This window comes from Neophocaena asiaeorientalis, unplaced genomic scaffold (assembly GCF_003031525.2).
Source record: "Neophocaena asiaeorientalis asiaeorientalis breed wild unplaced genomic scaffold, Neophocaena_asiaeorientalis_V1.1 scaffold39, whole genome shotgun sequence".
NCBI lineage: Eukaryota > Metazoa > Chordata > Mammalia > Artiodactyla > Phocoenidae > Neophocaena > Neophocaena asiaeorientalis.
Window position 1 is genome coordinate 7,053,222 of NW_020175670.1, and position 127,868 is coordinate 7,181,089.

General features: G+C 40.4%; 3 protein-coding genes across 9 annotated transcripts; 2 read left to right on the forward strand and 1 right to left on the reverse strand.

Moving 5' to 3' along the window:
* Window positions 1–8,935: 8,935 nt before the first annotated feature.
* On the reverse strand, window positions 8,936–73,887 carry FAM114A1 (family with sequence similarity 114 member A1). Of its 5 annotated transcripts, none has more exons than XM_024731646.1 (15): window positions 73,287–73,887; window positions 65,189–65,544; window positions 55,127–55,214; window positions 42,256–42,369; window positions 42,031–42,137; window positions 38,884–39,018; window positions 33,975–34,127; window positions 27,510–27,633; window positions 21,962–22,053; window positions 20,539–20,583; window positions 19,548–19,709; window positions 18,564–18,703; window positions 15,929–16,001; window positions 11,699–11,843; window positions 8,936–10,486 (listed from the first exon to the last, which is right to left on the reverse strand). In XM_024731646.1, exons 2-14 carry the CDS (start codon window positions 65,534–65,536, stop codon window positions 11,736–11,738), a joined length of 1,689 nt encoding a protein of 562 aa, XP_024587414.1. In that variant the 5' UTR covers window positions 65,537–65,544; window positions 73,287–73,887; the 3' UTR covers window positions 8,936–10,486; window positions 11,699–11,735. The 5 variants fall into 5 exon arrangements, with proteins under 5 accessions (XP_024587414.1, XP_024587412.1, XP_024587411.1 ...); XM_024731644.1 differs by having other exon boundaries at window positions 11,699–11,752; window positions 42,031–42,134; window positions 73,287–73,885; XM_024731643.1 differs by having other exon boundaries at window positions 11,699–11,752; window positions 73,287–73,885.
* A 98-nt stretch (window positions 73,888–73,985) lies between these two features.
* On the forward strand, window positions 73,986–117,434 carry TLR1 (toll like receptor 1). 3 transcript variants are annotated; one of them, XM_024731698.1, is made up of 2 exons: window positions 73,986–74,181; window positions 114,792–117,434. In XM_024731698.1, the coding sequence occupies exon 2, from the start codon at window positions 114,859–114,861 to the stop codon at window positions 117,247–117,249; it is 2,391 nt and encodes a 796-aa protein (XP_024587466.1). In that variant the 5' UTR covers window positions 73,986–74,181; window positions 114,792–114,858; the 3' UTR covers window positions 117,250–117,434. The 3 variants fall into 3 exon arrangements, with proteins under 3 accessions (XP_024587466.1, XP_024587464.1, XP_024587465.1); XM_024731696.1 differs by lacking the exon at window positions 73,986–74,181 and adding an exon at window positions 83,735–83,823; XM_024731697.1 differs by lacking the exon at window positions 73,986–74,181 and adding an exon at window positions 110,054–110,085.
* TLR6 (toll like receptor 6) lies at window positions 83,709–102,492 on the forward strand. Its single transcript, XM_024731695.1, has 2 exons — window positions 83,709–83,823; window positions 97,727–102,492. The coding sequence occupies exon 2, from the start codon at window positions 97,796–97,798 to the stop codon at window positions 100,187–100,189; it is 2,394 nt and encodes a 797-aa protein (XP_024587463.1). The 5' UTR covers window positions 83,709–83,823; window positions 97,727–97,795; the 3' UTR covers window positions 100,190–102,492.
* Window positions 117,435–127,868: the final 10,434 nt, after the last annotated feature.

Sequence of the window (127,868 nt, forward strand, 5' to 3'; positions counted from 1 at the left end):
GGAATGCCTATTTGCTGTTTTTCAAGTGCCTACAACTCAGAGCAATCAACATACCAAAGCAGCATATTTGGGGATGGCATGTCCTGAACTCCTACAGTTATATACTGCAGTGGCGTATGCTGCAACCCTTCAGTATCTATGACCCCAGTTCACAGGAATGATGAGAAGAAAGGGAAACGAGACTGAGGCAATGGGATTGAGGAAGATATACAAAGTAACTGATAGCATTTGGAAACTGATTGGGTGTTGAGGGTGTAGAAAAGCAAGAGCCTAGGGTGACAACTAGGTTTCTGGTAGAGGTAACCCTGTGCATCCAACTAAGATGGAGAATGTAGGAGGAGGGGGAAAGGTGATGAGTTCAATTCAGACATGTTCAGATTAAATTTACTAGGACACCCAAATATTGATGTACAGGTGTCTGGTAGGAAGCTGACTCTATGGCTAGAATCCAGGAATGACATCAGGGCTCCAGGTAGAAATTTGGGTGTCATTAACATATAGGTGGGTGGTTGTAGAAACCACGGATATACCTAGTGGATTTTTTTGCCCAAACAGATTTATATAATTTTGGGTAAAAGAACTGCAAAGTCAGTTTCAGTTTGAATTTCAAATTGAACCCTATTTTAATTACTAGAGGGTACAACAGTGGCAATAAATGTTATGTACTGACTGGATGAATATATGGATGAATGGATAATTGAATGAATGAAGGGTCGAGCTTCATGAAAATCAATAGATTTTTCCTCTTTTACTTTATCTCATGATTTGTTTCAGTTTTAGCTCTGGAAAGAAGAAAAATATGACTATCTCAAAGAAGCAAGAAGGCCACAATGGATGGGTTGTTTGGATGCAATACATGGAAGACTGCATTCCTGCTCTTAAAAGCCAATGAGCCTTTCATTTTTATGCCAACTCATTTCAGACCATTGATGTATATTATTCCCATTAGGTATTGATGCCCTAGCAGTGACTGATCGACTGCTGCCTTTGCAGCAAATCCAGATGGAGATGACCAGTCAAGTGACAGACTTGTTACTGTTCAGTAAGCAAACATGTTATTTTGCACATGACTTTCTTTGAGTAAATGTGAGTCTTCACTCTATATTCCTTGCCAGAGATCAACTGGCTTTAAAAGAAAGAGATGTGGGATACCAGGCATTGGATTGTGATACCCATATCTTATATAAATGGCCATACTATGGTCCCAGGGGGCTGAAGAATAGTCCAAGACTCCTTAATAATCAATCACACTGCCGTCAAGGCGATAGACAGGGCAGGTTGGAAACAAGTCTTCCATTACCACTGGTGGATGACTTTTACCTTTCCATGGAAAGGTAGTTCTGACTCTTCATGAATCATCGAGGAAATACTTAAAATGCATGGTCCTGGCTCCAAATGGTCAAAATGTTTTCACACCTCACTACAGGCACCAAATGGTTTGGGCAATGCCAAGAAAATCCATTTTATAGTTCAGGAAGGTCATTAGGACTCAAATTCATTATCTGCAAAGACTTTTCTTTGTTTCCCATTCATTACTGTCCTTTGAGTGAAATGGAGCTATAGGAACAGAGCACAGATCTCAGTTCACTCATCCCTGACACATTATTCATGTCTACAATTTCGCCATAAATTTGGAGAGGGAGAGACAGAAATTGCAAATGCAGGGATTTAAATCCCCTTGTGTTACATCTGTCAAGATGAGCAGATTGTAAACTGCCTCTTGCAAATATGATACGCATTTGGGCATCAAACTAATAATTGTGAACCACAGACTCATTCATTTGTGTGGTGTTTCCCTCCAGAAGTTTCTGAAATTGCTTTTGTAGTCATTACATAGACGTAGAATTGTTCAGGTTTAGTAGGAAGATTAGAGAGACTATCCAGCTAAAGAAGTTGGCCTTTTCCAATGAGGTAGAAATGACAAATTTTTCTGTTTACATCATCACAGTCTTTACAAACTATGCATTTGGAATACTTCGTTTTGGGCTTTTTTGAGGAAAGGAAGGAGAGATTTGTATAGTCCTCAAAATTGTCTTAGAACTTTATAGGAACATTGATGACAAAGAAATCCAAATCATTTAGATGCTCTCACTCACACTTCTGGCCCTTCTGTTGAAAAATAACCTGTGTATTTTACACTTTAAGGCTCTGGCAGGGCCCTGTCCTCTTGTCTCCCTCATCAGAAGCTATGTTCTTTTGCTTCTTGTTTTGATTTAAAATTTTTCATTATTTAAGTCATCCATTAATATATTTTCATTATAAAAATATTTAAATATTACGAACAACACTGGAGTTTCCTTTGATTACTATGTCAAATTCTGATGTTCTCCCCACCCTATTGCAACCTTTTCCACCCATGATCACAAGCATTGTTAACAGTTTTGTGTATATCTTTCCAGATTTTCTTCTAGGAATGTGTGCGTGCGTGTGTGTGTGTATGTGTGTGTGTGTAGTATATTTTTGTGCCTCTCCATGTTATTTGAGATAAAATATACTAGAAGTACCATACTGTAGCTTTCTTTTTTCACTCAGTGATACATTTTGGAGCTCCATTAGTACAGAGATCTCTTCCACCTTGCTATGGACTGAATGTCTGTATCCCCCCCAAATTCATGTGTTGAAGCCTAATCCCCAATGTGATGGTATTTGGAGGCAGGGCTTTGAGGAAGTAATTAGGTCATAAGTGTGGAGCCCTCATGAATGAGATTAGTGCACTTATAAGAAGAGACATAAGAGAGCTTGCTTCCTCTCTCTCTTCGCTCTCTGCTGTGTAAGAATGCAATGAGAAGACAGCCATCTGCAAACCAAGAAGTGGGCTCTTACCAGACACGGGATCTGCCAGCACCTAGATCTTAGACTTCCCAGCCTCCAGAACTGGAGAAATAAATGTTTATTGTTTAAGCCACCTAGTCTATGGTATATTTATTACAGCAGCTCAAACAGATCAGGACACATTCTTTCTATTCTTTTTAACTGTTGCATAATATTTCACAGTATTGGTATACCACAGTTACTTATTAAGGTGGTTCTAATTTCTCACTATAGTCTACCCTGGCCTGATGAAGAGTCTTGAAAAATCCCTTACAGAGTGAATTCTTCTAAGTAAAAAATGTAAATTCCATTCACTTTAATGGAAAAAATGTTTATGTACTTCTTTTTTTTTTTTTGCGGTACGCGGGCCTCTCACTGCTGTGGCCTCTTCCGCTGCAGAGCACAGGCTCCGGACGCCCAGGCCCAGCGGCCACGGCCCACGAGCCCAGCCGCTCCGTGGCACGCGGGATCCTCCTGGACCGGGGTGCGAACCCGTGGCCCCCGCATCCACAGGCGGACCCCCAACCACTGTGCCACCAGGGAAGCCCGTTTATGTACTTCTAAGCCCCCAAATCATGCCCATTTACGTTACAACACCAAATACCATTAAAATGGACACAAGGACTTCTATAGTTAACATTAACTCGATCAGATATTCTCCATCATTAATTACTCCATAATATGGCTGTTTCCATTCTCTTATTCAGTGTTTACAGATTGCACCCTTAAGACTTTGATGTATTTGTTCATTCAACAAATCATTACTGAGCCCCTACTATGAGCCAAACACTGGTATGCATGCAGGGAATATGTTAACAGACAAAAAAATCCGTCTTATGGAAATTACATCCCAGTGCAAGAGATAAATAACAGACAAATAAGATGTAAAGGATGGTAGATAGTGATATATCCTAAGGAGAAAAAAACAAAGCAGGGAAAGGGAATATTGGGAGGGTTGCAATTTGACCCGGAGGTACCTCACCAAGAAGGTGTGCTTTTGAATAAAGACCTAAAAGAAGTGAGGGAGGGATGTGTGAAGCTGTCTGGAAGAAAATTATCCTATGTATCCCTGACTAAGATGCCCTCTAGGACCAAATAATTCTTTCTGACAGAAATGACCAGTCTTTTTGCCCTGCAGTGCATCATTGGTTTCTCATCCTTTATCACATTTCCTAGCATTGGATTTTTTCCCAAAGATAGTAGACTAGAGCTTTCTTGCAGAAGCGTTAAGAGGCAATCACAGTTTTCAGTGAGAAATGGACCACTCAGCATGAGATTTATAACATGAGGGAGAATGGGACACACAGGCTACCGACTTTCTCTTGGGATCAGAGGCATAAGCAGGAGAAATGGGTTAGCCTTCTGACAGGGAGATTTGTGGAGCAATTTTTCTCTGCCTGAGGCCACAGGGTAGAGAGAGGAGAGCCCAGGTATTAGCTGGAAGAAAAGAACTCAACCTAAGGGAAAATGAGCAACTTTTCCTTTTTATGACCAGGTATCTGCTTGTCTGTGGGCTCTGACTAGCATTTTATACACTGCCTGGATATAAATCCTATCTCTTCCGAGTATCAGCTGGATAACCTCAGGCAGATTATTTAATCTCTCTGTGTTTCGCTTTTCATCTGTGAAATGAGTATGATAATGTTGCTATCTCATAAGGTTGACATTGGGAATTAAATTGAGATCATGGAGATAGTGTCTGGGACATAGTAAGTACTTAGTGAATAAGTTCATCATCGCAATCACCATCACCATCATCTCTATCACCACCACCACCATAATTTCTTGGGCTTAACAGGGAACAGCACCAAGTTCAGGGACAAGCAGGTATTACTGAGTACCTCCTTAAAACACTTATCTGTATCTCACAGCACCTGGTACTGAAGATTCAGCAGAGAAGCTGTCTAAAGTCAGTAATCTTCTAGGCAAGGGAAGCATAAAACAACCCCAAGCTTCAGGCAAATAGTAGAGGGTTAAGGATTTTCAGGAAGGGTGGTGATATGAAAATGGGCTTCCTTGGCACCAGTGAAGGGAGAAGGGGAGGGGGAAATGGAGCCATTTTAGGACAAAGGCACCTGTGAGACAGGCTGCTGTGCTGAAGTTGACCAGGGAGCTGCTTGATGTAAATGTCTGTGAAGCGGTGAAGAGGCCCGTGGTGAGAACCATCCAGGGGCTCCATAACCTCACATGGCTTCATTCTGTGTCTCTTTGGCCCCAGTGTGTCCTCAGTTGTGTGGAAACAACCAAAGCTGACGACCAAATCTTTCAGCTACAAATCCACCTCATGGCATAAAGAGAACTAAACACATAAGTGTTCAGATGTCTCTAAAATAACATGTTACTTTTCTCTTTTGTTGGGAAGTTCTACATAATAGTTTACAATGTTAGCTGGTCAGGACGAACTGACATGGATTTGAATCCTGGCTCTGTTTTACTAGTTGTGTAAGATTGGATGAGTTACATAATTCCTTGGGTCTAAATATTCTCATTTAGACAGTGGAAATTGTAATAATATCTACCCAATAGGGTACTTATGGAGATTAAATGGGATAATGCATATAAAACACTCAGCACAGTGCCCAGCAAACAGTAAATACATATGATGATCATTATAGAAATCTTTTGGCTGGATTGTTTTCTGGTGAGGTAAATGGGGAAAGGAGAGTATAAATGTAGAGAAAGAGAAAGGATAGAAGAGGAGACGTGAAAAAGAGAGGCAGGATGTGAAAAGCTGATCCTGGAAGAGAGGCACTTAATGACTGTCAAAAAAGTCCTGAGAGAGAAAAAGGATAAAGATGGCAGGGACTCGAGGCAGAGAATTAGCTTTGCTTTTTTTGCCAAGGTTTCATCCATCTGGTCTTGGCTTCTATGCTTGCTTTTTCCTCCAAATGCAGCTCTAGAAACCTAGTGGTGAAACCCAGGGCAAGGAGACAGACCATTTCTGAATTACCCTAAACTTCTGTTCTCAGGGAAGGCATATATGAAATGTACATATTAGTCTTTTGCAGTATGTAATTTCTTTGAGACTAATAGAAGAGACAGGCCTGTCAAGTGAGTCAGCAGTGACCAAAGGCAGACATAATCCTTTTGCTTTTTGGCTGACAGCTCATGCAGGGAAAAATATTCTCTGGTTCAGACAAAGGTAAATGTAGCTTCAATTCCAACACAAAATTCTTTTTTTTTTGCGGTACGCGGGCCTCTCACTGCCGTGGCCTCTCCTGTTGCGGAGCACAGGCTCCAGACGCGCAGGCTCAGCGGCCATGGCTCACAGGCCCAGCCGCTCCGCGGCATGTGGGATCTTCCCGGACCGGGGCATGAACCCGTGTCCCTTGCATCGGCAGGCGGACTCTCAACCACTGCGCCACCAGGGAAGCCCCCAACACAAAATTCTTACCCTCCATAATCAGCTTCTATTCCCAGTCTATGATGACAGGAGACACTAGAAATATCAGAAACACCACTGATTTCTTACGGTTGGGTTGTAATAAGTTAATCATTGCTAAAGGTAAAATGCCCAAACGATAGAATAACTCAGATTATTTTCAGGATCTAAGCATGCACACACACACACAAAGAATTTAGATTTGCTTAATAGCAGATATTGTAGTGGAGCATCTATTTATAGGTAAATATACAGAAAATGAACACAAACCTGAATAAGTTATGAGATACCTAGAAAAATACAACAAATCGTTAACCCCATGATTTTTTTCTTTAATGTGAAGAATGGCTGGTCTGAATCCACTCCTAGATTAGATTTTTGAATTCTCATCAACTACAAAATCAAGGCAGAATTGCAGTTCTGAACTGAATTTTCATTATGATCTCTTCTGATGTGCCTTTACAAACACAATAATTTAAGAAGCCAAGTTGAAGCCTGGATCTGAATATCAGAACGTAGGGCACGCTTAAGAGGAAGACCAAAGGGTAATTTTTACATTACAAAATTTACCTTGACCTTGAAGAATAACTGCTTTTATAAAATTAAATACAGATTGAAGTCATGTGTTATGATCCACCCCATCTGTTCAGCATACATACATTTTTTTTTTTTTAGGAAAAAAGAGAAATATGCTTATTTCACATTTTTGCTGAATTACTTCATAAGATGTTATATCCTGGACCTCTGAGATGGCTGTGACTGGAATCTGCCTGCTTTTGTTTCTAGCTTAAGTGCAGCCTGGCTGGCCTGTGCAGGAGGTAATTTCCCAGACACGCAAGCACCTCGGGGCAGCTGACTTCTACAAAGCACCGGAGACACTCTCATTTCTCGGTTGGGACTTCTACCATGTAATTCACACTTTCCTTTGCCTTCCCAAGGCTGGTGCTTCTTCGCCTTTGAGTTCTGCAGCTGAGGTCCGTGGTTCCTTTGTGGGTGCAGCTGAAGCAGCTCATTCCTGGCACTGCCCCAGTGAGCCCACACTGCTCATTTAACCATGGGCTTGATGTACAGCCCAGTGTGAGACCCAGAGGAAAGAGAGGCTTCTGTCCTCGGTGGGATAGAATATTTAAGCTTAGGCCTTTGCTTTAAGATTTGGGATTTTGCCCTTCAGAGCTGTATGTATCAATACCCCAAAGCAATTTTTCTTGGATGCATTTTGCTTTGAATTTGAAATATGCTTTTTATTTAATAAGGCACAGGCACAGGACTACATTCATTATTTAGACTAGAACATCTTTTGCACCTGATGTAAGGAAAAAAAAAAAAACTGGCATGCATGTTCAGGGTAATTGCATAGAGTGAAATGAACCCAATTTATGTAAAGGATTATTGAAGGAATACAAAATTTCCAAAGTAAGCCTGCTAAATCATTCATTCGGTAATGGATTGACATGTGCCCAGATCTGGATCCTGTGCTTTGCTAGCTTTTAAAGCAAAGCAAAGAAGCAGTTATTTAAAAGTGATGGTGGGGGCTTCCCTGGTGGCGCAGTGGTTAAGACTCCACCTGCCAATGCAGGGGACACGGGTTCGAGCCCTGGCCCGGGAGGATCCCACATGCCGTGGAGCCACTAAGCCCGTGCACCACAACTACTGAGCCTGTGCTCTAGAGCTCACGGGCCACAGCTGCTGAGCCAGTGTGCCACAACTACTGAAGCCCACACGCCTGGAGCCCGTGCTCCGCAGCAAAAGAGGTCGTTGCAATGAGAAGCCCACGCACCGCAATGAAGAGTGGCCCCCACTCACCGCAACCAGAGAAAGCCCACGCACAGCAACGAAGACCCAACGCAGCCAAAAATAAAAAAAAATAAAAATAAAAAAAATAAAAGTGATGGTGAAAAACAGTATTGAAAGAGAGCAATCCTGGAGAGTGGATACATTTTAAGTGCTGATTCTCTCTTAAATAATGTAATTCACAGACCATGGAGCTAGGCCCCAGGAATCATCTCTCGGCCTACGTTTCCATTTGGCAACCCTCGACATTCTATCATTAAAAGATATATAAATGCAATGTAAATAATATCAACCACTTTTAAATAAATAATTATCTCTCTTGTTCTTTTGCAGATTTCTATTTCATTTTATGATTAAAAATTTTGCTATGCACTAAATGGGTGCAGTTAGGCTTAAAGTCTAATTTTGGGAATCTAGTTCCTTTGAAACTATTGGTTTCTTTTACATTTCCAGTTAACGTCTATAAATCCATCTGATGCTAAAACATCTGATGGGAAGAAATTGTAAATCTAAACCCTTTCTTCTGCTCTATACACAAAAGGTCTAAAATTTATGATGAGGCAAATGGAACACTTTCACGAGTTAATTGTTCTCTAGACTGAATAGCAGAAACGTTTCAGGCAATCAAAAAGCAAGTAGGGGGACTTCCCTGGTGGCTCAGTGGTTAAGAATCCGCCTGCCAATGCAGGGGACACAGATTCGATCCCTGGTCTGGGAAGATCCCACATGCTGCAGAGCAACTAAGCCCGTGTGCCACAACTACTGAAGCCCGCATACTCTAGGGCCCGTGAGCCACAACTACCGAGCCCACGTGCCACAACTACTGAAACCTGCGTGCCTAGAGCCCATGCTCCACAACAAGAGAAGCCACTGCAATGAGAAGCCTGTGAACCACAATGAAGAGTAGCCCCCACTCGCCACAACTAGAGAAAGCCCACGCACAGCAACAAAGACAGGAAAACCCAGCTTTAATTGATTCCTCAGAGAATTTTTTTTCAAGATCATAAATTCTTATATTTTCCATTTCGTTGTTTCAGGAGATACACAAATGAAATGCAGGATATTGGAAAATAAAATGCTGAGAAGTAGGATGATATGAAAATATCCCTACTTTGCCTGTATGGAACTCTATCAGGGGAATAAGACCAGAAGTGAATGAGGGATTTTTTCACGCTGGCAAAAGTATAGGCTTCATTTGGCCTGGAGAGAGCCACTGTGCAAGACACCTCGTGACAGTACCTGGAGGGATGTCAGTGGGGCTCCCAGATAGGAACATTGTACAGACCCCTACCCAGAGTGACCATCTGGGGCTTGGGGGGAGAAATGCCCATTGACAAGGCCTCTCCTGGCCGCAGGGTCTTCTGTGCAGCCTCCTGGATTGTGACCATTTCGTCATCCACACATCAGCATTTTCTGTCTTTAGAAGCAATCATTACATTTGCCATTGGCGAGTGTGATCTGTGTATTCATGGAACAGCTTGACTCAACTGTAGTAGATTTTAAAATGCAGTCCTGGGGGTCTATTCTGTTGTAATTCCCTTAATTTTCTATCTGAATACTTACAAGCTTTATGATTGTGCTATTATGTACTTATGGTCATAAGAATTCAATTTTAAACAAAATATTCTTTAGTATCCCTTTTCATATGTATTTTCATCCCATATGTAAAGTTTGGGATAAAAAAGTACAACCAGTTGAAGGGTAGAACATTTAAAAAAACACTAATTTACCTTGTTCTTCAAATTTTTTAAGGTTTGGAAAAGTTATTAGTATTTTAAAGCATTTTAAGAATTATTATAAATCCTCTCTCAGAATATCTGTCTCTACTGGGGTGAGATCATGTTCCTCTATTGTGAGCACACAGTAGGAGCTCAATAAATGCTTGTTCTGAGAGTACATGACTATAAACAGATACTTACGTTCCTCTTTCACCATAATAGGTAATATCTATGAGTAGTGTTATCTCTGACAGTGGCATTAATATAACAAAACTAAGTTTAGGATAAGAATTGATTTTAAGTCATACTAGAAGAATGGGAAATTTAAAAGTGGAAATATAAAGTCTAGGGTCTGTCCATGAATTTCCAAATATAACATGCTTGACCAGGAAAATAGAAATGAATATTTTGAGTGAACTCCAGATAAAGGAAATTATCAATACAAAGCCATGTAAATTTAAATTAACATAAAGGAAACATAATTACTTGTAAAAACAACCGTATACATTAAGAGAAATGATACTGCCTTTGAACTTGCATTCTCAATCTGTCTGTGCAAAATTGCTTGTAGTGTCTCCAAACAGGCATCTGTGGTCAGATGCGTCGAAAACATTCCATGAAATGGTATATATCAGAGCAACAGGGCCTGCTGTTTCCTTTAACTAGATGGAGTCTGGCCAGGTCATGGCTGTGCTTTGGAACGACTGGTCTGGATGTGTGAAACCTGCAGGACAGGCAGCAGCAGCTGGAAGGCATCCTGTATGTATGTGGTGCTATTGCAGCCCTATGAAGGGAGAAAATTGTGGTTGGAGGGTTATTGTCAGAGTTCCAGCTTGACAATTCCTCCCATTTGATAATGTTCCTTCTCCTTATACCCCACACTATTTTAGAATATTTTTCTTTTAATGTTGGTGCTTAAAAAAGATGTAAACACATTTCTTTGGATGTTTCTATTCTGCCTCTGACTGCCTGGGTTTCCTCTTAGCTGTGTCCTCCAGAACCTGCCTCTATGGTTCCTTGTCTCTTCTTGTCAACTCCATCCCCCTCTGTGGCTTTGTCTTAAACAATAACGTTTGTTGTCACCACATTGTTATTCTTGTACCTTGGTAGTTTCCCTTAATGATAAGACCCAATTCCTAAACGCATTGCTATAAATACATAGGTAGCCCTCCCTGACTTTTGTAATTTCCAAATTTTGCATTTGACAGGTACTTCAGACAGCAAGAAACTACTGTATATGCATTGCCCATGTTCAAACTCAACTTGTCAACACCTTGTGGCTTCAGTGGGGTGCCCTGGGGCTACAGATGTGCCAGTTCCTTAGAGTTGGTCCCTAATAGAAGGTTTTCCCCACTAATCACAGGTGGAACACCGTGCCTCTAAGTCAAGAATGAGGCCTCCTGGGCTTCTTTTCTTCGATCTTACATCGTTACTTCTGGCAAAGCCACAGCTGTACGGGGCAGCTGCATGTCCATGTTACAATGTCCTGGTGGGTGGGCAGGCCACGGAGTGAGCGGTCACAGAGGATCTTGCCTCTGGTCACTGAACGGGTAGATGATAAACATTCTACTTGTCATTTTTGCCAGTCTGGAGCTTAGACCTAGCTAAACTCAAGGTTATGTAAATGGAGGGAAGTGCCCATTTTTATGAAAATCACCACTGAGCAAGAATCCCTCATTGCAGCCAGTTATCACAGTGTTAAATCTGGTGTCAAACTTGGCAGCAGAAATGTGCTTCTGTCGGGGGAAACAGCAACAGAAATAACATGCGAGCTTAGCGTTTCTCTTTATAATCAGAATTCTTGAAAATGAGGTATTGCTGCTTCACCCGAGGGTTTACAGCTGGTTTAACTACACAAATGTACTCAAAAAAGACTGTAGACGATAAAATTTAGAATTGCAATAACACTTGCTGCCTGGGAGAAATACACACAAAAAAATGTAGCTCTAACATTTGCTTTGATTCAGAAGCACTTTCTCTCCAGGAGGCCACTTACCTCTAACAATACACTATTGATCATGGGGTTAAGGACCTCAGCCTTCTTGTTGCTCTGTGGAATCAAAAGGATGAAATTGACAGATTAGGTGCTCATATTCCAAGGCTTGTCCCAGAAAATGCAGATGCTGGCTTTGTTGAGGAATCTCTTAGAGAAGAAGGGGAGAAGTGGAATGCTTACTACAGACAAGGCTTCATATTTGGTGCTTCCCCTACACGATCATTTAATTTAGACAGAAATCTTAGGAGGTAGGTAGGTACCATGATAACCCCGATTTAAAGATGAGAAAATAGGGGACGTCTCTGACGGTCCAGTGGTTAAGACTTCACCTGCCAGTGCAGGGGGTGTGTGTTCAATCCCTAGTTGGGGAGTTGGGGAGTTAAGATCCCACATGCCTTGCTGCCAAGGAACCAAAACATAAAACAGAAGCAATATTGTAACAAATTCAATAAAGACTTTAAAAATGGTCCACATCAAAAAAAAATCTTAATAAAAAAATAAAAAAAATAAGGATGAGAAAACAGGAATCAGGAAGGTTGAGTAACTTGCTTAAGGTCATGTAGCTAGAAATTTACACTCAGACCTTTTAAACTACTTAAAGCTCGTAGCAGGTCTGGGATTGGGGGTGGTGAGTGAGGCTGAGTTGTACAGGGTCGGATTCAGTCTTTATTTAAAATTTTGATATTTTGTTCATCATGATTTTTTGGTGTTAATTTTGATTTTTAAAATACTGCATTAAAATATTTATTTAGATGACTGAGGTTGTTTCTTTGTCTCTTTTTGTGGTGGGGGGAGTCCCCTTAAATTTGGTAGACATGTTATGTACTTTTACTTGCCTACCCTAGTTCCAGACCTGGTCTGTAGTCTTTTTTCTTTTAAATGCAAACACGGGTACTTGGTTATAGGGTGTGTCTTCAAGGTTGGCAGTAAAGTTAAAACACTCTTAAATATAACTTGCAAACAGGTCAGCATATCCCAGTTTGCAAAACATGGAAAACGCAGAATACAGAACCTGATATTAAGTAGGTGTTCAAAAAGTGGGAATCAGTGTTCATGTCGCCGTTATTATTATGTCCAGTCTTCTCTATCTAAAATGTTCAATCCACTCTTAGACAATAAATAATTACAGGGACTAGAAAGAAGAGGGCAGTCTTAATAGGCTGCTTTCCCTCACTGTACTTGAAAGACTTTATGACAAACAAAAGTATATAAATGAACTATTTCTTCCCAGAGCAGCTCACTTTCACTGACATTACTCTACTGAGGGCTAAGTAATGTCCTACTGGGGAAACCAGAATGGAGTCTTGGGAAAAACTCTTTAAAAACCCAGTCATTTTAGTAAGTAACCAGAAAATCCATTATGGTTTGCTTTCATGTTTATTTGATTATCAATAAACCTCTAAAATATAATCAAAATGAGGGCAATAAAATGGCATTGGTTTTCAGAATCAATGAGATGTGCAAGCAATTTAAATAGAGTCTGGAGAGCAATATATACTCATTAACTTCAAGTTATGAATAATGGCTCTTTTAGAGAATACAAACAATGACGATGTGAATGATTCATCACAGCACAAGATGAGAGGTACTGTTGTCATGAGATGGTATTTCAGTAAACTCCATTTAGATTTGGCTTTTTCTTTCTCCAAACGATAATCTGTGTGTTCCTGATTGCGTTCATACAAACATTTGGACACAAGTGTGTGTGTGTGTATTTTTTTCTTTTTTCTTTTTTTTGCGGTACGCGGGCCTCTCACTGCTGTGGCCTTTCCCGTTGCAGAGCACAAGTTCCGGACGTGAAGGCTCAGTGGCCATGGCTCATGGGCCCAGCTGCTCCGCGGCATGTGGGATCTTCCCGGACCGGAGCACGAACCCATGTCCCCTGCATCGGCAGGCGGACTCTTAACCACTGTGCCACCAGGAAAGCCCTGTGTGTGTGTATTTTATGTGTGTGTATTTATTCAAGTACACACTTATCTGCTAGAGCTTTGCTACTCAAAATGTAGGATATGAATTAGGAGCACTGTTACCACTTGGGAGTTTGTTAGAAATGCAGAATCTCAGTCCTCATCCTAGATCCACTGAATCAAAATCTGCATTTAATAAGCTCTCTAGTTTATTTGCTTGCACATTAAGGTTTGAGAAGCACTGTGCTGGAATACAATACATTAAAGGAAATAGAAAGCAATACCATGAATATCACCCACTAACATAAATTAATTAATGTTCAACATGAATCGTATAAAACATATAACACACATAGACACAGACATATACATCCTCAACACTAGGCAACCGCAGAGAACCAAACAGTTAGCTATCTGTCTGCTGTGTCTGATGGGCAGCCAACTGGGAGTTGAGTCAACTGGGTGAATCGTTCACCCTTCTGAGACTCAGTTTCTCAGGTAGTAAACTGGAAAGAGCGAGAAGAGGGTACAGTAGAGCCTTGGGAAGCTGAGTCGCCAAGGTCATTCCATCCTGATTAAGAGCTCACACCTCTCTGTAAATCTAGCAGTTACACCAAAGTCCATGGGCATCAGTTAACTTAGATGATGCCAATCACATAAGTGTATTTTATCAAGCCTATCCTATCAATGAGCTTCTACCCTTCCCCTTCACTCTGCCTGTTTACAGTGAAGCTCCATTGCTGAAGGCCTGAAATTAGACAAATATAAAAGCTGGTCTTTTACAAAATAGGAGAAGCAAACCATATTCTTTGATAGCAGAATGAATAGTTGGTATGTAACTCATCCTTTATCAACTAAGCCACTTACAGAAGTCTGAGAGGCACACAACTCGGACAGCCCAGTCCACAATCATTTTTGCTTTTTTTTGAGACCTGCTCTTTGCCTGGGGTGGGGGTGGGAAGAGGTGTACCCCAGCAGCAAAGTAGGTCTACGTGATACGACCCTGTCCTCATCACTACTGGAGACACCAAGATGCATATCTGAGCCTTTCAAACCTTCTCACCCAGGATCCTGGAATTTGAATGAAGAGAACCAGGAACTGCTGTAGTTGAGTCACATTAATAACAACACTTTAGAGAGAAGGTACATGAGCTCTGGTGATGGGTCCCCCACGACTGCTCATGTACCTCAACTACCTTTAATAAGCTCCTCTTTCTGTCTAAATTATTTAGTGCTTGTTTCTGTTACTTTGTGCTAGGAAGAGATATGTTGAAGTCCTAACCTCCAGTATATCAGACTGTGACCTTATTTGGAGATAGGGTGTTGCAGATTCAATTAGATAAGATGAGGTTTTACTGGTCATACCTTAATCCAATATGACCACTGTCCTTCTAAGAAGAGGGAAATGTGGGCACAGACACACACAGAGGGAGGATGATGTGAAGATAGAGAAAGAAATTGGGGTTACACTGCTGCAAGCTAAAGAATGCCTGGGAAGCTGGAAGAGGCAGAGAAGCGTCCTTCCCTAGTGGCTTCAGAAGAAGTATGGCCCTGCCAATACACTACTTTCAGACTTCTAGCCTCCAGAATGGTGAGACAATACATTTCTGTTGTTGAAGTCACCCAGTGTGCGGTACTTGTCAAGGCAGCCCTAGGAAACTAATACATTTGTAACCCAAACACCCTAGCTAAAACAGGAAGTGAAACTTGCTGTTTCTCTTGTAAAGAATCATCTGCCTTTGCATCCAGGGCCTTAAAGGGAAAAGTAGAAAGGTTGAAAAGGAAAAATTGCCACTGTCTTCTCCAATCCCATTAGGTTGAGTTACATAACATGACTGATTTCTAAAGAAAAGAACCAGAAGCCACAGCTCCAAATGAATGCCGAACCTTTCAAAATCGTTGCCTCGAGAACAGAAACACTTCTACATATTGGTAAAATTTTTTTCTTTTGGTCAAAGTTGAAGTGTAACAATAAAGCAGAATTATTTTACTAGAGATTGTGGAGTTATATATCACAGATGTTAAATAATAGAAGGAACCTTAGTGAACAAATAAAGGAAATGAGGCCCAGAGAGGTTTGAAAATCCACCCAATACCTTGTATGTCTGATATGGTCGCATCAGGGCTAGAACTCAGTCAGATGAGAGCCTTAAGCTGCCTATAGCTAGAGAAGATGCTCAGGCCTCATTTTAGCAAATGTCCTGGCAGAGCTTCTGCTTTGTGGAGCTATCAAAGAAGGTACTATGTCCTCCACTTCATATCACAGCCCCTTGTAGGCCTTCCCCTCAAAAAGGTGAAAAAAGAATCAGTATCATAATCTTACCCCAACAGTGGTTAAAGAATTTGTAAACTTCTCTGATAAGGAGGCCACTTCCTTGCACATTGCAGTAGTTAATCTGAAAGAAGAAAAAAAAGAGATTTGGGTATTTTTAATAAAGAAAAATAATTGTATTGTTAATACAATTATTGATATTAATACAGTATTCCCTTTAAAAGAAGAGCACTCAAGTTTGAAGATGCTCTGTAGAAATGTTTTCCTCAGTATTCTTCCATGATTCACAATCACAGTTTAATCTAATTCTCACCCTACCTCTTTTTCGAAGCAAAAGCATATGCAGGAAAATACCAGGCTTGAGCTCCACAAGGGGTATAAAACTCTTGCCAAGGGACTTTTCTCCAGCATTGTTCATTTGAAAATAATAATGAACATTCACTGAGATACTATGTTAAATACTTTTATATGCATAATCACATTTAAACTGCATAATGACCTTATTAGGGTCCATTATTATTCCCATTTTATAGATGAAGAAATTCAAACTCAGATGTCTCTTCATATCTTGATTATGGTTTTTTTTTTTTTTCGGTACAGGGACCTCTCACTGTTGTGGCCGCTCCCACTGCGGAGCACAGGCTCTGGATGCGCAGTTCCAGCGGCCATGGCTCACAGGCCCAGCCGCTCCGCGGCATGTGGGATCTTCCCGGACTGGGGCATGAACCCGTGTCCCCTGCATCGGCAGGCAGACTCTCAACCACTGCGCCACCAGGGAAGCCCTTGATTATGTTTTTATGAGATGCCTCAAAATAAAGATCCTGTAGAATATGTTTTTTAAGACTTACATCAAATACATCAAAACTTTACCCCAATGTTTATTCCAGCCATCACGGCTAGGACTTTACCCCAAGAAAATAATGCAAGACAGATACAAATATTTAACAAAGCAATGTTTGTCATAACATTATAGATGATGACAAAAGCTGAAAACAATCTACCTAACAATGGTGCATTTTGCCTGAGTTTTTTAAACAATAAGTATGTAAGACTTTTATGAAGTGATTAAAATGCTATTAGCAAAACAATAACTCCAAGTTAAGAATCTTACATGTTAAAAGATCTAGCGATGTCAGTAGAGGCAAGTTTCGTTCTGATAAATAGGGGTTCTGTCTAAGCTATGTATTCAGGTTTGTTGAGCTATATCCATCTATCCCTCCTTCCACTTATCTATCCATCCAACTACTCATCCATCCACCCAACCATCCAAAACTTATCTGCAGGAAGGGTCAGGAGTAAGGCCAAGAGATAGCAAAGAGCAGTTCTGCCTATGTTCTTGGGCAGGTGGGTGGAAAGGCACTTATTGTACAGACATATATGAGGCCTTATTACATTTTGCTTGGAGCAGCTTGGTAAGGTTGGGACAATCAGGGGCTGAGAATCAGACAGGAGCTAAGAGTAAGGTTCTGCTTTCCATACTCAGAAACTTCTGACTTCAGCCCTCCTCTTTCCAATCAGCATGCAAATATAAAACAGTACTCAGATGCTTTCCTCAATACTTGAAACTCCTATTTTGCCCTTTCCTCTTCCTTCTTTACATCGAGACAAGTACATATTCTTTGCAGGCATTTTAAGGGCAGGATTGTGCAGTGCTTATAATATCTTGGATTTTCACATGTTTAGATAGGAAAATCTACACTAGATCACAAATCTGTACAAGTGAGGAAAAATGCCATCAGAGACACTAATAATGACTTTTTGGAAGGTCCTTCCACCAAAACTTTGCTCCCCAACCTACAATGCCAAATGTAGTAATAAGTGAAGACTAGTTAGCTAGCAAGTGAGTGAATGTGTTGAGATGTGTGTGTGTGTGTGTGTGTGTGTGTGTGTGTGTGTGTGTGTCTGTGTGTGTGTACCCATATATTTTTAGGAGGCTCTTATTTGGGCTCCTGTGTCTATATAATAATGAGAGGGCGTTTGGGCCTGTGCTGATTTTCTATACCATAGCTTACAGTCATATGTGTAAAAGCTAATGGCTTATTCTTCAGCTCCATAATCAACTATTTTAATGAACGCTCCATACCAGCTATTTTCATGTGTATAACATTATATATATACACGTTTTTATTTCACTAAACTAATAATAGTAGCTTACTGAAGAATAAACATATGATAGCAAATATGCACGCAAAAGCAATCCACAGTGAACTGGCTTATGTTAGTGACCATCATTGCCAGAATTCAGAACATGCAGAGCTTGTGTAAGTCGCTCCGAACAGTGGGGGTGTGTTTGCATATTTCTGTGAAACTAGTTGAGAAGGTCCATTAAGGTGTCTTTTATCTGTGTGGCATGTTGAAAATGTAATTATATTCAAAGGTCTGTACTTTCAAGATTCTGATCTATTAAAAGAAACATTTAGCTCTGAATGATTTAGGGTGTCTTCCCTTAAATCTCTTCATAAATAATTCCTGGAATGTCTAGCTAATTATTACTGTTCTCGCTAACTTGGCTCATTTCTTAAGAGGGTCCTTAATTCTTAAGATGACCACAGAACAATGGAATTAGTTGACATGAAATCTGAATCTTTAGTAGCTGAGGGTGTATGCGTGTGTGTGCGTGTGTGTGTGCATTTGAATGGCACGTATACATAAAATTGGAAAAATAAGAATTAAAAGTAACATTTACTTTATCAGAACTTTTGCTTGGTCATGAGCTGGTTTTTCCTCTTCTTGTCCATGAAGAATTAATTCTGCTACTTTATGAAGCTGCTCAATACAGCGAGCTGTTACTTCTGCCAGGCTTTCGATGGACTGCATGTATGCTTCCTGAAAGCAAAAAGTACCAGTCAGAAAATTATTCATTGAGAAGATGCTTTCTAAAAAACTCCTGTGACATTAAAACAATTACATAATTCCTGGAAAAAATCCCCCAAAACAAATATGACCTGAAAAAATTTACCCAAAGATTAATGGGTGTACCTAAGACTTTTCTAAGTGGAAATACTACCATAAAACAGAAGTGTCACCAGGTCCCAGGGACATAACAAGCCTTCTTCACAGCTGGGTCCCCAGTTCTCAGAGCAGTGCTGGGCACACAACAGACATGAAAGCGTGTGGAAGGGTGGCTGAATTGAACAGACCTCAGTGGACATTTTTCTTTAGAGCGATCTAATTTGAAATTTTCTTTCTCTAAAATTAAAATTCAACGTAAAATGAAGTTATTACAAACTCATTTGTGAACATAGGCAGATTATAAATTATGCATATATAAATTTATTAAACTACAGAAAAAAAACTGTGGCAATGAAATTCTTTTTTGGAAAAAGCTTCAATTACCTCATTAGTTATGGGGCATAAGGACATGTTATGGTTACAAATTTGATATGATGGAATTTTACCCTAAAGATAAATCAACTATGTTCTTAAATATCTTTTTTCCTTTAAATTATAACTGTAACGCTATGGAGGAAAGCTACAATATCTATGCTAAATCATGAAATGTCCTGGTATAGAGAAATTTTAGTGTTTATTACATTAATACTCATATTTCTATAGTGTGGAATAGGGTATAAATGAAAATGAAATGGCTTTGCCTCACTTAAAATTAGGCTGCTAATAAAATGAACATAATATTACTGCTCTTTAGGCGGACGATCTGTAATGCGTTTACCTCGACTGTCTTAGTTTTCCTTTCTTCCTTCTTGTCTTCTTCGGGGTTTTCAGGTTTCTCTTCCTTTTCTTCCTTCTCTGTTTTGTCCTCTGACTCTTCGGCCACGTCTACTGGCACCACAGTTTGATCCTCTTCCACCCAGTCATGAGCTTTTTTCATGGCCTGCAAAGGCCCCCAACCAAAGCAATACGTTTATTGTACAAATATGGAGACACAAAAGCCAATCCCACGACTTGGATCAAACCCTAAACCGCCAAGGGTGGTTCTCTGTACGTTTAAAGAGTGATGGGGCAATTCCTCAACTTCCTTAAAAACACCTTGTTGTTGCTTTCTGGTAAAAAATACAGTAAGAAAAAGGGACAGAGTAGAAAGAATGTATGGAGAGAAAACTGCAGGGCCTGAGGAATTTTTGGAAAGCATTCTAAAATGATACTCAGGGCTTCCCTGGTGGCGCAGTGGTTAAGAATCCGCCTGCCAATGCAGGGAACATGGGTTCTAGCCCTGGTCCGGGAAGATCCCACATGCCGCAGAGCAACTAAGCCCGTGCGCCACAACTACTGAGCCTGCGCTCTAGAGCCCGTGAACCCCAACTACCGAGCCCGTATGCCACAACTACTGAAGCCTGTGTGCCTAGAGCCTGTGTTCTGCAACAAGAGAAGCCACCGCAATGAGAAGCCCTCGCACCGCAACAAAGAGTAGCCCCCGCTCACCGCAACTAGAGAAACCCTGTGCACAGCAACAGAAGACCCAATGTGGCCAAAAAATAAATAAATAAAATCTTAAAAAAAAAAATAAAATGATACTCAGATAGGAATAAAAATGACCGTCACTTTGGAAAAGCCATAGTATATTTTTCACTTTTTGTGACCAACTGTAAAATTTCATATATATATATATGAAATTTAGCCAGGGTCATTGCGAAAGCAAATTTCCTCATCTGCTATGTCTCAGGAAGCCCTTAATATTTCATGAACCTAATAATGTATCATACCAGAAGATGAAGGATGGCTCTGTTCCTCTCCAGCCATGCCAGAACCTCGCAGGGCGGAGTCAGGGGGTGGGAACAAGAGAAGAACTGTGATGAATTTCACTTCACATGAGTGCAGTTTGAGCAACTTGTGGCCTTAAAAGTTTTTGAACAAGCAGACACCACCTTCCCTATCTGTTACTCCCTGAATTTTGAAAGGGCAGACTTACCAGCTTTTATATTATAGTTTAAGCTGTTTGCTTAAGTTGCATCTGAGCTTATGCAAAACTTACTTCTCATTTGAAAGCTTGCATGTCAAAGTTTAATGTGTCATGGTGTTGATGGCAAGTTAATGGGGAGAAGATTAGGGGAGACAAAACCTAACAAACCATGCTTGGTGTGTCCTCTTTTAGGGACAAAGGTTTACCTATGTAAATAAGCCAGTGAGACCTCGGAGGCACCACACACACTCTCTGAGCTGCTGCAGGTGCTGTGTGGAGATGAGTGAGGCAATTTCCCTGCTGCGTTCAAGTCACTGACCTGCCAGAATCAGTGACCTCTATCAGAGATAAAGAAATTGCTCATCTCTCCACCTCACTGCCTCAGTCTGCCCTTTCCTCACCCACCTTGATGAGTGAGGACCTGTGTCAACCACCGATCGCTAAAGAGAAGAAAGAGAGCGGGTGGTGGTGGGATGAACTGGGAGACTGGGATTGACATGTATACACTGATGTGTATGAAATGGAGGACTAATAAGAACCTGCTGTATAAAAAAATAAATAAAATAAAATTCAAAAATTCAAAAAAAAAAGAGAAGAAAGAGAGAATGGGAAAAATGACAGTTTTAAGTAATTAATGATCAGTGACCTCATTAAGAAATGCCATCGCAAGACCTTGTAGGAACTTGCAAAACATCCAGTGTTACTCTCAGAGGAAGCCAGACAGTGAAAGCTCAGATGGTCTTAGACACGACGAAGCACCAGCTTTCCCGTGGGAGGGGTTGTGTGAGTGGCCTGGCTCTGGCAGATGTGCTTTCTCTGCCTAATGCTGGCATGTCACTTTCGAGGGGAGGGGAGATGGAATTTGAAAAAGCCCTTTGGTGATTCTGCACCTTCTTTCCTCCTCTAGGCTGAGGGTAACCACTGATCTGATCTAAGACCCTATTTTAAGGAGAAATGACTTGTTCAAGGTCACAAGGTAATTACCAGTGAAACTGCAACTAAAATGCAGGTCTTGTGACACAGCCTAGCAGGTTCTCTGCAGCCACATTTCATGATGTTGCCTCCTAGAATCTTAATTACTGACCCGGGACTCCCCTCCTGCTATGTGCCATTGGGACTTGGGGTTTTTCTGTTTCAGGTGGATTTCTGGATTTTACAACCGAGACCTTTAAAAAAAAAACAAAAAAAAACCAACAAGCAAAAACTGAGATCCATATGGTGCTGACCTTATTGAGTTTGTCAGGTGTGGCCGCAACATGCAATTCAAAGAGAAGCTCTGTAAGCATGCTAGCAAATTCTTCTCCCTTTTCTTCTATCCCTGGAAATAGAAAATGACAGAAGTAAGAAGCATGATTTATTTTTCATCCTTCAGAATGTGGCAGCTCCCACAACCTTACAGCCCGCAGTCAGAGTATAAGTGGGGGCAGCAACAGCCCGCCCTCCAGCCGCTGGGCAAAGACGAGCTGTGCCCGTGTATGAGCACAGAGGCGAGGCAGCAGGCTGCAGCTGGGCGAGGGGCTGGTGGAGCCTTGCTGCTCGCAGCTCTAGCTGGGGCACCCCTGGGCTGGCCCGAAGGGCACGTGAGGGCAGGGCAGGACCACTGGTCTTCTTCACAGCTATAGGTGGTCAGTAGCTGTTTGCTGAATGACTGAATGAACAAATGAACGACCCTTCTCAGGCTTGAAAGCCCTGGGACAACACTGTGTTTATGACTTACAGTACTGTTATGCTTAGCACTGCAACCCTTAATGATACTCAGGGTACTCTTTTAGGTACACAGAGCCACAGTACTGAGCAAGCAGAATTAGTCTCCATGGATCATCTACTTATATCTTAATACTTGTAACAACATTATATCTCTGGAGAAATTTCCCATGGTTTCCTAGGACACCTGCCTGGTCCTACAATATTATGTAATGATATGTCTTCCCTTCAGATTGGAAGCTACCTAAGGATACAGACAATATTTGTTTTGCTCATTCCTGAATCCAGAGCATCTAACACAGTGCCTGGAACATAACAGGTGCTAAAATGAATATTTATTGAATAAATAATTTACTAATATATTATACCATAGATACTAATATATTGATTATCTATAACATGTTATATATATATATCATGAAATAAAAATAACAATATTATTGGTGGGCAATAAAGAGGAGAGATCTTTAAAAGTTACAACCTTATATCTCTCATTTGTATCTACAAGTTGAGGCCATTTTCAAAGTTTCTTATAAGTGCTAAAGAATTGATATCACAATGGATTGTATCACCAGTTTGGGACGGTGGTGGAAGGATAAAAGCATCATTCATCTGGCCTTATTACATGATCTCAGAAACCCTCTGAGAAGAAAATACCATGGCCTATGTTAGTGGGTGAAGGCAGTAGCTTCAGAGAGGGCTAAGCTATGTGAGAAATACTGTATCTAACACTTGTCTGCTTGTGTATTTCTGTTTTAGAGACAAAATGGTTAATCAGCAGCTTGTGAAGATAGCCAGGATAACTTGTATGTCTTTTTTTTTTTTTTTTTTTTTTTTAACTGTTGTGGCCTCGCCCGCTGCGGAGCACAGGCTCCGGACGTGCAGGCTCAGCGGCCACGGCTCACGGGCCCAGCCGCTCCACGGCATGTGGGATCTTCCCGGACCGGGGCACGAACCCGTGTCCCCTGCACCGGCAGGCGGACTCCCAACCACTGTGCCACCAGGGAAGCCCACTTGTAGGTCTTTGTTCAAAGAATTTGGCCTAATCAGTTTATCATCACCTAGAATTTATATATTCTCATTGGGGAGCAGGTCAAACTAGAGAAGTAAAACATATATGTCAGGTGAGAAGTTTTATGGAGAAGTATACATCAAGGGAGAGGAATAGGGACAGCTGGGGGTTAGGAATTTCAAATGGAGAGGAGCTGAGAAAATGGCCTTTGAGTAATAACCCAGAGGAGGAGAGGGATGAGCCACACAGATCAGGGGAAGAGCCTTCCAGGCAGAGGCACCGCCAGGGTCAATTCCAGGAGGGAGTGTGCCTGGCTTGCTTGGGGACAGCAGGGAGGACAGGGTGACCGCCACAGGGAGAGGGAGGCATGTGCCTTGCGGTAGAGGGAGAGATGGCTGTCTTTGTTCACAGTGAAGCTGATACAAGCAAATCATAAAACCCATAAAGTAAGTGCTCAGACGGAGCAGTCTTCTGCAACACTTGATCCAATTCTCAGGGGTATTAAGAAACCTTTCTCGGGGAGGTGATGCCTGAACAGAGCCTTCAAAAATGAGAAGGCTTTAGTCACATGTACAAAGGGAGAGCTGGAGGGCTACCGAGTCAGAGAGAGAATGAGAGAGAGAGAGAGAGAGAGAGAGAGAGAGAGAGAGAGAGGCCATCAAAAGCTGAGATTCTGTCTCTGCTGGGCAGAGATCTTGGTCTCATCCTCTCTAGGTAGGCAAAGTAAGAGGGGCAACTCCCACGGGGTCTCATTTCCAAACTGCCTGGTCCTTCTCATCTCCGTGAGGCAGTGCTGCAGGGCAGAAAGAGCCCTGGCCTCAGGTTGAGGATGTGGAGATTCTTCCCCAGCTCCTGCACCTGTGGCTCTGTGACCTGGGGCCAGTCACAGGGCTTCTTAGCCTCCATTTCCTCCTCTGTAAATATAGGATAATAAAACCCAGCCATCTGCTCTTTAGTGTTATTGTAAGGAGCAAATAATACAACAAATGTGTAAGTATTTTGTAAACACTAGAGTTTTATATAAACTGTATTGTTAAGTGTTACAAAGATATAAACATAGGGAGATTAAAAATATTTGAGAGTAATCAACACTAAATCAGGATACACATACTCTCTGTAGCTCCAGCTTTTAAATGTGCATTCGTTCTATAGGACAGAGAAATACACCAATAACTTGTAGCAAATGTTTTAGGAAAATCATCACAGAGAAAAATGGATGTAAATAAAAAACAGATGTTAAAGAATGTTGCAACAAAGAATATCTATTACTACAATTCTTGGTCTGTATGTGTGGCCGAGAAGATCTTCACCAAGTCAATAAAAAGAGAAAATATCTTTTAAAAATCTTTTCACAACAGTGGTAAACCAAATTAGAGACCCACGGCGGTGTGATAAAATTACACTCTGCTGGTAGGACAAACATGCAAATCATTAGCTAATGTTATTAAATGCAGAGGAGCCCAATATTAAATTTATCTAAAAATGACAGTTCATTACATTTTCTAAGACTACCAAATAAATTATTTAGGTGTTAGGGGGCTTTTAGGAATGCAAGTGCTTACAAGAAAAAATATGATGAGAATGCTGTGGTTTCTCCCAGAATTTTGCTCCTGGATTGTCTGCTCTCCCTCACTAATGAGATTGCTCTCGACAGCTTTTAGTTAATCCCTCACCTTTCTGGAGTTGTAACACTCCATCATATTGGATTGATTTAATGACAACCCTGCTATTCTTCTCTCCCATTCTTCTTTAGGTGTCTAAATGACATTTATTTATTAAATTAAGTTAATTGAAAGTAATTGTGTTTTGATAATCTGGAGCTGCCCTTTAGGAAAATGGACATATTATGGGAGGTAACAGGGTTCCATCACTTAAAGAGAGATTAATCTACCATTTCTTTTCTTTTTTTTTTTTTTGTGGTACACGGGCCTCTCACTGTTGTGGCCTCTCCCGTTGCGGAGCACAGGCTCCGGACGTGCAGGCTCAGCAGCCATGGCCCACGGGCCCAGCCGCTCCGCGGCATGTGGGATCTTCCCGGACCGGGGCATGAACCCGGTGTGTGTCCCCCTGCATCGGCAGGCAGACTCTCAACCACTGTGCCACCAGGGAAGCCCTATCTACCATTTCTTAAGCATGCTGTTCAGGACTTCAATTTTTTTTTTTTTTTTGGTCATATTAAAAAATCTCCATTTACTGAAGCTCTATATTAACACTGGAGCATAACACATGTAGTAACATTTCCTATTTAACAGTATTGAATCAAGTTTTCTCTCCAAGGAATTGCACTAGTTGGGGATGCCATACTGCATTCACTTACACTGGAAACAATATTTCTTTGATGTTAGGGAGAATTTGGGATCCTGTTTTTATCCGTTCTGAATGACATACCCAGTAAGGCAAAGGTCTACCTCAGGCACCATAAACTGAAGAAAAATAGCCTGCATCTTTTTGGTGATTGTTACTCTGGAAAAGAGGCATCTACATTAGTTCATCTTGGGTTCAGAATACTAGCTGCATGACCTGTGACAGCTAGTATCTTAGTTTCTTCATTATTAAAGCAAAGACAAGATTGTCATCCTTTGTGACTTTGTAGAAACACACAAATGCTCAAAACCATTGTTCTCCAACTGTCTCTTTGATATTGACCTTTTCCTATGCTTCAGTATAATTGATTCTTCTATTTTGATGCAGTGAGCATATCTCATTAAACTGAAGGTACATGAGGTCAGCATGCGGGGCTAAAGCGGGAGATAGTATTTAAAAGACAGTTTGCAAATGCTTAGAATAATTTTGCCCCGAGCATCTAGGCTGAAGCATTTGAGCTCTTGTGTTTGAGTTTTGATTAAAGATACGTAACACGTCTGGGCACAAAATGCTTCCAGAGAGTGATGTACATGATATGCATGTACATTATCACAAGTACAATTGTAAATAAAAGTTGTAACTTGTTGCATCTTTACTATTCTCCTGGAATTGTGTTAGCACTTTTAATAATAATAACAGCTAACACTTCGAGCCGTTCTGTATGCCAGCCTCTGTAATATTTTTTTGCATATATTATCTAATTTGATCCTTACAATAGCCCTCAGGAATAGGTATCACTGTCTCCATTTTACAGGTAAGACACTGAATTTCAGAAAGGTTATATAACTTGTTCAAGGACAAATAGCAAGTAAGTAGTGAAAATGTTGCAAATAAGACCCTTCAGATGATCCCAGGAGAAGCCAGCCTTGTGTGTCCAAGGTTGCTTAAGTTTTCAGTGTAACCTACGTGAAACAACTGTCTAGTGCTTGGTGATGACATCAATCACTCTCCATGTACACAACAAATGCTTCACTATATTCTGTTCCCAAAGGGACAACTTAATCATTAAGCACGTCCAACTTTGGGAACCTCTTTTCCTCTCTCAAGGAAGCCTTGCTTCTCACAAAATAGGTTCTAGTCTCCTTGGGGTCATGTCATCGTCTGGCTGGAAGAGCGTGTACCTGGCTCACTTTAGTGATTGACTAACTCAATCAAACCTGACAAATCACGCCTTGATGCACCCTGTGCCTTTGTATTTTTTGGGTGACGTGTAGGCCACTTACAAATACACCCTAACTCCTACACACAGAAATTAAAAGGAAGAAGAAAAATATGAACAGAAATCCATTGAAAGACCTGCCCACCATCAAGATCAACCACATTCAACAACTTCCACGTGCAGGTAAAAAATCAGACACTGGAGCATAAACTCTAGTCATCAGGGCCCTGTTGAGTGCACTGTGCTCTTCGTTCACTTGACCAGATGCATTTGCTGTGTGCCTGTGACATGCCAGGGACACCAGAGAAATAAAGGTGCTTCACTCAGCAGTTCCCACCCAAAGGACAGGAGGACTATAGGTCAATGTGACCAGCTCCTGTAAAAAGACCAGATGCACAGAGAATTTGGAAGTGAGCAGGAGAAGCACCTGAATTAAGTAATTCTCTCCTGTTCAAAGGGCTATGCTTATTAACAGCAGTTTCTAAGGACGGCACCAATCGTTTGTCTTGCTATTTAACTGGTTACTTTCCTTTACCTTGCACTTCTTGATTCTCTTCATTCTCTAATTCTTTGGCTGCAAAGATGTCTTTAATGGAAATTAGGTCATTTTTTAAGACTTCCAGCTTCTCTCCATCAAGTGATGCTAAAAATGACTGAACCTGAAAAAAAGAAATAGGTCAGCATAACTGTCATCTTTTCTTCTCATTAATGATGTTTACGTATAGCTGTGCCCAGTTCCCCCAGGTGATTCATGGCGTGGGAGGTAACACTGGGTTGAATGTTGGATTTAACTGCCTAGTAACTGTGCAACTTTGGGTAAGTTACATAAGCTCCTTGGGCCTCAGTTTTCTCATGTTTTTAATTGAATATATTTGACAGATAACATTGTGTAAATTTAAGGTGTATAACATGTTAATTTGATACATGTGTATATTGTAATATGATTGCCACTGTAGCGATATTTAGCACCTCTATCACATTACATAATTATACTTTCTTTTTAGTGGTTGAGACAATTAAAATTGTAGTCTCTTAGCAAGTTTGATGATTATAGTACAATACTGTTGTCCGTATACCTCACACTACACATTAGATCTCTATGGCTTATTTACTACTTTTGCAAGTTTGTACCCCTAAGTAACATCTATCTTATCCTCCCCCCAATCCCCTGCTAACCACCATTTTACTGATTTTTATGAGTTTGACTGTTTTGAGATTCCACATAAAAGTGATATCATGCTTATCTCACTTAGCATAAGGTGCTCAAGGTCCAACCATGTTGTCGCAAATGGCAGGATGTCCTCCTTTCTCATGGCTGAATAATACTCTATTGTGTATATATCTCACACCTTTTTTAATCCATCCATCTGTTGATGGGCATTTAGGATGTTTCCATGTTTTGGCTATTGTGACTAACACAATAAACATGGGAGTGCATATATCTCTTCAAGATCCTGTTTTTGGCTTCCTCAAAAAATTAAAAATAGATCTACCATGTGATCCAGCAATTCCACTTCTGGGTATACACCCAAAGGAAATTTTATGTTTTAAATGGAGAGCCACACTTCATTGTGATCCTTTGTGGGATAAATGAAACAACGAATGTGAAAAACATTGCACAAGTGCAAACAGCAGATGCTAAGTAAATGTTGCTGGTAGCTCTTCTGTCATAGTGGTTGAAAACATACCCTGGTTTCAAATATCAGCTCTTCGCTTATTAATTATGTGACTTTGGGTAATTTACTTAACCTTTCTGTGACTCAGTTCTCTTATCTCTAAAATGAGAACTTATAGCAACTACCTTATAAGACTGTTTTGAAGGTTAAATGAAATGATGTACTCAGGAGTATTTATCGTGATGGTCAATAAATTATATATATAATGTAAACAAACATATATGTAAGACAGAAAACAAACTTATGGTTACCAAAGGGGAGAGGGAGAGAGGAGTATGGGATTAACGGATACAAACTACTACATATAAAATAGATGAGCAACAAAGATTTACTACACAGCACAGGGAATTATACTTACTATCTTATAATAACTTATAACGGAATATAATCTGAAAACAATAACTGAGTCACTTTGCTGTACACCTGAAACTACACGAACTAACAAACAAACTTTAACAATATTGTAAAGCAACCATACTTCAATAAAAAAGTATATGTAAACAAATATATAAATAAGTAGTTGTATGTATATTACAGACATACATACAAATACACTTGCTAGATGTTTTATTGTACTGGGGTTACAAAAGCGTACAAGATACATTTTTCTTCTCAGAGATCTTACAGTCTCAAGGAGGGAGGCCCATGTGAACAGATAACAGCCACACCAGGTGTGAGTGTAGTGACAGTAGGGGGTTCCCAGTAAGGGGGCTGCAAGGCTCCTTGGGGGATACAGCACAGAGGATGATGCGTAAACTGGTGTGCTCCCTGTTCACTGTCTTCAGAACCCCTCTTTTGAAACTGTCCTTCATAAGCACTTAAAAATTATTTGTACAGATGGTCAGTCAACCTCTGTGAACCTGAAGACCATTTGAATTTCCAAAATGGTCACAGTGCATGGAGAACCATATAAAAAGTGAAGTCTGACTATAAAGTAGTAAAGTTTTAAATTTTCATACTGCAGGTCAAACACTTGCTCTGGAGGGAGAGCCAGCAGAGAAGCTGCCATACTCTTTGGATTGTGTTTTCATATTGATTATGGCAGTAGACTTGCAGTCCAGACAAGTGAGAGAGTTAGAGGGCATCACCGAGGCCTGACACCATTTCCCTAAAAGTTGCCAATGCACATCATCAGGACGTAATGCAACTGACACCAAGGCTCTGAGAGGAAGTTCAGGGGGAAGTCTTCAACACAAAACCCATTAGGCGCCGAGTTCAGCAGGTGGAAGTAATGCTCCCTGCATGCTGGCCGCCCCTACTCCCTTCTGCCCTGACCTCTTCAGAGTCTTCATTTCAGTTCATACACTCATGTTTAGGGCTCACGGTCCTAGATACGCCCACATCATATCTTTATGCTTCAGATATATTTTCTAAACAGCACTTTTCTCAGAGTAAAGAAAAATGGGTAATTGAATAAATGTTAAAGTACAACGCTTAGTGAAAAAGTATACACACATGTGGGGCCTCTTGGTTTCTCTGTGTCTTCTGAGGGTAGCTATCCTCCAGGAGTGAATGCATTGGGGTTTTAAGATTTGGGCATCTCCCAGGAAGGGTTCTTTTTAGTGAAGTACTCTTTGGTCAGCATCTTTCTATTACAGCATCTCTTTTGCTTCCTCTAGTTCATTCCATTATGCTAGCACGATGTGCATTAAATCTTTACTTCAGTCCGATAATAAATAATAAATAATCATGCACTCCTCAATATTCATGGAATGCTGACTATATGCTTGGCACTGTGCTTAAGTGTTGTCAGGGACACAAGGGTAAACAGTCTGCCTTGTAAATCTTTTCCCTGAAAGGGGGTGTGGGGTGTCATTTTGAGGATTCTTGTTTACTGTTTTGGTTAAGTATTGAGTATAATGACAATAAAAATATCAGTTTTTCCTTAAGATTTATAGTACAGCACGTTGCCATGCCTGTTGACATCCTAGAATCAATCTAGTAGGTAGTAATGATTCCTTATAATTCTGTACACCCTGTCTAAGTTTCAGCCAATGGAATGTTAGCAGACGAGATGTGTACCATTTCTGGGTTAAAGTTTTTAACAAATGGGAACGTCCCCTCTATATTCTCTCTCCTTATGCTGGTGGGATGAAGAAGACAACAAGGCCCTAGAGGAGAGTGAAATCCAATACATTAGACTTGGTCGTAGGGGAGTCCACAGGGCCAAAGGGATGTGCCCACCAAGAACCCACACTCCCACTTCTCGATAACTCTCCAGGTGACTGATGTTTCCCCTTCATGATCTGTATGGACCTCTTCCCCAGGCTGTATTCCCTATGGCGGGACCATCCACTGGAGCGTGCACTCCTAGGCCCAAGGGATGGACAAAGGCGGCCGTTTGCAGGGGATGTGGATGGTGTTTGAACTGGGGCATCCTCACTCGTGCCAATGAGGGTCCTTGAAGCAACAGACAGCTGGAGATAAAGGGAAGAGAGCAGGCAGGAGGGTGATATGAAAATTTGAGGAGTCTGAGAATTCTAAATGGGAACCTGGCCTTCCAGGCCATTATGAAAGTACATTTGTCAAGGAAGGATGACAGAATATATTTTCTTTAACAGTTTGTTTCCAAAAGCTCTTTACCTTTTAAATATTTGGTATGTACAGTGTTGTCAGATAAAATATAGGATGTCTGACTGAATTTGAATTCCAGATAAACAATGAATGTTTTCTTGGTATAAGTGTGTATCTCAGATATTGCATAGGACATATTTATACTAAGAAAGTATTCATTGTTTATCTAAAGTTAAAATTTTATTAGTCATCCTGTATTTTTATTTGCTAAATCTGACAACCCCAGTAGGGTCTCCATTTGTATTCTTGCCAGGAGCCTGTGAATATTAGGATGGGACTAGTGGAGCCATAAGATGGACAGAGCCTGGCTTCTGGATCCCTAAATGCTGGAAAGCTGCCTGCTGACCAGACACTCATATCTTGGGCTGTCACAGGAGTGAGGAGAACTCTTACTGGTTTTGACCCATATATTTTTAGGACTATTTATTATAACACCCAGTAACTATTATTACTAAGCCAAGAAAAAGTTCTGCATTTCTCACTATGAAAACTACGAAAATCTCCAGGCTGGGGAAAGAAAGCAGAGCTTGTGGGAGCAGTATGCCAACAGAGGGAAATGCCCCCCTCCAGGGACCAAACTGCCTTCCTGGCAACATCAGTCCTTTGGGGCTCTTTTCTAGAGGCCTGGGGCTGTTTTACAGCTAGACCTGCATTGGAACCAGCCAGAGTGGAATGTCTCTCTACCACCGTGATAGATTCAAGGGGCCATGCTCCCCTGTAATGTTTTCAACAATAATAACATGTATATATAAGAATGCAGATAAAAATAAAATGTCATCAACATTATATATGTGTATACACGTGTATGTAAAAATGGCAGCTAACGTTTATTGACTACTTATTATGTATTAGGCATGCTGCAACTAGCTTCACATGGATTATCTCATTTAATTCTTTTAATAATTTTACGAAGTTGATTATCATTCCCATTTCATCGATAAGGAGATTGAGGTAAGACGGTTCCAAAACCATACAGCTACTGAGTGGCATTTGATCACATAATGTCTGACCCCAAACCCTGCTTTTGTAGGGAAAAGTTTGTTTTTTAGTGGAAAACTATATTTTTCCAGATCACACTTTACCAGATTATTGGATCCTGATTCCATGGGAGTAATTTTATAACTCCGTAAAATGTAGATAGCTGATAGCAGTGCAAACCAATAACGAATTTTGCCCAGTGGAAGGACAACCTCTCCTTCTATGGAAAAACCAGGTTTGTGTCCATTTGTACATTCATTTCAAAATTGCTTTATTTCATATGAATTTGTGCTTCTTTGGCTTTTCCTTCGAACCGGTTATAACATCGTCTGGTTCTTTCATTTAATTAATGAGGTAAGTAAATTCTTTGATTTGTGTTCACTTGGTATCTGCATGAGTCATGATTTTGCTTTAAAAAAATGATCTGTTAAAAGTTTAACCACAAGACTGTCAGTGATGGCTAATGGATAACGAAAAAGGAAATAAACACAGAGTAACTTGTATTATGTAATCTTATATGTGTGTGTGTGTGTGTGTCCATCCTGTTTGGTTCTTGGTTACCTGTTATATGGCTGAGGTCATCTTTCCCTGACTAGGTGGGCTTCAAGAATGTCTCAACCCCCCAAAGTCCAAATGTAAGAGGACAAGGCCAACAGAGAGTCAAAAATCACTGTTTGCTTCTAAGGCTTACTTTCAAGTTCAGCCTCCTGTCTGAGAACCTGCCTCTCCCCCAAGTAAATGTCACTGGGATGGCCCATGGCCCCTCCCAGGAAGTCCAGAGGGTACTGCCCTGTGGCCTTCACTGCAAAAACACCCCAGACTACAGTAAGTCTGACTCACAAAAAGAGCAGTATATACAATTAAATGAGTTAATAGTTTTAAAGTGCTTAGATTAGTGATTATATAAATGACATATAAGTGTTTGTTAAATAAAAACACACACATTTGGGGACGGACACACACACACACACACACACACACACACACACACACATCCTTTTAAAAAAAAAGAAATCACCAACAACCCTGCTGACTTCCACTATTCATGTTTGTTTTCTTGGGATCAGACAGAGTGAATGTGCAGGGCTGTTAGGTAATTTCCCAGAGCTCTGTTCAGGAGCACCACTAAATAGAGCTTTAACGCCCAGTAAGATAATCCTGTCCTTTGTGGCCCAGGCATTCTAACAAATGGGTGAATAAATAACTATATCACCCATGAAACTAAATATATTAGAACCCTGCAGTCTGGGAGAAATACCAGCTGCTTTGTCTCCACTGGGTAGGAATGAAGACATGGCCTGGCAGGGCACCTCTGATCTGGGTACTACATCATCAAATGGAGGCACAGGCCAGGTGCTGACAGCCAGGGTTTGCAAGGCCTTTTGGGCCGTGAGTTGGGGGTGGTGATGACTCCTATCATGCTGGCTCTCCTGGGGCTGGTGAGGGGGAACAGCTAGGCACAGGATAGAGAGAAAATAATATGGAGCCTGAGAGGGGTCATCAGGCTGGACAGTATCTGTGACCTCAGCACAGTAATGAGGCTCTAGAAAGGAGGCTTTCTTTCGTGTTTAAGAAGACGTATTCACTCCAGGTGCTTCTAATGTAGTAGACAGTCCTCAGACCCCAAATGTGGGAGATGAGTACAGGGACCCTGTTTGTGTGTGTGCGTGTATGTGTGTGTGTTTTTAATAATTTTTTTTTTAACATTTTAAAAAAAAAAGAAGAAGACGTATTCATGAGCGTGCTACTTTAAATGACCAGGACAGACATACCTTGCTTTCGCTTTCATTGGACAGAATTTCCAGGGCTTCCAGGTGTGACAAACCCTGATACTCATCAAACAGCATCCCGTAGTGTGCGGTCCTCTCGGCCGTGAGCTGCTGTGCCAGCCTCTGCTTCTCCTTCTCCTTGGCTTCCCGCAACATCTGCACAAATACACAGTGTTTGTACACTAAGTATACGCTTAAAAGCCACATTTCCTGCGGAAGATGTTGGGGGAGATGAGCACTGACTTGGTACTTGTGAAGAGTAGGTTTTAGTCACTGTGGAATTTCTAAAAAAATGACTTTTTGCATTGATCTTACTCACAAGTTTTTACATAATATTCCACTTTGAACTTTTCATGTTCATAGGTACACAGCAAAACAAAGCAAAAATTCTACACCCAGGAAGGGGATTGAAAAGAAGCAAAACAAAAGCTGAACAGTGGTTTCTACTGAAGTGTTTTCCGTGTGTGTGATTAATCTTATTTTTAAAATGTCCAGATTTTCTATAATGAGCAAATTTTATTTACACTGGGAAAGTTGAATCTATTGTGACAGGATTCATTGCAACTTGTGCCCCTAGGCAGACTTCAAAGCAAAAATAAGCTGCTCTGATTTTATTTGAGTTATTTAAAAATTTTGTGTGTGTGGTTATTAAACATCTTTGATGAAAATGATTAATAAAATATAAACTCATAGTGTATTCCTCACCAGATACTTAATATTAATATAAATAAGAATGTTAGCTTATCAGTTCTTTGATAAGATTGGTTTCTAGAAATACTGTGAACCGAGTTCCTCTCCAGGTTGATCATTTTTCTCCAGTTATTTTTCTGCTGATTAAATAATAAGACAGTAAAATAAACGCAAGTCCACCAGTTACTCTTAATTTCCTACCTTTGTTTTCTTCGATTCTAAGCATCTTCTATTTGATTCCTCATCAAGGTGACTGTGGCATTTAGTTTATAGGGTTCTTTAATATCTGTGAAGAGCACCATAAATGCACTGGCCACCACAAGGTCACAAGCGGAAGATCATGAAAGAATAGATTTTGGTTTTTATTATGTGTCAATAAACAATCAGCTTCATTCTCCTTTTTGGTTCTTGAGGTTGTTAACCCCAAACCCACCAGGCTGCAGACAGAATTCTCCCTCCTGCCTGTCTTTAAGACTAAATAAGTATAAGATCTGAAAGTTTTCAAAACAGCCCCATCAAATCATCCCTGGGAACTGTTAACATTTACAATAAAACCCAGCTACTCCCACAGATCTCACTGGCTTGGTGGTGGTGAAATAAAGTAACAAAGTGACACTGAAATTGCTTTCTTTCCTACACCAACTTCCATCTCTAAATTCTGATTCAGGTTAGAGGGAAAAAGGGATGCAATAAAAGGTAAAGGGAAATTGTCACTTTGGAATGATGTGGATTCACCCAAGAAATGGAGGGTGAAATTAAAGTGGCCTAAAGAAGAATTAACTGGCTTTCGGGGTGCTGCTGCTACATTCCCTCTGGAGAAGAAAAGGAGATTGGTTTAAATAGCAGTGAGTGATTCTGGCATGGAAGACTTTGGGACAGAAGGGCAGCTTTGGAAACTTATACCAGTGGGATCTGAGAATCACCCTGTCCCCACGTTATTCAAAGAGTAAGAAAGAATGCATGAGAAACTTAGGGAGGGCATGCATTAACATTTCTGATGTCTAGAGTTATTTAGTGTGGAATAGGAAAAACATAACAGATGTCCCTCTCTCAGTTGATGGCAGCTTCATCCTTGTAGCTGCTTAGGCAAAAACCCTGGAATCATCCGTGCCTCTTCCTTTTATGTCATACTCCATACTCAGTCCACCAGGAACTCTGGATCGACCTTCAAACTACACCCAGAACCAGCCTTCATCACCACCTTCATGGCTTCACACTGCTCTGAGCCACCATTATCCTTTGTTTAGATACCTGCAAACGCCTCCTGAGGAGGCTGTGAGAGGGGAGCATAAATGACCAAGAGCCCCGAGGGTGCGCTTTGAAACCCACTCTTCATTTTCACTGAGGTCATGCCTCTTACCACCTCCCCCTGCCAATCACTGGTGCAGCAGGGATGTTAGGGCAGACCTTCTCCTGAGAGACGGAAACTCCTCTGTCAGTGGACTTTGGCTGAAGGACTCTCCCATGGCTTTGCCAAACCTTCCTTAGACTGCACAGCAATCTAGGATGATTGCACCCAGTCTCCTTTCCTGTTCCCCTCCACTGGGATCAGACTTGCATTGTGGTCTTATGGCTCTCCCCCAACTCCCACAATTTTCTCTCACATTGTCATTTCTACTAATAAAATCCTTGCACGTTTAAACTTACCTTGGCATCTGCTTCTGGGAGGATGTAGGCTGATACACACTCTAACTGGTCTCCCTGCCCTTCACCCTCCCCGCAACCTAGTCTGTTTTCAACACCATAACTAGAGTGATACTTTTAAAATCAGATCTTGTCACTCCAAAACGTTGCAATGGTCTCCCCTTTTCACTAATAGTGAAGTCAAAGGTTCTTACAAACACCCTCCACAATCTTCCATCACCTGCTCCCCATGACCACACTGGCCTCATCTTCAGCAACTCTCATCCTGGCTCACTCCTCTCCCACCACACAGCATCCTTACTCTTCCTTGTTCATACCAGACACTCCTGCCTCAGGGCCTTTGCACAAGCTGCTCTTTCTGCTTGAAATGCGCCTCACCCAGATTCTGCAGTCAAGCCCTTCATCTCCTTCAAGTATTTGCTCAAACGTCATTCATCTATCTTCATGAAGTTCTCCCTCACAATCTGACTTAATACTTAACCTGCCCCTCACTCCCATATTTCTGATTACCCTCTTTCTGCTCTACTTTTTCTATTTTTTTGACAGCACTCATCATCTTCTAAAATATGAGATACTGGTTATTGTTTGTTTGTCCCTCCTCACTAGAACAGATCTCCATAATGCAGGGATATTTACTCATTTTGACCACTGATGTATCTCAAGTGCTTAGAACAGTGCCTAGCACATAGTGGACATTCAAAATGCATTGTGGAGTGAATGACCGAATGAAAAATTACTGCTCGGAAGGAAGCTGAAGTGGGTAATGGCCCCCCACATATTTTTCTCCCCTTTCTATGAGGCTGGAAGTAAAGGATTTTAAGATGGTAGAGCCACAAGACGTGGGCTGCCCGCGAACGCTAACACTATAGGAATGAAAGATAAAACTTCTTCATTTTAAGCCACATTGATACTTGGGTTATTATTTTTGGTTTGGTTTTGTATTTGTACAACATCTAGTGTTAATGTCCTGATTAATACAAAATCTATTTTCTTCTTTAAGGATCTGGAGGGTGATGGTCTAGCTGATCCTGCCAAGTCCCTACCTGGGCTGTAATATCACAGTGGTTATATGTGGGTTATTCTGGAAGAGCCAAGAAGAAATCACCTAAAAATCAAACTTTTCAGGAGCTGCCACTCACCTGTTGCCAGTGATAGCTCCTTCGTGGCTTCCCAGCACTGAGCCATGGGAAGATGTGTTTGTCCTGCCTGTGAAATTTGTAAGATCCTGCATCTGCTGCTCCTGATTTTGATAAGACATAGAGAGACCTGGTGTATCAGACTCTTAAGGGGGAAGGGGAAAAGGGGCATGATTGACACTATAGGGTCTGAGCTGGTCATGTGTCAACTGAAAGAGCAAGTTCTGTATTAGGGTTTTGTATTTGGAAAATAAGATAAACATTATTTTTAATTTTACTGACTACTGTAAGTAAGCAAAACATAGATTAAATTCTTCATACCATATTTCTCAAGGAGGAACACTTTAGAGCTGGAAGTATGAGAGGAGAAGTCTAACCTTGCACATAGTAAGAGAAATATAAATTAAAATTCCAATGAGATACCATTTCTACCTATCATCTTGATACATAAAAAAGACAATGACAACAACTAACATTCTTGGGTGCTAACTATGAGTCGGGTTCTATTCTAACTCATTTCATCCTCACAACAAAGCTATCCGTAGGTATTGATGTTCCCAGTGTACAGATGAGTAATCTGAGGCACAGAAGGGTTAAGTTGTCTGCTCAAGGTCATGTAGCTAGAACGCGGTAGAGCTGGAATATAATCGTAATATAGACTGAATGTTTGTGTTTCCCCAAAATTCTTATGTTGACACATAATCCCCAGTGTGATGATATTTAGAGGTGGGGTCTTTGGGAGGTGATTAGGTCATGAGGGTGGAACCCTTACGAACAGGATTCATGTCCCTATAAAAGAGACCCAGAGAGCTCCTTTGCCTTCTTCTACGATGCGAAGAAACTGTGTGAAAACGTCTGTCTATGAATCAGAAAGCAGGCCCTTACCAGACACTGAATCTGCTGCTATTCTGATCTTGAACTTCCCAGACTCCAGAACTTTGAGAAATAACTGTTTGTTGTTTATAAGCCCCCCAGTCTGCAGTATTCTGTTATAGCAGCCCGAATGGACTAAGACAAATGGCATCGATGGAATCATCCTCAAGAAATTATTAAGTATAATTTATACTTAATAAAGCAAGGTACAAAGGAGCATGGTTAGTATGCTAACATTTGGTTGAAAATGTTTGTATGTATATACGTGCACATGTATATATATGTATATGTTTAGCTACATCTATCTATATAGTCATATCTATATCCATATCTATATCTATATCTAAGTCTGTCTGTATAATGTCTCTGATAGAATCCGTAAGAAGTCGTTAACAATGGTTGTCTCCCATGATGTGTGGCTGGGGAAAGGGGTGTATTAGAAACTCAATTTTCACTCCCTGATATTTTGTGTCATTTGAATTTGACATGTGCTTTAAAACATTCATTAAAAAAGGTAAATAAAAATGTATTCACTTTATTGACCAAAAGAACAAATCACATAATCCCACCTGAGATAAGGAAACGGTTCTCTCCATGAGTGTCTTGGTCCGCTTAAAACCTGGGTCACTTTCTGCAAGGACATTCATAGTTTTCTTGCCAATGAATTCCAGAGCATCAAGACCACCTGTTAAGACGCTTTTACCCTGCCAATGAGATAATTGCACGAGATTAGGTTTTCATGTTTTGCTGTTCTGAGGCAGTCAGCACCTCCTAGACTGCACTATATTCAAATATGAAAAGCAATATAAAGTCACAGTTTTTTCTCATCAGGAGATTTATCATCCATTTAATCCTATTTTCTTTTCCGTGGAAGAGCATATGTCATATAACTTTGTAGGACATGCAGTGTTATTAAATAAGGATGCTTAAGAAAACCAAAGCACATTAGGGATTAATTTTATTGGCTGTGTGTATGAATAGATATGTTCCTAAGACAAAAAATTAATAGGTGACCCAATTGCTGTTTTTGTTTGAAAACATTTTAACCCAAGTAACAGAATCATTTGGAGCAGTCTATAAAAATGTCAAATACTCTTGCCAGTTTAGGGAATTCTTTAATATAGGGCCCTAGAGTGTAGGACCCTCAGGCTGTTTCAGTGGCTCGTGCATACTTTCAGAAAGTAGCAATAACCGCCTATAATTAGTATTTTCATGAAATAAGACAGGTTGATTCCATGTGTTTCTGGCTTTAGAAATTGTTCTATTATGTAGTTAACCACTGCAAATTCCTTTGCCAGTCACTGTTTCTCTTTCTAAAAAAAAGAGTAAAACAATCAAGATTTACTCATATAAACTGTACATACAAACAGAACTGCTTACATTTCTTTGCAACATCTTCTTTGCCTATACCCCAACTATACAACTACAATTACAATATGCATATATCTGTGTTTTTTCTCACCTTACATGAGTTTGCATAGGTTATATTTTATTATTACATTATTCTTTTTTTTTTTTTTTTTTTTTTTTTTTGCGGTACACGGGCCTCTCACTGTTGTGGCCTCTCCCGTTGCGGAGCACAGGCTCCGGACGCGCAGCCTCAGCGGCCATGGCTCACGGGCCCAGCCGCTCCGCGGCATGTGGGATCCTCCCGGACCGGGGCACGAACCCGTGTCCCCTGCATCAGCAGGCGGACTCTCAACCACTGCGCCACCAGGGAAGCCCTACATTATTCTTTATATGCATTATCCATTTTCATAATTATCATTTCAACAGCAATATTTGATTTCACTGATTAATACGCTTTATTAGTCATCACCATGTTGGACATTTAGACTGTTTTCCGATTTGGGAGCCAATCAATAATCACACTACAAAACAGATTTTATTTTTTTTTTGGCGGTACGTGGGCCTCTCACTGTTGTGGCCTCTCCCGTTGCGGAACACAAGCTCCGGACGCGCAGGCTCAGCGGCCATGGCTCACGGGCCCAGCCGCTCCGCAGCATGTGGGATCTTCCCGGACCGGGACACGAACCCGCGTCCCCCGCATCGGCAGGCGGACTCTCAACCACTGCGCCACCAGGGAAGCCCCAAAATAGATTTTTAAATGCACCTATTTTGGGAGGACTAGGGGATATCAGCAATTCACACTTTTGCATAATTTGATTTACTTTCTCCTAACATCCTGTGAGGGATTACTTCAGTAGAGAATAAGATGGGAGAAGGAAGGATGAAGGGACTTTGAGTAAGGGCAGACTTGGTGGGGGGGGGGGGGGTCTGGGGCTTGGGAAAAGGGAGAACCGGAAGGTTGGAGAGCACACAGAAAGGAATGTGAGGATGCTGAGAACAAACTCAGAGGGCCCTGCCTCGTAGCTCAGGGAGACCATGGATTTACTTCCTCTTTTTTTTTTTCTTTTCTTTTTCTTTTTTTTTTTTTGGCCGTGCCTTTGTAGCATGAGGCATGTGGGATCTTAGTTCCCTGACCAGGGATCAAACTCTCTTCCCTTGCGTTGGGAGCGTGCAGTCTTAGCCACTAGACCACCAGGGAAGTCCCCATGAATTCACTTCTTATGCCAGAGGTAATGAAAGTGCTCTGTCCCATCCCCAGCCCTACAACCCTCCCCGCACACCTGCCGTGGGCACACTGGACTTGTACTGCTATCCGACTCCTAAAACATACTTGCTGATCCCCCTTCTCCCTGCTTAGTCTAGAGGACCTCAAGTATCAAGGAAAGGAACAGTCATTTCCTATTTCTGGCATACCCTGACCTGAAGTCTGGCTAAGACACCCCCATATGTGTGTCCACAGCCCCCTCTTCTTCCCATACAGCATTGCATTTGACAACTGTTAAGTTGCCTCCACCTTCCAGGATGTTATGCCCTCTTTCAGCTTATGCCCAGCATCTAGCATAGCTCTTGGGATATAATGAAAGCTAATTACCTTTTTTTTAAAAAATGAATGAATGAATAAATTGGATGTGAGCCATATTTCTTAAAAAACTAGTTATTTGGTTTCACATAGCAGAAAGTAAACCTTTTCCTTCTGATCCTGAAGACCAGCTAACTGCCTTATCTCAGTTGGGGTGCATCCCCCTTTTTTCATTATTCATTAGTGTTTTGTTGTCAATAACAAGCTTCTTAAGCTTCTTTAAAAGGAAGGGGCCTGGGAAGGAGGGATGTGTATTAGGGCTATTCAAGGAAAGAGGAGAGTGAGAATTGGGAGGTAGGGATGGAGGAAGAATGTTGGTCTTAGTTATCTGGAAACACTTTAGTAACATGTTGGGGAATGTTCCTGATTCTTTACTGGTATATATATATATATATATATATATATACCTGAATCACTTTATAATTTTTCAAATTGAAGGTTAAGAAACAGAGCATCTCAGAAAAACAGCTCTAAGAAAGAGTCCTCTCTCACCGCAAGCAGAGGCTGTCCTTGCAGCCATTGGAAAGGACACTGTTATATCAGACTGAAAAATGTTCCTTCTAAGCAGCTCCCTTCTTTTAAACATAAAATATATTTCATTTTGTTCTTATCATTTTGGTTCCAAGGTCACGCCTACTCCGTGGGAGAAAGCATAACAAAATCATAATCCAAAGTTATGAGCAAGACCATCTTTTCTCTGATGTATCTAGGTCACTGGTAAATAGAAATATCAAAAAAAGGCACTGGCAGACCTCAGGGAAAACAGAGGAAGCAGCTAAGGACTCACTGTGTTCTGAACCGCATTGGTGATGGCTGACAGCATGCCCCGAGACCCCGATGAAGGAGAAGTGGGTGGGCTTTCTGCAGGCCTCTGATCTGCGGCTGCAACTGCTACTAAAGAGAAAAACACCCTTTCAGAGTTCGTTTTGCTGATATGAACTTGGAACTCTATTTGTGCACGTGGTGTAATCAACCCAAGTCCAAGAAATCCCCAAATAAATGCACCACTCACTTTGAGGGATTTCATTTGCAGTATCAGGTTGGGCCCCTTCGGAAGAGGCAGAATTCACACTATGAATCCGGAGGGTGGCCCCTGCTTTTTCCTTGACCGCTGTCAACCCATGACCTGTCAGGAAATAAAATATGGCTCATAGATACAATAGAAGCCCACGGTCTGCAGGTTCCATAGCTCATCTCCCAGAGCTCTTCTTGTAAGCTGTAGGTGTATATCCCGACTGTGAGAGAACGTGGTGATTAACAGCACAGACTTTGCAAGCTCTCAGATGTGGGTTCCAGTTCGAGCTCAGTTTCACCATCACCCAGATGGGTGACTTCTGAGAAGTTACCACCTCTCTGTGACTCAATTTCTCCACTGTGTTGTTGCGAGGAGCAAATAAGCATGTACAGGGCTCCCAGATGCTTTATTAGTCCCTCTTACTTCTCACACTATCTAACTAGCAACCTGGGGTTTCCAACCCAAGATATTATGTGAATGGTATCCCTGTCTTAACCTCTTTCCTCTTTTCTAAGCTTCTCAAGGCAGGTATGTGTCATTCATTTTTTGATTCCTTGTAGGCCTATCCTATTGTAGGTACTCAATTACTACTTGTTGAATAGAAATCAGCTGAGCCTTAACAAAGTGTCAGTCATTCCTTTAGTACGGTCTGTATGTGTGAGAGCAGGGTCTGGAGATGACATGTCAGGATCCAAAGGTAAGCCAGTGGGAAAACCAGAAAGGGCACTCAACAGCTCTGATAGTTATCTTAAGCAGTAACAGTCCAAACACAAGATGTAAGAATAGTCAGCCAGGATGAGGGGCACTGATTTTACTCTATCTGAGCCGGGACAATCCCTATAATTCCCTGGAGCCCAGCACAGTGTGCATTCAATATCAATAACTGTTTAGTGAATACAGAGCTGACCTTCTCATCCACTACCCCCGCCCCGCCACTGACACATACACACAAACAAACTTTAGCTTGACAGAGAAATAGCTTTGTCTACATTTTGGAGCCATTTTTTTCTCCTTAGAAAACTAATAGTCTAGTGATGTCTTAAGTGGCTGTTTGAATTCTTGGAGAAGCAGCCTGGGCTGCCATCTTCACAGCACTCCCCTCCCCCTTAGTGCTGGGGAGAAAAATGAAAGATTCCCTCAGGACCCTAGGCAACCTCAGGTTGTTAAAACCCAAGGCAGCAGCAATATTAATAGCTGGGGGCAAAAGGCCCAAGTCACAGCAGGATTTGAGAGCCAAAGAGAACCACCTAGTTGTAGAGGGCACCACTCAAATGGCTGACCGTCCATCTCCTGAATAAGAGAAAGACATGGATGAACCCCAAACCCAAAGAGTCATATTTCATCAATCGTAAGCTTGCTTATCAGAGGGGTCTTAACTTAATCACCGCACCGAAATTTGCCAAACTGATAGAGGACTAATTATATCCAGTGGAAATCACCTGTTATTATACACTATCTAGAAAACACTGAAACTTAGGAAACAATATTTACAATGTTTACAACATTAATTACATACAGAAACATATGACTATATTCATGTGTAGATCATTAGACACAGTCCAAATTCATTATTGAGTTACTTTTTGTTTGTTTGTTTTGTTTTGTTTTTTTGCGGTACGCGGGCCCCTCACTGTTGTGGCCTCTCCCGTTGCAGAGCACAGGCTCTGGATGCGCAGGCTCAGCAGCCATGGCTCACGGGCCTAGCCGCTCCATGGCACGTGGGATCTTCCTGGACTGGGGCACGAACCCGTGTCCCCTGCATCGGCAGGCAGACTCTCAACCACTGCACCACCAGGGAAGCCTTATTGAGTTACTTTTTAAAAAGATGCACTATAACTGCTAAAAGTAAGACTTGATTCTCTCTAGCTTCCAATTAATTCAAAGCGTTTCAATTGAAACTCACTGGAGTTTCAGTAACACATGTAAATTATGGGATATAATTATCTAACTTTATTATATACTGAGCTCATATTCCTCGACATCCTTTAAAAGCACAAATATTTTCAAAAAGAAAATAATGTACATCCAAATCTCCATCCATGATTCTCATTTAGATTTCTGAGAGCTAAAATCAAGGGATAAATGAGTTTCAGAAGGCTGGTAGGCATCTGCTATATCTTCTTTGTGTAAACTGTACAAGAGAGATGATTCCATATCCTTCCCTGAGACCGTTCAGGGTTTAATGAACTTCACTGTCATTACCTCCTCTTTCACCTTCTCCATCCCTTTGCAGGTTAGAGCCATGTCTGAATCTTTTCCCGGGGAAGAACAGCTTCTCACCATCTCAGCTTCTCACAAACGACTATGGATATGTATGCATTACCTGCCTCTAGAAAAATTGCTTTGTTTCTGGAAGGAAATACCATTTTATGTGTATAATAAGTAGAATGTGTCTTTTTAACAGACATGACAATAGGCTGCTACTCCACCTACACACACACACACACACACACACACACACACACACATACACACACATATACACACACACACACACTATTGAGGTATAATGGATGTACAAGGATTTGCACATATTTAAGATTCCTCCAATTATATTCTCTAATTAACAGTTCTTTTTTCTGAGTTCTTTTGTTAGTGAAAGTACATCTTTAACTACATTCTACTAGAAATATAAAGCTATGGTTTTTCATAGCTAAGGTTTAGACTCTATGCCACACCCTACTTTGAAGAATAACTTCTAAAATTTTACTTAGTGTGACATCTAGTGCCCAGACAAGGAAGTAATAATATGGAGCCACTGCTACCTTTTGACTGAGAGCGATTCATTCTCAGAGATACTGATTTTGTTCTACCAATAACAGAGAAAAACAACCAATATGAATAGTACTACAGGGTGTAGTTCATGGATTCATTTCTTCACATGTCATCATGAACCCTAAGTATCCCCAAGAAATGAACCCATCCAAATTCTATCGTTCTAAAGACGGAATATCCTCTACTCTTTGACTTACTGCAGTAAAAAGGTGAGTACTGCAAAGAAAGTAATACATGCCGTGATACTGTATCATTTAAAAACAAATGTTAAATGATTGGCTGGTGTTTAATTTATCATCCATACTCTAGTGGAAAATACCCTAAACTTAGGAGTCAGGAGTCTTGTGGAGGAATTTTGGTTCCATCAGTTATTAGCCATGTGGTCTTGGTGACCTTTCTGAGTCTCTGCTGCTGTGTCTTCTCTGAAAGGAGGTTTATAACATCTACCTCCCAGGGTTTTATAAGGTCACTGAGAAGAAATATGTGAAACCCTTGGTACTGGTCAACATTATTGAGCACTTACTATGTCCCAGGCACTGGACTAAATATTTTCAGTGTAGTAAATTATCTTATTTAATTTTTTCATTATGAAGTAAGAGATACTATTATGCCCATTTCACGATTGAGAAAACTGAGACCTGGTGATATGAAATTACTTGCTGAAGGTCCCCAAACCAATAAGTGGCAGAGGCAGGATTTGAACTCCGTATTTCTGACTCTAAAACTCACTTGCTCAATCACTATGTTATGTTAAGAAAGTCTTACATGCCGTTTGTAGTTGATTAAATGTCATTTTAGTCCCATTTCCTTAACTCCTTGGAGATCAGATACTTAATCAGGAGCTTCCTCATCTTTAAAATATTGGTTTATGTTAAAATTAGCTTGAGTTACCTTACCTTGACCAAACAGCCAGGTGAAGGTCACCCCTGCAGTGAAACCTTCCTCTAACCCTGGCCCTCCCAGCTGTGCCTTGGGTTGGTACAGCTTAATGTTTTTAGGATCATCCCTGTGCTGTGCAGGCATGGATCCCAAGACACTGTGTGGTGCTGTCTTCTACCTCCAGTTTAATTTTTTCTCAAAATTTTTTTGCCAACCTCGCTTCTTGTTGAGAAGAACAAAACCCCATTGGAGGGAGGTCTCCCCTCTCTCTGGAGGATGAAAATAATCTGTTGTTGGTGGGAGGGTCTCTCTGACCAAGTGGTAACTTAGGGGAGCAACAGTAGTTCTACACAGCACCCTGGATGACTGGGTAGCCTTATGGGTAATTTCTGCTGGTCCCTTATGATAAAGGACCCCCCAGGAGGGCAGCAGCTAACTTGTTCAGAGGGTTCTCCCCTTTTAGGTTGCTTTAATCTTTAATATAACATTTCCTTCTTTTTCATTTCATTTCTCTCTTTTTCTTTTTAAAAGGTGGATATAGAGAAAAGAAACTTAAAAAAAATCCCATAATCTCATTTCTCTGATATATCTGGTTGATTTCTAAAAATAAACATTTATTAGGTTAATCTATATCAAGGTACTGTGAGAGTTCATTATAACATTTCTTCTGTAAGTCTGAATATTTTTCAAAATAAAACTTTTAATTAAAGTGATAAAAATGTAAAATTAAATAAATAAGTAAAAATAAACATTTATAATATTAGCAAAATCAGAGTATAGGAACATAGACAACAGAAGGTGGGCCAGCCTCTTTCTCCCTAAACAGCACCTATTGACCTAACAGTCAATACAGTCTATGAGCTTACAGGGGCCTATGGAATGATTTAAGACCTGAAAAGAAGTATTGGTTCTAAAAGACAAAAAAAGAAAATTTGCAAATTAGAAATTAAATAATATTTACTTAAATGTATTCAAAAATGTAATACTTGGTCAACTATTGTTCAAGTAAATTCAACTCTTCCACAGTTATATATAAATTATATATTTAATGAGGGATGTGGGTGCATTTTATTATATTTGTTGTGATATGAGAGGGACTTCCAAAAGGAGGGGGCTCTTAAAAGACTTAAAGGGGCCCTGCCTTCCTTCCAACCCCACCCCCTACCCCCCATTTCCTTCTAAGGATAACAAGTCTGATTTGTTTCTTGTTGATTCCTTTCAGGGAAAAGTTCTGAAAAGCACATCCCTACATATAAGTGTCTTGGACCCGGCTTCACCATATACAGTGGAGGTCTCAGCATGTGTAGATGGTGGTGGAGGCTGTGTGTGCTACCTGGGATCCCAATGCTCCTTCACCCCTGCTGACGGCTAGCTCTAAGCTAAACGCCTCCCTTTGAAATGCCCTTCACCAAAGGGAATTGGCTCCTTCAAGACTGTACTGTAATGACTGGTCAGTGGGGAAGTTGGTGATACAAAAGCCTGGTCCTGTGCCTTATGCCCTGGGACAGCTCTGAAGGGTCATCCCAACCCCCAAGCTCCCTATGGGATGGGCTGTGGCCTCTGACGCAACTGCATTGCAGCCCAGTTCTTGCAAGGCTTGCTCCTGAGGGTCCTTCCTAATAAAACTCCAGGACACTCATACCTGCCTCAGTTTCTCCCCGGGCATCCGACCTAGGACACTGATCTACCTCATTCTTTTTAATGGTTGCATAGAATCAGAATTCCACTGAATGGCTCTGTCATGTTTAACATTCTCTGTGGATGGATACTTGGGTTGTTTCCAGTTTCTCATATATGCCTGGTGAACTCCCTCAGCTCTTTCAGGTCTCTGCTCAAATACCATTTCATTAAGATCTACCCCACACCACCCTTTTTAAAAGCTTAACCTGTACTCCTGACACTACCTTATATTTTTCATAGACTTAACACTTTATAACCCTCTCTATAATCTTCCTACTCATTATGTGTATTGTTTAATTTTTTAAAATTTTAATTTTTTTGGAGTATAGTTGATTTACAATGTTGTGTTAGTTTCAGGTGTACAGCAAAGTGATTCAGTTCTAAATATGCACATAATCATTCTTTTTTAGATTCTTTTCTCCTATAGGTTATCCCAGGACACTGAATAGAGTTCCCTGTGCTATACAGTAGGTCCTTGTTGGTTATCTATCTTATATATAGTAGCGTGTGTACGTTCATCCCAAGCTCCTGCTTTATCCCTCCCCGCAACATTTCCCCTTTGGTAACCATAAGTTGTTTTTGATATCTGTAAGTCTGTTTCTGTTTTGCAAACAAGTTCATTTGTTTCGGCCTTTTTAAAAATTAGATTCCACATATGAGTGCTATCATAAGATATTTGTCTTTGTCTGACTTACTTCACTTAGTATGATAATCTCTAGGTCCATCCATGTTGCTGCAAATGACATTATTCCATTCTCTTTCATGGCTGAGTAATATTCCATTATATAAATATATACCACATCTTCTTTATCCATTCCTCTGTCAATAGACATTTAGGTTCCTTCCATGTCTTGGCTATTGTAAATAGTGCTGCAATGAACACTGGGGTGCATGTATCCTTTCGAATTATGGTTTTTTTCTGGGTATATGCCCAGGAGTGGGATTGCTGGATGTGTATTGTTTATCGTCCGCATCCTTCCACGAGTCTGTAAACTCTACTACAAGGTCTTCATCTTGTTTACTCACTGCTTTACCTCAGATGCCTAGAATAGGGCCTGGTAAGATATGTATTTGCTGAGTGAATTCCATATCGAACATCTTTGGACATACACATTAATGAAATTTTGCAAAGAATCAACAGTGGAACTGCTAGACAGGGGACACATGCATTTAAAATTTTATAGATAGTGTTAATTGCTCTTCTGAAGGTTGTGCCAATTTCTACTCTTCTTTGGGTGAATTTTTGAGAAATAGAACAATTTAAAAATATTGGCTGTAAAACCGATAGCTAGTGGGAAGCAGCTGCATAGCACAGGGAGATCAGCTCCGTGCTTTGTGACCACCTAGGGGGGTGGGATAGGGAGGGTGGGAGGGAGGGAGACACAAGAAGGAGGAGATATGGGGATATATGTATATGTATAGCTGATTCACTTTGTTATACAGCAGAAACTAACACACCATTGTAAAGCAATTATACTCCAATAAAGAGGTTAAAATAAATAAATAAATAAAAATAAAAATATTGGCTGCATTTCAGACTCTACTATCAATGAATTCAAGATATTATAGTTGTGAGCAGTAGTTATCTAGAAAAACACATAGATGGTGTTGCTGTGCTCAACTAAAGCCAACTTCAGGGCAGCAGAACCTGCAGCCAATCAACCTTCCTTTTGGAAAAGTCTCCTCTCTCCGTAATGATGGTTGATGCCCACTCTGTAATCAGATACTCACTTCTCTTTAGGTTCAAAATTGACAAGAAGAGTTTCTGAACTCATAGTGTTTGCCTTGCCATCACATAGGAATTCATTAACTTATTCATAGATTGTAAAGGATTGTGAACAAACTCCAAGCATTAATCCTATTATCTTTTGTATCAATGATCCTTGAGAATTTTCACATCATCAGCAGTGCCACCTTCAAAAATAAACCCATGTGATATTGATACTGAAATACCTAGTTAAGAGTTCTTACTGTAGTATCATTCTGACAAGTTTGCCGTTCTCTGTGATAAAAAGACATTGTCATTATTTCTGACAGTGCTGGTAGAAGACTTTCATTAAAATGTGCTGAAGGAAAAAATTGTGTAACTCAGGAGAGAATGGGGAAGGAGAACAATGGTAACTCTGAAAAGGTAAATATGCAGATCAGATCTCCCTCCCCCTCCTCAGGTACTCTTATACAAGGTGTTGAGACTAGAATTTTAAATAAACTAGAATTTTAAATAAACATATAGGTCATTTGAAGTATCTGGAAATAAGTTGATCTATTCTACTATAGAATTTTTACCTTGGTATATTTGTATATATCTCAGCATTGTTGACTTTCATTTTGATTACTGGTCCATCACTTAACTTAGCAATATATTCTATGATTAAGTCAGGTCTCTAAGGTGCTTGTGGGAAATCACATCTGGTTCTCACAACAGTACTTTGAAATTATCATCAAAATTGCTTTTTCTTTTTTTTTACATTTTCCTTTCCCACTCAAGTTTCTTCCTGGATCTTAAATAACAACCGTTTTCATTGTATCTTATGAACTTGTCCAAAGGCATGAATGGCAGCTGATCACGTCTTCTTAGAATGTGATAATAGCATGGCTGTCAACGAAACTAATGCAGGAGATATGGCCTCTCCAAAAACAATTGTTGGCTGAGAAATGTTGGATTTTATATAAGCATTGGAAAGGTTGCTTTTTCTCATTTTCCCTTAACCTTGGGGCTCAAAGTAGTGAGGCAAAAGATAAAATATAAAAATACAGTGTAGCAAAAAGTCAATCAATTTTCTATATTTTTCTACTTAGCACAGTGGTTACAAACATCTTTCTCCTGCTATATACAGCCACAAACTATGGAATCATCATATTCTGGAAGTTGGAGGGAATCTTAGAATTTCTCAAGTTCTTCCACCCATACTCTCCCAAGTAAGGAGCTGAATCTGGAGAGGTTCAGTGCATAGTGTAGCTAGGTAGTGACAATTCTTTGTGATCACAAGCTAGTAGCAGTTGGGACCGGGTCTCAGGTCTTATGACTTCTGATACAGTGTTCTTTCCAGGACAGAATCATCTTCTAAATCTTTCCATTCTCCAGTTACTCTCCTGCCAACTCTAAACAGTTCTAATGATTGTGACTGCAGTTTTTTAACAACTGTAAGAAGTATTGGTTTCTGTTTCTAGTGCTCAGTTGACAGCTCTGAGTTTTGTTATAGATGCTGTCTTGCATAGAATTCCATCTGCAACTGGAATTACCCCGGGGGTAACATGAGGTTTCTGAGTAGGAATTAATTGCAATAGAATATATGGTTATTTTCTTTCTTTACTTTCCACAGGCAACTTATAAACCTTCAAGAGCTTGTCTGCTGCTGTGAGTGCTCTGTTTTCCAATAAGTTTTTTCACCCTGTGATAATAAACTGTTAATGCTGCAAAGCCCTGGATGGATATTATTTGCCTGTACATAATGGAAGGTCTGCCTTGCTTGCCTCTCTCAATCCAAAGATAGTAGCTCAAGATAGACCACAACCCAGGACGGTGCCCATAACTTTTTCAAGCTTCTGTAAACAGGTGGTTGAACCCTATTCTAACCGTCTATTTCAGGCTGTGAGCCTGGCTGTGACACTTCACCATTTGGGGGACACTTGTGATCCCTGTTATGTTTTGGGAGTCAAATTCCCAATCACCACCACTGCCTGTTTCCAGCCTTGGAACCTAAGCCTCCCCTTATGCTTCAAGTTTTAGTTCTCTATCAGGTCCACCAAAATACTTATCTCGTTTTCAAGTATATACTGCTATTAGTTTAGCTACTATTACTTTGTAAAGTTAAAGCCCATCCTGACCAAAAATCTCCAAAATGTACCTGGAGAACAACTTAGGGATGGCATTCAGCTATCTTGTTATTGCATTTATTGGGGTTGTGATGACCAGCGGTGATGAACATATTTAGTCTCTACATCTCTAAAGATAGCTCCAATTTTTCCAAAGGGATTCTTAGAATGAGTATCAATATTTCAAACTTTCTTTGCTCTCCCTCATGTGCCCTTTGGTCATTGTGGGTGCAAATAAGAGAAAAATGCCAAGATTAAAATGCTTTTCAAACTTCCAACATATATCAGGGAGATAGTGCTTTGGGAAGGATCCCTGGTGTTCTCCTTACTTACTGCAAGTAATAATAAATCCTTCCTTCTCCTGAAAAAAAAATTCCAACATGTAGCCAGAGCCCTTAAAAAATACTAAGTTTCTGGCATTGGTGGTATAACTGATGAGGTTTTCAAACGGAAAAGGGAGGTCTGTTAGGGAGAATTGAAAGATCACCCCAAGATTCTCAACCCTGGCATATATACAACATTTTTTTTTTTTGTGGTATGCGGGCCTCTCACTGTTGTGGCCTCTCCTGTTGCGGAGCACAGGCTCCAGACGCGCAGGCTCAGCGGCCATGGCTCACGAGCCCAGCCGCTCCGCGGCATATGGGATCCTCCCAGACCAGGGCACGAACCTGTGTCCCCTGCATCGGCAGGCGGACTCTCAACCACTGCGCCACCAGGGAAGCCCAATCCCCCCACTTTGAGTGTGGACAGGATTGTGAATATGATGGGATTCATTCCCATGATTAGGTTACATTATACAGTAAAGGTGAAGGGACTTTTCAGAAGTAATTAAGGTCATTAATCAGTTGAATTTGAGTTAATCAAAAGAGAGATCCTGGATGAGCCTGAACTAATCAGGTGGGCTTTAAAAGGGACTTGGGCCCTTCCTAAAGGGAGAGATTTGAAACATGGGAGAAATTATCCTGCTGGCTTTGAAAAAGGACCAGAGGGCAGCCTCTAGGAGTTGAGTGACCCTGGCCAATAACCAGCAAGAAAACAGGGGTGTCAGCCCTACAACCGCAAGGAACTAATTCTGCCAACAACTTGAATAACCTTGAAACTGACCCTGAATGTCAGATGACAATGCAGCTAGCTGACACCTTGATTTCAGCCTGGCAAGTCACTAAGCAGAGAACCCATGGCAGGTCCCAGCCCATACTGGTAGGCACTCATCTTTTAATTTGACCTCAAGTCAGTGTCTTAATCTTTAGCCTGTGCTTGGGTTTGGGGTTACTCTTGAGGTTTCCCTAAGGCACCTCGAATAAATGTTGTGTCTTGTTAATGTTGCAACCACTTAAAACTTGTGGTGCTTCTCACCTGGCTCTGTGCAGTAACTGATCCAGAAGAACCTGGGGAGATAACTGCCTGTGGACCAGCAGGATCATTGTGCCATCACTACTGCCATTTCCCTTTTATGGTTGGTGGAGACAGGGTTCCTCTGAGATGAGCTGACAGTCACACATTGCCCCATCAAATATCAGAATGAAGTTCAAGTAGACCCTCTTGTATTCACTTCTATTGCTGTGTAACAAATTACCACATATGTGGAGGCTTAAAACAACATACAGTGATTATCTCACAGTTTCTATGGATCAGGAATTCATGGAGTCACAGCCTGATTTTTAAGCAGTAAAGCCAGCATCATCTACTGGTTATACCTGAATCAGGTAACAAAACCTAGAGGTCTTGGAGCACAGTCCGCCGGATGAAGGCTGCACTAGGCTGTATATGTGCAAAGGTCAGATTACAACAGGACACTGAAAAAGATAATGGACAGTAAATTCAACAGGCAAGCCGCCAGTTGATGGATGGAAAACTTTATAAAGGTCCAGCAAAGCCCAAGGTCAAATGGTGAGGTGTAGTCGCTGACTGATAAGAAACAATAGCAAAGAGTCAGACCTACGAGGAGCAAAGCAGTCATAGGTGAGTGCACCTGTAAGTGTACCAAAAACACCTGCACATGACACCCACAGGGCAGCTGATAGCTGTCTTTACCGTGGAAGGAGCTTATATTTAAATTTTTAACGAGAAAGTAAATCCTTTGTCTATAATAGAACCTTCTGAAGCACCAAGTTCATTATAAGCCAGGGCAGTTCTGGACACCACTATAACTGGAAGCACCCAAAACACTGTACTGTGTTATGACATAAACCATGAGGAGAGCCGTATAATTTGGTGACCATATAATTTACTGTTCCATGACTTATCACAACGTCAAAAACTTTTAGACTGCACATTTTTAATTTTGGTTCAGAAAGCTGGCAATCCTGAGTGTTGCCAGTGGCAAGATCCATTTGAGAGCCACTAAAAGCTCAAACATTTTCCCTAGGAAGTAGGATGCCTTCAGGTTCCTGTCCTCACTCTTATGAAAAGACTCTGTCCTGTTCAAAAAACAAAACAGGCTCTTCTACTTTAATCTGATTAATTTTTCCATCTGCATGTGTAATATTCATGGCATACCTGGCCTTTCAATTAGCAATAGAAAAAAATTTGCTTTCCAGGCTCTCATGCAGAGGGCAACATTTACTTGACCACCATCTACTTCTTGCCAGAGCTCTCCTGATACTTGACAGACATGGAATTAGGAGAATGCAATCTGTCCATTCTTCCAGGGAGTCTAAGTTCTATCAGATTAGGTATCTGGCCCTTCAACTGTTTGGAACCATGGTCCATTAGAGTGGGGTCAAAGACCTCAGCCCTGCTGGTTTTAGGAGTAACAGTGAATTGGACCAATTCATGGCCCATCACAAGATCCTCATGCCACAGAGATACCTTGAGAACACCTGAGTTAGATGATCTGCAAGCTGTGTTACCTGTGACTTCCCCTGTCCTGCTCTTCACTCTCTACCCTCAAGATGAAATGCTACGGCTACATTATCATAGACACATTTATGTTGTACCTTCAGTTTTCATGAAGAGTGGATATAAGAAATGGTCACATGAAGAATATTTTGACAAACCTTCACTGATGAAGACATTGTCCATTATATCTTCTCTTTGTATACGAGCCAATACGGGACATTTCTTCAAATGTTTAATACAAGGAAAATAAATTTATCTAAATAAACTAAGTCTTGTTTTATCACTCAGTGAGATAGATAATCTACTGGTAGCCAAGAATCTCAGAGTTAATGTCAACGTTCAATTATATTATCCTTGATATATATCTCCTCCCTACCTGCATATTTCTTTTTGTATTTGTATTTTAATACCCTGTGATGAATGCCTTTTATTGAGATACCTCAAATCCTTTTAGGGAGTAGGCTATTTATATATTTTAAAATGTTCAAGCAGGATGATAAACACAAAGCATTAAGGATATATTATAAAAGCCGAAATCTTATATTCTAAGATGCAATACAATATAATGGTTAAAAGCCATACTGTGTGGTTCAAAGCCCAATTCAGCCACTCCTGACTTTGGATAATGTTTAACCTCTCTGTGATTCAGCTTCCTTACCTCCAAAATGGAGAAAATAAGAGTGCCTCCTCATAGGGTTTTTGAAGAATAAATATATTAATACACAGGAAGCAATTAGAACAGCAAACACTAAAAACAATTTGCTCTTATTATGTCATGAGCTAATGTTAAACTCTATCAGTACATGGTATGATCAAAATGTCATATCCTATTTGGCTCCTGAACTTTATCCATTCAAACGCAATGTGTAATGCTTACCTACTGTGGCAGATGCTGATGAGAGCAGAGATTTGCCCCAGGAGCCCCAGCCTGCCCAGCCCCCTCCACGTGGAGAGGAATCCACGGCCTGCAAAAAACCAGATTACCCACAAGGTCAGCAATTTCATTTATCCCTGAATGGAAAAACACCCATTCATTTGAAACAAAGAGAAGGTTAAAAAAAAATCACCAACAACCATATCTCATTGGCTTATAGTTTATAAGGGCCATAAAATATACCAGTCTACATTGCAATGTGTACTTTGGAACCAAATTGGTTTGTAGTGGTGTCAGCTTCTGAGGGCCTAGCTTGAAGTGAGAAGGGAATTTGATGTCAACTAAGACCCAAATCTCCCACTATCTGGAAGACAGGGATAGAGCTGTGGAGGGAAGGGGAAGATTTAATATTTTAGGGTACACAGTGATTTGTTAAAACTCCAAAACAACCTTGACTCATGCAGTTTATACAGAACTAAAATAATGTGCTCTTCAAGGGAGAGTTAACTTTCAAAAATCTGGAGTGGTAGGAGGGAGCTTTGGCATGGATGGTAGTAGGCAAAGTGTCTAGAAAAGCGTCAATAAGCTTGGAGATGGCAAATAGCAACAGGAAGCCTTTTGAGGTAGACAACTTTCAAGGTGTCCACTCCACTCACAACGACCCCTGTAACTATATCTCTCACTGTCCCTGGGCTCACTTGATTCAAATTCTTTTTCCTAGGTATTTTGATTGGGACTGAGAGATTCTGGTTCAGCTTGAATAGAAGATAAAAACTCAGACAATGTGGGGTGACCATATTCTACCCACCATGCAGACTAAGAATTAAGAGAAAGCATAGTGAGCAGAATCTTCTCTGAGATATGCTCAGAGAAGCTGTTTGGATTCCAGAGAGCTTCTCAGCCTCTGCTTCCTGTCCCTCTTCAAGGCCCTACTGCATTCCTACTTTTGGGTTTTATGAGATTCCAGCACACTGTTTCTCTCTCTTTTAATGTTTTGTTCACTGTCATGTCCACAGAGCATAGAATTCATGGCGTATAATGAGTGCTTAATAAATTTAGTTGTTAAATAAATGACTGAAATTCATCCATTTTCTTAGGTGTGCTTAGTTTCTGTTACTTGCAACCAATGCATCCTTACTCGGTGGAACCACAACTTTCCCTTAATATCCAGGAATGCATTATAGAAAATGAGGCAAGAACACATTAGGAGATGAAGAATAACAGCTCTTTCACTCCAAGAAAAGAAAGGAAGAAGTTAAGAAGGAAATGAAAAATTCCTACAGAGTTTGTAGATTCTATAACTTTTGACTCAAGGCTGGTCCATCATCATCCCCAACTTCCTTAGGCATGCAGTCTTCCACTCTTATCTTCCACTCTTGCAGATAAGGGTGGCCATGTGAAACAGTTTTGACAAATGAGATATAAATGGGAAAGACTTTGCTTTCATGATAAATTACACGGTTTTGTCTGGTGCTGACTCTCCCCTCTCCTTTATTCCTGCCCTGAATGTGGACCTTTTGCTTGAAACTGAAGCAGCCATTTTTGCTGCCATGAGGGAAAGGCCAGGGAATCACAGAGTCACTGGTCCTGGTACTGCTAAGCTACTAAACAAATGTGAGTTGTTGCATATCTCCATTCTTTCTGTTAAGTGAGAAAAAATTAATTGCTATTTTGTAAGCTAATATATGTTGGGTTTTAGTTACTTGCACCCAAATGCATTCCTAAGTGATTCACCTGGTAAATATCAAACATCATCCATCAGCATAGACTACTGGTCAAGAGTAAAGGTTACGGAATTAAATTGCTTGGGTTTGACTCCAGGCTCTGCCACTTGGACATGTTAGTTACTCAAGTCTTTTAGCTATCACTAACTCATTACAAAAATGCAACCATAAGTATAAGAACCAATAACCTCACAGGGTTATTGTGAAAGTTAAAAGAAATAATTCGCATAAAGCTGTAAGCATAGTGCCTAGCACATAATAAATACTCCAGAAATGTTAACTAGTAATAATAATAATAAGTAACTACATTTTTAACACTAAGAAGCAAAAAGTTTTGAAAGTTGGCTGACATTATTTTTCTGTTTGGAAACAATGAGAAGCTTGTTAACATGAATGGAAATACTCAAGATTCATGACAGTCTGCTTTCATTTTTGGTGTCTACATTGATTTACTTCACTTCAGCAATGAAGCCAGTGGCAATTTTATACCATCATGAAGACATATGTAAGTTGGTGATTAATATAGTTCTTTCATGGGACCAATCTATACCTATGTGATTAGGGAGAGTTAATACACTTAGGGGTGACAGCTTCTGACTCAAATTTACAATACGTAATATGCCGTGACAGCTGGTAATTGACTAGCAAGTGGAAATTAATGTTAAATGGGTCTAGAACTTTTTGCAGTGTGACTACTTCAACTGCTTTATTAATAAAGCTCCTTTGACATTGAGCTGTGACCTCCTGATCAGCTAAAAAGAATATTTGTTATCAATGGCAAATACTCAAATAACTAAATGTGCACATTTAATATAAAACCACAAAAACTAAATGTTTGACATGAATTATAAATATATCTCATCTTGAGTATTGTTTCCACTTTAAATAGCTTTAATGTCACATGCTTATGAGACTATAAATTAGGCAGCATGGATCTACTCAGATCTCCCATTTTCATATATGGATATTTTAAAGCTTTTTTCTCACCCTCACCCATGTAACCCCCACCTCCTTTACCAGAGAACTTCACATCCTAATTTACAGAGAAAACAGAAGCCATCAGATAAGAACTCTCTCAACTTCCTGTCCCTTCCTCATAAACTCACAGAAGAGTGACCGCATATTGTAACAGCAAATCAGACTTGGTTTGATCAAGAGGGATCTCCAAAACTCAACTGGAGATCATTTAAACATCTATAACTGTTGTGTGGTCCTAAGAACATGAAAGAGTGCAAGATTCTATCAAGTTCGAAGTTCTTTAAACATAAAAGACATTTATTTATTTTTAGGCTATCAAGTTCAAAGGTATCATTACATAGAAAAATATGTACAAATCTTAGAATTCCATCAAATTCAAAGGCCTTTAGCATTTAGATAGAAGATATATGTACCTCTCTTAAAGGATAAAGACCAACCTGGTTGTCCTATTTCCTTGAGTAGATCAAGAATCAGATACTGTGTATAACTTTGGTCTTGGGATGTGAACAGTAGGAGTTATGAGACCAAAGCCTTTTTAAGTTTTGTAATTTGTGACACAGCTGTTCTAAAAACGGCTCAGTGTGACATTTGGGAGGATGTAAATTACTCTGGAGGCCTGCAGCTCTGTCGAAATATTTGCTTGAAAATGGCCTCAGTTATTCCCAGGTAATCTTGTTCCTTGGTGAGTATGCATCACTCAACTCTAGGAAGATTTAACATCAAATATGGAAAGGTTTAAAGCATGAAATATGCTAGTAATCATTTTGTGCATATCTGGTCTTTTCTATACTACTGATGTTTAAGGAATTTGACTGATTAGAGTGACAATTTTTTGAAAATCAATTTAAAATGAATAATTGAATTATTAGACTTCTGATTTTTAAGTTGAAATCTTCCTAAGTTTATGCATAATGTTATGCCACCTAAGGGGTTGCTTAGTCTACTCTATAAATTTAAGATTTAAAACAATTTTTAAGTACTCAGCAAGATTTTGTTTAAGTAGATAAATGAGGTACTTAAAAAGTATATTAAGTTTATAGATGTAGTTTAAAAATATTTGACAGTGTTTAAGTTGGCAAAAAGGACCAAGCATTAATCAAAAGCCCCTTGAAAGTGACTGCTCAATTATGTTAGGCTTCTAAATAGAGTAAGATTTGTGAGATGAATGTAAATACTAGGGAGAATTGACATTGTGAATCTGTAACCTTAATATATTGAACACTAATTGTTTAAACCAAATTAAAAGTCTGAGTAGCTTTTTCTTATGGACAAAACACACACTGGCCTACATCAAAAACCTATCTCAATACAAATCTAACTTTACTGCACCCCCAGTCACAATTACTTCCTCCCCTTCTATCATAACGGAAATGATATCTTCCTCTTAGTTATCATTATCACCTCCATCTGAACTCCTCTGGGCCTGGGAAGGTTGGTTCTCCCTTTTTTCCTGGTTTTTCAACTTTTCTCCCTGGCTGCTTCCCACATTTAATGATGTGCACGATTCCTCCATCTTAAAAGCAGCAAATGAAAATCACGATGACAAAATGTTTCTTTCGAACTTCTCTGGCTTCTCTCTTCTTCAACTCTTAAAAAAGACGCCTGCCTTCTGTATCCACCCCCTCCACTCCTCTACCCACCATGGTGACTCTCCCATGGTCACTATTTCATGAAACCATTCTCACCAAGATCACAATGGCTTCCTCATTGTCAAAGCCATGGACTCATTTTAGTCATTTTATTTCTTGATCTCTCAGTAGCATCAGAAGCTTAAGCACTTTTCAATTCTTAAAAGACTCTATTCTCATGGCTTTCATGACCTATCTTTTGACTCTTGCTTTTTTTGTCCATCCCTTATTATGATGATTTCAGTTTACTTTAGAAAGTTTCCACATGCATATTGTGATATTATGGAAGCTCCTTAGATTAAGATACAACCCAACTGCTTCCAGCATTCCAATAAGATACACACAGTCCAGGTGGTCAGCTGGCATCCTAATCAGGAAAGCCATACCCCAAAGGCAGCTATAATGAACACTTCTATTATTTGCATCTGTGTTAACGTATGATGCTTTGCTAATTAGCATACTGAATTACAGAAATGGGCTTTAACTGGTAAACATGGTGGACTGTTGACTAGCATTTTAAATATCTGAAAGGGGTTCTCGATGGTGAAATTAAAGGTATTAAACACTTGTAGATGGTTAAATATATTTTAGAGCCTCTTCCTACCTTTACATGAATAGGGTGCAAGAAAGGGTTTTTCCCTGTACTAAATGATCTTCTATCCATCTCTGAACTCTGGAGAATTCTGGTTTCTTGATGCCAGGTATAAGGGAAGAAACCCCTGCCCCTAGAATTCTAGACATTTGTGTTGAATGCACCTTTCACGCAGGGTAGTGGTCAAAGCACCTAAAAGTCCAAAACAATGGCACATTCTCAAGCCTACATGAGTTCTCACAAGCTATCTATAACTTTCTTGTTAATTAATGTTTAATTTTAAAATGTCAGTGTAGTATAATGTGATTTGAGATTTGATTTCATTTATAGAATGAACTTTGCTGGCAATCACAACTTATCGAAGAGCGGTCCATGACCAAAGTGGCTTAGAGACAGGAGACTTCAGGGCCAGGTCCTTGGCCTCTGTTCTTTATTTATATATAACACCTGGGCAATCTTACCCACTCCCATTACTTAAATAACATCCAGTTGCTGCTGGCCTCCAAATCTCTCTCTATCCTCTGGGCTCCAGACCACTATAACCAACTGCCCACAAAATATCTTCACTTGGATGTCTCATCTCATGTTCAATATGGAATTCATCATCTTCTCAATTTTACACGATTCCCGTATTAGTGGTTCCCAAACACGGGTCCACAGACTGACTGCAAGAGTATTATCTGGGGGAACTTATTAAAAATACAGAGTCTTGGCTTCTACTGTGATCTTTTGAATAAGAATCTCTCGGGCTTCCCTGGTGGCGCAGTGGTTGAGAGTCCGCCTGCCGATGCAGGGGACACGGGTTCGTGCCCCGGTCCGGGAGGATCCCGCATGTCGCGGAGCGGCTGGGCCCATGGGCCGTGGCCGCCGAGCCTGTGTGGCCGGAGCCTGTGCTCCGCAATGGGAGAGGCCACAACGGTGAGAGGCCTGTGTACCGCAAAAACAAAAAACAAAACAAAATTCTCTCAGCAGGCTTCCCTGGTGGCACAGTGGTTAAGAATCCGCCTGCCAATGCAGGGGACACGGGTTCCTGCCCTGGTCCGGGAAGATCCCACATGCCGTGGAGCAACTAAGCCCGTGCACCACAGCTACTAAGCCTGCGCTCTAGAGCCCGTGCTCTGCAACAAGAGAAGCCACTGCAATGAGAAGCCCACACACCGCAATGAAGAGTAGCCCCCGCTCACCGCAACTAGAGAAAGCCCGTGCGCAGCAACGAAGACACAACACTGCCAAAAATAAATAAATAAAGTAAATACATTTTTAAAAAAGAATCTCTCAGGGTTTCTACCCTGAGAATCTGAATTTCTAACAAGCTTCCCAGGTAATTCTAATATACCACCAGATTTAGGACGCACTGCCCAATATAGCCATAAGGCAACAGCATCCACCTGATTGCCCAAGTCAAAAATCAGGTGCCATGATGGAGAGAGGCTTAAAAGGAGAAATACTCCAACAGAATTGGAGCAAACTCTACTCACTCATTTAAGAAGCAAAAATCTATCATCAGCATGTCTTGGCCTATGTTCTCTCATCTTTGTCTCTGTTGATAGCAATTTTATTGCTCTTAAACACCCTGCTTTTCCTTTTCCAGGGACAGAACTATTGGGTGGTAGTCTATGTTTTCCTTTGAGAGTACTTTTAGTTGTAACATTGCGTTCTTTACCTTCTTCATAATTGGTCTTATGCACTGGTGTAGGACAGTAGGGATGAAATTTTTTTTACTCTGGGAAATATTTCTTGGTGCTAAGAATTTAGAGAAATTTTATCTAGATTAGATCTTTTAGGGGCTGATAGACTAGTATATAATAAGGTCCCACAAGATCTCTGGGAATAAATGTCGCTCCAGGCTAGCACTCAAGACAAACATGTCTGAATGGAGGCTGAGGACTGCACTGACTCCTTAAGATTGATTTGAGTGCTCTATCTAAGGCTACCTTGTGCCTGTCCTATCTAGTACTATAAGACATGCTATAGTTGCTTTTATGCAACACTGCCTTACCCATCTAGATGGTAGGCGTCCTGAAGATAGTTGTACTACTCAGATTCTGGGGCATAACTCATGTATCCTGAGGCCGGCTGAGGCCTTAAAGGATCTAGTACAACCTTCAAAGTTCAAGTGAGGCTGGGGACCATCTCTTATGGATGTTGTAGAGTGGAGTCCTGAAGGAAGCCTTAACTCAATGGCTTCTGAGTCTGTACATCAGAATGGATGAGAAAGGGGCCCTGAAGACAGAAATAGCTTCTCTGAGTGCATCAACTGTGAACGGTGTGATCCTTCAAGGTAGAGGTGCCAGCTGAGTAGCTGGCAGAACCGCTGGCCCCAGGCCCCCTCCTTGTCACACCGCCCTACCTGCCAAGTTATGGCCCCCATGCTGGCTCAGGCAAAGGTGAAGCTAATAATGTGGGTTTTAAGGGAACTCAGACCACTTGTAGAAAAATATATACATTTAAACCTATTATCACAAAATCTAGTGTGTCCCAGATTATATAAGTTTACTTCTTCAAAGACTATTCTGCCAGGTTTTTTTTTAAGCAGGCATTTTCCCTTAGAAACGTTTTTTAAAGGTGATAAGATTCTTTTAGGCTCAGATACACCTGGAATCAGATAGCTTTTGGAGCTTGACTACACCTATAGGACTTGACATCCCTCAGGGGATCTGTGTTCAAGATCCAAACAGCCAACTTGTAAATGAACTTTTCACTGAAGATTTTTTGTAGAATTCGTTATCTGCTGGATCAACAGAAAAATGGTTGTTTTCATCACTGCAAAAGGACTTCTTATAAGTGTCCAACAAACAGCAAATAAAACAGCAAACGAACAATGCTTGAAGACGAAGCGCAAAACTGAATTCTTCTATATTAACCTAAGATACAAGGATAGGCTGCCACGAGAGATAGCAGAACCCCCTTTTCTGGTAATTATTTAAAGGAGACTATATTTGTACCTATTTAGAAGGGTTTAAATGGAACCTGGGTGAAAGAGATATATCCCTTCCCTTCAAGGCCCTTCCAGCCACCCATATCAGCTTTCTGCCTTCTTAGAACCAATATACTCACAAGAATTCCTCCTACACCCCATTTCTATCTGAGCTCCTGATGCAATGCCACGCACATACATGCAGAGCCATGGCCCCAACTCTGTGGCCAATATTTGTATTTCCATCCAGGTACTTTTGTGATGCTTCATTATGAGGAAATGCTCACCTTTTCAAAGTCCTTGAAAGCTATCAGTGGTGCTGGGAGAGGAGGGGAGTATCTGTCTGCCAGTTGGCTCTCTCCCTGTAGCACTAAGGAGGTTTATAAAGTGCTTGCAAGAGCAGGATTCATTCGATTTGCTCAAAATTTAGGAAGATGGATGTGTAGGAGCATACTGACTTTTTTTATGCTATCTTTATTAGCAATCTTGTTATAACTTTTAGAAGTCTGAAATTGGAATGTATAATCTAGCCTTCATGAGCTCACGTATTTTGAATCAGTGGAGCTTTTGTAGTTTCTTTAAGTCGTCTTCAGTCAGAATGGTGTGGCTAAGACACAGTTTCTTAATATGTATCAATAGTAGCACTTACAATAACAATTGGGAACCAATGGCCCCCCAATAGAAAGACAGCATGGAGGGAACCCAGGTTCCAGAGTCAGGCATATAGGTAAATACAAGAATAGGGTATATCCTATTGGTTCTGTTTCTCTGGAGAATTCAGGCTAATATACATCCTGGCATCATTATTTCTTAAAGCTCTCTCAGTGGTTGAAATGTTCAGCTAGGGTCGAGACCCTCTGGTCTAGGAGTTCCCTCAGGGGGGTCCATGGATGGCTTTAAAGGGTCTGTGATATCATGGAACTTGTAAATAAAATTTTACACGTATGTTTACATATCTGATACAAACTCCCATCTGGTCCTCAAATGCCTTCCATGACGTTCCTGCAGAATGATTGTTTGCTTTTGTTTAAACATCTCCAGTGATGGGAACCCCGCCTCTTCCCTGAGGAAGCTCATCTCATCTTAGAATAATTCTAAGAGCCGCTTTGAGGAAACTGTGGCTAAGAAGCTTGATTCTGAATAAAAGAATCACAAAACATTACTTGGAAGGATACCTCGTGGTCTTCGTGTGCAAAGTCCTCATTTTACAGAGGAAAAACTGAAGCACAGAGAAATTAGGTGTCCTGCTCAAACTAACAAAGTTAACGATAGACGGAGGATGGAAACCCAGGCCCCCCGACCCCCTGCTTCGTTCCCGTCCCTCACTGCTTGCAGCAGAGTCGCCTCAAGGCGGTGATCTGTGTGGTACACACCAGGAGAGCAGGACTGGGCCTGGCAGAGGGAAGACTCTCATTTCCCCTATACCATAGCATCCTTCTAGAAGGGAGGATTGGAGGACAGGGCCTCCCCACCCTTTCCAGTCCCCACATGGATGGAGGGGAAGGTGTCAGGAAAACCCAGCTTGATGGTCATACTGATGTGGAACCAGGTACCACCTGGGAGACACTGGCCTGGCTTATCTCCCAGAGAGACAGGTGCAGGCACTGAAGGGAAGCATGAATGTGCTCTGCCTCTGGTCCCCTGGACAGCGGTATGTGATAATAAATGAGTGATCTGAATGTTTAAGATCTTCACGGTAGATTTGTAAACATGTATTAAAATTTGAGTGATGTTAAAGAAACATTGACTTGTTTAGGGTAGAATCAGGTTCATTAATAATTTGGACTCATTATGTTCAATATTACAATATCTTCCATTTACTACTGAGTAGCTTAATCTTACTGGGTTGCTCAATATCTCTGAGGCTGGTTGCCTCGTCTATAACTTGAGGTCAATAATATCCAGCTTAGAACCTCAAAGAACTGTTGTATAGAGTGAATTACATAACATATAGAGTAGCTAGCAGAGTGCCTGGCACACAGGATGTGCCCAATAATTGGTGATTGTTATTATTAATAATAAAACAATTATCAAAATGCAAATATTATAATGACCAATTACTCTCATATATGCCTTTTCTCACCACACAACATCTTTGACGACAGAGGTAATGTCACAGTATATACTGAACTCTTAATCCCTACCCACAGAGCCTGGCACAAATCTATGGCCATGGTAGTATCAGTAAGAACTTAGGTTGAACTGAGTCAAGTGAACCACTCCTACCGGATTACTCTGCTCTTTCAGGGGTATTTCAGATCCAAGTTCTGCCTCGAGGCTGACGGAGTCAATGCATTCAACAAGGGTATCCTCAGTCACTTCTCCATTGCGGGGGTGCTCCACGGGACCGGGGTCTTTGGGCTGCTCAGTGAGTCCAGTGTCAGCAGTCTCTGCACCCTGAACAGCCGCATTTTCATGTACGTCTCCTCTGGGGTCAGCTGGCGTTAGCTCATTTGAAATCGTAGCTGAATCACAGTGCGCTTCTGCATCTTTGGGTAAGGTATCACTATTGGGCATGTTGGTGATTTCTGCTTTGTCTCCAGTGGCTAAGGTATCGTCGCCATCATCAGACATTTTAATATCTGTCAACATGATTACAAACAAACACCTTATGCTTTAATCCGAATTGTTAAACGTTAATTCAAAGCCCTGAATAGTTAAGTTAAATCTGGTGGGGGTAACCTTTCTTCTACCAAGAAGAAAGTTTATGTAACCTTGGGGTAGGCTGAATAATGGCCCCCCAAAATATCCATGTCATAATCCTTGGGAGCTGTGAATGTTACCTTATATGGCCAAAAGGACTTTGAAGATATGATTAAATGAAGAAGCTTGGATTATCTGGGTGAGCCCTAAATGAAATCACAAGTGTCCTTATCAGAGAGAGGCAGAGGGAGATTTGACTACAAAGAGGAAATGGTGATGTGATGACAGAAGCAGAGATTGGAGTGATGCATTCTGAAGATGAAGGAAGGGGCCACAAGCCAAGGTACACTGGTGGCCACTAGAAGCTGAAAAAGTCAAGGAAACCATTCTCCCCTCAGAGACTCCAGAACTATAAGAGAATACATGTGTATTATAAACCACTATGATGGTTGTACTTTGTTACAACAGCAATAAAAAACTAATACAAGCCAACCGTGCTCTCTTTAAACTTTCACGGATCTCTTACTTGGCATGAAGAAATAAATATGCATATGGGAACTAAGAGTATTATCTGAATCTGTGAAAGTACTTATTTAATATGACCTTATTAATTATATTTTTAGCCATAATGAGAATAAGCATGGAAAATACCTGAGAGCTTATAAAAAATATTTGACATTTGGCTTTGCAATGTGGTCTGAAATTCAAATTGAGAGAGACATACATACACACAAGTGTGCCTTGTTGGGTACCAGCCCATGAAGGCCTGGGCTATATTTGGACAATAGTTTAGATGGAAAAACACAAGGATGAAACAGAAAAAAAAGAAGCCAATATTAAGCCAAATAAGGAATGTAGCCATTACAAAATAACCTACGAAGCAGAAAACTCTTTATGAAGCTTGCAAGTTATTGCTATCATATTGAACAGTGCAGTTCAACAGTGATGATGAAAATGTTCTGTATCTGCACTGGCCAATATGGTAGCTAACAGTCATCTGTGGCTATTGAGCACTTAAAATGTGGCTAGTGCAACTGAGGAACTAAGTTTTAATTTTAGGGAATTCCCTGGTGGTCCAGTGGTTAGGACTTGGCGCTTTCAGGGCTGTGGGCCTGGGTTCGATCCCTGGTTGGGGAACTAAGATCCCACAAGCTATGCGGTGCAGCCAAAAAAAAAAAATTAATCTTAAACAATGTAAACTTAAATTTACACAGGTATGTGTGGCTAGTGGCTATCTTACTGAATAACACATATCTAGAAGGCTTATTCAAGATGATAATTTTCTTAGTCTAAAATAAAGACACAGTGTTCTCACTGTACAGGAAGCCAAGTCTCAGGAAAATCACTGGGTATTTTTGTTGACCTCAGTGTTTACCAGTTGGTCAAATCTCTGGTCACTGTTAAAACCACAGTATATGGGAAGCCATTTAACATATTGACCACATGATGGCACAGACTTAGAACTCACATGCCTATGCCAACCCTCTTGTCCCCTCAAATAGCCATTCCCTAAAGTTGTCTAGCTATTTTCTTTTCTCTTGCTACATTCTCTCCCTTGGTGAATCACATTCCTTTCTCACAGTTTTACACACTTCTACGTTGTGACTCTCAAATATCTACCTCCATTCTATAGAGACAGAAAGTAAATTAGTGGCTTCTAGGGGCTGAAGGGAGGGGAAATGAGTAATGGCTGCTAATGGGTATAGATTTCTTTTGTGGGTGATGAAAATGTCCTAAAACTCGATAGTGGTAATGGCTGTACAATTCTGTGAACATGTTAAAAACCATTGAACTGCACATTTAAAAAGAGTGAATTTTTAGTATGTGAACTTTGTTATGGATGAATTATATCTCAATACACTGCCATAGAAAAAATTCTACCATTGGATAAGCAGTTCTAATCGTCAGCTGAACATCTCTTTCTATCCCAAAGGAAACCTGTTGTCTTGCCATTAATTCTAGACCTTCACTTTGACCTTTGTGTTTCTTTTAATGGCACCTAGATTCCTCCAATAACCCAGGCTTAAAATCTCAGAGCTGTCATTGACCAAACCTTCACTTTCTCAAGAATATATAATATCAATAGCTATCACTTACTGAGTGCCTATTAAATCCAAGCTCTTTAAATGTGCTATCTCCTGTGAGTTAGATACGACGAGCTTCATTTTACAGATGAGGCAACTGATGCTCAGAGGTCACACTTTAAGGAACAGTGGCAGATTTGAGGTCTGAACCCACGTCTGACTTTGAGATTGAGCCACGTCGGAGCCCTATCTGCAATGCCACTTGCCTCTTCTCTTACATTCAACCAGTGCTCAAATCCTAGAGGCTCTTTATTCAGAATCCATATCCTTTCTTTTACTTCTATTTTCCCTGCCATCACCTTCAATCAGGTCCTCGATTTGATTCATGTTGATGATTTCAATATTGGGTTCACCTCTCCACTGTTCTCCCTTTCACTTCCCCATCCTTCCCCACCCTTTACCTCACAGCTTTAATTACATCACCTCCTGCTCAGACATCCTCAGGGGCTTCCCACTTCCTATTGAGATGAAGCTACATCCTTCAGCTGCCATCCAAGGACCTCTGTGCTCTGATCCCACTAGTTTTACCTCCCACGATGCCCTTCCAAATCCTTAAGTGAGACAACATAAGTAGGTGAAAAATGCCTGACATTCACAAAAGAACCTCAGGTGGCTGTTGGTTCAGTATGTTGTTTTAACATATTTAAGGCCCATTTAAAATAACCGCCTCCTCTATTTTTGTTCTTCCCAACTGAATATAATTTTTCTTCCTCCGAACTTGCCAGAGTGCTTTGCATCTGTCTCACGTTGGAGGGTTACAATCGTCTTTGATCAGTCGTTTGAGTGTTTTCCTACTATACTGTAAATTCTATGAAGACAAGGATCTTCCTTGTTTTGTCTTCATATTTTATATAGCACTTAACATGGTTTCTTGAACATAGTGGGAAGCTCAACAAATATGTGTGTTGAGTTATATTAATATTTTTGTGGAGATTTAAAATTAAAGTGTAATTTGGAATGAAAGCAAGCAGAAAATGTCTTTACCCCATTCACTACTCAGGAGTTATCTTACAGCAAGGGGTTCCAAATGACCCATATTGTCTTTCCTTTGTTCCTTCACCTCCCAGGTAACTGAGTTAGAATGTCTCTTCTTAAACAAAAATACTTGAATTCTCTGATAACATACCTGTAAACAAGTCTACAGATGGGAAAGGCAAATAATGCATATTTCCTTTTAGGTGGGATATTAAATTTCAGATATTCAAGGTTGGATATGGTCTGTCAATGAGTATGGTCAATGCCTAGATGAAATAGTAAAGAGTGAAAAAGGCCACTGTACAGAAAAGGAGTAGTTACTGTGGTTCATGGGAGGGGGATGAGATTGAGGGAGGGTACTTGAAAAGCTATCATCACATGGAAATTTATAAAATCTTTATGAAAACCTTGAGTCAGGACTGGCCTAGGAGAGGGGCTGCCAAACTACAGCCTGCTGGCTAAATTTGCCTTCCCTCTGTTTTGGTAAATAAAATTTTATTGGAACACAGACATGCTCATTTGTTTATGTACTGTCTATGGCTTCTCTAGTACACCAGCGGAGTTGAATAGCTGCAACAGAGACCATATGGCCCACAAAATTGCAAAGCCTAAAATATTTATTAGCTGGCCGTTTATAGAAAATGTTTGCTAACCCATGGTCTAGGACATTGCTTGACGGCCATGGCCTAGAGTTCTCTGTCCTAATTTGTCCTATCCCCGCCTGGGTCATAGGGGCACAACCATAAGGAGAATGGGTCCATATTGCACATCACTTATATTCCCATTTTTTTGTTCATCAACAGCTGGTCATAGGCACTGTCTGATATCTTAATTTCTTTGTAAGATAATTTGAAAATCCTTATTAATCTGGATTATTAAGAAGTTCCAAGCTATTTCACTTCTCTATAAGCAGGAACATGAGAATAAACCTGGTTATGATAAACATTCATGGGTGAATAAAAAGCATTATAAACACTTTGTTGTATCTGCTTCACCCTCAATTGTTGTGATACTGTTCCCAGTGCTAAAATATTTCAGCACATACCATGTGACATCTATGTGAGTTAGCTGTATTTTATGCCCTGAGGGTGGCTGGTTAACATTTGAAGTGCTCTATTCAGGAATATACTCTCCAGGGTCTTTACTTATTTAGCATTTCAGATTCTGTAACGAAGGGTTCACCTTTTGAGAGGGTTCAATTATCTCTCTCTCTGATGGCTATTTATCAGGGGGTACTACTTATCCTAAGGGGTATTAAAAGCATTTTTCACTGGTAAAATGGAAATAGTGCTTAAAGTGGATTGGCAAGAAATTATGCACAAGTGCCTTCAGCTCTTCCATTTCCAGGGCAAAAGATTATATTCAGTCCAGCAGCTATTGAACTTTGCAGTAGAGTTTTTCTAGTTCTTCTGCTAATTGCAGGAGAACATCAAAGCCTGATTAGAAGGTTAGCTGAGTCCTGCCACCAGAGCAGTCCTAAAAGCAAAGAGAGCTAGGACTTCATCAACCTACAAGAACAAGCTACATAACTGAGCCTGGTCGCTAATATACATGTGAGTGTGAGGCAGAACTCCATCTGAGAGGTGGATTCATAGTACAATCAGTCTTGGTAGGGATGTTGCACACAGGAGCCCTACAGTCCTCATCCATCTCTGATGGCCAAACTGCCCTAAGTCAGCTCACCTCAATTGTGGAAAAATTATCAAACAAAACCTCTCTTCCCTGCAGCTGCTCTGTATTCAAGCGTCAACATGAAGCCATTCCTTCAGAAACACGCCCAAAGTTCATCTATCAGGTGCTGAACCAATACTGTTAGGAAATATTTATGGACAACTTATAAATTTCAGAAAGACTATATTTTTACATCTGTTCAGATAATGAAAATGGTCACCATAATATTCAGCCCTACTTTAACTTCTAATTGTACATGAACTTCTGCCTGTTACAGGTCCACATTTTCCCTAAACCAAAACCAAAAAAGAATCCCCCCGCAAACCTTTTTTGTCCCGGTAGACCTTTGTCTACTCTGGATGTTATTATGACAGGAGACATGTAATCATTTTTAAGACGGTGCCCTTTTGTCTGAAGCCATTAGGAATTGTGTGTTCTAAAGACACAGCTGTTTCTATGCAGTGACTGTTGGTGTCCAGAAGGACCACAGCTGTGATACATGCTCTTTCCTGGGACAGCCCCCATCTCTGCCTGGATGCCCCAGAAGCAGTCAGACTTAAAATCTCTCCTGATTTATGGTTTGGAATGTTGATCGCTGCAGCCATGTCCTGTGGCTTTGATGCTAGGGAGCCTCAACCCACAGAAACAAGGAGGCTTCTTCAGTAAATTCCAAGGAGAGGAAGAGTGGCATATAAAGAAGCCTTTATGGGCTGGAATAAGTTAGTTTTTCATGAGTAAATTCATTCATCACCTAAAATGCTCCCAGAACTATGCTAGGTATTGGAGCAGTAACATCATAGCTCCAAAAATAAGTTTAAAACGGAAGACACGGTTACTATCCTTCAGAAAACAATCTGTTTTCATTTTATTCCTGGTCAGTGAAGGCCCAGGAAACTATTGCATCTAACATGAAATGGTTAAGTGATGATGCAAAACAGCACATCAAAGCAGGGAAAGATGTGCTTGAACAAGACTGATCTCATACATGGGAGAACCTTGATAGCGGCTTTGATAGTTATTCAGGCATGATGGGATAAGAGTATGTGCAAATGCCCAAGAATGAATCTAGATATTCAGAACAGATGCTGTGTGGCTGGACCAAGAGCGATATGGAGGAATAGCGAGGGATGGGAGGGATGGATGCTGAGGCGCAAAGAGCCATGCTCTGGTCCCACCATCCCTCTGTGGGCGTACAACTCATTCTTGTTGTTGTTCCTCACTCCCTCCTACATAGAGTAAGGCTGGACAAAATGATCTGGATACATTGTTCCCCAACACCAGACTGCAGGACTGGAACCAGTCCATGATGACAGAGAAAAATGAGGACAAGATAGCGAGTTTTTCATCAATCTAAATTTATTAAATGTAAAGCACTGCCTTCATCTTGCAAGTTTAGCCTTCGTGCTTTTCCTGGTATTAAAATGTCTTTCATTTTACGAAATAGTGGTGTAGTGCATGGATTTTTTTTTAATGATTTCACTTGGCAAAATAAGAATTTGGTAATACCATACCCTGTGTGAAATCACTGCTCCCAATTTCAAAAAGTGCCAGTAAGTGAAAGACCAGGAACAAAAACTGTGGATGACAGGCTCTTAACCAGGTTGCAAGAGTTTCTACTGTGCTTGACAGGTACACGTGCCCAGAGCCCAGTCTCTTTTTCCTCCCGTCCGGCCTCCATGTGTCTGCCAGGTAATTTTATGAAACACGGAGAGGACCTACCTGCTCCCCTGTTTAAAAACCATTAGGTTTAAACACCTTTGCATGGCATCCGTGGCCCCGCACAATCCAGCTCCAATCTCTCTATCCGCTTCTGTAACTCTCAACACACCCGACACTCTTCCCTCACCAGATGCTCCATCACTGCCGGCACAGCTCATAAACATCCCCACCTCTGCTTATGCTGGTTTCTCTGCCCAGGATGCCCTGTCTCCAACTGCCTGGCAAGTTCCTATTTGTTTCTCAATGTGTAATGTCACTGTTTACTTTGAAATTTTCCTGAATTTGTCCCACTCCTTCCAAAAAATGAATTACTCTCTCTTCCATGTTTTTCGTGACACCTTGCATGGACTTCTATGGCATTTATAAGGAATATTTATTTCTCTGTCATTCTCTCCTCCAGAACTGTGACCAACAAGCACATAGCTTGGCTTTGGACCCTCTAATGTTTACTGAACTGAAATATATTGTTTGATATTGATTAAAAAGAAACAACGTTCCATATAAGCCTGGTCTTATTATTATTTTTTTCAAACTGAATCCTGCTTTAATTGAAGCTTGTGGAGTATAAAGTCCTACAGAAACATTACAGAGAATCTTCTGGAAAACAGGAGTGACGACAACCCGTGTGGAGAGGCAGATGAGAGTAATTCATAGCTCACCAAGGCCTCCCTGTATCGAGATCCCAGAGTACCCAGAAGATCTCTTCACCATCTCAGTCCTGTAAGCCTGGTCTTATAAATAAATGGCTGCTTATATGGTCTGAATCCCTGAGATTCAGCAAGGTCCCTTCCTACCCTCAAATTCCTTCTGCACTGGCTCCGTGGAGCCTCAAATTCCACCCTGAAAGTTTCCTTCTTTTGCTTAAAGCTTATGATGTAAGGAGTTTATCAGTCTTTCCTGAGCTCAGGTTTTGATGGAGAAAGGAAGGAGAGAGCAGGGAATGGATATGGGTGAGGTAGGAAAGGAGCACTAGGCGGAAAAGAAGGCAGAGAGAGGCCTCTGAGGAGTAAGCCTGCCTCATTCTCAGTTTCCTCAGGTTAGCTGAGGTCTTCTGGAGTTCAAGAGACATTGATTTTAAAAAGCTACCTGCCTGACTCTCTCCGTATTTAGGATGGGAATTGATAGGATCGGTAGGACAGAGATCACTCTTAAGATGATACAGAGAGATCTCCTACTCTAGGAAAGGGCAGTGAAGTTTAAGCGCCTGATCTGAGATAGCTGGAAATACTCACCAGATTCCAGGGAAGAAGATGAGCCAACTGGGTGGGCAGGTGGGGGGGCTGGGGAGCTGGCGTAGGGAGTAGGACTCAACCTGGGAGCTGTGAATGGAGGTGCTGCTGGCTTAGGGTGCTGGCTGGGGTGGAAGAGCCAGCACGGCCGGCGTCTGCAGGGGGAGAGATGATGAGCTTGGGTGGGAGGTCAAGGCCTGAGCTCAGTTTTCCGAGGCCAAGGGCAGCGAACCCCGGGATGGGACTTGCTTCCTCTGTGTCCCCCGCTGCGGAGACCCCGCAGCCTACCTCTCAGTCGAACCTAGGACCTTGGGAAACTTTTTCCGACTTGCATGGTGCTGGACCGGATACTTCGGGAGCACAAGACAGGCTCCGCAGAGGTTCTCGCCGGCCGAGGGGGCAGAGCCGGAGTGCGGGCGTGTGGGTGTGTGCATGAGCGTGGACCCGGAGCGACACACACTCACACACACACACTCACACGCCCGCACCCACGCAGGGCCCTCGGCCGCAACGCTCGCGCCGCCCGGGACCCTCACCCAAGGCCGGTCCTCCGTGTCCTGCGCCCTGTGCCAAGCCCCTGCCGACTCCGGGAACAGGACGAGCAGCGACGGCAGGGTCTCCCCACCACCCCGCGGCGGCTGTAGCCCCCCGTGACCCCGCCCCAGCCCAGAGCGCGGCGGAAGCTCCGGGCACCTCCTTCCTCAGGCTGCGGGGGTCGCGGGCGCGCTTCCGACCAAGCTTGGGGAACTTGGCTTTTCTGGCTTTGTGCCTCCGGGTGAACTGGAGGGGCGCCCACCCCCACCCAGGGCGGGACTCGGGGTTCTCCGGATCCCTTTCCTTCCTTTAAAAGCGCCCAGGAAACACCGCAGTTTCACCGAGAAGGGGCCGGTCAAGTTCAGTAAGAGTTTGCGATCCCCTGGTGGTGCTTTAAACAGCTTTGTCTTACCCTGTTTGTGGGAGTGTAGTTTGATTTAAAACCAACCAACCGAATAAAAATACTTTCTAGAAGGCCAGTTTAGAAATGCGGATCAAAATTCAAATGTATTAGCTTTGGCCCAGGAATTCCACATCTGCGAATTGTACTAAGTAAACAGTCAAATGTACAAATATGTATGTCCAAGGATGTTTATTGTGGTTGTTTATGCCGGGGAAAATAACGCGGAAATAATCTGTCCCCCAGTAAAAAGATTGGTGAAGTAAATTATGGTAACTTCAAACAATCGGATATGCTGTAGTCATTAATTATAACTGTACGTCCAATTTGTTGATATGGAAGGAAGGCGGGCCATAGCCGAATATTAAGTTGAGAGCAAGGGAAGCTTACAAATGTGTGTATATAGTATAAACCTATTCTTGTGAATATGTATGTGTATTGTAATTTTTTGTATAAAGTTTAGGGAAAATTTAATTTTAAAAACAGTGATTCTTTCTGAGTTCTGCCATTGTGTTAGCAAATTGTATTCCAGGTGTGACAGGTGTGTTTTGGTGTACCACAGACACAAACACCATTGCCTGTGACTTCTGTGCCTGCCTAGGGCATAGCAAATACCTTTGCCACACCTGCCCCTCCTTGCCCTGCTGAAAGGCAACAGCCCAATCAGGCATTCCTCCCTTTGTGTTTTTTTTTTTTTTGCTGTACGCGAGCCTCTCACTGTTGTGGCCTCTCCCATTGCGGAGCACAGGCGCCAGATGGGCAGGCTCAGCGGCCATGGCTCACGGGCCCAGCCGCTCTGCGGCATGTGGGATCTTCCCGGACCGGGGCATGAACCCGTGTCCCCTGCATCGGCAGGTGGACTCTCAACCACTGTGCCACCAGGGAAACCCCCTCCCCTTGTTTTTAAATTTAATTGAAATTTAAATTTTATATTGGAGTACAGTTGATTAACAATGTTGTGTTAGTTTCAGTTGTACATATACATGTATCTATTCTTTTTCAAATTCTTTTCCCATTTAGGTTATTACAGAATATTGAGCAGAGTTCCCTGTGCTATGCAGTAGGTCCTTGCTGGTTATCTATTTTAAATATAGCAGTGTGTACACGTCAATCCCAAACTCCTAATGTATCTCCCACCACTCTTCCCCCCTGGTAACCATAAGTTCGTTCTCTAAGTCTGTGAGTCTGTTTCTGTTTTGTAAATAACTTCACTTGTATCAATTTTTTTAAGATTCCATATATAAGCGATATCATATTTGTCTTTCTCTTACTTCATTTACTATGATAATCTCCAGGTCCATCCATGTTGCTGCAAATGGCATTATTTCATTCTTTTTAATGGCTGAGTAATATTCCATTGTATATATGTACCACATCTTCTTTATCCATTCATCTGTTGATGGACATTTGGGTTGTTTCCATGTCTTGGCTCTTGTAAATAATGTTGCTATGAACATTGGGGTGCATGTATTTTTTTTGAATTAGAGTTTTCTATGAATATATGCAAAAGAATGGGATTGCTGGATCATATGGTAACTCTATTTTTAGTTTTTTAAGGAACCTCCATACTGTTTTCCATAGTGGCTGCACCAATTTACATTCCCACTAACAGTGTAGAAGGGTTCCATTTTATCCACACCCTCTCCAGCATTTATTATCTTTAGATTTTTAACACCATTCTGACTGGTGTGAGGTGATATCTCATTGTAGCTTTGATTTGCATTTCTCTAATAATTAGTGATGTTGAGCATCTTTTCATGTGCCTCTTGGTCATCTGTATGTCTTCTTTGGAGAAATGTCTATTTAGGTCTTCTGCTAAGTTTTTGACTGGGTTGTTTGTTTTTTTGATATTGAGGCACATGAGCTGTTTGTAAATTTTGGAGGCCAGTCCCTTGTTGGTTGTATCATTTGCACATATTTTCTCCCATTCTGTGGGTTGTCTTTTCATTTTGTTTATGGTTTCCTTTGCTGTGCAAAAGCTTTTGAGTTTAACTAGTTCCCATTTGTTTGTTTTTGTTTTTATTTCCATTACTCTAGGAGATGGCTTGAAAAAGATATTGCTGCAATTTATGTCAAAGTGTTCTGCCTATGTTTTCCTCTAAGAGTTTTATAGTATCTGGCCTTACATTTAGGTTTTAATCCATTTTGAGCTTATTTTTGTGTATGGTGTTAAAGAATATTCTAATTTCTTTTTTTACTTTACATGTAGCTGTTCAGTTTTCCCAGCACCATTTACTGAAGAGACTGTCTTTCCTCCATTGTATAGTCTTACCTCCTTTGTTGTAGATTAATTGGCCATAGGTGAGTGGGTTTATTACTGGGCTTTCTATCCTGTTCCATTGATATATATTTCTGTTTTTGTGCCAGTACCATACTGTTTTGATGACTATAGCTTTGTAGTGTAGTCTGAAGTCAGGGAGCCTAATTCCTCCAGCTCCGTTTTTCTTTCTCAAAATTGCTTTGGCTATTCAGGGCCTTTTGTGTCTCCATACAAATTTAAAAAATTTTTTGTTCTAGATCTGTGAAAAATGCCATTGGTGATTTTATAGGGATAATATTGAATCTGTAGATTGCCTTGGATAGTATAGTCATTTTGACAATATTGATTCTTCCAATCAATGGTATATACAACATGGTATATCTTTCTATCTGTTTGTGTCATCTTCGATTTCTTTCATCAGTTTTATAGTTTTAGGAGTACAGGCCTTTTGTCTCCTTAGGTAGGTTTATCCAGTTTTCTTTCTCCTTTGACCCAAACTGTATCTTTACAATAAGAGACTATCAATCAAGCAACAGGTTTTGTTGCCAACTGCTAATTACGCCCTTTTACTCAAATGTTGCTGCTTCAAGCCCACCTGGTTTATTTCAAAACTTTAATTTTTGGCAATGTAAGCAATTTTTATTTAAAAAACTCAGGAGTAGTTAAAATCTATAGAAAACTAGAGAATAATATTGAGACAGGCTGGGACCTGGGACCTGGGACCCTTTCCTGCACTGCTTGCACCTGGACACATGTCTCCCCAAGCAACAGAATGCAAAGAAACTATGAGGGACTAAAGATAGCTGCATGCATGTGCAGTTGGGGCAAAATATGAACAATAAGATACAAAAAAGCCAAAACCCAACTGCCACTTTTGAAGTGCCGGGAGCAAAAGCAGGGTCCTGAGCATGATCCCTGCATGCAGCACCACCAAGGGGGTGGGCAAATGACCTAAGCCACCCTCCAGCCCAACCCACCAATCTGCCCTCACCCTCACCCCATTTAAGGGACCAGCTCACCCAATTTGGGGATCGAGCAAGGGCACCTGTTACTTGTTTTCAATCCCTCGTGCTGCAGCACGAGTCCCCATAAAGCCTTGCCTGAATTCCTCGTCTGGCCTCTTAGCAATTTCCATTGATTAAAGAGTCCAAGAACCCAGGTTGGGAACAATATGACAACTACTTATGTGTGTGAAGAAAAGTAGAGGATGGTATGACAATATGTAGATTTAACAAATTTTATTTTTTGCCACATTTATTTTAGAACCTTCTTTTAAAAAGAAGAAAGTTACAGATGTGTTTGAAACCCTGTTCCTCCTAGTCTCCACCTTCTCCGGAGGTAACGGTAATGAGTATCCTGAGGTGGTTGTGCATCCTTCCCACCCATAGTTCTATTACATTTGGCTGCACACATCCTCATTCATCAACACTATATGAAATTGTTTTTCAGTGTTTTAAAATGTTATAAATAACATCCTGTACACTTATTTACTCAACATTATATTTTTGAAAATCATTCATATTCATACATGTAGCTCCAGTACATGCATTTTTAAGTCTTCATGGGATTCCGTTGTATGAATGTGCCACAATATATCCATTCCCCACACAATGGACATTTAGTGTGTTTCACGTTTCACTATTACATGTTGTTACATGTGCTAAATGCCAATATAGTGCTATCTACTATATTGCATATAGAGCTGCAATGGTCAATTTTGTATATGTTTTCTTGTATCCCAGGCTAGAAATGGAATAGCCAGTTGACCATCACTAGATATTACGAAATTGTTCTACACTGTGGTCCCAACCATTCATTAAACAAAAATTTTTTTTTTTTCTTTGCTGTATGCGGGCCTCTCACTGTTGTGGCCTCTCCCCTTGCGGAGCACAGGCTCCGGATGCGCAGGCTCAGCGGCCATGGCTCATGGGCCCAGCCGCTCTGTGGCATGTGGGATCTTCCCGGACTGGGGCACGAACCCGTGTCCGCTGCATCGGCAGGCGGACTCTCAACCACTGCGCCACCAGGGAAGCCCGTAGACAAAATTTTTTTGAGAGTGCGCTACGTACCTAAAACTGATCTAGGTACTAGGGATGAAATAAGGAGCAGAGCAAAGTCCTGCCCTCCAAGAATTTATATTCTGTCGCAAGGCAGATAGACCCTAACTAGATAATGTGCAAGGTGGTGGAATAAAGCAGAATATAGTCTATAGGGTCTAGGGAATGATGGGCGGAAGCAGCTGTGGTCAGGGAAGGCCCTGCAGATAAAGCGGCACTTCAGTGTAGACTTTAAGGAAGTGAGGGAGTGAACAACGGTGATATGTGGGGAGAGTTTCAGGCAGGGGGAACGGCAGGAGCAGTGTGGGAGAATGCTTGATGTGCTCACTGCATGGTAAGATGGCCAGTGTGGCTGGAGCAGAGGGAGGATGGGGCAGAGTGGAAGGAAATGAGGCCACAGAGGCACTGAAGACTGAGAGATGGGGCAGACCAGGCAGTGCCTTGCAAACCATGGTAGGGATTTGGCTTATGCTTTGAGTGGCAAGGGAATCCTTACAGCTTTTGAGTAGGAGTGTGCCATGATTTTAATTGGGTTGGGATGGGGTTGGGGGGGATGGAGGGAAAGGTAGAGCCAGATAGACCATTTAGGGGTCCACTGCAGTTACCCACGTGAGGGAATTGATGGTTTGGCCACGTGGGAGTGGTAGAGGGCATGAGAGCAGTTTTGCTTGTGGATATATTTTAAAGAAAAACTCAGCAAAATTTGCTCATGGATTGGGTGTGGAGTTTGAGCAAAAAGAAAGAAGTCTCAAATTACTCCAAGGAATTTAGCCTGCAAGAATAGAAGTATCATTTACTGAGATGAGGAAGGATGCAAAAGGGACAGGTTTGGGGTTTGAGGTAGACGGTGGATGGACCTAGAGATTATCATACTAAGTGAAGTAAGTTAGAAAGAGAAGGACAGATACCATATGATATCACTTATATGTGGCATCTAAAATATGATACAAATGAACTTCTTTATGAAACAGAAACAGACTCACAGACATAGAAAACAAATTTATGTTACCAAAGGGGAAAGGGGGTGGGGGAGGGATAAATTAGGAGTTATATAAAATAGGTAAACAACAAGTCCTACTGTATAGCACAGGGAACTGTATTCAATATCCTGTGATAAACCATAATGGAAAAGAATGTGAAAAAGAATGTATATATATATATATAGAGAGAGAGAGAGAGAGAGGATTTGAGAAGATGGGAGGAGAATAATTGCAGTTAGTGAGTAAAACAACTTTTTCAAGGATTTTTAGTATAAAGAGGAGCAGAGAGGAAGAGGTTGTGGGTTCAGAGGAGGGTTTTGTTTTTTACTATGAGAGAAATTGTAGCATTATATGCTAATTGGAATCATACATTAGAGCAAAAAAAATGATGATGCAATGTAGAGAGGATAATTGTAAAGGGATTTCCTTGAGTAGATAAGCAGGAGTGAGGTTCAGTGCTTAATGGGGAGGAATTGGCTCGACACAGAGAGTTCATTCAGGAGAACAGAGGAAAGCACAGATAGAACAGGGACAAGTAGGCACTAGTAGAATTTTGGAGGGAAGATGTGGAAATGCTCTTCTGGCTGCATTTATTTTCTTCCTGAAAAATGAAGCATCAGCAGCTGAAAGTGAGGAAGGAAAGGAGGTGTTGGAAGCATAAGAGGAGGATGTGTAGGACAGTGAGAGTGAATGCGCTAAGGAAGGGGAGCAAAAAGGATAGTAGAATGGCTTCTCCCTCTTGAGGTTGGGACCCAGTCATGAATTTCAAGTGAGACAGTCAGCATGGGTGTGTATTTTCTCCAACTATGTTCAGCTGGTCAGGCTCAATATAGTCCAGTGGCGAGTTGGATTTAACCTGGGTTGAGGAGAGAGGAGTAAGGTAGCTGAGGGTGAATTCAGAGAGATGATTAAAAGGGTGGACCATGATCTTTCAGTCCAGTGCAGTGGGACTGGGGAATTGATGACATCTAAGAAAAAGAGTTAGAGGCGCTAGTTGAAAAGCGGGTTGCTGGCAAGAGAGGTTATGGAGAGAGCACAGCCATTGGTAATAATATGTAGGGTACAATAAGGGAATGCATGGCTGAGGTAGGTTTCAGGACAAGCTCATTAGAAGAGAGAATATCAAAGAACTAAGAAGCCAGGGGAATGAAAGAATCTACATAGCTACTGAAATCACTAGAATTATGACAGTGGTGGTGTTAGACAGTGAATGGTGCAAAACTACTCAGTGAATGAGGGAGTGATGGGCCTGTGGATGACTGCAACCAGGAGGGGTAGGTTTCAAGGGTTGGAGGGAAGAACAGTGATCTGGAAGTAGCAGTGAGAGTCAGGGAAACCTACATCACCTCCAGGCCCTGAGGTGTGAGGAAAAGAGGGACCACTGGAGACCACTAGGGACCACTAGAGGGCGCGGTGTTCAGGATGGCGTTTAGGTCTCAGGGCGCCCTGATCCTCACTGGGTTGAAGTGGAATCACCTGAAGAGCTTTCAAAATAATACTGATGTCTGGCCCCATCCTGGACTATTTAAGTCAGAATCTGTGGACATGTATAAGAGGTCCTGTTTCCTCACATTGTGACCAACACTTGGTATCATTAGATGTTTTAATTTTTGTCCATCCCAGGGGTGTACAATGGCGTCTCCTGGTTGTCTTAATGTTATCCTGTTATCCATTTGATTATATCCTTTGCTAATTCTTACCCCCACCCCCATTGAGTTTGTTAGCCATTTTATTAGTGATTTGTAGGAATTCTTTATATATTTCAGATATTAATCCTTTTTTGGTTATATGTGTTACAAGTATCTTCTGGAATGTGTTTTGTTTTTTCTTTTTAATTCAGCAGAAGATTTTGGTTTTAATATTAATATTTAATATCTAAGTTATCAATTTCATTTCTAGTGGTTTGTATATTTTATGATGCTGATCATTTTTATATAACTTGTTTCAAACCTGTTGGTAGGCAATTGATTTTTTAATTGATTTTCCAGGGAAAGAGAAGTTTTTTTAAAGAACAAAAATCATTAAAGTAATGTCTTGCTTCTGTTTGTATGGGGACAGTATATTTGCTGGCTTTAGACTATTTTACTTATCCCACTATAATGCTATTTTATTTTTTAAAAACAAAAGTAATGCATGTACATAGTAAAAAAAAAAATCAAACAGGACAAAAGAGCATAAAATGATGAGTAAAAATATCTCCCTCCCTTGGTTCTTTGGCTCAAAGGTAACAGTTTCTTAAGTATCCCCTAAGAAAAAAAGATTTTTATGCAGATGTCAGCATAAGTATGTAGACCCTTGTATTAGATGCCTGTGGCTGCCATAACAAATTCCCACAAATCAGGTGGCTTAGAACAAGAGAAATTTATTCTCTTACACTTTTGGAGGCTGGAAGTCCAAAATCAAGGTGCTGGCAGGACTGCCAGCTACTGGTGATTCCGGGCATTCCTTGGCTTGTGGCTGCAGAATTCCAATCTCTGCCTCTGTTTTCACCTGGCCTGTTCCTTTCTCTGTGTGTGTGTGTCTCTCCTCTGTGTGTGCCTTACTCCTGGGAAGAAGATAACCTGTGCAGATGTCTGAGGGACCGGATTTTATGCAAATGCTGAAACACTCTCCATACTCTTCTGCCCTTTGCTTTTCTTCATTTCATAGTCTTTCCACCTCAGCATAAAAAATGTGAGGCTTGCATAGAATTCTAAAACTCCTTACTATAATGACTTGTCTTCTATGGAAATCACTATTCCAGACACTTTTTATTTATTATCTTCCCAAAAAAGTCACAAGCACTCCCATTTTGTGGATGAATAAATGGAGTCTTTGAGGTTAAGCCACTTGCCCAAGGCCGTACAGCTAGGACATGGCATTTGGAGGACTTCTGCCCTGTCTGTTTGTTTGTTCCACTGCCATGCCATCTTGCATATTACCTGATTTTTGTGGGTTTTCTCATCTCCTTAAAGACATTTCTCAGAATTCTAACAGCCGCAACAAGAATAGCCTCTTTGTTCCCGAAAACCAGCATTATTATGCAATACCCTAATGAGCGTTTGTGACCAAATGCTCATAAACATTTTGTCACTGTGTGATGTGACCAAATCTGCAGCCATGTATGTGTGCTTATTTCTTAAAGACTTTGGCTCAGTGTCGTTTGAAATTCCCTCAGACCCATAGCTGGTTCCTTTCTCTTCTGCCTGTTTCACAAAGCTGGTTTCCCAGAGTCACAGGCACCCACTCCACTCTAGCCATCTCCTCTGCTCATTCAGCAGAGATCCAGCCACTGCTTGTTGACCCTTGCCAGGCCTGTGAAGGCTTCCCGTTATGTCTGATGAGTAAGAATGTATAGTAAGAAGTTGGCCTTTCCTTCCCCCTGAAAGCAGAAGTGATTCTAACCCTGATGTCCAACTTTGTCGTGGGTCAGACTGTACAGTCTTAACTTGTTTTTTTAACGATGAAATAATGCCAAACAGTGGGATTAATTATAGAATGATTATTTAACTCATATGTTCAGTTCTTTACAGAACCTCAGTTAAGGGAAAGTCTTGGGAACAGGGTATCCTGGCTGCCTGAAGTATCTGGTTAATCAGACATCCTCTTTTTGTATCATCAAGCTTTGTTGATATTGTTCTAAAATTATTCTAAATGGCCTTTAGAAAATTGATTTTTAATTAGTTTTGCAGGATCTCAGTGGCATTTATTATTTTAGAATTAAAAATGAAAACATCTAACAATACCAAATGTTGGTCAGAACATGGAGAAACAGGATGTAATTTCCCCCGGATGTGGTAACTACCAAACTTTCCTTAAAAGTTGATTTTTTAAAAACCAATTCTTGAACCTAAGTTCATTTTATTTTAAAGTATCCCATCCAGCTAAAATAATGCTTCAAAACTGATTGATCATGGTAGTTGCAATTATATTGGAAATATTAAAAATGGTGATAAAACAGGCAAAGTTCAATAACTTTCCATTGTGGTGACAATTTAACATTCAGGCTGCAAACTTTTACAGATAAATATCACCTTAGAAAAACATTTTTCTTCATACTGAAATTGTCATAAGCTGCGTGATCATATGAATTAAGAAATTTGATTACTGTTTTAATCTGTAGCCCAGAAAAGCCTACTGACCACATGCTTTGCTCAGGACCTTTGAAGGGGAAATTCATGTGCAGGGGTAATTCCAGTAATGTCCGACAGGTGGCGCAAACCGTTTTTATGGTATTGCTTTACTCGAACTAAGGACTTGCATTTTGTCAAGCACTTATTTTTCCGTGCATTTAGAAGTTATTTTCCCTTCTTCTGAGAAAGAAATCTTGGTAAGTAAGAAGCCTTTGTGGCTTTTTCAAATTATGGAATAATTACTTCAAATAAGCAAGAAAATGCTAACGATTGTATAGGAAATAGGTAAAGTTTCTTTTAAGTTTTTGCAAAATGATTTTAAGGTTGTTTTTTTTTTAATGTTGCAAGCGTTCTTTTTATTAGACAAGAAAGATAAAGATATGGCTATCTAGAAAGATATAAAAATAGCTAGCACTTGTCATAGTTAAGGAAAAAACTAACTGATGTTATTTCTTCTGTTTTTGTCTACTACATTTTTTCTTTTCACCTTTTCCTAGTTCCTTGTTTTCAGTAAGGTTTACAGTAGTTTCTGCCGCTGATATGGCGCCTATCACATGTTATGTATTTTTACCACAGACGTGAGTGTTTGATCCTTCCTGTCACATGGTTCTATAATTGTTTATTTGTGTCTGTCACTAATTTATAAGCTTTTGAAAGCAGGGATTATGCCTTTGCTATTCGTATTTATATCCCCAGCACTGGACGTCTGGGGCAGTTCTGGCACATAGTACGCTCTGAATAAACATTTATTAAATGGAGGAAGTGGCGGGCACTGGCCCAGAACTTGCCTTTTTCAACATTCTCACCTAAGCTTTGACAAATAAAACAGTATTTCTCTTGCATATTTGTTGATTTGATTATGGAATTGCACGTTTTTCCGGTCTTTCCTTTTTCGTAGTTTTTATTTTCATAGATCCTATCCATCATTTTCTTTCTTTTTCTTTTTTTTTTTTTCTGCGGTACGCAGGCCTCTTACTGTTGTGGCCTCTCCCGCCGCGGAGCACAGGCTCCGTACGCGCAGGCTCAGCAGCCATGCCTCACGGGCTCAGCCGCTCCGCGGCATGTGGGATCTTCCCAGACCGAGGCACGAACCCATGTTTCCTGAATCGGCAGGTGGACTCTCAACCACTGCGCCACCAGGGAAGCCCCTTTTTTTTTTCATTTTCTTTCTTGATATAGAGCTTCTTCCATCTGTCTCCCCCACCCACACCTTTCATTTGATGCATTAAAGAAAAAAAACAAAACACCTTTTACCTTTTATCTCTTACACTTCCTGTAAAAAAAAAAAGTTGTGACCTCTGTAATCTTCCGCTCTCTCATCTCCCTTTTTCCCCCCTCCATATTTTTTTTTTTTTTCTTAAATAGAGAAGCTCCTGGCTTAAATGTAAACACTAGGAAACGCTTGAGGACATAAATGATCGGGGAGGAATATTTGTGTTTTGGAGGCAGGGTGATATACAGGAAGCTGATCAACTTTCCTACGTAGTGGCTGAGTTTCAGTCACCTGAACACAGACACCATCCAGAGACCTCTGAGTGGGTTCTCACTCACGGATGTCAATTTATCACGTGGAAGAAGCTCTCCCTCTCTCTCTCTCCACACAAATGCAAGTGTATTATATTTCTTTAAATATAGAATACTTTTATATTAGCTATATTTCCAGACAAGCCTTTCAACTTATAAAAGATGTTCAAAATTAGAAATTTTGGAAATATAAATTCATCTATGAGTTAGAGATCTAGAGATAACCACTGTTAGCATTTTGTATATTTCTTTCCATTCTTTTTCTTCCCCTAGGCTTTTTGTACGTCAGGTTTTAATCATATTTAACAAAACTAGAGTCCTACTGCACGCACGATTTTGTATTCTTTTGTCCACTTAACATTATGTCATAGAAAATTTTTTTCCAAAGTGCAGTATTTGAGGCTGCATGCTATTCCATGGTATGGGTGTACCATAACTGATTAAACAATTTTCTCTACTAGTCATTATGATTTTTTTCAATTTTTCATTTTCATGAACAACCTCACAGTAATATTTTTATGTGTATTCCTTTAGAAGAAAATTCTGAGAAGTGGAATTGCTAAAATAAGGGTAAGCATATTTTTAAGGAATTTATACATGGGACCAAATTGCCTTTCACAAATGTACTAATTTTTCATTCCTGCCAGCAGTAAGTGAGAGTTCTTATTTTAGTCCCACCTGCCAACACTGGGTACTATATTATTGAATTTTCCCAATTTGGTAGGTGAAAATAATCATGCCTTTAAAAAAATATTTAAGAAAAAATTCCCATTTAATTCACTTTATCTTTTTATACTTAAATATCTTAAATTATAGGCATGCTAATAATTCACCTCTAAATGCTTCATTCTGTATTTCTAAAAAAAGTACATTTTCCTAACATAGCCAAATAACATTATCAAAAATTAACATTTATTTCTTAATAGAATCTAATACCTGGTCCCTCTTAAAATCCTTTCTCCCCTTGATACTCAAGTAACGTTTACAGCAGGTCTGTCTAAGTTGAGATTCAGTCCAATATCACAAGTTTCATTTAGATGTTATACACTATTTTGATTTAATATGATTTTTGTGTGACTGGATGTTATTCATATTATTGACTATTGATTTTGGGGGGATAAATTTTCTGAGCAAATCACGTGATCTACTTAATTTTAAATGTCCAAAATTTGAAAAATATAGGTAACAACTAAAAGGAAAATAACCCCTCCCCTTAAAATTTTACCAGGTAGAGATCATCACTGTTAATATCTTGGTATGCATCTTATTAATTTTTCCATATGCATGTGTACATATTAACTGCTGCACATTTTATAAATAAGCTACTTTTTGTCACATATATATAGTGAGCAATTTTCCATGGAATTAGATTTTCATTATTTTTAAAGGCCACACAGTAATATTTAATTATATGGAGATACCATAATTTATTTGAACAATCTGCTATTTTTGGACAGATTTCTTTTAAAAAAAATATTTTTGTACTGGCCCCTTTATTGTACTCTTTTACTGGTTCTAACAGTTTTTTAATTACTTCTCTTGGATTTTCCACATTGACAATCACATAATCTAAAAATAATGATAATTTTATTTCCTCCATTCCAATATTTCTGTCTCTCATTTTCACCCCTTACTTACAATGACTAGAACGTCTAGAACAGTGTTAAATAATAGTGGGCATCCTTGATATTGACTTTCATGGAAATGCTTTGGGGGTGGGATATTGGTTTAAGTCAGATACTTGATATATTCTTTATCAAGTTTTTTTTTTTTTTTTTTTTTTTTGCGGTATGCGGGCCTCTCACTGTTGTGGCCTCTCCCGTTGCGGAGCACAGGCTCCGGACGCGCAGGCTCAGCAGCCATGGCTCACGGGCCCAGCCGCTCTGCAGCATGTGGGATCTTCCTGGACTGGGGTACAAACCTGCGTCCCCTGCATCAGCAGGCGGACTCTCAACCACTGTGCCACCAGGGAAGCCCTATCAAGTTTTAAAAGTATCTTTTAAATGTATACTTTAATTAACATGTTTTTAGTGAAAGATGAATGCTGAATTTTATCAAGTGAATTTTTAATATCTATGGAGATGCTCTTCTGTTTTTTTTCCTTTTATCCACTGCTGTATTATTGTCATAGATTTGCTAATAATAAGTCATGCTTACAATCCCAGAAACATCCAAATTAATCACTATGTATTATCCCTTTAGCATAGAGCAAGATTGATTAGGGTTTTTTCAATCTGATCTTCTCCCTACTACCAAATAATTGGAATTTATCTCTTTTATTTATATTTTAATAATATACATATACATACTCTTAATTTTATAATACACATACTTAAGCTTATATTTTTCTAACAGAATCTTGAGTTAATTGGTATCTATAACTTCTTCTCAGTCAGGCAAGGATCTTTACATGCTTTCAGTCCACTCTCTCCCTCTCCCTCCACTATCCACTAACTCCCTTGTTATCATTGGCAATTTAAATTCCAGATTGTTATTAAAATTTTTGTCATCAATCCTTATTGGGACTTAGCAATAAATTTTCTACTTTTTTTGCAAAGTATTCCTTCTTGATTCCCAATTTTTTTTTTTTGAGTCAGTTTCTCTTTCAGAGGATAGAGTCTATCCTTTAGTAATTCATATAGTGGATCTGTCTTCCACATCTTTTAGCATTTCTTTCATATATTTAATCTCTTTGGCCTCTTGGACTGTATTTTGGGAAAATTCCTCTTCTTGGTCTTCTATCTCACTGATTCTCACATCAGCAGTGCCACTCTGCAGTTCAACTCATCCAACGAGTTTTCCATTTCAGTTATTAAGTTTTTAATTTTCATGATTCCTACTCCATTCTTTTTTAGAATCTTACCTCTCTGAGGATGTCTATCTATTAAAATGCCTATTCTCTTTTATCTCTGTCTCCTTGGGTGTTAATGTCTGTTGTATCTCGAGTCTCGTTCCTTTCTATCACAGGGTTTGCTTTGTAAAAGTGTCATGCTTCTTGTTTGTGCAACCCAAATTGTGCTTGAGGCTCCATGTAAAACTGCTTGTTGATCTGTTTTCACAGCCTGCTTGTTGAACGGTTAGACCAAACTAGTCTGTATTAATTCTATATTGCTGCTGTAACAAATTACCACAAACTTAGCGGCTTGAAAAACACACTTTATCATCTTACAGTTCTGTAGGCTAGTAGTCCAAAATAGGTCTTATTGGGTTTAAGGTGTTGGCAAGGCTGCATTGCTTCTGGAGGCTCTACAGGAGAATCCACTTACTTGCCTTTCTGAGCTTCTAGAGGCTGCTTGCATACCTTGGCTCATGGCCCTCTTCCTCAAGAAAGGTCACATCCTTCTCAAATCACATCTCTCTGACCTCTTCTGCCTCACTTTTCCACTTTTAAGGATACTTTGATTACATTGGGCCCACCTGAGTAAATTTTAAGGTCAGCTGATTAGCAATCTTAATACTACCTGCAACTTTTAATCCCTTTTTCCATGTAACAGCATATTTACAAGTTCTGAGATTAGGAAGTGGGCATCTCTGGGAGGCTACTATTCTGTCTATCGTAGTCCAATCTACTTGTGGATTTCAGAGACTTCTCTTGGTTTCAGTTCCCCTAAAGACTTCCCTTTCTACTTTTAAGTGTGTGTGTGTGTGTGTGTGTGTGTGTGTGTGTGTATTTCATCATTTTGGGGATTTAAGGCAAGAGGCGGTGGCTAGCACATGTGCATATCACCCTGTTGACTCTCATCATTTTTAATGTTTATAATTGAAAATGTGATTTTCTTGATCCAGAACATATTAAAAAGTGATCTTAAAAGTTTATTTTGTAGTCAGAAATATGACTTTACGAATTTCTGCTTTGGGGTATTTGTTTTAAAATTTATTTGACCTAAGAAACAATTTTAGCAAATGTTCCATGAACCCTGGCCCTTAGATATAAAATATTCTCTTTTTGTAGGGTCAAAGTTTATTAAGTCTCTATTAAATCCTTTATTAATTATTTTATTCAAACCCTCCATATATGTTTATTTTTTGCTACTTGATCTAACTATGACCCAGAGAAATATATTACTTTCATTATCAATGTCTCCTTATGTTTTCAGCATTGTTACTTTGTAAATTTTGATGCAATGTTATTCATTGCATAGGTGTTCTTATCTGTTGTATTTTCATTGTGAGCTATTTGTTTTAACCAGTATTAAACAGTAGCTTCTCTTATTCTCATTGCCCAATTCTCTGATACTTTGACCTAATGGAGTATTATACATACAAACTGCAATTTCTGATGAATACACTTGCTAAAGTTCTTATTTCTGCCCCACTTACAAGTATTGTTGTATGTCTTACACCATTCAGAATGAAATGTACTCCCTCAAATCCCTCCTTACCTCTTGCCCAGTTCTTTTTATTTTCCAGCGTTATTGAGATATAATTGGCATACAACACTGTGTAAGTCTAAGGTCTACAATGTGACAATTTGATACATGTATATTGCAAAATGATTACCACAATAAAGTTAGTTATCCACATCCATCACACACACCTTTGTGTGTGTGTGTGGTAATAATATGTATGATCTACTCTCTTAGCAATTTTCGAGTATATTATACAGTCTTGTTAACTGTAGTCCTCAGGCTGCATATTGGATCCCTAGAACCCATTCACCTTACATCTGGAAGCTTGTAGCCTTTGACTAACATCTCCCCATTTCCTCTGTTTCCTGGCCACTACCTTTCTATTCTCTGTTCTATGAGTTTGGCTTTTTTAGATCCCACATATAAGTGAGATTATACAGTATTTGTCTTTCTCTGTCTGACTTACTTTCACTTAGCATAATGCCCTCAAGGTCCATTCATGTTGTCACACATGGCAGTATTTCCTTCTTTTTATGGCTGCATAGTATTCCACTGTGTGTCTGCACCACATTTTCTTTACCCATTCACCCGCTGATAGACACTTAGGTTGTTTCCATGTCTTGACTATTGGGAATAATGCTGGAATGAACATGGGGGTGCACTATCTTTGAGATAGTTATTTCATTTCCTTCAGATACATACCAATAAGTAGGATTGCTAGATCACATGGTAGTTCTATTTTTGATATTTTGAGGGGCCTCCATACTGTTTTCCATAGTGGCTGCACCAATTTACATTCCCACCAACAGTGCACAAGGGTTCCCTTTTCTCCACATCCTTGCCAACAGTTGTTATCTCTTGTCTTTTTGAGAATAGCCATTCTAATAGGTGTGAGGTGATATCTCATTGTGATTTTGATTTGCATTTCCCTGATGATTAGTGATGTTGAGCATTTCTTCATGTACCTGTTGGCCACCTGTATATCTTCTTTGGAAAAAATGTCTATTTAGGTCTTCTGCCCATTTTAAAATAAAATTATTTAAGTTTTTGTTTTGTTTTCACTATAGAGTTATATGAATTCCTTACATATTTTGGATATTAACCCCTTACCAGATAAAATGGTTTATATTTTCTCCTATTCTGTTGGTTGATTTTTCATTTTGTTGATTGTTTCTGTTGCTGTGCATGAGGATTTTTAGTTTGATGTAGCCCCATTTGTTTATTTTTGCATTTGTTGCTTATGTTTTTGGTGTCAGATCCAAAAAAAATCATTTCCAAGACCAAAGTCAGGGAGCTTTTCTCCTACTTGTTTTTCTAGGAGTTTTATGGTTTCAGATCTTACAGTTAAGTCTTTAATCCATTTGGAGTAAATTTTTGTGAGTGGGGTAAGAAACAGGTTCAATTGCATTCTTTTGCATATGCTTATCCACTTTTCCAAACACCATTTATTGGAGAGACAACCCTTTCCGCATTGAGTCTTCTTGACTCTCTTGCCAAATACTAGTTGACCATATATGTGTGAGCTTAGTTCTCAGCTCTTGATTTTGCTCCATTGGTCTGTGTGTCTGTTTTTATGCTAAATTTATACTGTTTTGATTACTATAGCTTTGTAATATGTTTTGAAACCAGGAAGTGTGATGCCTCCAGCTTTGCTCTGTCTCAGGCTTGTTTGGCTATTCAGGGTCTTTTGTGGCTCCATATGAATTTTAGGATCTTTTTTTTTCATTTATGTGGAAAATGCCTTTGGAATTTGTTAGGGATTGCACTGAATCTATAGATGGCTTTGGGTGGTGTGGACATTTTAACAATATTAAGTCTTCTAATCCATGAACATGGCATATCTTTCCATTTATTTGTGTCTTCTTCAGTTTCGTTCATCAATTCCTTATAGTTTTCAGTGTACAGGTCTTTCACCTCCTTGGTTAAATTTATTATTTTTCTTGCATTTGTAAATGGGATTGTTTTCTTTATTTCTTTTTCATATAGTTGTTGTTAGCATATAGAAACACAACTAATTTTGTATGTTGGTTTTGTATCCTGTGACTTACTGAATTTGTTTATTCTAACAGCTTTTTGGTGGAATCTTTAGGATTCTCTACATATAAAATCATATCATTTGCAAACAGATAATTTTACTTCTTATTTTCCAATTTGGACACCTTTATTTCTTTTTCTTGCCTAATTGCTCTGGCTAGGACTTTCAGTACTGTGTTGAATAGTAGTGGTGATAGTGCTTCTTGCTCGGTTCTTACCTGATAATGTCCATCACTGACTAGGTGTAGAAATCTTGGAGAGCTGGGGGGGGGGGTTGGTCTGTAGAAGGAAAACTCAGTATTCTGACCCACTAACATCAGTAGCATTGGGGTAAAAGAAATGCTACTTAATTGCCTGGTTGTTACTTATCCTTGGTGTTTGAATCAGAGACAAACAGGTAGAGGGACAAAATTCTTTCCTACCTTTCAGAAGGGAGTCTGTTTTCCTGAAACAAAGCTTGAGTATGCCAGGTTTTCCTTAATACAGCTCCAGATATTTCTTCATGAGTGTAAATGCTTTTGGATCCGGCCATTAATTTTCCATCCTTCTTTGGTTTTGGTGACAAGGTGGGTTTTTGAGAGTTTCTGTGTTTTCTGGGTGTTTTGATGGGCAGGTGGGAAATGCTGTATTGGAGGAGCCGGGAGGGACTTTTAACCACTATATGCCATTTTGCAATGAAATTTCCCCAACCCAGAAGAGTTTTTACTCTTCCAAAGTATGACTAGTTGAAACTATTCATCTCTTAACTATTTTGCTATTTCCAGTATGCCCTCAAGTGATGAACAGTGGATCCTTTTGTTAATAAAACTGAACAACAACAAGTAGTCAAAATCTGTTCTCAATTATTCCTGCTACACAGGACCCTGTTGCCTGCTCTTGTCCCCTGGGGCCTCCTAGATGCTTTTTTGTGGAGATCAGATCCTAAATGGGGTTGAGCAAGCCTCGAAGTTCTAGCCCTTTGTCTTGGTAGCAGATATTGAGTCGATGGGAGCATACACCTGCCTCCTCCCCTCAGCCAGGTAATCTTTTCTCATTCACTCAGCATCATTGTCATGAGAGGCAATGTCTTGTAATCCATTGTAGTACAGTGAGACTTTCTGGGCTCTGGGAAGACTTTTGTCTTACATACAGCAGCTTTATCCTGACGTGCCTTCTGATTTCTTCAGTGCACTTTTTAATATTTCTCCATCTTCTCCTGTTTTATCAGCGTGTCAACTGTAGGAACTTGATGATTTCAGATTATCAAGTGCCGACTCCTGCCTCTCTGAATTTGTTGCTTCTGGTCTAATGTGAATGGGAAAAACGTATTTCCATGTTTATGGGAATTGTGTCCAAAAACAAGATCCTGCAACTAAAAAAAAAATCCTGTGACTGGAAAGAGCAGAGTATATGTGTTATCTCAATGGACCCTCGCCAGTCTGTGAAGCACTTCTAACCTCTGCCTATAGGTGGTTCCAGGCAGATGTGGTGTGGACACTCCAATGTAGGTGCAGGAGGCTGCCCTGTGGCCATCACAGCTGCCACTGCTGCTTTCAGGATGCTGCTGAGGGAATTAGGTGGCTGTGGAGCCTGGTGTGTCCTGGCCAGCTTTTGTTCCCTCCTGGGGCTCATAGATGTTTTTCTGTGCAGATCAGAGCTGGAGTGGCATAGACTCACGAATGTGTGTCTGAATTTCTGGGACTGGCTTCTTCCTTGACCTTTTGCACAGTTTTAGTTCCACCCCTTTGTCTCAGTCACAAGCATGATATCTGTGGGCTGGTGAATCTGCTTCCACCTCGCAATGGTCATCAATGGCCGGCTTGGCCTGTATTAATCATATCTTCTCAAATGGCTCCAAGAACGGTAGTATCCTCTCTGCCAGCCCAGCTACAGCTGGTTTTGTTGAGGTCCAATTCATGGAGGTAAAGAGTATAAGTAGTTCTTCCTTGTAACACAAACTTGGCCTCATTCCTATCCTCATCTACCCTCACAAGAGGATTTATCCCCTGTCTTATGCCATAGAGATTTAGCCTTCAAGCTACAGGGAGATGGGCCTTCCAACCAGGCCTCAGGGACTTGTCAACCACCTTCCTCCCCATCCTTTTCATCTCATGTTGTGTTGGCCAAATTGAGTTGAGGATCTGAAGGTCTAGCCTACTGCTGGCATGGCTCTGCAGTGCCCACCAGGAGGACCTCTCAGGCTCATCTGAACATTCAGATGCACAAGTGCTAATAGGCCACACTTGGTCCCAGTTTACTCAGGAAGATACAGGAGAGGAAATAGAGCTCAGGTTTCTTACTTGGTATTTATAGTTCATACGCAGTCCTTTCAGCCTGGATGCTATTTACCGTTCAATGGTCATTTTTTAAAAAATAAATTTATTTGTTTTTATTTTTGGCTGTGTTGGGTCTTTGTTGCTGTGCACGGGCTTTCTCTAGTTGTGGTGAGCTGGGTTACTCTTTGTTGTGGTGCGTGGGCTTCTCATTGTGTTGGCTTCTTTTATTGTGGAGCACGGGCTCTAGGCATGTGGGCTTCAGTAGTTGTGGCTCGTGGGCTCTAGAGCACAGGCTCAGTAGTTGTGGCGCATGGGCTTAGATGCTCCACGGCATGTGGGCTCTTCCCAGACAAGGGATCGAAACCATGTTCCCTGCATTTGCAGGCGGATTCTTAACCACTGTGCCACCAGGGAAGCCTCTCAATGGTCACTTTTATCATAAGTGATTCTCCCTGATAACACAGCTGACATTCTCCCTGTATCAGGTTTCCAGAAAAGAGTTAGATCAGATTAGTCCATGGAGAAGGAGAGAAATGAGTTTGTTAACCCTTCACCCATGAGGGGTCACTGGTTGCAGCAGATGGCTGAGCATAGTACCAAATTGAATATTGGTGTAGACTCGTGAGAATGTCTTGTAGTTTTTGGCAGTAGCTCCTTGCATACCATTTTATACAATTTTAGATGATCAAACTGACTTGACTGGTAAAACATTTTGAGGGGATAAGAGGACTGCCCTTTGAAAGAGCAATAAAGTATTCGGAGTCCAATGAGAAGAGACCGTAGTCACGTAGTTAACTTTTAAGACAGTTGATTTAGTCTTTGTCTAGCAAATCAATGTCTGTGCTTCCTCGGGGACCATTTCTATTGACTTTTCTTCTCCTTTTTTTAATAGACTTTATTTATTTATTTATTTTTAATTTGTTTTGTTTTGTTTGCGGTACGCGGGCCTCTCACCGCTGTGGCCTCTCCCGTCGCGGAGCACAGGTTCCGGACGCGCAGGCCCAGCGGCCATGGCTCACGGGCCCAGCCGCTCCGCGGCATGTGGGATCCTCCCGGACCGGGGCGTGAACCCGCGTCATGCATCAGCAGGCAGAATCTCAACCACTGCGCCACCAGGGAAGCCCTAATAGACTTTATTTTTTAGAGCAGTTTTCGGTTTACAGAAAATTTGAGTAAATGGGCCGGAGAGTTCCCATATACTCCCTTTCCACTGCACACAATTTTCCTTATTATAACATTTTGCGTTAGTGTGGTATATGTGTTATAATTGATGAACCAATAATGATATATTATTAACTAAAGTCTATACTTTACATTAGGATTCAGTCTTTGTGTTGCATAGTTCTATAGGTTTGACAAATGCATAAGGTCATATATCCACCATTACAAAATCACATGGAATAGTTTCATTGCCCTAAAAGTCCTCTATAATCTGCCTATTCATCCTCCACCCCCCAGCCTCTGTCAACCACTGATCTTTAATGTCTCTTTAGTTTTGCCTTTTCCAGAATGTCAGAGAGTTGGAATCATACAGTTGGTAGCCTTTTCTGATTGGCTTCCTCACTTAGCAATCGCATTTTGGTTCCTCCATGGCTTGACAGCTCACTCCTTTTTATTGCTGAATAATAATCCATTGGATGGATGTACCACAGCTTGTTTATCTTTTTACCTATTGAAAGACATCTTGTTGCTTTCAGTTTGGGGCAGTTATGAATAAAGCTTCTATCAACATCCACGTGCAGGGTTTTTATTTGTTGTGGGGTTTTTTTTGCGATACGCAGGCCTCTCACTGTTGTGGCCTCTCCCGTTGCAGAGCACAGGCTCCGGACGCGCAGGCTCAGCAGCCATGGCTCACGGGCCTAGCCGCTCCATGGCATGTGTGATCTTCCCAGACTGGGGCACAAACCCGTGTCCCCTGCATCGGCAGGTGGATTCTCAACCACTGCGCCACCAGGGAAACCCTCATGTGCAGGTTTTTGTGTGGACATAGATTTTCAGTTCATTTGGGTAAATATCTAGGAGTGTGATTGCTGGCTCATATGGTAAAACTATGTTTAGCTCTGTAAGAAACTGTCAGACTGTCTTCCAAAGTATCTGTACCATTTTGAATTTCAATAATGAATGAAAGTTCCAGTTGCTCCATATCCTCACCAACATTTGATGTTGTTTCAGGATTGTTTGGCCAATCTAACAGATATGTAGTAGTTCCTCATTGTTTTAACTTGCAATTCCCTAATGACATATGGTATTGAGTATCTTTTCATGTCCTTATTTGCCATTTGTATAACTCTTTTGGTGAAATATCTGTTCAGATCTTTTGCCCATTTTTAAATTGTGTTGTTTATTTTCCTGTTGAGCTTGAGTTCTTCATTTATTTTGGATACAAGTTCTTTAACAGATATGTGCTTTGCAAATATTTTCTCCCAGTCTGTGGCTTGTCTTTTCATTTTCTTAATTGCAAAGCAGAAAATTTTAATTTTAATGAAGTCCAACTTAACATTTTTTTCTTTCATGGATTGTACTTTTGATGTTGTGTCTAAAAGTCATTGCCAATTCAAGGTTACCTAGATTTTCTCCTATACTAACCTCTAGAAGTTTTATAGTTTTGTATTTTACATTTAGGTCTGTGGTCCATTTTGAGCTAGACCTTCTGTTTTTTTTTTTTTTTTTTTGCATGTGGAATGTCTAGTTCTTCCAGCACTATTTGTTAAAAAGACTATCCTGTCTACACTGAATTGTCTTTGCTCCTTTGTAAAAGATCAGTTGACTGTATTTGGATGGGTTTATTTTTGAGCTTGCTATGCTGGACAGTTGATCTATCTGTCCGTTCTTTCACCAATACCACACTGTCTTGATTGCTATAGCTTTACGTAAGACTTGAAGTTGGGTAGTGTCAGTTCTCTAACTTTGTTCTTTTAAATTTTTTTTCCTATGAATGAACAATACTTTTTTATTTCTCTGCATGCCTCATAGTTCTTTTACTTCAGTCAGGCATTTTGAATATTATAACGTGGTAACTGGAAATATTAGGATGTGGTAACTCAGATTCTCCTCTTTCCCAGGGTTTGTTGTTGCTGCTTGCTGTGGGGTGTGGTTGTTTATCTGTTTAGTGATGTTTCTAAACTATTTTTGTAAAGACTGTATTCCTTCTTGTGTGTGGCCATTGAATTCTCTGTTCCATTGGCTTAGTGGTCAGCTAGTGATTTGACAGAGATTTTCTTAAACATCTGGAGAAAAAAAACCAAAACAAAACAAAACAAAAAATACCTGATCTTTGCAGATTGGCTGTGTTGAAGCACTTCTTCAGTGGTTATCCAGGCTGTTTACACCTCTGCCTTAGCTTTTACTTTCTGCTTGCACGGAGCCTAAAAGCCAATCAGAGGTGAATGTTTAGGATTTTCTCAGGTCTTCTCTGAGCATGCATCCAGCCCTGGGCATGTGTATGGCCTCTAGATTACCTGGGATACATGGAGATTTCTAGAGCCTTTTTTCTCCCATGTATCTCCTTTCCCAGCTTCCTCTTTCTCTGGCTTTCTGGTGTGTCTGCTGCCTGCCCCATATCTTATCCCTTCCTCCAGGTGGCTGTGGCTAGTGTTTGTGCCTTTAAAGGTTTTCGAAACACTGTCCAGGAGGCTGCTGCAGCCCTGGGAAAGTTCTGAGTTGGATGGGGTGAAACAAAGGCACACTCCTGAGTGGACCCCTCAGAAAGCCACCAGACAGGTTATAACACACACCCACAATTCTTTGCTAACAAGGTCTGTATTGCCTTTCCTGGCACAAGCAACTTGTATAACTGGAAAAAACAACACATTAAATTATGGGGACAGAAATGATTCTGATAATGAATGAAGAACTCATTGAGATTTTGTGTTTAGTAAGCTGAGGTTTGAGAGCAATCATCCAATCTTTATACATTTTAATGTATATTATATTTCTAGAATTTGGATTCATAGCAAGATGTTCTGAAGAACAGCAACAACCCTCTAGGGGATAGCCACTTCAACATCATGACCAAAGGCAAAGAATCTGCTGTCAGAAACCTTCATTTTGTTTACATCCTGACCTTAGTATTTGGAACCATAATCCATTTCTCTGATGAAAGTGAATTTGTGGTGGACATGTCAAAAATAGGCCTTATTCGTGTTCGCAAAGACCTGTCACCAAAAACCAAAGTCTTAGATATGTCTCAAAACTACATATCTGAGCTTCACCTCTCTGACATCGACTTTCTCTCAGGGCTGAAAGTTTTGAGACTTTCCCATAATAGAATCCAGTACCTTGATATTAGTATTTTCAAGTTCAACCAGGATTTGGAATATTTGGATTTATCTCACAATTGGTTGCAGAAGATATCCTGTCATCCGATCACTACAAGTCTCAAGCATTTAGACCTCTCATTCAATGACTTTGATGCCCTGCCCATCTGTAAGGAATTTGGCAACTTGACTCAACTGAATTTCTTAGGATTAAGTGCGACAAAGTTACAGCAATTAGATCTACTACCAATTTCTCACTTGTACCTCAGTTGCATCCTTCTGGATTTGGAAGGTTATTTTGTGAAAGAAAATGAGAAAGAAAGTCTTCAAATTCTGAATACAAAGGAACTTCACCTTGTTTTTCACCCAAATAGCTTCTTCTCTGTCCAAGTGAACATATCAGTGAATAGTTTAGGGTGGTTACAACTGACTAATATTAAATTGAATGACGACAACTGTCAAGTTTTAATTAAATTTTTGTCAGAACTCACTAGAGGGCCAACCTTACTGAATTTTACCCTAAACCATATGGAAACAACTTGGAAATGTTTGGTTGGAGTTTTTCAATTCCTTTGGCCCAAACCTGTAGAATATCTCAATATTTACAATTTAACAATAGTTGAAAGCATCAGTGAAGAAGTTTTTACTTATCATGAAACAACATTGAAAGCACTGAATATAGAACATATTATAAACAGAGTTTTTATTTTTTCACAGACAGCATTATACAGAGTGTTTTCTGAGATGACTGTTACGATGTTAACCATATCAGACACACCTTTTGTACACATGCTTTGTCCTCAGAAACCAAGCACATTTACGTTTTTGAACTTCACCCAGAATATTTTCACAGATAGTGTTTTTCAAAATTGCCACACTTTAGTTAGATTGGAGACACTTATTCTACAAAAGAATGAATTAAAAGACCTTTTCAAAGTAGGTCTCATGACTAAGGATATGCTCTCTTTGGAAATACTGGATGTTAGCTGGAATTCTTTGGAATATGATAGACATGATGGAAATTGCACTTGGGTTGGGAGTATAGTGGTGTTAAATTTATCTTCAAATATACTTACTGACTCTGTTTTCAGATGTTTACCTCCCAGGGTCAAGGTTCTTGATCTCCACAATAACAGAATAAGGAGCATCCCTAAAGATGTCACCAGTCTAGAAACTTTGCAAGAACTCAATGTTGCTTCCAATTCTTTAGCCCACCTTCCTGGATGTGGTACCTTTAGCAGCCTTTCCATACTGATCATTGACTATAATTCAGTCTCCAACCCATCAGCTGATTTCTTCCAGAGCTGCCAGAAGATTAGGTCCCTAAAAGCAGGGAACAATCCATTCCAATGTACATGTGAGTTAAGAGACTTTATCCAAAGTGTAGGCCAAGTATCAAGTGAAGTGGTAGAGGGTTGGCCTGATTCTTATAAGTGTGATTATCCAGAAAGCTATAAGGGAACCCCACTAAAGGACTTCCATGTATCTCAATTATCCTGCAACACAGCTCTGCTGATTGTCACCATTGGGGTCCCTGGGCTGGTATTGGTTGTTACCGTGACTGTCCTCTGTATCTACTTGGATCTGCCCTGGTATCTCAGGATGGTGTGTCAGTGGACCCAGACCCGGCGCAGGGCTAGGAATGTACCCTTAGGAGAACTCCAAAGAGCTCTCCAGTTCCATGCTTTTATTTCATATAGTGAACATGATTCTGCCTGGGTGAAGAATGAGTTAATACCAAACCTAGAAAAAGAAGATATAAGAATTTGTCTCCATGAGAGAAACTTTGTTCCTGGCAAGAGCATCGTGGAAAATATCATAAACTGCATTGAGAAAAGTTACAAGTGCATCTTTGTTTTGTCTCCCAACTTTGTCCAGAGTGAGTGGTGCCATTATGAACTCTACTTTGCCCACCACAATCTCTTCCATGAAGGATCTAATAACTTAATCCTGATCTTGCTGGATCCCATTCCACAGAACAGCATCCCTGGCAAGTATCACAAGCTGAGGGCTCTCATGGCCCAGAGAACTTATTTGGAATGGCCCAAGGAGAAGAGCAAACATGGACTTTTTTGGGCTAATATTAGAGCTGCTTTTAATATTAAATTAATACTAGTCACTGAAAGTGATGATGTGAAAGCTTAAAAAAAGATCAGACGTCCAACTTAAGAAACCATCACTAACTTGAATTCTGATGGACACTGTGCTTTCAAGTTATTGTGTTTGCTGCCTCCATTATCTCCATGCATTCAGGAAACACTTAATGAAAACTGTGTTTCAGTTGAACTGGGAACCAGACTGGGGGCTGTGGTGATGCTCAAACGTGCTGATGACAGGTAGCTCAGTCTCTTCTGGTTGAACCATTCCGTTTCAAATTGAAACAAGCTCTTTTGAGTAAATGCTCAGTCGTTCAAGGACCTTTCCCCTCTCTTCTCCTTTCCCCAGAGGATTTTGTGTGAGCAGGAGTTTATGAGACTTCATGGCAGGAAAGAGTCAACCTCAGAACTGTATGCAGTGGTACTTGGGGTGTCCTGTGGATCCTCATCGGCCTCTGGTCAGCTCTGTTATCCTGCTCTACTTTGGGGCTGGGGGAGAAATTAGACCAGATATGGAAAATAAAGATACTTTTTTTTTCTTCACATCTGAGTAATAGTTTATAAAATGTTTGACTTTGCTACACAAATATGCAATTAATCAGTAGCGACTCATGGCATTGGTAGTCTATGTATATAAAGGGAAATAGAATCTTAGTCATAGGCTGTTGAGGCCAAAGACATGATTTACTGGCTTGCCAAGGAAACTCAGAGCCAGATTTATTTGTAACCGATTGAATAGGAGTTATCTGGTTGTGTTAGAATTTTGGCGAATGCCTCAAAGCTGACAAAAGGCCGTGAATATCACCACATTTTAAACAGATATTAGACACAGCCAGGCTGGAATTATAAAAAAATAGCAGAAAGAGGTCAGTAACTATCAGTAACTATCAACTCATATTACCCATTTTCAGAAGACTGGCTTCAAAAGGGTGATTAGAGAGTCATTAAGTAGAGGTTCTAGACTTATGGGGAAATTGCTTTGGATTTCTTCCAAAGGCAAACGAGATGGGCTGTAAGCTTAGGAGAACAGAAACCTCACATCCTACTCGCAGCCTGAAAGCTTGCAGAGTAACAGGAATGCACAGGTCCAGTGAGGCAGACAGAGTATGGAGTGAGAGCTCTTGGAAGAGCTGGATGAGTGTCACCTATTGGCAAACAATGCTTTGCAAATATAGGTGCTTGATAAATATTTGTTGAATGAATGCATGAGTTCTTCTCACCTGGAGAATTCAGGAGGTAAGAGGGTGGCTTGGGCAGCCCGAAATAGCAGGATGAGGAAAGAAAGGAAGCAGTGATTGCAACGTACCCTTCCATTATTTGGCATGGCAGAAGTGTTGTGGATTTCCTGTGGGCCATAATGACCATGGGAAGGGTATCTGGGCTTGAGGTGTCATGATATGACCTTAGCTAATAGGGCAGCCTGTTGTGCAAAGGGACAATACTGCTAAGAGGCAAGGGGTTAGGGAGAAGAGGCATATGACTTGGGGAGTCAGGGGGGTGCTGCAAGAGGTCAGCCAGAGAATGTGCCACTTGCATCAAAGAGCTGTGCAATGTGGGATCCCCCTAAGGCCTCTGAATGACCCACAGATGCATCCTGTGAAAGAGCCAACATTTGGACTCCGCCATAATCAGAGGCAGAGGTATGATGGCCTGCCTGCCTTATCCAGTCGTTAATTGCAGGGAGGCTTGCTCCTTTTTCTCTAATACTCTCTTCACTTGCAGAGGCCTGGGAACATCCAGAATATAGAGAAGGCAGAGAAGATGGAGGAAGAGTGATGATATTGACCACACTCCTTCCCCGCTTCACTGCAAGAAAGGCCCGAGCCAGGGCCAAGCAGAATTTTGAATCAGGTGTGAGACTGATGTTAAACTGGACTGGCCTGGACGTTTCAATGCCTGAAATAGAGGTGCAGTTACTAAAATGAGACTTGTCACTAAAATCTGTGGGATTCAGGATTCAGGATAGATCCTGAATAGATCCTTATAGAGGGAGAGAGTCAACAAAACTTGCTTGTAAAGCTATAGTTAGAGAGAAAAATAAAGCCCTTTCCTTCTGGACTTAGCTCATTCAATAAACTGGTTTCATAATTAATAGTTATAAAGAAACTAGCCTTAATGAAATTGTATTAGAGTCATCTTCTGTCTGCATTAGCCCTTCCTTCTCTTCAGGAGAGCACTTACTTTCTTCCACAGGCCCTTTCCCAAATGGTAAATTTTCTCTAGCCCCTGTTGAACTTGTTCCCTAAACTAAAAAATCCTCAAGCCAAAAAACAAAACCAAAACAGCAAACAACAACTGGGACTTCCCTGGTGGCGCAGCGGTTAAGAATCCGCCTGCAAATGCAGGGAACACAGGTTTGATTGCTGGTCTGGGAAAATCTCACATTCTGTGGAGCAACTAAGCCCGTGCACCATAACTACTGAGCTTGCGCTCTAGAGCCCGCGAGCCACAACTACTGAGCCTGCATGCCACAGCTACTGAAGCCTGCACATCTAGAGCCCGTGCTCCGCAACAGGAGAAGCCACTGCAGTGAGAAGCCCGCTCACCACAAGGAAGAGTAGACCCCGCTCGCCGCAACTAGAGAAAGCCCGTGCGCAGCAACAAAGACCCAACACAGCCAAAAATAAATAAATAAATAAATTCATAAAAAAAGCAAACAACAAACTATGTCACACATTCTAAATGATCAAATATTTTTAAATGGTTCCAATATGTTTCCCACAAAATACTGTTGACAGTATTTAGAAAATATAGAATATATTTTATATGAAAATATAGAATTTTGGCATTTTCAAATAGAGTTAAACAAAACCTGTATTTTTGCCACATATGAAACCATACACATTTCAGACATATGAAAGCTCTATCATAAGAGATCAGTTTGTTTTTTACATAAAGATGTTCTATCTCCAGGAATCTTCTGTTTCCTCTTTTGAATTCTTCCAGTTGCAAGTAGCAGATACCAACCTGGGAAAGGGCGTGTTTATTTCAAGGATACAGAAGTGTCTCATGGACCCATGCAGCTTTTGTGACATTCTTCCCTCCCTTTTTTTCTACTGCCACCCCCAGCTGAGTCTGCAGGCCATCAGGGACAGAGTGTGCATGTTCCACTCTGTAACCTGGAGCAGAGCATCCGCTGTCCCGACTAAGCCACCAATATCTCTCACCTGTATGACTGCAGTAAACTCACCGGCCTCCCTGCTTTTACTCTTGCCTCATACATTCTCCAAACAGCAATCAGAGTAATTATTTTTAAAGTATAAATTATTTTAAGCCACTCCCCTGCTTAAAACGTTCTAATGACCTCCCCTTGCAGTAAGAACAAAAGTCAAGCTCCTTGTCATGACCTGCTGTCATGGTGGTGAGTGAGGACGGGGATTGAGGAGTGGGGAGCAGGGTTACCTGCCTCGTGACCGTTATCGAGAAGAGTGGTGTAGGGGTCTGCTAAGGCTGCCCTGACAATATACCACAGGCTGGGTGGCTTAAACCACAGAAATGTATTTCTCACAGTTCTGAAGTCCAAAAAAGGGAGAGATTGGCAGAGAAGATGGGATGGAAGGGTGTGAAAGCATGGCTAAGAGACAGTGACTGGACTGGGATATAAATGGAGGATAGAGTGAGTCTTAATGAGAACACAGAACACAGCACTGGGAAAGGAGGAAGTCACTTTCTGTCTAGATTTCTGGAGATTGGTTTGATTGGAAGAGAATGAGAATAAATTACAGGCAGATAAAGAGACTTAAAGGGATTTCTAAAGCCACAGGGACTTTCTGTTTTTTGTTTGTTTGGCGGCATGGCATGTGGCATCTTAGTTCCCAGACCAGGGATCGAACCCACGCCTCCTGCATTGGAAGCACGGAGTAAGGAATCTCAACAGAGTCAAGTCTAAATACGAAGTAATTTTTGTGAGCAGATTTCAGACATCTTCAGCCCTTTTGAGGTATTAACAGTGCACTCTAGCTTAACATTTTCAATCTCCAATTCCATCTAAAGGTCTTCTCCTTTCCCCATATCATAGGGTGTAGCCTTACATCATAAACACTGGTATCTCAATGCTGCTGACTCTCTCACTGCTGCCCCTTTATGTATATGTACCTGGGAAATGTGAGGATGGGGTGATGGTGGGGATTGCACTGTCTGGTTCAACAACTGCTTTAGGAAGTGCTTGGCCCAAATTGTTGGGAGCTCTCCTTAGAATATGGGGTAAGTAATACTTCCTAGTCCTTGGTTTTGGACCCAAGTCATAGGAAAAGTTCCAGTCAACACCCTATACCATAATCAGTAGAACCAACAGAAGGGAAACCAAAACTGTCAGTAGGCTATTGAATTATATGGCAGATGAACAACCTAAAAATCTATTCTAAATTTGGATTAAATAATCATTTTAAAAAGACATATAAAAAAATCAAAAAGGCATATTCATAGCAATAGGCAGAGAAAAATGGTATGGATTTATGTCAGTTGGTTCAGAGAGTTCACTCATGGAATGTATCCTAAGGAAATAATTGCTCATACACATCCTAAGAAAATGGATGAACATGATGCGTATTGCAGAGTTGTTTATGATAATAATGTGAAGTTTGGAGACAACTTAAAAAGATTGCTTGAATACATTGTTAATTAAAATATTTTAAAAATACATTGTAAATAAAATGGAATATTATTCAGCCAATAATAACAAAGCTGTAGGTGGATATTTACTGATATAAACAGACATTTATGATGCATTATGGATTAAGAAAAGCAGATTAGGGCTTCCCTGGTGGCGCAGTGGTTGAGAATCTGCCTGCCAATGCAGGGGACACGGGTTCGAGCCCTGGTCTCGGAGGATCCCACATGCCGCGGAGCAACTAGGCCCGTGAGCCACAACTACTGAGCCTGCGTGTCTGGAGCTTGTGCTCCGCAACAAGAGAGGCCGCGACAGTGAGAGGTCTGCGCACCGCGGTAAAGAGTGGCCCCCGCTCGCCGCAGCTAGAGAAAGCCCTCGCACAGAAACGAAGACCCAACACAGGCAAAAATAATTAATTAATTAATTAATTTAAAAAAAGAAAAGCAGATTACAAAACAATACTTGGTCCAGTGCCATCTGAGGGGGCGGGTGTGTGTGTGTGTGTATGTATGTAAACTGTACAAACTTACTGAATAGCAATTTGGCAACAGGTATCAAGAGCCTAAAGCATGTTTATATATATATTAAAAAGTCTGGGGCTTCCCTGGTGGCGCAGTGGTTGAGAGTCCACCTGCCGATTCAGGGGACGTGGGTTCGTGCCCCGGTCCAGGAAGACCCCACGTGCCGCGGAGCGGCTGGGCCTGTGAGCCATGGCCGCTGAGCCTGTGCATCCGGAGCCTGTGCTCCACAACGGGAGAGGCCACAACGGTGAGAGGCCCGCGTACCGCAAAAAAAAAAAAAAAAAAGTCTGCATGGTTGCTCCAAAAATGATATTGGTGTATCTCTATATGGTAAGTTATTATTGATTTGAAATTTTGTTTTTATTTATTCATATTTCCTGTTTTCTTCAGTAAACATTTATTACTTGGATAATAAAAAAATCAAATTAACTGAAAAATTATGTTTGAGGAGAACATATACACATATATCTATCTGACCTTGTTATGAAGAAGAACTCTCTAAACCTAAAAGCAACATATAGCAGTAGTCTGCTGGAGCTGGTTTGTACACACTTGTGAGAACCAGTGGTTAAATATTCAGAAATTTTGCAGGCAGGTCAGTTAGTAGCTAGAAATCAGCTATACTGGAAATACTTACATCATAGATATTGGCAAGTGCTAAAAAAATCAGGCTTTTTATTTTTGTTTTGTAACCTGGTTCACCAGCACACAACTAACTGATGGTAGTAGCAAAGAGAAAGTCAACTTACCTGTTTATATAAAAAGTTATGTACTTATTGGTTCAAAAGATCATGGGATAAAAAGATAAACAATGAGGGAAGATGTTTGCAGAAAGTTTGATGGAGGGTTAGTGTCAGTAACATAAAAGAGAATGTATAATTAAATAGTAAAATCATAACCCTGATATAGGCAATGACGTGAACAAGTAATTCACAAAAGTGATAGAAATTATCAATAAACATGAAAACCCATCCAAGACATTTATTTACTCCTTCCAGGAATTTATCCTAAGCCAACAGTAAAAAACTTGGACCAAGATTGTGTACAAAGTTGCTGGTTAACATTTCGTGAAGCTAAAAGAGGAACCCTCCCCTCAGGTCAGTAGCTGGAGACAGCTTGGCCTTAGCCTAAGATTTACTCAGGTGGCAACTTAAAAAAAAATTGCTGGAAAATTTTAAGTAGTTAAGGGAGAATTAATTAAATGCTAAATGTCCTAGTGATGTCATTTTTCATTCCCAGCCAGCTTCATGGGGCACAGTTTGAACTCTAGGGTCAGGTTGAAGAGAGGAATTGTGCTTTCTGTCAGGAAAATAGGGAGGGAAGGAAGGAATGGAACACAGCTGTGAGTACAGCTGACCCTTGAACAAGATGAGTTTGAACTGCACTGGTCCACTTACACACAGATATTTTTTCAATAAATATGTACTACTGTACTACACTATTTGCGGTTGGTTGAATCCAAGGATGCGGAACCACAGCTACAAAGGGCCAACTGTAAAGTTATAATCATATTAGGCACCCTTAACACCTGTTTTGTTCAAGGGTCAACTGTACTAACTCCACTGGGAGAGGCATCTCCCAAACTAGGACACTGTGGTCAGAGCATTTGTTTTCTTCCTTGTTGATTAAGAAACAATACTTCTGCCTCTTCTGGAAAAAAAACACTCACAAACTAGAAACGGATGGGAACTTCCACAACCTGATAAAAAGCATGGATGGAAAACTCACAGCTAACATCATACTTAATGGTTCTCAAAGCTCTTCCCTAACATTTGGAGCCAGGTGAAGATGTCTGCTCACACCACTTCCGTTCCACATTGAACTGGGAGTGCTAGCCAGGGCAGTTAGGCAAGAACATGTTATAAAAGGTATCCATCTTGGAAAGGAAGAAGATGACATTTTGCAGATGACATGATTTTAATTGCAGAAAATACTTAGGAATCCACTAAAAATCCATTAGAACTAATACACAAGTTCAGCAAATTTGCAAAGAAGATATATAAATGGCTAATCTACACATGAAAAGATGCTCAACATCATTAGGTATCAAGGAAATGCAAATTAAAACCATAATGAGATACTGCTTCATTCCCAGTAAGAAGGCTATAATAAAAGTCAAGTCAGATGATAACAAGTGTTAGCAAGGATATGGAGAAATTGGAGCATTTATACACTGTTGGTGGAAAGGTAAAATGGTGCAGCTAGCCTGGAACTCCTCAAAAGGCTAAACACAGTTACCATACGATGCAGCAAGTCCATGCCTAAGTATCTAAGTATCTACCCAAGAGAGAGTATGTCTACCAAAAACTTGTACATGAGTGTTTATATATTCATAAGAGCCGTAAGTGTAAACAACCCAAATATCCATCAGCTGATGAATGGATAAATAAAATGTGGTATATCCATACAATGGAAAGTTATTTAGCAACAAAGAAATGAAATCCTGACACATGGTTCAACATGGATGGATCTTGAAAACACTAGTCTAAGTGAAAGAAAAAAAACCACACAAAGAACCACTTATAATATGATTCCATTTATATGAAATATCCAGAATAGGCAAATCTATAGAGATTAGTACAATCTGTAGTGATTGTCTAGGTCTGAGGCAAATGGGGCATTGGAGGGTGACAGCTAAGGGGTGTGGTTCTTTTCAGGGTGATGAAAATGTTCTAAATTGCTTGTGGTAATGGTCGCACAGTTCTGTGAATTGATCTGAAGTCACTGAATTGTACACTTTAAATGGGTGACATTTTTTATGGTATGTGAATTACATCTCAAAACTTCTGTTTTAAAAAAACAAACAACACGTACAGGTCCCATCTAATTGGCAGAATATTTACATTGCCCTGGATCCAAAAAGAAACACCTGGGTATGGAATCAAGCGTGGGCAGAAACTGCTATTGAGAGAAGTAAAGAGGTGCCTAGAGCCTAAGATATGGAACCTCTGTTTTGAGTTAGCTCTTTGAGCTGCTACTGAGTGGAATTAGGCTTGTACTTATTTGCATGGCTGTGATAACTCCATCTAGGCTCAGGCCATCCAATATGGTAGAGCCACTAGCCACGTGTGCCCATGGAACACCTGAAATGTGGGGAGCCCAGATGAGATGGGCTGTGAATGTAGAACACACACTGGATTTTGAAGACTTAGAATGAAGAATATTATATATGATATCTTATTAATAATGTTTTATATTGATGGCATGTTAAAATGATATTTTGGATATACTGGGTTGTAAAATATTTTAAAAAGAAAGCATGTTCTTTGAGAATTAATGTTTTTCCTTAGGAGAGGTGGACATATCAATGCCTGGGTGTACATAATTACAAGTATGTTTGGCCCCTGGTTACCTGGGCTGTGGACCGCTACCGGTCCGCAGCCTCTTAGGGACCGGGCCGCATAGCAGGAGGTGAGTGGCAGGCAAGTGAGTGAAGCTTCACCTGCCGCTCCCCACCGCTCCCCATCGCTGGCATTACTGCCTGAACCATCCCCCACCCACCCATTTCTGTGGAAAAATTGTCTTCCATGAAACCAGTCCCTGGTACCTAAAAGGCTGGGGACTGCTGACCTATTGGATAATAGGGAGAAAAAAAAAGAGGCGGGTGGGCAACTCAGAGTGGGGATGAGCTTGCAGGGAAACACAGGACTTTTTGAGTGCTAAAGTGCTTTCTTTCTGCCCTGCTGACTTCCCTGTCCTGGGCATTAGTTTCTAGATTTGGTTCACAAAATCAAATGCCTTTTGGGAGCCAGGAACTGAATTGTTAATCAAAGAGCCCCCTTATCTCCATTTATGGACCTGGGGGAAGTAATGGTAAGTGAGAGTGGAAGAGGGGAGGACGTCCATTCTTTCAGTCACAAAAATATATTTATAGACATGCCTCCCCCTTAAACAAATTGTGAGGGGATAGGAGGAAACAGAGAGAGACAGAATAGTACAAGTCAAAAAGTATCTCAGGGTTCTTAGGGAAGTTGACTTTGCTTGCTGTGGGAGAAAAGCTGATTCCAGCAAGAATTGCATCCAGCTTGTATAGGACATCATGCAGCACCAGGCTGAGCACAAGTTCAGAGGACGACAGCTAGCTAGCATTTCTTAGCTTTATTTGCCCATTTGTTATTTTGTTACTGTTGTTTTAAAAGACCAGAGTGGAGTTATGAGGTTGGATTCCTTGAGCATGTCAACAGCAACGAACCCACAGGAAATGTCTTAGACCTTATCGGAGAAAAGAGATTGTTAGCTAGCGTGTTTTTCACATGGAGATTTCAAAAATCACTTTTTGAAGAAAGTTTGAAATATCCATGGAAAAAACTTTGAGCACCAGATTTTCTCTGAAATCCAGTTTGTCGGAAAAGACATGATTAGCATCCATTTGGTAAAAGCCCATGAGTGATCTTCTCTATGAATGAGTTTTAGCAAAACTTTGATCTTGACCCCTCCCTCTTCCCACTTTCAGCCACCTTTAATAGTGGCCTGATCAAAAGCCAATTAGATGGACTTCCCTGGTGGCACAGTGGTTAAGAATCCGCCTGCCAATGCAGGGGACATGGGTTCGAGCCCAGGTCCACATGCCACAGAGCAACTAAGCCCGTGCACCACAACTACTGAGCCTGCACTCTAGACCCCAAAAGCCACAACTCCTGAGCCCGCATGCCACAACTACTGAAGCCTGTGCACCTAGAGCCCATGCTCCACAACAAGAGAAGCCACCGCAATGAGAAGCCCACACACCGCAAGGAAGAGTAGCCTCCGCTCGCCGCAACTAGAAAAAGCCCGTGTGCAGCAACGAAGACCCAATGCAGCCATAAATAAATAAATGTATGTATGGGAAAAAAAGCTTAAAAATAAAAACCTAGTTACAACAGAAGTATTATACTTAACATTGATGACTCTTACATGTCTATATTAATCAAACCAACAAGCTTAAGCCACCTTCAATACCAGATATCAGTTTAGTAGTGAATATTATCCAGATAACATGAACCTGAAATTCATTCTGGCCAGATTATTTTCTATTTCTGAGTATTTATATAAGCACTTAATTTTTTTTAAGCCTATTAAGTAGAGCTCTTTTACAAATTCATTTTTTGCAATATCATACACCTACAACACACATAGATACGTATGAACACACAAACAAACACAGAGGCCTTATAGTACCATTTCAAAATTTCAGCCCTCAGTCAGGTATAACATAAAAGCCATCAGTTACAAGGGGCTGGATTCAAACTGGGTTTCTAGCAGATGAACAAACCCATTTTACTAGTGTTTACAAAAAAGGCACTTAAGATTTCTATTTATCCTTGACAAGTCAAGTTCTAAATTACTTTACCCTCTTTTTTAAAATTTCCATTTATAAAAGATGTCAGAGATTAGGGTTCCTGAAAAGACCAGATAGGACATTTGCATCTGAAAGGTACAGGCAAGTTCCTCCTAGGATGATTTTGTTTCCCCTTTGTTTAATACTTTCAAGCCTCTTAAAATAAATAGGGAAGGCTTTGGGAGTGGCAAAAGGATTGGTGAGTTTTGGATTATTTTTGGAACCACACCTCTGGTCCTGTAAAGACTACATTTATAAAACAAGGACAGTTTTGTTTTCCTTTTCAAAGAATTGGGTGGTTACCTCAATGATATTGAAGGACTGACATACCCATTCACCTATGTTGGAAAGTTTTACTTTTCCTCATTTAGCTTAGGGGAGAAGGCCTCTTCCAAAATTCCTATCAGGGTCTGAATATCAGCTATGGTCAGTTTAGTCAGACCAGTGGGCTCCTATTTTGTTAATCTACTTTCAAACATTTTTGAAGGTCTTCCTTAGGTTTAAGAAATTTGTACCGTATATTTAGACACTGTATAACCCTTTTTACTTAATCACTGGCTGGATATCTTTGGCCAAGCCCGGAACCTCGATATTGCACATTCCAGGGTCTACTAAGGCTTCTATTTTAGCTTCAGATTTTATCTGTTCCTTTTTGCTTTTTGTTAGAACCATTTGGTGATGAGGGTGGTTCCCTTGCCCCTGGAGAAAGAGTGGCCCCTAATTTAGTTAACAAACCTCTTCCCGTTAAAGGGATGGGACAGTCAGGCATAAACAGAAAGGAATGTAAAAAGAGCTGGCCATTCATCTCAGGTGTAATATGATGGTTTCATAAGTTGAGTGCTTCAGATAATGACTATAAATGAAAGGGCAAAATGGAGGTTGAGCAAATAGAAGATATTTGAGTCAACTAATTAAGCTAGATAGAAAACTGAAGCCATGCTTTCATTAAATGCTTGAAGACAGGCAGTTTTGATACTGACCAGGGTTCTTGGCCTTCCCCAATAAATAGAAATTGACTAGAGGCCAGACAGGAAACTCAGGCAAGGCTTTATTGGGGCCCCTGCCACACGAGAGGGGAGCAAGAACAAGTAACAGCTTCCTTTGCTTGCTGGCCCGAGGTGGAGGGGGTGGGGGGCGAGCTGGTTCCTTATATGGGGTGAGGTTAGGGGTGTGTCCAGGGGGGTCGCTGGAGGCGTGGCTTGGTGGTTTGCCCGCCCCTTTGTGGTGCCGTGTGCAGTGAGCATGCGCAGTACCCTGCTTTTGCTCCCCACACCCTGTTTTTGCTCCAGGCTCTTTAGAAGCGGCACCTGGGCTTTTTTGGTCTTTTTGTGTCTTTTGTCCAGAATTTGCCCCAACTGCACATGCACGCAGTTATTTTTAGTCCCTTATAGTTGTTTTGGGGTTTTTTTGTTGTTTGAGGAGTCATTTGTCCAGATACAAGCACTGCAGCACTGCCACAAAGGGTCCCAGGTCCCAGCTTGTCTCAGTTTTATAAATTTAAATTTGCTGTGATGGTTGCCGTTGTTAAGCAAACAAAGACAGCTTTCATCTTGCTTGTGATGGGTTCACTGTGTGCTAAGCACTCACGTCTGTGTGTGGGATCCTGTCTCTGCCCTTTGTCTCTCCAGTCACACGCTGTGCACCATACCTGATGGTGCTGACCGCTACTTCCTTGAACTCTGGAGTTTGACCAGAAAGTTAAAAGATCCCCAGATTTGGATTCAGGTTTAGGAATAAGTAGGGAAACCCACTCGAGCCATAAGCCCAAACAACTTTTACTTCAATATAGCTTATACAGGATGGTTCTGTTCTGAGATATTAGGCACTGGCCCAGGCAGTAATTGAGTATTATTTTTATTCTCATTGAAATGTTTCTCCTTGTATGAGTAGCTCTTTCAGGAAGCTAGAGAGAAAGACTTGGGACGTGTCTGGGTCTTTCAGCCAAATACAAACAATGACATAAAAATACCACCCTTACTTTTTTTTTTAAATTAATTTAATTTTATTTATTTTTGGCTGCGTTGGGTCTTCGTTGCTGCGCATGGGCTTTCTCTAGTTGCGGCAAGCGGGGGCTTTGTTGCGGTGCGTGGGCTTTTCATTGCGGTGGCTTCTCTTGATGCGGAGCACGGGCTCTAGGTGTGCGGGCTTCAGCAGTTGTGGCACGAGGGCTCAGTAGTTGTGGTGCACGGGCTTAGTTGCTTCTTGGCATGTGGGATCTTCCCGGACAAGGGCTCATACCTGTGTCCCCTACATTGGCAGGAGAATTCTTTTATTTATGGAACTTTTGAATTTTATTTTATTTTTTATACAGCAGGTTCTTATTAGTTATCTATTTTATACATTTTAGTGTATATATGTCAGTCCCAATCTCCCAATTCATCCCACCACCACCACCCCTCCCCCCGCCACTTTTGGTTGCAATAGTGAATGGGATTGTTTCCTTAATTTCTTTTTGATCTTTTGTTGTTAGTGTATAGGAATGCAAGATATTTCTGTGCATTAATTTTGTGTCCTGCAACTTCTACCAAATTCATTGATTAGCTCTAGTAGTTTTCTGGTGGCATCTTTAGGATTCTCTATATATAGTATCTTGTCATCTGCAAACAGTGACAGTTTTACTTCTTCTTTTCCAGTTTGTATTCCTTTTATTTATTTTTCTTCTCTGATTGCCATGGCTAGGACTTCCAAAACTATGTTGAATAAGAGTGGTGAGAGTGGACATCCTTGTCTTTTGAATAAGACCAAAGTTAGGCACCAAACTGTGTGCAGGTAACAAAAGGTAATGCAAAAAGAATCCTAATTCAACCACCCAGGGATGGAACTCTCAAAAAAGCCATGGGGAGGTACGTATCAAACATAGAAAGTACACCAGCTGTGAATCCTAGAGTGAGCTCTAAAGGATCTTGGGGAGGTTGGGGTCAGAGGATTCGCCTTGAATGTGTAAACCCATCTGTATTAGTTTCCTGTGGCTGTTGTAACCAGTTACCATAAACTTGGTGGCTTAGAACAACGGAGGCTTGTTCTCTCATAGATGTGGAGGCCAGAAGTCTAAATTCAAGGCGTCAGCAGGGTTGCACTCTCTCCAGAGCCTCTCTGGCTTCTGGTGGCTCTCTGGCTATTGGCATTCCTTGCCTTGTGGGTGTATCATTCCACTCTCTGCCTTCATATGGCCATCTTCATATCTTCATATGGCCTTCTTCTCCATGTCTTTGTTGTCTCTGTCAAATATTCCTCTGCCTTTCTCTTGTTTATAATTTTTTATGCTTAAAAAATTCTAATTATTATTTTTAACTGAAATGTAGTTGATGTACTGCTTAATGATTTGACATTTGAATACATTATGGAATGATCACCACGATATGTCTAGTGACCATCTGTCCCCATACAGAGTTATTGCAATATTATTGACCATATTCCTTATGCTGTATATTACATCCCCGTAACTTATTTATTATATAATTGGTGGTTTGTACCTCTTAATCCCCTTCACCTATTGTTCCCATCCTCCATCCCCCTCCCCACTGGCACACATTTATTCTCTGTATCTATGAATCTGTTTTCATTTTGTTTGTTTTGTTTTTTAGATTCCACGTATAAGTGAGATCATGTGGTTTTTGTCTTTCTCTGTCTGACTTATTCCACTTAGCATAATACCTTCTAGATCTATCCATGTTGTTGCAAATGGCAAGGTTTCATTTTTTTTTTTTTTTAGCGGCTGGGTAATATTCCATTGTATACGTATACCACATCTTTATCTTTTGTCTACTGATGAACGCTTAGGTTACTTCCATATCTTGGCTATTGTAAATAATGCTCCCTCTTTCTCTTATGAGGATAATTGTCACTGGATTTAGAGACCACCTAGATAATCCAGGATGATCTTCTCAAGATTCTTAACTTAATTATCTCTACAAATACCCTTTTTCTAAATTAGATAATATTCAGTTAGGAGATTAGGACATGGTTAGGAGGCAGACATATCTTTTTTGGGGGGAGGGTCACCATTCAACCCATTACATATCCATATTAAAAGTTATTTGATTAGAGATAATATAATTGTTTATAAATATGTACATTTTCCTGGTTTCAGGTTGTGTGACTCCAAATAATGTAGCCTTCATTTAATGAGTCTCTAGTAAAAAATGTTTAATGTCAGCCATGCCTAATTTAATACAGTCAGTTAATGTTGATTTTTTCCCCCTAGGATCTGTATCTGTATCAAGATGCTCTGAAGAATAGCAACTACTCTTAGGATTGTCTACTGTTACAAAATGACTAAAACGAATTCTAGCATCTTCCATTTTGCCATCATCTTCATATTAATACTTGAGATCAGAACCCAGTTATCTGATGAAAGTGAATTTTTAGTTGACAGATCAAAAACAGGTCTTACCCATGTTCCCAAAGACCTATCCCTGAACACAACAATCTTAGATATATCACAAAACTACATTTCTGAACTTTGGACTTCTGACATCATATCACTATCAAAGCTGAAGATTTTGATAATTTCTCATAATAGAATCCAGTATCTTGACATGAGTGTTTTCAGATTTAACCAGGAACTGGAATACTTGGATTTGTCCCACAACAAGCTGGAGAAGATTTCTTGCCACCCTACTCTGAACCTCAAGCACTTAGACCTCTCATTTAATGCATTTGATGCTCTGCCCATATGCCAAGAGCTTGGCAACATGTCTCAACTAGAATTTCTGGGGTTGAGTGCCACACAGTTACAAAAATCCAGCATGCTGCCGATTGCTTATTTGCACATCAGTAAGGTTTTACTGGTCTTAGGAGACACATATGGGGAAAAAGAAGACCCTGAGAGCCTTCGAGACCTTAACACCCAGAGTCTGCACATTGTTTTCCCCACAAGAAATGAATTCCATTTTATTTTGGATGTGTCAGTCAGCACCGCCATAAGTCTGGAACTGTCTAATATCAAATGTGTGCTAGATGATAATGGGTGTTCTTCTTTCCAAAATGTTCTGTCAAAACTTCAAAAGAATTCAAGGTTATCAAATCTTACTTTAAACAACATTGAAACAACTTGGAATTCCTTCTTTATGATCCTCCAGTTGGTTTGGCATACAAACATCAACTATTTCTCAATTTCAAATGTGAAACTACAAGGTCGCGTTGGCTTCAGAGAGTTTGATTATTCTGGTACTTCACTGAAGGCCTTGTCTATACACCAAGTTGTCAATGAAGTGTTCAGTCTTCCACAAGATTATATCTATAAAACCCTTTCAAATATGAACATCCAGCATCTCACAGTGTCTGCTGCACACATGGTCCACATGGTCTGCCCATCCCAAATTAGCCCACTTCTGTATTTGAATTTTTCCAACAATCTCTTAACAGACATGGTTTTTAAAAACTGTGCAAACTTAGCTAATTTGAAGACACTCAGTTTACAAATGAATCAGTTAAAAGAACTTGCAAATATAGTTCATATGACCAAGGAGATGAAGTCTCTACAACAATTGGATGTTAGCCAGAATTCCCTAAAGTATGATGAAAGTGAAGGAAATTGCCCTTGGACCAGAAGTTTATTAAGTTTAAATATGTCGTCAAATATACTTACTGACTCTGTTTTCAGATGTTTACCTCCCAGGGTCAAGGTTCTTGATCTCCACAATAACAGAATAAGGAGCATCCCTAAAGATGTCACCAGTCTAGAAACTTTGCAAGAACTCAATGTTGCTTCCAATTCTTTAGCCCACCTTCCTGGATGTGGTACCTTTAGCAGCCTTTCCATACTGATCATTGACTATAATTCAGTCTCCAACCCATCAGCTGATTTCTTCCAGAGCTGCCAGAAGATTAGGTCCCTAAAAGCAGGGAACAATCCATTCCAATGTACATGTGAGTTAAGAGACTTTATCCAAAGTGTAGGCCAAGTATCAAGTGAAGTGGTAGAGGGTTGGCCTGATTCTTATAAGTGTGATTATCCAGAAAGCTATAAGGGAACCCCACTAAAGGACTTCCATGTATCTCAATTATCCTGCAACACAGCTCTGCTGATTGTCACCATTGGGGTCCCTGGGCTGGTATTGGTTGTTACCGTGACTGTCCTCTGTATCTACTTGGATCTGCCCTGGTATCTCAGGATGGTGTGTCAGTGGACCCAGACCCGGCACAGGGCTAGGAATGTACCCTTAGAAGAACTCCAAAGAACTGTCCAGTTCCATGCGTTTATTTCATATAGTGGGCATGATTCTGCCTGGGTGAAGAATGAGTTAATACCAAACCTAGAAAAAGAAGATATAAGAATTTGTCTCCATGAGAGAAACTTTGTTCCTGGCAAGAGCATCGTGGAAAATATCATAAACTGCATTGAGAAAAGTTACAAGTGCATCTTTGTTTTGTCTCCCAACTTTGTCCAGAGTGAGTGGTGCCATTATGAACTCTACTTTGCCCACCACAATCTCTTCCATGAAGGATCTAATAACTTAATCCTGATCTTGCTGGATCCCATTCCACAGTATTCTGTTCCTAGCAGCTATCACAAGCTCAAAGCTCTCATGGCCCAGAGAACTTATTTGGAATGGCCCAAGGAGAAGAGCAAACATAGACTTTTTTGGGCTAATCTAAGAGCATCCATTAATATTAAACTGATGGACAAAGCAAAAGAAATAAATCACACACAAATATAAAAATATTCCTCTGCTGCATTCGGAAAAAATGTTGCTGCTTTTGGAAGCTCCATCAATGACTTTATTTTGCATCAATATGGATATAAACATGATTCTGAATTTAGGATGTAGATAAAAATGGGTATGTCCTTTCAGGCCCCAGTTCCCCATGTATATGTGGTAATAAATTTGATGAAATGTTATAATTTCTCTTTAAACAGTTAATTTCTACCACATGAGTCATTCACCTAATTCTTTTTTTTTGTATTTTTGAATTTAACTTAATTTATTTTTTTATACAGCAGGTTCTTATTAGTTACCTATTTTTTAAAAATATCTTTATTGGAGTATAATTGCTTTACAATGGTATGTTAGTTTCTGCTTTATAACAAAGAGAATCAGCTATATATATACATATATCCCCATAAAATAGTTTTCTGAGTACAGGTGTTTTACCTCCCTAGGTAGGTTTATTCCTAGGTATTTTATTCTTTTGTTGCAATGGTAAATGGGAGTCTTTCCTTAATTTCTGTTTCAGATTTTTCATCATTAGTTTATAGGAATATAAGAGATTTCTGTGGATTACTTTTGTATCCTGCAACTTTACCAAATTCATTGATTAGCTCTAGTAGTTTTCTTGTGGCATCTTTAGGATTCTCTATGTATAGTATCATGTCATCTGCAAACAGTGACAGTTTTACTTCTTCTTTTCCAATTTTTATTCCTTTATTTCTTTTTCTTCTCTGATTGCCATGGCTAGGACTTCCAAATCTATGTTGAATAATAGCGGTGAGAGTGGACATTCTTGTCTTGTTCTTCTGATCTTGGAGGAAATGCTTTCAGTTTTTCACCATTGAGAATGATGTTTGCTGTGGGTTTGTCGTATATGGTCTTTATTATGTTGAGGTAAGTCCCCTCTATGCCCACTTTCTGGAGAGTTTTTATCATAAATGGGTGTTGAATTTTGTCAGAAGCTTTTTCTTCATCTATTGAGATGATCATATGGTTTTTATTCTTCAATTTGTTAATATGGTTTTCACATTGATTGATTTGTGTATATTGAAGAATCCTTGCATCCCTGTGATAAATCCCACGTGATCATGGTGTATGATCCTTTTAATGTGTTGTTGGATTCTGTTTGCTAGTATTTTGTTGTGGATTTTTGCATCTATATTCATCAGGATTCACCTATTTCTTTGGTAGGACTGAATTCATTGAATTTATCATGTAATCAAGAGAAGCACCTATTCAAACAACTTCAGTTGATAAATGTCCCTTTGTGCCAGGGTCAATGTTAGAAAACTCCATGCATTTTATACTTGTAGCTGGGTTTCTAAAGCAGATTTCTAAAGCTATTGGTGTCCTCCTCATTTTCAGTCAGCATTTGCCTCTGCATGTTGAAGGCTGTTTATTGCTAATACTGGACACTCTTTGCCTGAAGGATTTTCTTCTTGGCCATGAGAAGCCACTTAGTCCACACAAAGGGAAATTCAGAAGTGCTGGAAGTTGTCCTTGGAAGCAGCCATCAACCAATGCCAGAAAGGAATTGACAGATAAATACCACAACTTTCTCACCCATTTTGGGGGAGATAAACCTGGGATCTACTTTACATTCTCCCTGAATCCCCCAGTAGGATGGAATTCTGATTCTCTATGGTAGAAATGACTTTATTGGCTGCTTTTCTATTTTTATTTCATATCCTCATTCCTCCAAGGATGTTTCCTGGGAACACCTCTGAAATAAACTACTTACAGTAGAATACTTGTCTCAGGGTCACAAACCAAGAGTGTGTTGCACTTCAGGCCAAATGGAAAATGAGTCTGGTTTTCTGTGGCTGGATATCTTGTTAAGATTCTAGTTGTCTGAACTAGCCTGCAGGAGAGCCTTTGCTCTTTTGATTAGAGGGAGGAATATAGTTGATGTGTACTGCTTCTATACACGGCATCCCTGTCTTTGGGGAAACTATTAAAATAGGGCATGAGCAGATTGGAGCAGTGCAAGGAATGGGCTTTATCAGACTTTATTCCCCAGCTTTATGATATCAGCTATTTTCCATACTCATCAGTCAGTCTCTAGAGACTCTTACTCTGGCAGCCAGTGCTAGGCAGGTGTAGCCCGGCAGCACCTTGTCATAGCTGCACCATCTACTTCTCACTTTATGCCCCATGATGTCACTAATACCACTCTACAGGATGTTTATAGAGGCCTGTTCAGCTATTCTGGTCTATGCACAAACCTGGAAGTACAAGAGATACCCTGGGAAGAGATCCTTGACTTCTAAAGGGATGGGAGTCATTAGATAAATATTCCTTTTTCCTTTATTCTTGGGTAAAAAAAATAAGGCATAGTCTAGACCATTCCTCAGAATCCCCCATGGGATTGAAACTTACTTGCCCACAGGAGTAACCAGCTCAATAACTCACTCTTGGCTTGGCTTTCCATTCTTCCTTGTTTCATTCTTCTCAGTCTCCTCACCCTTGAGCCCTGAGATTACGTCTTCAGAACAAATGACCCACACACAATGCTCTTGTCTGAGTCGTCACTTTTGGGAGGAGAAACCCACGTAACACTTAACCTGTGCTAGTTGTTTCTTGCCCTAAAAAACTTACAGTCAATCAGAGGACATTACATGTATGCAGATAACTAAAATAAAAATAATGAAACAAAAACATAAATGGAAGTTCAGAGACCATTTAGATTGAGTGAAAAAAATCTTAGGAGTGACGGTTTTTCCACTGGGCCTTGAAAGAAGACTGTTGGATTTTTCAATGTGTAATTATGAAGAATGAAAAGGCCATTCTAAGTAGAAAGATGTGGAGAAGACACAGGAATACCCAGGCCTATTCTGGGACTGGTGTCTTAATTTGACTGGACCATGAAGTTTATGAAAAACAACAGTGAGATATAAGCATGGCAAGTTAGATTAAGATCATATTGTCAAGGGTCTCAAAGTCAAGCTATGGAGTTAAAATTTAGGGCTACAGGAAAGTCATCATTTATATTTCATTTATAATAGAAAGCAACTTAAAACCATGAAATATATGCTAAAATGTATGAAACCTCTCATTCTGTAATGGAAGTTGCAACAGTTGTTAGAACTGGATTTTCCTGTTTTCTCTAGGATGAATGCCCTTCCTGTATTGAACTTCAAGATTTCATAACCAAGTTTCAATTGTTCAGTACTAGTTGTATATCAGTTTGCTAGGGCTCCAAATCTGGGTAGCCTAAACAATAGAATTTTATTGTATCACAGTTCTGGGGGCTAGAAGTCCAATATCGAGTTGTTGGCAGGGTTGGTTCCTTTTGAGGGACGGAGGGATCTACTCCAGGCCTCTTCCCCTTGGCTTACAGATGACTGTCTCTCTCTGTGTTTCTTTGCATGGGTTTCCCTCTATGCCTGTTTGTGTCCAAATTTCCCTTTTGTATAAGGACACCAATCATATTGGCTTAGGGCCATCCTAACAACCCCATCTTAACTAATATAATATACATGATTCTGTTTCCAAATAAGGTCACATTCTGAGGCACGGGGGTTTAGGACTTCAACAAATGAATTTTGGGGAACACAATTCAACCCATTACATATTGCAAGTCTAAAAAAAACCCTTAAAGGGAGTTATAAAGTCAGTTAAAGTTTATTTAACAAACTCAAGATTTTGAGAAGTTAGATCAATCCTATATGTAAATATCTGATCTCATAAGTGGTCTTAAGGAGGCCCCTTGGAGCTTGAAATTGTATTTGTGGAATCTCCTGCTCAAGAATTCAAAGTTGGGAGATGAAGAATCAGTTCAAAATGTGAATAAATATATAGTAAGGAAAGTAAGAAAGATGTCACAGGTAAAGGAGAATGAACATTGCAGGGACTTCCCTGGTGGCACCATGGTTAAGAATCTGCCTGACAGTTCAGGGGACATGGGTTCGATCCCTGGTCCAGGAAGATCCCACATGCCATGGAGCAACTCAGCCCGTGCACCACAATTACTGAGCCTGTGCTCTAGAGCCTGCAAGCCACAACTACTGAGCCCACATGCCACAACTACTGAAGCCCATGCGCCTAGAGCCTGTGCTCCATAACAAGAGAAGCCACTGCAATGAGAAGCCCATGCACCACAACAAAGAGTAACCGCCGCTTACCACAACTAGAGAAAGCCTGTGCACAGCAATGAAGACCCAACACAGCCCAAAATAAATAAATTAATTAATTAATTAAAAAAGAAAAAACCATTGCAGATTGGGTACATAAGCAAGCTCTGATTCGCAGTGTCTGGGTTTTAATGCTAACTCCATTACTTATATATGAATGACATTGGATAATTTACTTTAACTTTCTAAGCCTAAATTCATTATTTGTAAAATGTACCTTTAGAGTAGCTAGCCAAGACCTTTAGATTTCCAGGTATGAATTAAAGACTGTTTACAATACGTCCCCCAAAGGGCAAAGTTCACACGGCCAACTTTCCAAGTGGTTCTTTTGAAGCCCCTTTTCCTAGGATTGAGGTAAGAGGGAGTTCATAATACACCAAAAACCCTCTCCAAAATCCTCTTCTAATCCTTAATTTCTCTCAGACTTTCCAATCTTTTTTATTGGCTAGAAGTCAGCAAAGGGTTGCAGTTATCTAGTCTCACACTTCACTGCAGGGTGCTCGACAACATTGAAATTAAAATAGTTCCATTTTTATCAGCTTGTTATATTAACAAGACTGCAAGGGAATGGGCATTTAAATTGGAATATATATGTATACATATATATGTGTGTGTGTGTATATATATATACATATATATGTATGTGTATATATATATATATTCATGATCTTTGACCTGTAATTCCACTTCTAGAAATCCATCCTAAGGAAATAAGTTGAAATGTGGACAAATATTTCTTTACAAATAGGTTAATTGCAGAGTCATTGTTAACTGAAAAATTTGAAGCACTTCAAATTTCCAACAATGGAAGGATGTGCTGGGCTCATTTAGTGATGTATTTTACAATTATTAAAAGTAGTATATACAGTTAAGATGGTAAATTTTGTGTTATGTGTTTTTTACCACAAACTAGAAAAAGGTATAGGAAGTCTTTCTTTATTAACATAAGAGAATGCTTATATTACAATATAAATGAAAAACATAGGATGCAAAATTGTATGCACAGGATGGTTTCAATATGTTAAAAATATGCAGAGAAAAAAGTCTAGATGAAAATATACAAAAACATTATCACCACTTGCCTGTGCTTGATGCTTGCTTTTGCTTTTACATTTTTCTGTACTTAAAATTTTTACAACCAACAAAGAAAGGAAATGGGGTTTAGGAGAACAAAACTAGGTCTCCATTAGAGGTGAAAGCAGCAGAGAATAAAGGTTATGAAGCTGGGTTCTGCAGATAAGTATTCTGGAATTAAATCCTGGCTCAATTTCTCTATAACTCTGTGTCCTTGGATGAATTCCTTAACTGTTCCAGCCTCCTTTTCCTCATCTGTAAAATGGCATAATAACCATACCTCTCTTATAGGATTGTTAAGAAACCAGATGTATAATGTGTGGAAAGTCAGGGTCTGGCTACTCACTCTAGGGCTGGAGGTGCACAGTGGGTAGGAGGAACACTCCTCAGACATGCTACCCCAGCCTGGATTCTGCCTCTTCCACCTCCTTCTAGTGACCCTGAGTGGTTATGTAATTCCTCTCTGCTTTGTTACCCTGTATGTAAAATAGGAATAGTAATACCTGTCTCATAATGTTGTTAGGAGCATTAGATGAGTTAATATATGTAATGTCAAAGAACAGTGGCTGGCACAAAGCAAAAGTTCAATAAATGCTATCTCTTATAATGATATCATTATTATTGCAATTATTGTTATCTTCATTATCTTACGCCACCAAATGTGGAACTGGAGCTGAGCTGCTGATCATGTTCAGTCTAGATTGTCCTGGGCTTTCTAAGATTAAAGAAAATCATAAAAGGGACAGAATTTGACTACAAAAAAACACCCCTGGAAACAGCTCTATGTTAACAAACAAGCAAATGAATAAGCAAACAAATAAAAACCACTAAAAATGACAAATGGGGAAATAATAAATTAGGAAGTAAACCAGTAGCTAATATCACAGATAAAATTCTCTTTTCCTTTGTTATAGAAATAACTAATAAGATAAAACAGAAAAGCACTAAGATCCCAACTGATATATTGACAATGAGCTGGACAGCTCCAAATAGGATCCAGTTAGAGAAGAAACACATGAAAAACTTCAACCTCATTAGTGCAACACGATTGTCGCCAAAGTTTCTAGTTGTGGGATTACCACTTCCTTTTATTTTCAATTAAACAATTTGAGTCCCCAACCTCTGTAGTGACAGGAAATCTGTCCCTCCTGAGGGTTTCAGAGGTGTGCTGAACTTCCTGGCTACCTCGCATGCTCTCTTTCTGGACTGTTTTCTTCCTGTGTCTCCACAACACTTTGGACCAGCTCATCCCTGCCTTCCTTGGCTGTTCCTGAGCTCTCTGATGGACTTCATCCTCATACTAGGACACAGTCACTTCTTGAATTCCCCAGGTTAACACCTACACACAAGTGGATGACTACCCTTAATAAAAATCCGTTATCAAAGTTAATCAACAAGGTCCACGGCACCATGCCTTTGAGAGTCAGGGGACAGGAGTGCTGCATGTTGATGATGTGGTCACATCAGGCCCATGAGGATGTTCACCTCTCTTTCAAGACAATTTGAAGATACAGGGACTTCTTAGAACTTAAATATGATAGTCCTCTCCCCCAAATAAATTGAAACATTGGAAAATACACTAAGGGAATTTCTAAGGAATTAGAACAAACAGATAAATTGCGAATGCAAGAGAAAAAAAAAAGAAATAAGAGCTAAATCCGGGGGCTTCCCTGGTGGCGCAGTGGTTAAGAATCCACCTGCCAATGCAGCAGACACAGGTTCGAGCCCTGGTCCGGGAAGATCCCACATGCCGCAGAGCAACTAATCCTGTACGCCACAACTACTGAGCCTGTGCTCTAGAGCCCGCGAGCCACAACTACTGAGCCCGCATGCCACAACTACTGAGCTTGCATGCCTAGAGCCTGTGCTCCACAACAAGAGAAGCCACCACAATGAGAAGCCCATGCACCACAACGAAGAGTAGCCCCTGCTCACCACAACTAAAGAAAGCCCGCACGCAGCAGCGAAGACCCAACGCAGCCAAAAATAAAATAAAATAAATTAAAAGAAAAAAAGAGCTAAATCAGGAGGTCAACATCCATCTAATGGGTGTTCCAGAAAGAGAAAATGGAGGGGAAGACATTATCCAAGAAATAAAATTGAGAAATTCCACGGGAGGACCTGCATCTCCAAACCGTGCCCAGCAAAATGAAAGGAATAAGGCACTTTCCCTTGAAATTTTTGAACACCAAGGACAAGATTCTAAAAACTTCCATAGAAAGAAAGAATGAGAGGGCAGGTAGGATTGGGGGTGAGGGAGGGCGAGATGGAGAGGAGGGGAGGGAGGTAGTGGGGGAAGAGAGAGAAAGGGAGGAAGCATGTACAAAGAAACAGAAATCAAAATGGCATTGCACTTCTCAATACAATACTATAAGCTAGAAAATAGAAAAATCTCCAAAATTACATGAGAAAATTATTTGCAACTCAGAAATTTAGACCCAGCCAAACAATCAACCAAATATGAGGCAGCACATTTACGTTCTTTCTCCAAATTAACCGTCAAAGCACTCTTTCTTAGGAGACTATGGGAAGATGTGTTCCACTACAATAGGTGAAAATCAAGAAAGAAGATGCCACGCATTCCAGGAAACAGACAATCTAATAAATCTAACAGAGGAGAGAGGGGCAAGGACGTTGCAGAATGGCAGCAACTACAAGTCAGACTTAAGTGTAATCGTGGAGTCGTAATCATAGTATACAATGTAGTTTTCAGCTGTGCCCCAATATTTACATACCACAAGAATGTAAACACTGAACATGATTTAACCAAAAGTAAGAGATAACTTTTTTAAAGAGTTAACCATTGAGTTAGAGAAATGATTTCCTTTCTTTTCTTTTTTTTTGCTAGATATAGATGATACCAGAGGCAGTGGTGTGCTGGTAAATGTTTAACAACAGATTCTCCAAAAATAATTCCAGAAAATTAACAAAACAAAGTCCTGATTTATAATTTTTGCCAATTTCATGGTGTAAATACTCTCAGTGTGGTCATTTTCAAGGTACCAATATGACGTCACTAAAGGTGGGGTTGGAAGGAGATGTACCAGCAATATACCACTGTGTATATTTCCACCAGACAGATACTACAGATGTAAATAACTTCAAAAGCATAATAATAGTAAATATATAGTAAAATAATTAGGAAGTGATGGGTTTTGAGTACTTATTATGTTTGTTTTTAATATAGTTTACTTAATTGCAAGTATATACAATTTAATTTTTTTTTAATTTGTTTATTATATTTTTAATTTATTTTTGGCTGCGTTGGGTCTTCGTTGCTGCACGCGGGCTTTCTCTAGTTGCGGCGAGCAGGGGCTACTCTTTGTTGTGGTGCACAGGCTTCTCATTGTGGTGGTTTCTCTTGTTGCAGAGCACGGGCTCTAGGCACGCGGGCGTCAGTAGTTGTGGCATGTGGGCTCAGTAGTTGTGGCGCACAGACTTAGGTGCTCTGGAGCATGTGGGATCTTCCTGGACCAGGGCTCGAACCTGTGTCTGCTGCATTGGCAGGAGGATTCTTAACTACCAGGGAAGTCCACCAAATTCTTGAAAATTAAAAATTGGCTCTCATGAGCTGGAGTAAGCTGGCTCTAGCAGACCAGTGGATGTTTTGGAACATATCTTAGTAAGCATGATTCAGTGTGTAATTTTTTCATATTCAGCCAAAACAGTGGCATGTGGTTTGGATGCAAACAAGGAAATCCAGGGAGAGTCCTACGCTGACATGTCTTATAGGATGTTTTTTATTGGGTTGGCCAAAAAGTTAGTTCGGGTTTAACATGGAAAACACGAACGAACTTTTTGGCCAACCAATACATCATTGAATTTCTCTATAACTTTGTCTAAGATAAACGCCAAGCAACTCACTAATAAAGCTATAATAATAATTAGCACCTGAATGAGAAATCTAGACTTTCCTCTTTCCTTCTCTACTGTGCTCCTTTGCCACTCCCTTCTTTAACCTATATATTTTATTTCCTCCCTTCTTTTGGTCTCTCTTCTTTCCTGTCCCTTGCCTTCCATCCTCATTTCCTCCATTTTCTTGTCCTCCATTCTTTCTCCCAGCTCTTTGATTTTTCCTTTTTAAATCTGCTGTCCTTCTGGCTTTTCCAAACCTTCCATTTTTCTCTCTTTTCCTCTTTAATATTTCTTTAGTCTTTGCTTATCCTCTCTCTTCTCTCCCCATTCCAAAATATCTATCTATATACCTATATAGATTTTTTTCCCTTTCTTGCCCCTAAAGGCTTTGGGATAATTTCTGAGGACACAGTTCCTGATAGATGTTTCTAGAACAGGATCATTTGCAGAGTGAACAGGGTCAGATGAGAAAGGGAGAAGGAGCTGGAATCAGGGACATGAGGAAATGAGCAATAGCAATATTTGGCATTACCAAGATATTTTGTGGCGAATTAGAGTTCCAGTTTGTTGGTTAGTTGTAGGATGGCCATTTATTAACTTAAGACTCTAGCCCTATCTGTTCAACGTGGTAGCCACTAGCCATGTGTGACTGCTGAGTTCTTAAAATGTGGCAAATCTGAATTGAAATGCGCTGTAAGTGTAAAATACACATCATATTTCTAAGACATTCTATGAGAAAAGAACGTACACTATTTTGTTAGTAGTTTTTTTTTCTGTTACATACGAACATTTTGATATAATGGAATAAATAAAATATATAATCAAAATTAATTTCACCAATTTCTTTTTGTCATTTTAAACATGTTTACTAGATAATTTAAAGTTACTTGTGTGACCTGCATTCTTTCTATATTCTATTGGACAATGCTGCTATAGTCCTTGGTAATAAAGTACCAAATCTCTGCAAAATTATTAGGTTTCCACTGCTTATTTGTTTGAATTAAAAGTTTCTCCCCTCCTTATACTCATTGAGTAAATGAATGACAAATGATTTGAATTTCCTAACCATGTGAGAATTTTATTCGCTTATATTTGTTTTTTAGACATTCAGAAAAAACTTCTGTCACTATTTTCTCTTACTGATACTTATAACTAAACTAGAGGAGCTCTACCCAAATAACATATGTTTCATACTAGACTATGTGCTAGACTGCAAGAGCTTTATCTTTAAAATAAACCTCCATCCACTTGAGGTAACCCAAAGCTCTCTGTTCGTTGCAAATTTTATATGAAGGCAGAAATACGGCAGGTAGAAGTCTAAACTCAGGGGAAGGCATAAGGGAAGAAATGTATGTGAGTGACTGAATGACTGAGTATGTGGGGGTGGGTGGCGAGGTGGAGGGATATCAGGGCACATATCTCTGAAGCCCAGAGTAAGAGGAGAGGGGGAAAAAAAGGAAGGAAAACGGAGCCGCTGAGCCTGAGCGTCCGGAGTCTGTGCTCCGCAACGGGACAGCCCACAACAGTGAGAGGTCCGCGTACCGCAAAAAAAAAAAAAAAAAAAAA

Coding starts and splice junctions, on each gene's coding strand:
- FAM114A1 (XM_024731643.1), bottom strand. CDS start 65,536: ATGTCTGATGATGGCGACGATACCTTAGCCACTGGAGACAAAGCAGAA. Junction 18,704..19,547: donor GGAAAACTAAGACAGTCGAG/GTAAACGCATTA, acceptor TTTTGCTTTCAG/GAAGCATACATGCAGTCCAT. Junction 10,487..11,698: donor TCAATAGTGTATTGTTAGAG/GTAAGTGGCCTC, acceptor CTCCCTTCATAG/GGCTGCAATAGCACCACATA.
- TLR6 (XM_024731695.1), top strand. CDS start 97,796: ATGACCAAAGGCAAAGAATCTGCTGTCAGAAACCTTCATTTTGTTTAC.
- TLR1 (XM_024731698.1), top strand. CDS start 114,859: ATGACTAAAACGAATTCTAGCATCTTCCATTTTGCCATCATCTTCATA.